Raw genomic sequence first — 144,179 nt, 5'->3', positions numbered from 1 at the left:
CCCTGCATCTGTGAGACAAGGTGACATCATTTACAATGTAGAAAGTTCTGGAAGAACTTGGATGAGTAGTTATGCAGCCACAAACTAGGTTTTTATGCAGAAAATCAAAGGTGGTGAGGGACGGCTTCATTCACTTCTCTCCTAGTAAGAGGACTGATAATACTAAGGCTGGCTACACACGTACAGATTATCTTCCCAACCAGCCAACTATTATATATACTGGCTATGTATGGGGACAAGTGACAAAGAACCCAAACGCTGGATAATGTAAAAAAATATAAAATAATGTTTTTTGAGACAAACTACTTAAATCAAGCTGATGTTACCAACTTCTCTGAACGCAACTTGGTATTCTGAGCAACTGGCCAATTGTACATCGCTCCTGTACATTCATAGGCGTGCGCAGCAGATTTTATTAGGGGGTGCACTGTCAAAGGGGTGTGTGCAGCTCCACCTATTGGGCATGACTAACATCGCCAATCAGGCGTGTCTTCTGTCAACTATTGGCACTCGCTACAATATAAAAAGTCTCTTAGCCACACCATAATTTTCTGCCTATTTCAATTTTAATCTAATTACTTTGTGTAACAGTACATGCAAATACAGTCATAAACATATATGGATGACATAGGTATGTAGTGATATGACAATGGTCTAGTACCATTAACAATGAAAATACACATAATGGATTGATGGGCGCTTCTTTAAATGGAATACAGTCCAAAAAATTAAAAGTCTTTGGTTAAAGGTAATGTTCATAAGGGTGGGCACAGCATTAGGGGGTGCCTGTGCACCCCTAACACTCAATGTGCGCACACCTATGTGTACATTATGAAATTTTCACTAAATTTTCAATAAAGCAGCCAAATAGCTGTTTGGTTGGAAAGATAATCAAGGTCTTGTCATTCTCTTTTTGGAATAGGACAATTGCACCTTACAGGCACTGTGCTCAGCGGTTGCTCGTTAACTGTCTGGCTGGGGAGTCTGCAGTATTTTACCCCTGCCCTCTTGGTGATTGATGGCTGAGGCTGCTAAACAACCTGGCTTCTATGGACTTCATCAGTGCAGCCCATAGAAGCCAGATAGGGCTGACTTTATATCCGGGGAGTGGTTTTCCATGGGAAGTGCTTTCTGCTATTACAGGTGGACTGGCAGTCCCAGGTGGAAAACACCTCACCCTGGCTGTCTGATTGTGATTAGCCCGGTTCACTGCCTATGGGAAGCCATATTTGCTTACCTTAAGTGTCTCCTCTCCGGAAGAAGTCTGGGGCGGAACTTGCCATCATAACGCTCACCCTCATTCCTGTAAATACCGTGATTCGTGGATCTTCCGGGAGGGGGTGGTTTTATGTAATTTTAGCCCCACCCACTTCCCAAAGAGCGAATGCTGGTATTTGACCGGGAGAGGGAGGGGGTGCGGCGACTGATGCGGGTGCCACGCTTCTGGGGGGCAGGAGGGGGACCTGATTTTTGGGACCCTCGCGGATATTCCAGGAGGGTAGGTAAGTATGTGCTAAGCAGTTCCTGCAGTAGATTTTATTGAGGGGGTCTTCAGTATTGCAACACTGCTCTTTATTACAATAGTCGTGCTTCCAGTAGTGAGGGGCCACAGGAAAAGTATGTTAAGCATAAAACAGCCTTTTTATGTTTCACATTCAGCTCTAGTTACTTTACCATTAACCAGGTTTCCTTGATTCTACATGGCAACTATCAGCAAAATATTTGACATAGTAAAGAGAAAAATAATAATCATAGCAATAATATAAATATTAAACAAAGTGTACGCAGGAATATAAACCATCATTTGCACAATTGCTATATACTGCACATATGAACTAACATTACGTTTCACCCATAACTGTTTGACCCCTAAGATTCCTTTTCTAAAAAATAACAATCCCTGGGTCATGAGTCCACAGACACAGAAATAATAGAGATCTCTTGATTTTGTAATTCAGACACTGAACATTCCAGGGGATTAATTTACCATATGACTTTCTGAGTAACCTGTACAATACAAACACGAAGGTTGATTTAATTACAGAGCCCCAAATGAATCATCTACTACCAAAAGCTGAGCCAGGATTATAATAGAAGACAATACACAGAGGACCTTATACTGGTCCATGCGCTCCCATGTGACTTCGCACGGGAGCGCAATGTTTTTGTTTTGCACATGTTCCCCAATGCTTGCACACAACAGTGCGGGCGTGGAGCGGCAGGCCGGGGGATTCGCATATAGTAACGTACAGTGTTTCATGGGCCTTCCCATGAAAACGCTGAGCATTCTCATGCAAATGTCCTGATGACGCAGGTGCTGGCGGAAGGCAGCAGACATAACCGTATGTCAGCTACCCGCCCTTTCCTCACACAGGACACATGCAAAGCTAAGACACCTGAGATTGATGTTATTGAGATGTGATGAGATGATGTGGGGTGTTGCCCATAGACTGCAAATAGATGTTTAAGCAAAACATCCATTTCCAGTCGTTCGGGTGAATTTGCCCTGTGATGTGGGCCGGGCAGCAATGGGAGGGCTAAAGAAGACACGCAGTGCTGCGAACTTCACAGCGCTGCGTGTGAACCAGAATATGGCCCAGTAATTGTAAGCGTTAATAAGGCAATATCACATTGTGTGTGTGGCCATTTTTATCTACAAACGTCAAGAAATACAGCAAGACCTAATTTTCCCTGTCTAATATTAGCAAGACTAACTAATGATAATATGTAACCATACGTGCAGCCTGCGCAGCGTTATTAGGTCATGGGTCATTCTGTGCAGGCTGCACTACTGTACTGCCGAAGCAGGTACAAAAATATAAATTGGGCTCACCCTCCTCCACCCCAACCCAAGTTCACAATATGCAACACTAAAGTGAGTAACAGGGAGAAGCAGAGGGTGATAGGGAGAGGCAGAGTGTGGCAGAGAAAAACCAGTGGGTGACAGGAAAAGAGTGACAGGGCAACAGTGGGCCCCGGTGCACTGCACCTACTGCACCAACGGTAGTTCTGCCTCTGCGTCTCGCAGCCTGCTTCCGGCTCCACTTAAGAAGCTCAGCTGTCCGGCGCAACACCCACCCACTACCTGCACCTGATCCACCCACTGCCTCCATCAGCCCCCCCCCCCTCCCCCCTCAATTAATCCTGTGAATTGAGCATTTTTCAATCCAGATTCCCGGGATTGAAAAAATGCCCCCGGGTTGGCATCCCTAGTTGGGAGTGTATTGTGAATTGGGGGCACAGCGGGTGTGTAATGTGAATTGGGGTACAGTGGAGTGTGTACTGTGAATGGGGAGTAGTATAGGGTTATAATGTGAATTGGGGCACAGTGTGATGTGTGATAAAAATTGTGGGGCCCAACTGTTATGCTATAATACACACAAATTCATCTTTTTTTTTTTACTTTAGCTCTTCCTTTATTGTAGCATAATAGGTGGGACTCTGTCTTATACCCCTTTCACAACGCACAAAAAACCCTGAGCTAGGGTTTGGCCCAGGTCTCTGTGTGGTGTGAAAGCACCATTTAAAAAAACAGGGTCCAGCAACCAGGCATTCCAACCCGGGGTTAAAAGAAGGGCTTTACCCGGGTCGGGGCCGTGTTGCTGGGTAGTCTGAACAGGATCCGGGTTGCTCAACTCTGGTTACTCATTCAGTGTTATGGAGGAGTCAGCCCCCGGATGACATCAGCAACCCGGTAATTAGCTGAGTCGCTGACAGCCGCATCTAGCACAAATGCTGAGTTGCCCCCAGGATGCACCCATGACCAAATCCAGAGTGCGACTCGGCATTTGTGATCAGAAAGGGGTAATATAGACATCCTAATGAGAAAAGAGCCTTGTTATTACAATGGAATTCTCTGATTATCTTACCAAAATGCCCCAGCTTCTATAAAGCAAACAATGGTAGTAATAATAATAATCATAATAATGAATTATTCATTTGTATAATTATACATTTGTATTACAACCTATATATTATCCCTATAATAAGTATACGGTATATGAACTGTCATATACTTCCAGACTCCCGCCCCCGAAAAAATAATAACCTGAAAACATGTACAATTGTTTATTAAGGATTCAGTAATGCTGCACATTAATATTCAGAAGGGTCTTATTCACAAGCTTCCAGTAATCTAAGGTCAGCCTGACAGCATAGGTAGAACTTCTCAACATCTGGCATAAAATAAACGTAAGAATAAGTGGCCTCACTGCTGGAGTTAGCATACTCCCCCTTCTAAGAAGGATTTTCTTAGGGAAACTGATAGTTCTGAGCTTTACCGGACTAGCCAGAAGGAGCAGACTAGATGACAAATAAAAGTTTAACAGCATTATTACATCTGTGCCTTTGATCCAAGGTAACAAGGGCAATATATAAAGCCAGGGGCCTTACTAGACATTTGTGGGCCCCATAGCAAAATCTTGAAAGGGCCCCCATCCCACCATAGTCAATACAATGCCCCTTAGGGATACAGAAGAAAAGAGAGAGGCGTGAGGAGAGGGTTGGTCAGAGAGAGAGGGCGGCTTCATGGAAAAAGAGGGATTTAGAGAAATAGAAGACCAAGAGAGAGAGAGGGTGTAATAGACGGAGGGGCGAAGACTGCGTCCTCTTCAGTCCAAGTAGCATCCCAGAACAGGTAAAATTAAAAACCGATGGAGTTTTTCGAAACTTGGCTCCTGATTGGCTGATTAGCAGCCAATTGCGCACTTCGGAGGCGAGGAGAGGAGAATATAAACATTACCGGCTACTCCCAGTCTGGCTTGGTATGTGTACTGGCATATTTTTATTTTACCTGTCCCAGGTTGCTACTTGGACTGAAGAGGATGTGATCTTTGCTGGAGGAGCTGGTGAGTATAATTTACTTCAACAGGTACCCCGTGGATATTCTACATGGTAAAGTGGACCGATCCTTAGGGTCACGGTAGGTGAGTATTGTATTTATGGGCTCCGTATTTTTATTTTTCAGGTTTGTGTGTCTGTTTATTGGGCTATTGGTTCTGCTGTGAAACTAAGAGTCCCAACAGGCCCATTAATGCCCCACATTCTGGGACTTGTGGTTCACCAAGTCCCAGCATGTGGGGATGGCTTGCTGGTACTCATAGTTCCTCAGCAGAACCAAATAGTTCTTGATTCTATTATTACAACAATGTAATCAGGACAGGGCCCACCATCCCTGGGACACCGTTGACAGCCCCGGGCATCAGCTCGGGCAAGGGGTATCCTGGAGGGGGTTCCCCACTTGCCAAGGGTCCCAGTCTGGGCTGTATAGTCAGGGGGTATAATTCTTTGGCCGGGGGAACTAATATAAATAGTTTCCCCTGGCTGTGGTATTACCCTGCTGGCTGTTTGGGCACGGTTCTGGTTCTCAAAATAAAGGGGACCCCTAGTCATTTTGTCCCACATATTTTGGGAACCAGGACCAGCCCTTGATTCTGGTGTTGGTTTTAGAAATTACAGAGATTCAATATTTAGTTTGAACCCTATATTTCTAAAACCAGGATCAGCTCTTTGAGCTCGTGGCTGGTTATAGCCCCATGTCTTTTTTCATTATTTATTGAATTATTCTTTTTTTTACACACTGATGGCAGCCATATATTATTTTCCCCAGCTATAGGGGGGTGCAGGTGGAACCGGCAGGCCTCTGTTTATTGCATTTACCCAGCTACCAAGAGGGATGGGTGTGCAGGTGGAACCGCTTGGCCTCCACTTATTGCATTGATTTTCCCCGGGTGAAGGGAGGGATGGGGTGCGGGCAGCTATAATGCTGCAGTGTCCTAGAGGCTGCAGTCTCCAGAAGGGAGGGGATGGCAATGGGGGTAGAGTACTGCAGTTCATATGGAGAGTGGCTGATAGACAGTTGCCTCCTCCTTAACCCATGCACGCTGCCGTTGCTTTGCTGTGGGAAGATGGCGGCTGAACCATTCCACCTCCAATTGGAAATGCAGTTACACCCCGTTACACCCCACTTATCCTTTGCTAAGTTGGGAGTTTAATTGAAGGTGGGATGTTGCCTACAGCAACCACTCAGAACTAATATTTTATTTATTTAGCACTTTCAAGAGATATAATCTGATTGGTTGCCCATAGCAACATCCCGTCTTCAATAGAACTCCCATCTTAGTAAATAAACCCCCGAGAGGCTGTCAGGCAGAAAAAGGGGCAGCGAGCAGGAGAGACAGAGTGCCAAGTAGGGAGAGATAGTGGAGGAATGGGAAGAGTGTGAAAAAGGGAGGAAACAGAAAGGGGAGACTGAGAAAGATAATGAGGAGAAATAGAGAGAATTGGGTTAAGATGGGAGATGAGGAAGAGGATTGAGAGAAAAAGAAGGGGGCAGGGGGTGAGAGAGAAAAAGTTGAGAGGAGGAGGATGGAAAATTAAATATAGGTGGGGAGAGAGCAAGAGAAAAAGAAAGGATGTCATGAAGAGAGAGGGTGTCAGGGATAGTGAGAGACAGTGCCAGAGAGCAAGACAGAGAAAGAAAGAAAGAAAGAAAGAAAGAAAGAAAGAAAGAAAGAAAGAAAGAGAACTGGGGCAGGGGAGAGAGTAAAAAAGAGAGGGTAGAGATGGATGGTAGAGGAGAGAGACGGGGAAAGAAATATATAGGGGGAGTGAGAGAAAAAGATGAGGGGGGTCTGAGAGAAGTGTGGGAGGGAAAGTGAGAGAAGTGGAGAGGAAATGAAGAGTGTCAGGGAGAGTGAAAGACAGTGCTAGAGAGTGAAAATGAGAGGAGAGAGAGGGTGGGGGAGAAGGAGATAAAAATAGAGATGAGAGAGGTGAGATAAAGGGGTAAGGGAAGAGAGAGAAATAGGAGAGGAGGGACATCAGAGAGAGCCACAGTTGGATTAAAAAAAGCACGGCTGCACCTGCCGGACCCACCAAATAAGGTAAGTCCCCGCTAGATTACCAGGAATTTTGTCAACATTCTAATCATGCCAACATTATTAATGTCAACATGGTCAATGTTGAAATGCCAAGCATGACATCATGTAGACATGATGAATGTTGTCAACAGATGAGGAGAAACTGAAAACCTTGAAGAAGGTTGGAACTTGCAGCAGTTGTTCACTAAAATGACTTCAGGAAAGTTTGGCTGCAGAGTTTAAAATATTTGTATTTTATTTCCTCAGATAAGAATAAAAGAATTCCATCATGGGGAATTTGTTTATATCTATGTGGTCTCAATCCGAACAGATAGCTTAACATTCCTGCATGGCAAAATAGTGCATCTCCAAGCTCTGTGCTTTTGCCTGGACTGGAGAATACTTGTATTTAACTATATCCTGACTTTTGGCTTGAATGACAGTAACAAGCCCTCAAATAACAATACTAAAATTATAATTCTATTGTACAGTGTACCATTTTTTCCTCAGGAGCAAATTCTCTCACAATCCAGCAGCAGTGTAGACAGTGTTTCCCTAGCACTCAAACTGGCAAACTGACACAGGGGAACCATCTTAAGCAATCATCTGGAGTGCAGTGTGTAGGTTGCTGCTGGTAGGGTGTGAAATCAGTGGAGGTACAGCATACTGGTATAACATATAGTGGGGGTGGAACTACACGGTAAAAGAAAACAGTAGAGGCTAGGCACACAGTTTGGGAACCACTGGAGTAGAGGATGGGTGTTATGTGGTTGCTGCATTTCGTACCATCTGCAAGAGATTCAATGATTTTGCTAGGAGTCCACGGTAGAGCGCATTGCAGTAGTCTAGGCATGATGATGCAAATGCATGTATGAATTTAAGCAGATCTTCTGAGATAATTAATCAGAATCACTTTATTGGCCATGTATACTCTCGTATACTAGGATTTTTTTGTGGATACAGTGCAGCTTCGAGCACGGTACAAGAGGGATAACAGGACATACATACATTGCATCAGTTGCGCATACAAAAGACAATTCACCTGTTAGGATTTGCAAGGTTAGATAGAGCAGTTGGGTGTTAGATTAGCAGTATGTTAGAGTACATTGTTCAATAACTAAATAGCCATCGGGAAGAAACTTTTTGTGGTTCTTGACGACTTCGCAGGAATGGACCTGAAGCGTCTACCTGATGGGAGAATATCAAACAAGTTATGGCCAGGTGGAGTTTGTCCGCCACGATCTTCCCTGCTCGCTTCTTGACCCTACTTAAGTATTGTTCCCTTACAGGGGGGAGGTCCGTCCCAATAATCTTCTCTGCTGTCCTCGGCTTTGTTTGTCAGATTCATTGGCCCCTCCTTACCAGATTGTAATAGAGGAGCATAGAACGAACTCCACAATAGCAGTGTAAAAGAGCTGCAGCAGCTCCTGCGGAATGTTGAATTTTTCATTTGCCTCAGGAAGAACAGCCGCTGTTGGGCCTTTTTTGACAATGGAAGTTATGTTGGGCTCCCATCTGAGGTTGCAAGAGATTTTTGTCCCAAGGAATTTGAAGGTCTCTACCCATGATACCACTCTGTTGGAAATTACCAGTGGGACCTTGACATTTGGTTTTCTCCTGAAGTCTACTATAATCTCGACAGTTTCGATGGGGTTTAGGTCCAATTAAGTGCTTGATTCTGGCTATGTTCCTCAGATAAATGAATGAGGATTTGATTATGTTCATTGTTCATTGTTTTGTAGTTCTGAACCTCCAAGTGTAAGGCCTGTTGGTTGGCTATGCTGCAGTCTTGTACTGTGAACTACTGTATGAGGGTTCAGTCGCAACCAACTGGCACTCACCCACTCCTGGAGATCAGCTAGTCAGCCATTTAGGGTTGTTGTGTTCTCAGTACCTGGAGCAAAGTATAGATGCAATATAGAGAACATCTTAGTGACTGGCATAATATACAGAGAGCATCTTATTGACTGGCATACAATACATAAAGCATCTTATTGACTGGCATACATTACAGAGTGCATCTTAATGATCAATATAAAATACAGAAAACTTCGCAGTGATCCGAATTTGGCCCCTGCTCCGATGGTCAGAGTTTGTGCATGCATATTTGCAGTGAGTTACGCACTCGCTGGGCCGTTCACAGTAAGGAGGGAGGGACGGGGGCAGACAGGGTCGGTGACAGCGCTGGACCATGGGAACGCCCATCTTTCTATGGGCGTCCCCATGAAAACGTTGGGCATTCCCCCCCCCCTCCCCCGTCACATGCATAACGGAGAAGCTGAAGCAGGATAGAGGAAGAGAGACCAGCAGACACTGCTGCTTCCCTTGGCTCTGACGCATCCCAGTCCGCCCCAGCATGCCCATCTGCCCGCCCATCCTGTACACAGTAGCCAATAGCTGGCTCTGTGTACAGTCAATTGAAGGAGGGATTTGTCAACTCTGCCATGGCCGCACCCGCGCTGCGGCTGACTCGCCTCCGGTGCTCAGCCAGTGGGCAGCCACAGGCAGAAGCATATCAGTGCGCGAGCGGGTGCAGGCGCCCACATAGACCCCGCTGTGGCTTGCTCCCCCAAGCGACAGCTGGGGCTGCCTTACAGTAGTTACGCCACTGGTGTTCAAGTGTCTCAGTTTGCAACCAGTTTTACAATGCACGTTTTTGTTGTGTGATTTCTTAGCTACTTAGATGGAAGCACAGTTAGAAAACATCATTTGTGTGACTATCAGCATTGTGTGACTCAGAATCAGGCCCTACATGATTCATAGGCACAATGAGACAGTGGGGCATCAAATAGCAATGCAGTGGGCACATTCTGATTGGCTGCCAGACTTCCTGTCATATGGATTGTTCACTGCAGGCGGCAGGAGGCTACGCTCTTAAGCCAGGTCTGGTCTGACTAATACGTTTGGAGAAAGAGAAATACTTTTAAATTTTGAAAAAATTCAAGTAAAAACAAATGCATCAGACGGGCCTATAAAGTAAATTCAGGTGAATATTATGGCCCATCAGTACTTTGGAAGAAGAAACGGTTCAAATTCATTGGGGTGGCAAATGTTTAGGCTCTGAGGGCTATATACTGCTTAAAATAATAATGGACATCAATCCAGATATTTTGTACTAATCTAAGTAAATACATGAAACAACATGTAAACCACAATACATATTTATATTTCCTGAGAAAAAATGCAGTCAAGGCTGCGGGTAGAGAAGGAGCAAACCAGAGTGCATGGTTTTTTTCACCCGAATGTCAACACAGTCAACATGGACACAGGTTAAAGTGTACTGCGTCCCCCTGGCATGGCTTGCTGCACTAGCCATGCTTCGGGCATGGTGCCTCGCTAAGCTCGGCGCACTATTTTATTCTCCCACCACGCTCTAGTGGATGGTAGGACATGAAATACTGCCTGTCAGCACGTCGGCTCAAAAAACAGTGAAAACCCCATGTCGACCTTTTGACTGGCCACTTAGCCCATGTCAACCTAATGGTGTCGACCCAATACTTGTCGACCTTCTTGCTGTAGACCTAATGACCGTATCCCAACACATGTACTGAAATGTTTTTTTTTTTGCACACAATCAGTAACAGAACTATCTGCAGGAATGGGTCAACAGTGTGTAGGCCATTTCAATATCACTCTCTTATACATGCTCAATTACCTCTGCTCCCATACCTGTAGATTCACCACTGAGTTTCATGACAAGGCAACATCCTCAGATAGGCTCCAGTCACACTTCCTCCGCCAAACTCCAAAATCAATCACTTGAGCAAACTGACTGAATGTTTTAGGTCTGAAAACTACATTGGTTGGTGCAAGCCTAAGGCAATGGGGCTCACATGGGCAGGGGAATTTTAAAATAGGCTCTGTAATTGATATCACTTTAATTACTGTCCAACTGGAAAGGCAGCTGAATAAAGTGAGGACAAAGAGGGAATGCTGTGCTGGAACACACTGACAGCAATAGAGAACTCCAAGCTATGGATACTGTCTGACTCTTCCCTGTGATGTTCGCACACATGGGTACTGTTGGCTAGTCTACATAATTAGTTATATTAACTTAAACCAATTAAACCCTAAATTACTAAATCCTACTCTTCCTTCTCTTAGGAAAATTACATTTTGCCACGCCTTCTCTAATTATTTCAAACACTACCAGTTTGTGTCCCTATCAAGATTCTCAACCAGCTCCATAAATGGTTTATTAAATTTGTCTGGAAGGGGAAAAATCCCAGAATTAGTTTTATGACTTTACGCAAGGAAACCTCCAGTGGTGGTCGAGGGTTTCCAGATATTAAATTATATTATTTAGCTACACATCTCAGTCAGGCGGTGGTCTGGTTTTCGTCTTCATCTGGACCAGGTTGGGTAGACCTTGAGGCTACTTCGAGTGGAATCGTGTCACTCCCTCTTGTATTAATGCTCCCCACAAAAAGTAGACCTTCCGAGGTGGCTAGCAACCCTGTAGTTAACTTCACCTGTTCAATGTGGAGTCAGGGGATTAGAAAATATAAGTTACTGTCTGATCCTTCTCCCCTTACTCCACTATGGAAAAACAAATCTTTGGTGCAGGGGTGGGCAACCACTTTAGCAGCAAAGTGGATTTCCAAAGGAATTATATTTGCCTCAGATCTCCCCCGGGGGGAATCTGTATGAGTCTAGGCGATTTACAGGAAAAATATTCATTCCCAGATTTGAATGCCTTCACATATTTACAAATAAAGCACTATATAGATACCCATCATTTTCCCTCCAGGATGCTAAAATCTCCATTGGAACGTTTATGTTTAGATGAACCATTCAGGAAAGGAATAATCTCGTCTTTATATAATTTACTATTACTTTCATCAGAACCCCCTGCACCAAATTTTTAACGTCAATGGGAGATTGATTTGGGAGATACACCGGATGAAGATTCTTGGCCTGTAATTCGTGAGCGATTATCTAAAAATTCAATCTCAACCATGATTAAGGAGAATGCATATAAAATGTATTATCGCTGGTACTTGGTACCAGCTAGACTAAATAGAATGTATAGTTCAGCTTCTCCCCTATGCTGGAGAGGTTGTGGTGAGTCGGGCACTTTTCTGCACATATGGTGGACTTGTCCTAAAATAGCGGCTTATTGGGAAGAAGTAGCAAATTTATTAAGTAAAGTATTACTAACTAAAGTTACTAGGGACCCATGGTCTTTGCTGTTGGGACATCCGATAACTTCTCTAGACCCTCTTTCAGAAAAATTAGCAAGCCACATACTAAGTGCGGCAAGATGCCTTGTTGCATCACACTGGAAGAATCAAAACCCTCCATCAGTTCAAACAGTGGCAAATAAGATTTGGTTTGTAGCTTCAATGGAGAAGATAACGGCTTTTCTACAGAACAACTCCATAAAATGTATTCAAATATGGAATCCATGGTATGTTTTTACACAATCTATATAGGGCAGGAAAAAATATGACCATCTTGAGAATTAAGTATTATAAATTTTAATTTTGACCTTTTGCATGGTAACTCATTTGAAAAAGCATCTCTGAAGAACTCTTACAAATTGAATATCCCCGGGCTATATTTTATTTAATTTTTTTTTTTTATATATATATATATATATATATACTCTGTCCTTCAACATTATTCATCTGAAATAACTTAAAACATTAATGTAAGAGTAGATATGGTAACAACACTTTCAAAAGGTATAGGAACAATTTTATAAGAAAAATTTATGTGTCAATTTGCAATTTTATGGTGTGTTCTTTGCAATAACATGGAAGACATTGTCCTGTTTTATTGGTTTTTTTTATTATTATTATTATTATTATTATTATTATTGTGTATTGAGCATTTATTGAGAATCTTATACATTGTTATTTGTATATCAAATCTGAATAAAAATATGTTAAACAGGAAAATTACATGATCAAAACCGTTACAAACAATCTGGACAGATAAAGCCTCTTGTACTGTACATCTCCTTGAATTAATGCATTTAAAATTAATCTCTTCCTTAGATTATTGTACTTATTTAAGACCCTCTCTAATTCTATATTGTGATCCCCTTTTACTGGGGATGGCTGTAAGCCCCACATTAGGAGGTCTATTCTAGCCAAGAGCACAGTCTTGGGCGGTTTGGATCTGCCCATTCCTACTATTCAGAATGTCAGCTAAATTCCTTCCTGGCATTATCCACCAGGGACGAAAAAATGGGTAGATATTGAGGACTCCTTACTTCAGGAAGGAACTATTGGCTCCTCGGTCTGGCTCCTCAGATCATGTAGACCAGCCTCAGCCTCCTCAGTTCTGACTGTTACCTTTACTTTCCTCATTTTTGTACCTTCGGGATGATCTTAACTTTCCCTCTGCCTGGCAATATCAATATCTTAAAAATGTTTCGTTTTCTCGGCTCTAAAATAAAATTTCCCTCGTTATGCTCACCTAGATGGCAGATAACAACCAGTTGGCCCATCTAGTCTGCCCCTATTTTATAATTTAGGTATAATCTCAACCCTTTTTGATCCTTAGTTCTTTGTAATACCCCTTTCACACTGTGCGTTGTGAAAGGGCTTTTTAAAAAATACCGGGTCAAGCAACCCGGCATTCTGACCAATGTTCCCTCTAATTTTATGAAGGCTGTGTGCGGCAAAAGATTTTGGCTGTGCAACTTTGGAAGGAAATTAAAATTTTTGTGCGTCACTTATATATACCTGGAAAATTACATACAGCATTTGTGTTAACTTTACTTCAAAATTATATTAAACATTCAAAACACAGCACACAATGTAGTTAATGGATTAAACACACATTAATTGAGTCCACAACTGCAAAAAGTGACCACTGCTGCTTTGTGCGCTCTGTTGTAATGTCTGTGCGCACGCTCGTCGAGTTGTGTGCGCGCGCACACGCGCACAGCTTAGAGGGAACACTGATTCTGACCCTGGTAAAAAGAAGGGTTCTACTCGGAATGCTGGGCAGTGTGAACGGGTAACCCAGGTTGAGTGACCCAGGTCCTGTTCACTACTATGGAGGAGGCAGCAGCGTTACTTTGATATTGCATCCTCCACCTCCCCCTCCTGATGTGTCACTGTTCTGCCCCGCCCCCAAATGACATCATTGGCCTGACAAAAAGCTGGGTCACTGACAACCGCATTCAGCGAAAATACCGGGTCGCTTCTGGGTTGGACCCGACATTTGCGATATGAAAGCGGTATAAGGAAGATCACACAGGTTCCTGCATTGCTGACTACATATGAGAATGGGCACTATTTAGAGACCTGGATAAATTGATAGAATCTACTAGAATTAGGGATGTTAGGGACACATCTGATAAAGCTCACCTGGACATGGTAGATGGCCCATATTTTTGGCCAAGTGTGTGTGCTAAATTCTTCACTTATACTCCATGTAAATTGTAAGAGATTATCAAAATTATTTTGTCTATCAGTTTTTCTTAGTGCTTAGAGTTTTCACCTGCATTTTAATTGCTTCTATGCAGCATACAGTATCACAAGTTTACAAAACAATGTGGTTGCTAAGTGACAGATTATATGGTTCCCTTGGTACCAAATGGCATCTGTCATAACTTTTTCCTCTTTCTTCTTTCATTCTTATTAACAACAAAATGGATGTAGACTGTCAATTATCTGTTTTAAAAAATTCATTTTAGTATGAATATGTTGTGCCTGTCACAACATTGTTTTTGTTTTCTGATCAGCTAGCACATTTTGCATATTCCTGATGTTTTTCACATAAGGTTGCAAACTGTACCACATGTTTCTGTTATATGTTTGAAGATCTACACCAATAAAATCCTTTGTTTTTAAAAAAGGAGAAAGATTATTAACCCTGCCACTTTTGATATCAGTAGGGACACTTCAGAGGATGATAGAGTTTGCCATACTTTGGCGCCACCTCCATCTTCTTCCAACTCAAGGTTGTGCAGAAGTACACCTCCAAAAAGAGACAAGTAGGTGATGTTTCTTCAAGAGATACTTGCTCCGGATAAAGCATCAGGCCACAGTCTGCAGCAGGCCACCATCTCTTGCCCATAGCATGGCACATATCCCCTGCCAATGGCCAGCATTATGCACAGCCACACTCTCATTCTGAGGGCTACAGTAGGGACCATTGGAGTTGGTACTATGCTGTGACATCTGTATGCTACAATGCTGTAACCAGCCTTGCCTATGCTGTTTACCTGGTATGCTGTTTACCTGTTAGTACAAAATAAAGAACAAGACGTCATCTTATCCAGTGTATGTGATTTCTTGTCACATAAGATAGACATCTAATAGTCCTTTCATACAATTCAGGTGTATGCAAATCACACAAGGTTTTTACAATTCCTCTGGAATGATATTCTTTACCAATGGATGCTCATGTTTTCAGTCTGTCCAATGCAATTTACACATTAACTGAATTTATGAAAGCTGTTGCACCACATCTCTGCCAGATGGATGGATGACCTACTCATAACCTTCAAATAATCAAACATTCTAATTGATGGTCGATTGTCATTTGTTCCCATCTGTCCAGTCACATTGGACAGATAATCCTAAATGGTGTACCTGGATTAAGCACTACTAATCAGAATACTTATAATAAACTCTGATATATAACATCATTTTAGGTGCTTAGCATAATTTTGGCCAAATATATGGGCCCACCCACTGCAACCAGGTGACCTCGTCTGGTGGATGCCTGGCAAACAGGGCCGCCAATAGGGGGGTGCTGTGGGTACAGCTGTCCCGGGCCCCGGCCTCGGGAAGGGCCTGGGCAGCTAATTTTGCCCACCGCAACCCCTCCGACTGCCTCCGCTGCGGTCAGTGTGCTGAACAAATCAGGTCCTGGAGCGCAGGCTTATTCAACCGAGGATGCCAGCGGTCAATTAAAATTCTTCACCGGCTTTTGAGCCAATCAGTGCTCGGGTACCGGCAGCCAATCAGAGCGGCAGCCGGTACGCAAGCTCTGATTGACTCACCAGCTGGTGCTGCATTTAATTGGCTGCCGTCAAGTTGAAGAAGCCTGCGCTCTGGAACCTCCGGGCTGCAGCTCAGTGGAAGAGGAGATGGGGGAGCAGGAGCCGGGTTACGGTAAGTCAAGTGAGGGGGGGGGGCAGACTGGTAATTAGTCCCAGACACCAACATTCCTGATGGCAGCGCTGCTGGCAAACAACCTGCACCACTGCCAGTCAGTTAGGCTACCATGGATTCTTCTAGAGCCAGGGTTATTACATTTTTCCTTGAAGTGCCATATTTAATAAAAATTACTTTGGACAGGGTGCCACACTTTTTTTTCCTCAGAGTTTGCATCCCAGCAAGTACAGTAGGCAATGGTTCATTTCAGAGTAAATCTTATTCTAAGAAGGACCAAAAGTGAAGAAAAAAGAATAGTCTTTACATAACTGTATTTCTAATGGTTGTAAATTGCAATTTTTACTTGTTGTGATGAGATACTGTAATAATTCTAACAATGAAGTAATGACTTTGGATCCATTATGCAGTGTATTGATTGATAAATGCAATTAGAATATACTGTATACTAGTTTATTATTTAAGATAACACTGAACAAAGGAAAAAGTGAAAAGCAGCAGAGAAAGATATGCTATTTCCTGTGGCGGGTGCTCGCTGGGGGAGATCACATATAGCAGGGAGGTGTACATAATCCTAATTGCTCCTTTGGGTGAATGCCTGTGTCGGTCTATCCCTGGGGATCAGCACCTTGTATAACAGCCGCTGCCCCTGGGACACAGCAGTAAGCATCTGCTCTTCCAGATATCTTCCTTTATTTCTGCAATGGTATTTTCAGTGTGATTAGTATTAGTGAAATCAAAGCAGCAACTTGGACATTTAAAGTCATCAGAGTCATTTGTATGAACCATAAATCTAAAAATGGATCAGCAATGTAAACAAACAAATGGGTAATGCTAAAAAAAGTGGTTGATATGTGCAATCACACTGGTTAATAAGTATATACATCCTACAGCTAAAGTAGAAGCCAGTATACTGTATATGCAACATCACTAACAGGGGCAGGTTGCAGTCCATGCTGTATGACCCTCCTGCTATATAGTTTAAACAGACTGTGCTGCAGAGTCTATTTCTACTTGTGATAATGACAGTACGGGGCCTAACATCATAATCGCAAGCCGCCTTTACACTGTGCGATTTTAGCTAACTTTCTTCACGATTTTGACTATATGTACTTAAAAAATATATAAGGCACGTGTAAGGGGTATCTCCTATATATTTGGCTACATCTGTCACTCAAAGTGGGTGTCTGTGTCTATAACGCTCTGTTCCTGGACTTTCCTCTTAATGTGTGATTGCCTTCATCTGTGCTGAACACCTTTCTGAGAAATTAATCTGTTTAAAACAGGTGATGGCAATCATACATTAAGGGGAAGTCTAGAAACAGAGCATTGTGTCCCTCCTGGAGAGGGTCATGTTGGGAGGTATGTGACAGAGAACCAGCCCAGTGAGCCCACAGACAGTGCCAGACACCCACTGCCTTCCCATGTTGCCCAGCACTGCTACTCCACAGCCACCAGGTGAGCGCCCCCCTCCCGCGATTTGCGGCAAACCCCCCCCCCCCCGCGCGCCCCCCCCCCTCCCGCGATTTGCGGCAAAAATACCCGCTCCCCCGCGACCCCCCCTACCGCGATTCGCAGCAAAAACACCCCCGCGACCCCCCCTCCCGCGATTCGCTGCAAAAAGAACCCCCCCACGACCCCTCCCGCAATTCGCGGCATAACCACCACCCCGCGACCCCCCCCCTCCCGCGAATCGCTGTAAACCCTCCCCCCTGACCCCCCCCCCCCCGATTCGCGGAAAAAACACCCCCCCCCCGCGACCTCCCTCCCGCGATTCGCGGCAAAAAGGACCCCCCCGCGACCCCCCCTTGCACGATTGGCGGCACCCCCCCTGCGACCCCCCTCCCGCGATTCGCGGCACCCCCCCCCCCTGCAATTCGCAGCAGCCCCAGGATTAAATGGCACATGCAAAACACTGACATGGCTATGGTCGACAATGAAAAAGGTTGACATGAGTTTTTGAAGATTTATTTTTAATTTTTTTAATTTTTTCATATTTATTTTCATGTGTCGACATGGACACCAATGAAGTGCCACACTTATGTCAACATTTACATGTGTTGACCTTTCTGTGTTGATTTTTTCTTGTGGCGATTCGCGTCACACCCCCCGCAACCCCCCCTCCCGCGATTCGCGGCACCCCCCGTGACCCCCCACCTCCCGCAATTCGCGGCAACCCCCCACCGGAACCCCTGTGAACCCCGCCCTCCCGCGATTCGCGGCACCCACCCCCGCGACCCCCCCTCCCGCAATTCGCGGCACCCCCCCCCCCCCCGTGATTCGCGGCAGCTCCAGAATTAAATTGCACATGGAAAACACTGACATGGCTATGGTCGACAATGAAAAAGGTTGACATGAGTTTTTGAAGTTTTTTGTCATTTTTTGAATATTTTCATATTCATTCTCATGTGTCGACATGGACACCAATGAAGTGCCACACTTATGTCAACATTTACATGTGTTGACCTTTCTGTGTTGATTTTTTTCTTGTGGCGATTCGCGTCACACCCCCCGCAACCCCCCCTCCGGCGATTCGCGGCACCCCGGCACCCCCCCCGCGACCCCCCCCCCTCCCGCAATTCGCGGCAACCCCCCACCGGAACCCCCATGAACCCCGCTCTCCCGCGATTCGCGGCACCCACCCCCCGCAACCCCCCCCCCTCCCGCAAATCGCGGCACCCCCCGCGATTCGCGGCAGCCCCAGGATTAAATGGCACATGCAAAACACTGGCACGGCTATGGTCGACAATGAAAAAGGTTGACATGAGTTTTTGAAGATTTATTTCATTTTTTGAATGTTTTCATATTCATTGTCATGTGTCGACATGGACACCAATGAAGTGGCACAGTTATGTCAACATTTACATGTGTTGACCTTTCTGTGTTGAGTTTTTCTTGTGGCGATTCGCGTCACACCCCCCGCAAACCCCCCTCCCGCGATTCGCGGCACCCCCCGTGACCCCCCACCTCCCGCAATTCGCGGCAACCCCCCACCGGAACCCCTGTGAACCCCGCCCTCCCGCGATTCGCGGCACCCAACCCCGCGACCCCCCCCTCCCGCAATTCGCGGCACCCCCCGTGATTCGCGGCAGCTCCAGAATTAAATTGCACATGGAAAACACTGACATGGCTATGGTCGACAATGAAAAAGGTTGACATGAGTTTTTGAAGGTTTTTTTTTCATTTTTTGAATGTTTTCATATTCATTCTCATGTGTCGACATGGACACCAATGAAGTGCCACACTTATGTCAATATTTACATGTGTTGACCTTTCTGTGTTGATTTTTTCTTGTGGCGATTCGCGTCACACCCCCCCGCAACCCCCACTCCCGCGATTCACGGCACACACACACACCCCCCCGCGATTCTCGGCACCCCACCCCGTGACCCCCCCTCCCGTGATTCACGGCACATCCCCCGCGACCCCCCCTACCATGATTCGCCGCAACCCCCGCCCCCGTAACCCCCCTCCCGCGATTTGCGGCAACCCACCCCGCGACCCCCCTCCCGCGATTCTCTGCAATCCCTCCCCTCCCGCGATTCGCAGCATCCACCCCCCCACAACCCCCCCCCCTCCTGCAATTCGCGGCACCCCCCGCGACCCCCCCTTCTGCAATTCGCGGCACCCTCCGCGACCCCCCCTCCCGCGATTCGCGGACACCTAAGTTGCAATACAGGGCATCTTTCATACAATTCTAACCATATTTCTCATATACAAACGTTCACAAATTAAAGGGGCGCAGCCCCTTACGACGGTGTGAAGAGCGCCCGTAGGGCGCGATGAATCACCTAGTTACTACATATTAGTACAAATTCACATTATACCACACACTGTACCAGGTAAAGCCCCGTAGACACAGAGCACCAGGATTACACATTGTAATGCCCATTAAACCTTGTCACATCCGGCAATGCCCATTCCAGATTATACCACACACAGTAATGCCTATTAAATATTATATACCACACAGTAATGCCTATTACATATTATACAACACACCATAATGCCTATTACATATACCACAAAGAGTAATACCTATTACATATTATGCCACATAACTGTCGCTTGCCTACATGCTCATTACCTGGAGCTGCATTCTTATTGCCAGGAGATACATGCTAGTTAGGGTGGGTGGGAAGAGGTTAATTGCTTGTTGCCAGGAGATTACATGCTCCTTGCCAAGGATTTCATGTTTGTTGCCACGGGAGATTGCATGCTTGATGCCAGGGGGATTTACATGCTCATTGCCAAGAGGAGTTACATACTCGCTGCCATAAGGGATTTACTTGCACGTTGCCCAGCATGAGTTACTTACACTGATGGACTCCCCCTCCTCCTTATGTGCAGCCTGTGCGCCCAGTCAGTTACTGGGCCGCAGGCTGCTGCTTTAGCCACTATTGGACAGCTGAGTCGTCGCTCTTCAAAAAGGTTCCCGTGGCCTCGGCTGTCAATCAGGGGTGCAGGGAGCGCAGCTGTAGATCTGATTGTAGTAGAGATTCAATCTGTGGCGAGTTATCCGATACGGCTCTGGTCGGGGGGGGGGGGGGGGCTGGATGCAGGGACTCCAATAATAGTGCTGCTATCTGCAATATAGTATGCTGATATGCGTGGGCAATTTATAACAGTCATTAGCACTGACTGTCCTGACATCTGCAGCTAGTGTTATTTACATCTGCAGGTGTCATGCCAATAAACCATATTCCTGGATGCAGTGTCTACCAGTACTGGGATGTACAGAAGATCTTGCATGAGTAGCGAGATGTCACACCGCCTGTGGGACAGACACATCAGCAATAGGCTTATGCTTTGTGGGGAAGTCTGGCAGCAATCGCCAGAGGGAGGGAAGTTTCACTCCCCCCATTTCAGCATCCTTAATATTAATATATGGGTAAGATATAACTACGACCATGTGCCTGTGTCAAATATGCACACAGTTGATGAACAGCTGGGATTTCCCACAGATTATTAGGTGAGAAACTATGTAAATTCTAGTATAAGCTTTCAATTTGTACTCTACAATGCAAGCTGTTGCTGCTTTTGGAGAAGAACCCTGTGTCATTTATCAAATATTATTCTCTGTAAAGCGCTGCGGAATATTTGTGCTCTATATCAGAAACTTAATAGATAAATATTTTTTTTGATGGGTATATGAATAAAATAGTTAACAGTATTTTCGGTACTAATGTAGCAACTCCATAATTACTCTGACGAGTGCCATTGAGGCCAGTATTTAATGTTTTAATTCACTATGTGCAGCGGATGCTGTGTGGGGGAGGAGGAGGGCTGGCGGGACACAGGCAGCAGAAGCTGCCACCCCGGGAGACAGGGCAGACGGGGAGGTGGAGGGAGCGCTGCGCTGGTCCCGCTTGTGCATATGTAATAAGCAGGACCCAGTGCAGTGAATATCAAAGGAGTGGCTCCCAGCGCCCCTGCTGACGTCATGTGATTTTTTTAAATTAAATATATATTTAAGCACATGAATCCAAATAGCATTCCCCTTCACATAATAAAATTACTTTTTTTTTCCCTATAAGTACACGAACCATTATCTACTTTACTCTTGTTATTTCTTCATACAACAAGATTGACACTTTCACCCACGCCTATACTTCATCTAGTGCCTGATCGCTTCATGGGAAACAAAGTTAATGAAGGCACGTCCCGGCCTAAGTCAGCAGACATTTATATAGAAATATGATTAGAAAACTAGAATAGGTATCCCACAGTAGAATTGGTGGCTTTTACTGGTCCTCAACTTTACACTGAGTTTTAGGAAACAGTAGATTTTCTGTTGCCATCTCTCGCACATGTTACAGAATGAAGGACACAGTAACAAGTATGCAGTTCCAGTCCATCAAATTTAAAGTATCTCACTTAAGGGTAATAATAAAACTTCTTGAGAAGTTTATGATTAACACACATTAGCATAATGAGTAATAAACTTGCAACCATGCCTTTGTTAAAGCAGCTGCAAAGCACAAAATAAGCAGCTATGATTTCAAAGTTATGTGTAACGTTATTTCCTGGCCTTGCACAATTAGTGCATGAGGTGTGACTCATTACACCCGAGCTATAGGGAACATTTCACAGCTATGCCACCACAGAATGTGATGATTCTATAAACACCTGCGTACAAATGAGCGGTAGATAGACCACCGCATTTGTGTCGTATGGGGTGAGACACCACCTGCAATTCATGCTGCACGGGACTATATATATATATATATATATATATATATATATATATATATTAGGGCGGAGTGAAAAAACTGAAATTGAGAAATTCAAAATCGGCTAGTGTGGAAAAGTTGTGACTTGACTTGAATAAGAAACGTGCAAAAGCGTTTTGATCTGAGTCAACATCTTCTGTTCTGGCAAGAGGCCTGAAGTTTCACTTTTTTGGTGAAAATGACGAAAACTATGAAGATGCTCCGATCTAGTTAAAATTATGTCAGGATGTCTTAGAGTGGTTCATTAATATACTTTAGCATAGTAAAAGAGAGTACGAGCTTGTCCTAGTGCAAAGTGAATGACTTTGGTGGGAGAAAAAATCCCTAATAATTGACCCATTTTCATGGTCACAATTGTGAATATTGTGTGTTTTCTCCTGAACGTGTTTATAATAGAAGAAGCACAAATACTCTAAATGGAATTTCGGTGATACTGTGTGAAATATAACACTGCATAATAGCCCTTAATCAGACCTGATCCCAGTACAAATTTGTTCTCAAAATGGGCAAAACAAATGCTGCATTGCAGGTGGGGCAGATGTAACGTGCTGAGAGAGTTAAATTTGGGTGGGGTGTGTTGAAACTGAAATCTAAATTACAGTGTAAAAATAATGCAGCCGGTATTTACCTTGCACAGAAACAAAATAACTCACACAAATCTAAAGGTGGCCATACATCTACAGATCGATTGTCAGATTGGGCCGGTTGGAACAAACAGCTGGTAATATCTGAATGACAGTTTTTCAGCATTTCAAAGCAAATGGTCAACTGTCATTTGCTCTCATCTTTTACCAGGATTTTGTTCCAACCAGACAGATCGGACAATAAATCTGTAGATGTATGGCCACCTTAAATCTCTCTGCACATCTGTTACATCTGCCCCACCTGCAGTCCAGCATTTTTTTGCCCATTTTGAGAACAAATTTGTACTGCAATCAGGTCTGATTAAGGGCCACTATGCAGTGTTATATTTCACACAGTGTCACTGAAATACATGAAATTGGATTTATTCTGCTCTCTTTGCAGTGCATATACAAAGATAGACAATCCTGTGTATATAAATAAGAAATAACTGTTGCAGTCTGTTATTGAAAAACAGTAACTGTTACAATAAGTTTTACAAGTAACAGTGTAAACTGTCTAATGTATCATTTAACATATCACTTCTGTTTATTGACAGAAAAACAGTGTTGCATCCCCTATACTGGGAACATGATTGGGCTGCATTACACCATATAATTATGCCAAAGATAAGCCAATATATTAACTGTTAAATACGTTGAAGTGTATTATGATGTAATAAATTGTAAGCTTGCAGCAGGGCCCTCTAACCCCCAAGTCTGTCTGTCATTACCCAGTTTGTTTTATCACTGTCTACTATTGTAAAGCGTAAAGGAATCTGCTGAGCTATATAAGAAACTGTAAATAAATAAATAAACAAATACATCTAATGTTTAGGGGAAAAAAAACAAGAACATTAATTAAAAAAATAACAGGTTAATCATTCTATGAGTGGTGTCCAGCAGTACATATATGCCAATCACTGTGTTCATTTCTAGGCAGCAGGGCCGTCTTAACAGCAGTGTAGGCACCTGGGCAAAGCAATGCACTGGGGCCCTTACCCATTCTCCCCTCCTAGGGGTGAGGGGTGGTATCAGCAGCAGCTTTGATGTCCCACGGGTGGCAGGGGGTGCTCTATCTTCCATTCAACATGTAGGACCTGGAGCAGTAACTTCTGCTAATTACTCCTTTACTGCACAGGTGGTGGGAGGGAGAACACTAAAGTGTGGAAGGGGGCACTGAGCTGTATGAAGGGTCCCTTGTAAATGACTTCCAGGGAGGTAGGGGGTGTTTTATACACAGGGGACGGTTGGATAATGGAGTGGGCTTAATATTCGTCATTTTCCGGTGGAAGGGCAGCTTGTTTGACTGCAGATATCGCCATTATCTGGAAATAGATTTCTTAGCCTAGTATAAAAACCTAGAGTTCCAACTTTCAGGAGGTGCTGGGAACTTGGGTATCAGAGATCAGGAGCCAGAGCAATCCATTGACAAAAATATAAAACTACACCAGACGTTTGGAGCTGGAGCAGGGACCGGCTGCTGGAAGGCTGATATCTCTGGTTCTGGGCATGGTAGAGACAAGCCGCTAGTGTCAGAGAGAACCTGAGAAATATGACTGGAAATTTTAATTAACAGGCCGGATGTGGACTGCTGCTTTGAAGTTGGATATCTGCAGTTCCCCAGGGCCGATTTTCAAAATTTTGGTATCTCTGGAAAAAGGGGATCCTCAGCTATCAAGATACAGCCCTTATATGCCGGGGGCCCCTGGGCAAGTGCCCATTAAGCCCATACAAAAAGACAGCCCTGCTAGGCAGGATTGATCAGCAATACTTATTACAGCATAATGCACTTTAATGTATTTAACTGTTAATATATTGGCTTATCTTTGGCATAATTATATGTTGTAATGCAGCTGCAGTTGGGGCAGATGTAACATGTGCAGAGGGAGTTAATGTGGCCATACATCTACAGATTTATTGTCCGATCTGTCTGTTTGGAACAAAATACTGGTAATGGATGAGAGCACTTTGCTTTGAAATGCTGGAAAACTGCCAAAAACTGTCATTCAGATATTACCAGGTATTTGTTCCAACCAGCCAGATCTGACAATCGATCTGTAGATGTGTGGCCACCTTTAGATTTGTGGAGTTATTTTGTTTCTGTGCAGGGTAAATACCTGCTGCAATTTAGATTTCAGTTTCAACACACCCCACCCAAATTTAACTCTCTCAGCACGTTACATCTGCCCCACCTGCAATGCAGCATTTGTTTTGCCCATTTTGAGAACAAATTTGTACTGCGATCAGGTCTGAATAAGGGCCATTATGCAGTGTTATATTTCACACAGTGTCAATGAAATTCCATTTAGAGTATTTGTGCTTCTTCTATTATAAACACGTTCAGGAGAAAACACAATATTCACAATTGTGACCATGAAAATGGGTCAATTATTAGGGATTTTTTCTCCCGCCAGTCAGTCACTTTGCACTAGGACAATCTCGTACTGTTTTTTACTATGCTAAAGTATATTAATGAACCACTCTAAGACATCCTGACATAATTACAACTAGATTGGAGCATCTTCATAGGTTTCGTCATTTTCACCTAAAAAGTGAAACTTCAGGCCTCTTGCCAGAACAGAAGATGTTGCCTCAGATCAAAATGCTTTTGCACGTTTCTTATTCAGGTCAAGTCACAACTTTCCCACACTAGCCGATTTTGAATTTCTCAATTTCAGTTTTTTCACTCCGCCCTAATATATATATATATATATATATATTTATCTACATATCCAGGGGAGGTAGGTGATAGTCACACTGGGATGGGATCTGGTGACTATATATTGTAGTGTATATTGCAGTGTCTATAGAAAATAGGGATGGAAGCCAGCAGTGGAACGCACTATGGAAAGCATGACGTTCCTGAAAGCATTTTGTCTCATCTAGCGTCCCCTTAATTTCCATGCACCCCTTATTGCTAGAATTCCAGCTAAAGTAGAAAGCCCTGCACATAGTTAAATGTGATTAGGATACTATTAATCTAGTCCATCCATCATTAAATTTATTCACACAGGAAGTGAGGTCACACCCTGCATAGGGTATAAAAACCATACCTCCCATCTTCATTTTATCCTTGCTCCCAGACAGGATATACAGGCTTACTCTAACTCTCTAGGTAAAGTTGCACTATGTTGGTATCCCATATATAGATAATAGATTGGTTTTTTTCTTTGCATATACTATCTGTACTTGTATATTTGTGATAATATTGAATTGCTAATTTTTTTAATGTATTACAATGTACAAATGTATTATGTTTAGAATGTACCTTTGGGTACAATTTACTTGGACAATGTGTTGGTACAAATTTTCAATATGTTTTTGTATTGTCATGATCCATGGAAGATACTATACATATTATCTCCCCCCACTCCCCTGCAAATTAATGTAAGGTGTCCGATGTGCCATTGAGACTGTAAGGCTTTTTTTTAATTATTATTATTATTATTGTCTGAGCATGAGCTATGAAACTCTTTGTTGTGTACTACTATGTCAGAAATTGAGTCTTTAGGGCCTTAATGAATTTTATAAGATGAACAGGTTCATTTGAACCACTAGTATATATGCTCTGAAGTTTATAAAGACACTGTACATTCATTTTCAGGAGCTATTCTTTCTATTGTGGTAACGTAGACCACACCCTACTATTAAGAACATTACCTGTTATTGCTGATTGCGAGAAAATATTGTCTCCTTCATTAAGACCCATATAGGTATGTACTGTAAATCATATTGTGATGGTATAAAGTCCCCCTCATCCACATTATTTGTATCACTTAAGTACATGCTCTTGAGTCAATAAAGACTTTGCATACTTATCCTTAGGGGCTAATCCTTCCACCTCTGTGGTTACATACAGGGGCGGATCCAGGATAAAATGACAGGGGGGGCACCATGATAAAAGAGGATTTAGGTGGGGGAGGGGCAGTGTACATGCTAAGAGAGCGTCAGAGAGAGGGTGGGAATGGGATTAAAAATAGGCCCTGGCATTTAAAGTACGCAGGCCCACCATGGCGACAAAAGTGATGGATGTAGTTGTGCACGCGCAGAAGGCGTGCTCCGGAAAAGGGGGTGTGGCCACTCAACAGGGGGCGTGTCCTTGAGTGTAGTGTACAACACCATATACAACTTCTACACATTATGCAAAAAAATACTAGACCCCATTAAACACATGATCACGAATGGAATGAGCCAAAATTCACATAATGCCACATGGATTGAGCCAAAATTCACATAATGCTACACGGATTGAGCCAGAATTCACATAATGCCACACGGATTGAGCCAGAAATCACATAATGACACACAGATTAAGCCAAAATTCACAATACACTTCATAAACAGCGACATTGTCCACCAAAGGCGCGCATTAAACATTTACACCATAATGTCCATTACACGTTAAGTTACACGCCATTATGTCCATTATGTATTATGCCAAACACCATAATGCCTATTAAAAATTATGCTACATAAGTGCTGCTTATCTACATGCTCATTGCCAAGGGTTCCATGCTCATTACCAGAGGTGCCATGCTCGTTGCCATGTGGGATTACATGCTCATTGCCTAGGGGGAATACATGCTTGCGGTAAATGGGGGACAGCTGCCGCCAGGCAGAAGTGATAGCCACTGACAGTGGCAGAGCCTGGCTGTATTCAGAGCACTGCAGGTCCCGGCTATTTGAAATAATACCCCTTTCACACCAGAAAATGCATTCCCAGGTTGGCCCCTTTTACACCAGCCTAGTCCCTGCATTTTCTGGTGTGAGGGGGAGAGAAAACCACCACTCCCCTCCCTTTAACCCGTTATCTGATTTAACCGGCTATATCTTCAGAACCAACTGACCCATTTACATGAGACAAGTATCATATTGAAGAACTTTTGATTGGGCTTTGAATGATTTTGGTCCTGTGAAATTGGAACGTTTGGTTCCAGAGTAATCTGCCCTCAAAGAACATGAACAGCTATGAAATTTAATAATAAAAAAAAAAATTGGTTTACATGCAATATCTCCGGAACCAATTGACCGATATGGACCAGCCTGGTATCATATTGAAGGCCCAGCGATTTGGAATTGAATGAAATCAACCTCAAGCTTCTGTGATGCCAGATGGGGAACTGGCATCCGTCGGAACCGGGTAGGGGTCAGAATTGACGGGTCCCATATTGTCCTATGGGGAAAAAACGTTACAGCTTTGCCAGGCGATATCTTCGGTTCCCGGGGGGCTAGAAACACGGGGCTGGGCTCGTTGGAAAGCCCTGGTCCTCAGCTACAAAATTAAATGACAGGGGGGGCACGTGCCCGGGTGCCCCCCCCCCTGAATCCGCCACTGGTTACATATACCACACCCAGCGTGATTGTGAGAAAATATTGTCTCCTTCATTATTATCCATATAGGTATGTAATTGACACTTTGATTAAATGAATTTTCACTGAAGCCTATATCTTACTCTATAATGATAAATATTTTTATCTTTTAATCCTCATCTCCCTCATTTATTTTCTCTACATTCTTCTTAGATGTAACCCTATTACATATTACGTTTTCATTTATATGCTATGAATTTTAAAACACTGTACTGTGTACGGTCTAGAATATTAAAGAAATGTATTGAATGTCGGCATTCTTGTTTCACCATTCAGATTCCTACTACCCCTGATTAAGTCCATGTTTGGACGAAACGTGTAGGGTTTCTCTCATGAAATGAAGTCATACAGGTGTTGGATCTAAATTCTGTGAAAAGTGAATATTTTAATCTTCTGTAAAATGGAATAAATCATTTTGTTTTTTTTGTGTTTACATTTTTATCTATTTTATTAATTCTAATGTGGTGAACATTGTATAGAGCGCACTTCTATATATTTTTGTTTTATTTATATATATATATATATGGATGGTGTAATGGTTAGCATTACTGCCTCACAGCACTGAGGACATGGGTTTGATTCCCACAATGGCTCTAACTGTGCCGAGTTTGTATATTCTCCTCGTACTTGTGTGGGTTTACTCCGGGTACTCCGGTTTCCTCCCACAATCCAAAAATATACTGGTAGGCTAATTGGCTCCCAACAGATTAACCCTAGAATGTCTGTGTGTGCATGTACATGTGGTAGGGATATAGATTGTAATCTCCAGTGGGGCAGGGACTGATGTGAATGTTCAAATATCCTCTGTAAAGCGCTGCGGGATATACCGTATATACTCGAGTATAAGTCGATCCGAATATAAGCCGAGGCACCTAATTTTACAACAAAAAACTGGGAAAACCTATTGACTCAAGTGGGACCTTCACTCGAGTATAAGCCGAGGGGGGCTTTTTCAGCATAAAAAATGGTCTAAAAAAGTAGGCTTATACTCGAGTATATATGGTATATGCGCTATATAAGAAACTTAATAAATAAAATAAATATATATACATATATACATATCTATCTAGGTGATAGTCACACTGGGAAGGGATCTGGTGACTATACAGTGTGTGTGGTGTATGTGTGTGTGTATATATATATATATATATATATATATATATATATATATATATATATATATATAGTAATTTGATGGATGCGGCACTCCACTGACAAAGTGAATGTAGACAAACCGGTGCCCGCCGACAGATGTATACAGAGATACTTGTAGATAGCGTGTGGTGCGCGGCGGCACTCGAATAAATGAAACAGACTGCAGGGATTATCCCAACGTTTCAAGACCTTTCGGTCCCTTTATCAAGGTGCAGAAGACAAAATAAACTGGTGACAAACATACCTTTATGCTGATCCAGGCCGTTCGCGCGCCTCCCCGACGTCCCGCATGGCGCTCGATGATGACGTCACACATGACGGAGCGACGCTGAGGCCGCGAAGGGCATCCAGATCTGCCCATACAACAAAACCTGAAACAGTGAAAAAAATACAAAAGGAGTCATTAGCCAAGGCATGACAATAGGAGTACATATAGCGTACAACACTGAAAAATTAAATATGTGAACAAAACGTAATGTGTATCATACAAGCTTAAAAACATTAAAAAGTGTGGGCATACATGGCTGCCTATGGTGACCGCTTACTGAAGCGATCTGACCTATTTGGTACTATGTGACCGTCAACTGCTTGCAGCGTCACATATTCCGTTATAATGTTTAAGTCGACACAACGCAAGTGGACACAACATGGGGTAAGTAATATACATTTTTTCAGAAATTGCCAGATAAACACAGCGTATACATAAACCCTCCAAGGACTGCAGAACTGATTCATAAAAAATATGACAGTCCTGCGTGCTCATTAAGGCCCTTGGGAGCCAATGTTTCTAACCGGTAGATCCACCTGCTTTCAGCCCGACACAACAAAAGATCCCTGTCTCCTCCTCTTTTTAATTTAGGTATCTGTTCTATAATTCTATACCTGAGGGATGCGAGGGGGTGTCTGGCCTGGGCAAAGTGGCGGGCGACCGGCTGGTCCCCAGTCCCAGATAGAAGCGCATGTTTAATGGCCGACCTGTGAGCCGCAGCTCTCTCCTTGAATGCCCGTGTGGTTTTGCCGACATAATGTCGACCACACGGACAGCCAATCAGGTAAACCACGAAGTTGGACGTACAGGTCACCCGCTGCCGAATTTTAAAGGGTTTGCCAGAGAACGGGTGACAGAACTGGTCTCCTGTCACCATGTAGCTGCACGTAGTGCAACCACAGCACTTGAAACAACCATTTCTGGGAGTACCTAAGAAGGATGATGCCGTGGGTACCACATCCACTACATCATTCCTCACCAGGTAATCCTTGAGGTTTTTACCTCGGGTGTATGCACACATCAACCTCTTGTTTTGAAGTGATTTGAGTGCCCCATCCGTGTTGATAATCGGCCAATGAGATTTGGCCATTCGATTGATGGCACTGCTTCTAGAATGGTAAGCATTAACCCATACAAACTTTTCTTCTTTGGCCTTCTCACTAGGAGTTAACGCCTGTTGTCTGGTGAGGGACATGACCCTCTCTTTTGAACTGAGCAGCTCTGCCAATGAATACCCCCGCTCCTGAAACTTTTGAATCATGGTGGTCAATGCAGGTTCCAGTTCACTGGGATCACTCACAATTCTGCGCACCCGCAGCATTTGCGAGAAGGGTAATCCTGCTTTAAGTGGGGGGGGGGGGTGATGGCTGTTAGACCGCAGCAGATTATTGCGGTCTGTTGGTTTACAGAATAGCCCAGTGGAGATGATGCCCTCACATAATTTAATGCTGACATCAAGAAAATTGATGTGGTCTTTGCTGATGTTATATACAAATTTGATGGGTGAGGAGGTGGCATTGTGCTGGTCAAATACTTGTTCTAACATAATCTGGGGACCTGACCACAAGATCAGCAGGTCATCAATGTACCTGGTGTACAGCACAAGATGCCTGCTGATCTCGGGAACGTCCACCAATAACTCATGTTCAACCCTGAACATGTAGCTGTTGGCGAGCGACGGGGCCACTGAGGACCCCATCGCACACCCGCAGCGCTGTAAGAAAAATTTGTTGTTAGACATGAAATAGTTTCTCTGTAACGTGAGCCCGAGAAGCTGTAAAAAGAGCTCAATGTCTGGCCCTTTATATAAAGGATTGTTGGTTATCAATGCACGGACCGCCGCGAGTCCCCCCTCGTGTGGAATACACGTATAGAGACTTGCGACGTCCACTGTGCACAACAAGCAATCTTTGGGCACCTGGCCTAGTGCCTCAAGTTTTAACAGCAGAGTATTGGTATCTTTAAGGTAAGTCATGCGATCTTGGACACACGGCTGAAGATAACTGTCCAACAGAATTGACACTGGCTGATACAATGACCCCCGGGCAGAGATTATGGGTCTGCCCGGGGGGTCCACCAAACTTTTGTGGACTTTCGGGATGGTATATAGTAGTGGGACAACCGGGTGCTGAGTGACCAAGGCATCCCTAATGCTGGGTTCTAACAAAGAGTCCCGCACTGCCTGGTTCAAGATGTCATCAAGTTCACGTTTGTAAGCCACCGAAGGGTCTTTAGACAAAGGTAAATATACATTTGTATCGGAGAGCTGTCGTGAAATTTCACGAAGATAGTCTGTGGTATTCTGTAACACTAACCCGCCCCCTTTATCCGCCGAGCGGATGGTAATGGAGGTGTCCGTGCTGAGTGACTTGAGGGCTTTCCATTCTGGAGCCGAGAAGTTGGACCCCGACTGTTCATCAAAGGCCATAATTTTGGCTGTATCCTGTTCGATCATGCGGCTGAAAGTCTTTATAGAAGGGCTGGACGACAATGGGTCAAATTTTGACTTTTTGCGGATGGCTGGAGGTATGATGCTCACAGGATTAGTGGTTTCCACTTTATCCTGGAAATATTCTTTGAGCTTAAGATGACGATTGATTTTAAACTGTTCAATCTTCACTTGAAAAGGGTCCACCTTATTGGTGGGTATAAAGTTAAGACCCTTAGACAACACCCGTTTCTCAGTGGGTGTCAGAATGCGGGATGATAAATTGAAGATTGAGTCATCTACTTTTTCTTTGATGACGCTCTGGGAGGCTTTTTGTAGCCTTTTGTTTTGCCCTCCACGCCTGGTGTAACTGCGCTGCCGCGAGCAATCTGATTTCTTGTGCGCACCCCGGCCGGGATGTGCCCCTGGGAGTTTTTTGACTCCTCAAATTCGCTGGCTGATGACCCTCTTTCTTGCGAAGAATCCGTTTCACGGATATTGTGCTGAGAGCGGCGAAACTGTCTCCTACGATAGGGACGTCCAGACACATCGCCCCCTGTGAGCCAGGGGTAGACCAGGTGTTTATCATAATCATTGTCGACACAATCTTTTTTATTCTTTTTGTAGGCCAATAAATCCTTTTTATATTTTTCAAGTTGTCCCGTCAACTTCTCACTCCAGTTTGTACTGACATCATTGGACATAGTAGGCAGATTAGTCGACTCAAAGTTGGCGATTTTAACTTTGATAGCAGCCAACTCTCTGGAAACTTCCTCAATGACCAAAAGCATGAGGTCGAATGAACATTTGTTCAAAATTGAAGTCCAGGTTTTACAGAATGGGATGTTGTACCGGCCCAGCGTGGGGACATTTTTGATCCGGTTAGAAACATTGGCTCCCAAGGGCCTTAATGAGCACGCAGGACTGTCATATTTTTTATGAATCAGTTCTGCAGTCCTTGGAGGGTTTATGTATACGCTGTGTTTATCTGGCAATTTCTGAAAAAAATGTATATTACTTACCCCATGTTGTGTCCACTTGCGTTGTGTCGACTTAAACATTATAACGGAATATGTGACGCTGCAAGCAGTTGACGGTCACATAGTACCAAATAGGTCAGATCGCTTCAGTAAGCGGTCACCATAGGCAGCCATGTATGCCCACACTTTTTAATGTTTTTAAGCTTGTATGATACACATTACGTTTTGTTCACATATTTAATTTTTCAGTGTTGTACGCTATATGTACTCCTATTGTCATGCCTTGGCTAATGACTCCTTTTGTATTTTTTTCACTGTTTCAGGTTTTGTTGTATGGGCAGATCTGGATGCCCTTCGCGGCCTCAGCGTCGCTCCGTCATGTGTGACGTCATCATCGAGCGCCATGCGGGACGTCGGGGAGGCGCGCGAACGGCCTGGATCAGCATAAAGGTATGTTTGTCACCAGTTTATTTTGTCTTCTGCACCTTGATAAAGGGACCGAAAGGTCTTGAAACGTTGGGATAATCCCTGCAGTCTGTTTCATTTATTCGAGTGCCGCCGCGCACCACACGCTATATATATATATATATATATATATATATATTATGTATCCAGGGGAGGTAGGTGATCATCACACTGTGAAGGGATCTGAACATATATACAGTACTCTGAAAAAGTTTAGGCAGGTGTGCAAAAATGCTGTAAGGAAAGGATGCTACAAAAAATAGAGGTGCTCATTGTTTCTTTTTTTATGAATTAACAAAATCCAAAGTGAAAGAACAGAGGAGAAATCTAAATCAAATCAATATTTGTACATCAATTCTTCCAGGTAAATTTTCACGGATGGTGTAATGGTTAGCATTACTGCCTCACAGTGCTGAGGTCATGGGTTCAATACCCACCATGGCCCTGTGCGGAGTTTGTATATTCTCCCCGTACTTGCGTGGGTTTACTTTGGTTTCCTCCTACAAACCAAAAATCTACTGGTAGGTCAATTGGCTTCCAAAAAAATGAACCCTACCTAGCATGTCTCTGTGTGCGTGTGCATGTGGTAGGGAATATAGCTTGTAAGCTCCACTGGGGCAGGGACTGATGTGAGTGTTCAAATATTCTCTCTGTAAAGCGCTGCGGAATATGTGTGCGCTATATAAGAAACTGTTAATATATAATAAAAAGTCAGGGATTTTGTAGGATTATAGTCAGGTGTATAGAACAGGTGATTATGATTATTTTCATATGTAGGCTGAACACAGTCATTTACTGAAGCAAGAAACAGATGTGTAGGAGGGTTAAAACTGGGTGAGGCATAGCCAAACTCTGCTAAAAAGGTGAGGTTGTGAGTTTCATACATCATGACTGAGCACAGCACATTACATACTGTAAGGTGGTTACACTACATCAGCAAATATTTCAAAGCAGACTGGTTTTTCAAGGTGTGATGTTCATGCTCTTTTGTAAAAGCACAAAGAAATGGGCAATGTTAAGGACCATAGATGTGGTGGTCGGCCAAGGATACTTACTGCATCAGAGGAAAGACATATCATGCTTGCTTCCTTTCAAAATTGGTATATACCCAGCAGTGCCATCAGCTCAGAACTGGCAGAAACCAGTGGCACCCAGGATTCACCAATCTACTGTTCAGAGACGTCTAGCCGCAAGCGGTATTCATGGAAGAATTGTGCCCCAAAGCCAAACCTGTGACATGGAAACAAGGCCAAGTAAGGCATCAGTGAGTATGTCTGGGATTATATGAAGAGACAGATCTGTAGTTAGCTCTCCCAAAATGTTTGGAACAACCTCTCTGCCAGGTTCCTTCAAAAACTGCATGCAAGTGTACCTAGAAGAATTGATGCTGTTGTGAAGGCACTGGGTGGTCCCACCAAATATTGATATGATTTGGAGTTTTCATTTGTTAATTCACTTTGCATTTTGTTGATGGAAAAAAACTATTAGCACTTATATTTTTTAAATCATTTTTACTTTGCTGCATTCTTCCAGACCTGCCTAAAATGTTGCACAGTACTGGTATGAGTAGGGCTGGATTGATGGCCTCATGGGTGTGGAGCTAAAAATCTTCAAGGGCCTATTATGAGAAGTGGAGTAGCATACACTATAAAGCCCAAATATCTCCCTAAATATATAAAAGAAATTACATAATTTTGAGTGAAATTGTTAATACTTATGAATTAAGGCCAACAAATGTGTCCAGCTGGTGATCATCATACTGCCATGATAATGATCCTATTTTTATGTGGAGACCTGGAACTGAAGCTCCATCCACCCCATTGGTAATCTGGCACTGGGTAGGAGTAGATGGTCACATCGGGAAGGCGCCTGATATATATACATGTATCCAGGACAGGTCGTCAGTAGAGGCAGGTTCCTGGCTGCTGTTAAGGTGGATGCGGCTGTCTGTCAGTCTCCTAAGTTCCGGCTGCTCATGCGGTAAGAACTGCTGTCAATAGATGGCAGAGGGGTCCCAGCTATTCACAAATACAAATTGTACAGAGCCTAGGCGTGCGTGTGGTGCTCACGCTATTACAAAAAGAACAGTACACCAAATAAAAAGTCCACCTTAAAAGTCACAAAGTGAAAATCTAGTTGTTGGATGGATTAGATATTCCTGTGTGTGGATGTGTATTCCAGAAGTACATGTAAGTGAAAGAATAAACAAATATGGCGTAGAATGTGTACATCACAAAAAAAAAGTCTATAATAAAAAGGCAACTCCTTGAAAAGAATTTTGTATTCTTTGCTAAATTTTCATACCATAATCACACCTGGGTGCAGAATGTCATGTTCATAAAGGTATCTTTCTTGTCAATAAGGTGTCCGTGATTTATATCATTCAGCTTTTGATCACCCACCACAAGTGAAAAGTATAGCATAAATGGGCGTACTCAATTTCCAGCTTCAGTTGTAGTAGTAATCACATCAAGGCTTCTTTGGATAATCCTGACCAAATCTCCATCCTGTTTGCTTGGTTCCTTATAGTGTTCCCATGAAATATTAGGAAGCAGAAAAACAAACGAATGTCTATGTCAGGAGTAGTAATAAAATGTAGGAATTTATTGTTAAAATATTCCACAATGACAGTGGACAATGACATGAACAATAAATATAGACAAGTGTGTGATTCTAAACCAGCAAAACCGTATGAATGGATGTTAAATGAGATACTCAGTCAGGTACAGGGTATATAAGATGCAGAATCAAGAGGTCTCTGTTGTGAATAATCCAGGTAACACACACATCCCGCTCTCTGCCAGTGCAGATAATTGGCATCAAAATAGAAGAAATGTGGCTAATAAGTTAAAATACTACATTGTTTGTACCTAATGATGGTTATTTATAGTATAATTTTAATAAATGTATCAATATTTCCGCTCCTTTGATATTTACTATACTTGTATTAATTAGGAGTGTTCCAGACTAATTGGAAGCTGCAAGAGACACCTTTTGCATGTAAATTGTGATGAGTTTTATATTCAAATGTATAGTTTTGTGATAGGTATATTGAAACAGATATTTGATAATATATACGTATCCAGAGCAGGTAAGGGATGGTGACACTGGGAAGGTGTTTGGAGAATAAAAATATATATGTAGTGCAGTTAGAGGTGTCACACTGTAAAAGTGGTGAATATATATATATATATATATATATATATATATATATATATATATATATATCTCCACAACATCCCTTCCATGTAGCATGGTCAAGAATAGAGACTAGCACAACACCAATTCAAATTAAAAAAAGATTCTTTAAATGCATAAGAATGAAAAAAATCACAAGCATGGTATCCATGTTAAACGGCGGGTTTAGATGTATACTCAACACTCTATGGTGCTATACTGGGAACCGCTCCCACAGCAGAAAATCCCAACAACGGCCCGACAGCTGTTTTTCGGTGTTCTCACACCTTCATCAAGGCATAACAAATAAACATATGTATCATGCTATCATATACTCCGGTACAGGTTGGTGGGGACCAAACAGTCCCTGTGTTTAGTGTGTACATGTGATAAGTGCTAGGGCGTGTAATGAAACGTTTGTAAAGATATGTCTATGTTAGTGCACATTCCTTTACACTCCATAAACCAACATCAAAATAAATGCACCACACAGAGATTGGATCATCTGTACAGTTTATTAGTTATTACTTTTGTCAGGTTTTAAAATAAAATAGCTGAGAGGTCACATGCATTATCATTTTGCACCTGCTAAAAAGAGAAAATCAAACTAGGAGGAATGTGAGCTGCATAATATAAACAAGGTCAGTGCTTGCCAGATTTAACCCCTCTCCTGCAAAGACTTTCTGACATGAACACCAATACAGTAGGTAGAGTGCAACCTGTCTGAGACAAATGAAGGATGGGTCGAATTAGAAAAGGATCTTCTTAATTGACTTTAGGTGCATGTAGGGAGGACTAGAGACCCAATCACTGTAACATTAGTGTATCGGTATCACACCTGCAGCAATTGTTATCCCAGTTGGTTTACACTAACTTCTTATTGAAATATTAAATTACTTCCAGTTTATGACTTCATGTCTAAAGGTGTCAAATGTAGAGCAAGAGCCAGTGTTCATTACTTGCAGTCCTTCATGTGCTCAGATATTCGATGTAGCTACAGCACAGCAAAGAAGTGTTGGAGAATCTGACTGAACGTGGCAAGTCTGATCCTTATCTTACATTTACAGAATTGGGTTTCTAACATTGCATGAGATAGGTATGCCCAGATATTTCTCACAGCAGTGCAGATTTTACTGCTAGCATTGTTTTAGTGCCTGCAGCAAGAAGCTTCCTGTGCACAGATAATCCTCAGTGATTACAGTAACTACCGATGGACAAAAGGAAACAAAAAATCACAAACAAAAAGCTGCAAAACCATCATTATTTAATAGCGTTAAACTGAAACAGTCCGATATAATAAAGGCACTATTGGTTTAACAGCAATAACTTGTTAATGGCATGCATCCTTATTTGGGGGGGGGGGTTACAATCAGATGACTTGGTTGTGCATCAGAAGGCACTGAGGAAGAGGGTAGGTACCATTGATGTTTGAACCTTTGATTCTATGGGCAGTATTCAATGAAAAAGTTCTCCGTGCATGGAGAGCGTTTTATTTCGCTCTCCATGCACTCTCCGTGTTCCGGAGGGCTCTCTGCCACTCCTGCTCCCTCTATTCAATGTGGCTGATGCTCTTCGCCACTCGCGGAGAGTCTTAACCCCTGCAGGGAGCAGGGAGCCGGAAGCAGCCAGAGAGATTAAAGTCTCCCTGGCTGCTCCAGAGGACTGTGGAGGGGAGGGGGGCTCTCCAGGACCCAGGCTGCACCCCCCTATAGCCAGCGGGGGACCCAGTATTCACTGCACCCGTTTGTGCATAGTTACGTTCGGGTGCAGTGAATATATGAATATCTAATGAGCGGCTCGAGCGCTCCGGCCCCCTGCTGGCTGCACTGTGTAAAAAAAAAAAAAAAAAAAATTATTAAAAAAAATATATATTTTTTTAAATTAAATATATATTCATGTGCTATATATAAGCACATGAATAAAAATAACATGCCCCTTCACAGAAAAAAAAAAACTGATTTTTTTGACACCAAAATTTCTTAAAAAAACCTTTTAGTTTAAAAGTTCACATTCCAGCTCTCCATCAAAAGATGGAGAATTGCTACACGGAGAGACACGGAGAAAGTCACTTAGAAAGACGGAGAACATTTCACATTGAATAGGGTTGCTCGCTTTTGGAGAGCAAAATGCTCCGTCCAAGGCGAACAAAGCACAAGTTCTCCACAAAACACGGAGAACTTTTCTCATTGAATACTGCCCTATATGCCAGAAATCACTGATTTCAGTATCGTACCTTATACACAGGATTGCTAGTATGTTGTTGCCTAAAAAAGATTTTTGTTTTGACCCTCACTGACAATTCCGAAGTCATGTGTCTCATTAAAAAAATGTAAGATTCAGTTATAAGAAAAAAGTGCAAGTACTTGACATTTACAGACCTAGTGATAATGACATAGACAGAGCAGTGCAAATACACACAGCTGACTCCAAGATTCGCAACTCTCTGTTTCTAACAGTTAGAATTAAAATCTCCCGAAACAAGCACAGGCCTATGTGCACTTGTACTAATTTGTTATATGTTGGACATTCACATCAAATATATTACGAATATAAAAACACTTAAACAAGTTACATGGTTACAAAGTAGTAATGATCAAGAACATGGCTGACACAAAGCAATGTTTGGGACTGCTACAGAGCACGTGGAGCCCAAATTTCAATTTTCCATGTGGCAGGAGGGTTGACCAGGCTCCAGAAACCTGTTCATTACAGGAAAAAGAAAAGAGACAGATTAGTAAGTATAAACAGGTAAAAGACGTGCCCCAGACTTCATATTCTAAATACCACTTGAAAAGTGAAACAAAGAACTACATTCATGTTCTCCAAGGAAAATGTTTTTGAAATTCTAAGCAACTTGTTTGTATAGTTACTGCTTTACCTGCTGAAAACCCAAGTAAATGCCAGGGAAAGGCGGTGGAACCTAGGTCTCCGCTCTATATGAAAGGGATCGACCTAGGTTATTGCCAAGTCGACTGCAGTGTGAAATGAAGACCACGGTCATGCCTAAAAGGCTGCGGATTGGCTGGCTCAGGAGTGCTGTGTGTAAGTATAGCTAAAGCCTCCACTCCTATCAGTGTTCGGTATCCCAGACTGAGCCTTCAGTGTGAAAGGGGTATTATTTTGAACACTTCGTGATAAACTTTCTATGCAGTGTTTTTTAAAGCCATGACACCGTCAGCCATCTTAGCCTGTGAATTTAAAAGAGCAATAATATTAAATACTAAAGATTTCTGGTTTTGTATTTAATATAATCACTCCTTTTAATTTAGAATCCAAACCCCCAAAGATGCAGTGGCTTAGCACCATAGAAAATGTACCTCTCATTAATAGGTAAGAACAGGAGATTTAGGGGGTATGTATTCAATGTCAGGTGCTATTTCCGACAGGGGAAATAGCGCTCATCGCCTATTCAATGCTGCCATTTCTGACAGCAGTGAAGGTGGACGTTGACAAAACAGGTCCATCTTTAAAACAAGTCAGATTTGTTTTGCCGTAAACAGCCATGGATTGTCAATTTCACCACCGTTTCTCGACAATCCCCGGACATTTTTGCCGACATGCTCCCTTTTCAACACTTGGCAGGCGGAAGATTGAATTCCGCCTGTTGAGAAACTGTCGAGCTGGGAGAAAATGTCCCAGAATTCCAACTCTCGGGATGTTCCAACAGTCGGAATCCCAGATCAAATACCGCCCTTAAGTGTAAATATCAGCCAACAAGTTTGAAAAAACTTTTCTATGATATGGAAATTCCCATCCTCTTCCTTCCATTGCTATCTATGTTTAGATTTGCGATCCTTAGTACTGAGATTCCTGACTCATCTTTAACAGCTGTGTGCTCTTATGAGGCCAACGTACCTTATGAAGCGTACAAAGCTGCCTGGAGGGCATTTCAGGGTTAAAATGTCCAGCCATGGTAAAAGGGCAGACAAACACATTTGTTGTGTCTATTTTCAACTGAAGTGTCGTATCACTAACCACTTACTCTTAGAAAGCTCCAAAACGTACAGCTGGGTCCACTGTCAGGACTGCGGTTTTATGTCTGAGTGTATGCATACAGTACTACTAGTCACTACAACAAGGCTCCTGGAATGTGCATACCTCAGATACTCTGTTTAATCCCCATAGGGGTTTGTAGCCAAATGAGAAGCCTATGAACCATGCCTCCATATTAGTTAAGTCAATATTTAGGTTACAATTGAAACATAAATCAAAACGCACAGAAACAAGGAATACAAATACCAGCATTACATAGTGTGTATCATTTCTAGAGGACCTGTCTTTCTATTTGGCCATCTGAGAATATTTGCTGAGCTATGAACATTTTAAAAAAAGTGATGCAAATAAAAAAAATTTCGGAATAACTCCACAACAGTTCCGCAGCCCCATCATGAGATAGAAGTACAGACCAATGTCCACTGGCTATAAGGTTACATAGTACAGATACATACTATGTAGCCGTACATCTATCCTCACTACGCAATGCAGCACAAGATGCCTGGTGTGAGTGAGCCACCAGGTCTTACACAACTGTAAAGTCAGCCATCTTTCTCTTCCAAAAATACATCTTAATTGCAACGCAATGTGACTAGTATGCAGGAGAAGATCTGCTGATTGATTTGATATATGGCACTTGTTTACTGTGTTTGAGCAAATTCTCTCTCTAATGGACAAAACCATATGCACTGCAGGTGGGGCAGATGTAGCATGTGCAGAGAAAGTTACATTTGGGTGGGGTGAGTAGTTCAAACTGATATCTATATTGCAGTGTAAAAATACAGCAGCCAGTATTTATTCTGCACAGAAACAAAATAACACCCAAATCTTACTATCTCCGCACATGTTACATCTGCCCCACCTGCAGTGCACATGGTTTAGTCCATTAGAGAGAGAGTTTACCTTTGCAACCGAACCAGAATCAGGTCCTGTATACGGAGCAGAACAGAACTTGTATGGGAAAAAAGCTGCAGATGCAGAATTGTAGCACTTCATATACAGCTGCACACAGATATACATACATCATATCAAATTAATCAGCACGTCTTCTTGGCATTCTAGTCACATTGCTTTGAGACTTGGATGCATTTTTGGCCAAAAGAAGTCTCATTGACTGCAGCAAAGATGTATGAGGACATATCGGTACTTATGTAGTATCTGGGCGCCCGATTTTGTGATTGTATACCAAAATCACATCGAATCGCATCGAAATTGCAAGCGAGATCGCATGCGATTCGATGCAATTTTTCATAGGATTCAATGTTAACAAGGTCCTGTTCATTTCCCCACTATCCAAGTGGGCATAGAGTTGATTTTATATAGTGTGGCGAGCGCAGCGAGCCACCGAGCCCGAAGCGTGGCGAGCCCCGCGAGGGGACACAGAAAACATTTAAAGTAATCCACGGTGGCTCGCCACGCTATATAAAATCAACTCTATGCCCACTTGGATAGTGGGGAAATGAACAGGACCTTGTTAACATTGAATCCTATGAAAAATCGCATCGGATTGCATGCGATCTCGCATGCAGTTTTGATGCGATTTTCCGACCCGATCTTAAAATCGGGCGCCCAGATACTACATAAGTACCGACATATCTGTACATAATGAAAGTAAGCACTTAGCATAATTAGGTAGACACAGTGGAGAGAACCATGCTTACAGGCCATTATATATTACCAGTTACGAGCGTAACAAAATTACAGAACATTATTACAGTAATGTCAGCACCCGCGGTTGTTCTCTACTGCTCAGGTACCATCTAGTAGCCGATCACGTTGAAAAAACCTGAATTCCCCCCACAGAGGTGAGCAGCAGCATTATCCTTTATTATACAAGATTATGCAGGAGTTTGCTCACTTATTGCCTGGAGCTCATGGTTTTGCATATTTAAAAATATTGATATAAAACCCTGAAATGGGAAACCGTGTGTTCTTTATATAACATCTACAAAGCTCATCTTCAGTAATGAATGTACCATTCTTATAGAGGGTTCAAGTATTTTGTGAAGCCATTTCTAAAGAATACAATTCTGCATTGCCAACTGTTCTTGAAAATAAAATTATTAATTTAAGGAAAAGTTTTGTAAATATTTCCTCATCTCACCTTCTAGAAACCATATTCAGTTTGTATTTAGAACACAACCTTTATAGTTGATTCCCCCCTCCCTCCTATATTCGTCACTAGCTCCCATAACAGTAATGTCAGTGCCAGCAGCTGTGCATGCCCAAACAAAGCAATACTTGAATTGCCTTGTTGGACACCATCTAGTGGTTGCCAGTGTTCAAAACTTCAATTTCCCCAAAGAGGTGAGGAGCAGTGCTAGACTTTTATTTTATAGGATAATACTGCTACCTTTAAAGTTAATGTCCGTTTATTAGTTTTGCAGTATTTTAATACTATTTTGTAATGCCACACCCATATTATCCACAGGTTGGTGGTTACTACTTGCTCTTCTTGATCCAACATAGATCATCTATTTTATGTTAAAAAAAGAAAAAAGTGAACCAACACATCATTCTCAGTCTATTAGCGGGAGGGCTTGCCAAATCTTAGCGTATTTGTGCTGTGAAGCTCCAGAGGGCTTGGTCATTGGCTCAGTATACTGTAGGTGTTACCCATTACACTACGGAAAATACAGGGCTGTATTAAATATTAAAATGTAGCTTTTTTTTATTAAACAGTTAGGGGACACAGATGACTGTAATAAGTTCTTTCATTTTTATACTGTAGGTGTGACTATTTGCATTTCTACCGTACTACAGTATAATGAACACACGTTTATTTGAACATATAAAAGGATGCAAATGTATTTTTTGCAGGGGTACCAGGAAGGGTGCATTGCTGGGTACCAGACACTGAGCAGTGTAAAGCTGGCCATACATCAGAACGATTTCAGGTCCGTACCCATAATTTTGGCGGGTTGTGTGATGCATTGTGTGTTTTAAATGCACATCGTGAGGTGTTTCGGTACAATGCGCGAGCCCGTGTGTCGCGAGGTCGATCCTTAGATCTTATGTGCTGCATGTCAGATCTGAAGATGCTGCTAATGAGCAGTATGCTGGGAGCTGCAGATTTTACGATAGATTATGTGAAATTATACACATAATAGTGTTCATTCTAGCACCCGCTATCTTTGAAAACCCATGCAGTTCCTGTTCCCTGCCTGGGGTGTCACTGTCTGCTGCAGTGCTTCTAGCACAGTGTGGTCTGTACATCAGCAATGATAAGCAAACCAGACCTGTACTAGAAACACCACAGCAGACAGCGACACCCCAGGCAGGGAACAGGAACTGCATGGGTTTTCAAATATAGCGGGTGCTAGAATGAACACTACATAAGATCTATTGTGTGTCCTGGAAATCGTGCTGATTATGTGTGGGACTTCCCTTTTGGTCGCTTTCTCCAAGCAAGGTAGCTGAAATGTATTTATTTTATTATTTATTAACAGTTATTTATATGGCGCACACATATTCCGCAGCGCTTTACAGAGAGAATATTTGAATATTCACATCAGTCCCTGCCCCAGTGGAGCTTACAATCTATATTCCCTACCACATGCACACATACTCATTAATTCTAGGGTTAATTTTGTTGGGAGCCAATTAACCTACCAGTATGTTTTTGGATTGTGGGAGGAAACCGGAGTACCCGGAGGAAACCCACGCAAACACGGAGAGAATATACAAACTCTGCACAGTCAGGGCCATGGTGGGGATCAAACCCATGACCACAGTGCGTTTAGGCGGCAACGTAACCATTCACCTATATTGTCTGTATTTCTGACAGTTTTTTTCTTTAAGTTAAAAGGATATATATATATATATCTATATCTATATAGATATATATATATATATATATATATATATATATATACACACATAGCGCTTGGCTTTAAAAAGTATACATTTATTAATTACACAGATATAATGACATAATTATGAGAATTCTCATGACCATCAAACAAAGTAAAATATTAAAAACAAGGTTCTTGTGTATTATAGCGGCGCCCATCGCATCGCATACCAAAAGGCATGCGATGGGATATCGCGCGATGTTGTACAATGTCATACAATTTTAAAATTGTATGACATTGTATATGGCATACAATGCCATACAATGCGATGCGATTAAAAATTGTATAAGCACCCTAATGGGTGCTTATAATGTTAAATGCACCCCCACGCCACCCCCCACTATAAACGTGAACCCGAAGCGTGGCGAGCGGCGGCGGTATGCGTCCTACGACCTTTTCATACCCCCACTAGTGAGCGAGGAGGAGGTATTCATTTTGGAAGAGTTCCTGACCCAAGTTGGTGACCGATTTATCACCCACAAACCAACGAATATTCAACAGCCTGTAAAAAGTGGGATACACCCACAGTACTATATTGATCTAAACTGGCGACCGATTAATCGCCCGCCAATTGGGAACATCCTAAATAGATCCACCACAATTTTATTGGAATACCCAACTCTTTATAAAAGGTTGGCTATATCTTCAATACCATATTGATACATTTAAACCCATTTCAATCGGCAATATCTACTGTATGGATTGTTATCTATATAATCATACATCGGTTGTACCCCTGATGAAGTCGTAAAGACGAAACGCGTCGGGTTGCTTTTCGAAATAAAAAGTTTTTTTCAAAAAAAGAAAAATCGCATGATTACTGCAAACAAATCCAATATTGGACACACAGAAAATACCTTCAGAAAGGACTTCTGAATACTGAAACTGGGTGGTACATGTTATTCACGTGACCATAGAGACAATTAGGTTGCGCACTCCAATCACCCTTTTTTCCATATATATATATATATATATATATATATATATATATATATATATATATATATATATATATATAGAGAGAGAGAGAGAGAGAGAGAGAGAGAGAGAGAGAGAGAATTTTTGAAAGGAGGGCACTCACTAATTCGCAGATAAAATTTCTTATTTATTCAATTCATTAAAATATTGAACCTCAAACAGTCGTCAACGTTTCGGTCCGCATTTCAGACCTTCTTCAAGACTGACAGTATAGCAGCAAGAGATCATACTCCAACAGAGACCGAAACGTTGACGACTGTTTGAGGTTCAATATTTTAATGAATTGAATAAATAAGAAATTTTATCTGCGAATTGGTGAGTGCCCTCCTTTCAAAAATTCTATATTGTGGACTTGTGCCTTGAAGTGAGCACTACCGGGATGAACTATTGAATTGTGTGCGGATTGCTACGTGTGTATATATATATATATATATATATATATATATATATATATATATATATATATAAATCCTTTTTACTTTGTTTACATATTTGGGAGATTTACACACTCCCTTATACAGCAGCTTTGGCCATACTAGTGGTTCACTTTTTCTTCTTACCTTTCTCTTTAAGTTAGCCTGTAATTTATGTAAAGGTATTTTCAGTGGTTCTGTACTAAAAGATGAGGCGACTGTAAAATTGGCCAAATCATGGAAGTAGACACAGCAGAACCTACCCAGAACTGCAGCTTATGTTGTTTGTGCTGCCAGTGGATGGCCCATGGAAAGTCTTACCTAATGCAGGTGTTTTGACCAAGTGTTGTCTGTTCCATAAAAGCAACTTGTAGGTTAAAGTTAAATGGGCTTTCAGCATTAAGAACACAACCCACATCTGCTAATCCAGCAATTGTGTTTGAGGCTGACGAAGTGCATCTACAGACAGCTGTCCTTTTCCTGTACTTAGAGGACATAGAAGTGTTTATACTCAGCTGCAGGAAGAGATTTCTTCACTGCGGAAAAAAAAAACCTGGGGAAAACTGAAAGCTATTGGAGGACAATCAGGGACTTGTGAGTCCATTTATCTGAGCCAAGGTTCTACTTTAAAATAAAGCCTATTTATAACTTCCCTTTCATTAGCTAAATATAAGCCACAGGAACTGCCAAGTGACGGTGAGCAGGCAGGGTTTATACAAAATTACAGGATTTTCGATGCAGACAAGGAAGATTTAGAAATACCAGGGAATGGAAGAAAATATGGATTTTATGCTTTTAACAAGGGCTCGTTGACACCATTATTGTTCATTCAGACATTTCAAAATAAACAACATAACTACTATTTCTACTGCACAGAACACTGCAAAAACATAATGTTCTATTGTTTAGGTTTCCGGAATCGTTTTTACAATTCATACAATTGAGGAGTCCTGCATGTTGCAGGAACAGAAAGGACCACAGTGAATGCAGACACGTCAGAAGTAACATTCCGTGGCTTTTCTGCAGGCAAGTATCACAGCACCAGTGACATAACTGCAATATGTGGAAAAATGATATAAAAACACCTGCAACAATTTTGGGCCTACTTGATCAATTATAGTTTAAAATAATTATATTTTAAACAAAAACACATGAAGAACCTTAAAAATCCACACAGACTGGGCTCTGGTTTGAATCAATCCACAGCCGACCCTTTACTCTAGTGCTGTGAGGTAGCAATGCTAACCACTGTGTAACTCATAGCATTGCCATGCACTCCCCTGCTATATTTCTTACTACTCCTTCTGCGGGAAGGTTGTAACAAATACATAAAATGATCTCGTGCAGTTGTGCCTAGAGCAATAGAACACATAGGTGTAATATGTACTTTGTAGCTTGTCCACATGTCAACCAGATTAGCACTAAAAAGGCTGCTTTCCATCTCCATTAGTGCACGGTTGCTTTTGATCTGCATATAGGCATCTTGCTGTGTCTCTTAAATACTTGCACCAGGGAAAAGCATTTTACGAAAAATCATTCCCACTATTAACCCTTTGAGGGCCAACATTGGCTCTGTATAAGAATAAATGACATACAAGATAATACAATTATAAAAAACGGGAATACTGCATACTAAGGAAGTCTTGTTAGACGAAACATGTCGGGCAGCTTTTAATCCTGTCTCCTTACTCAGCTAAGCGATTTTATATACTATATTCACTGTATGCAGTATTCCCGTTTTTTATAATTGTATTATCTTGTATGTAATTTATTCTTATACAGAGCCAAACTATTTTTGTGTCTTTACAGCATTTAATCATATTTTTTATTGCTGTACATACATAGATTTTTAGTACCGTATAATTCTTGAGACACCATCCCATTCTCTCTTTCTGTTACTATATACTGTGTTAGCCTTCCTTTTAAAAATAAATTTCTGATATATTTTTTGCAACAATTCTCCTGGATTGGTCCAATATTGTTAAATAACACAGATCGCCGAGCTCCATAACTATAGCTTCCATACATATATATATATATATATATATATATATATATATATATATATATATATATATATATATATATATATATATATATATATATATATATATATATATATATATATATATATATATATATAGAAGGAAGAAAGGACTGGCACTCCTGGGATTTGTGATTTCACAAATCCCAGGAGTGCCAGTCCTTTCTTCCTTCTATCGTCCATTTATTTGAACGGGCACCCGGGTAGCTGAACAGGAGGGGTGAGTGCCGGGCCGCAACCCAGATATATATATATATATATATATATATATATACATACACACACACACACACAAATACATATACATATGTAGTGTCACATAATTAAAGCTTGTGAATCTGTACACAGGATATTATATTGCCTACAGCTGGCTACTAACGGTATATACTAGTGGTCCTCACAGCCTTCCTTCCACAGCCTTTCTATATTATCTTTTCATAGCCATGCATCCAGCTTCTGAGATGTGGTTATGGAATAAAGGGTCGACAGTCATTAGGTCGAAACCAAAAAGAACGACACGCACAAGGTCAACAGACAAAAGGTTAACACAAGCAAAAGCTTGATATGGAAAAGGTCTACATGAGTCTCTTACTTTTTCTGTTGTCAATGTCAGCACCTAAGCACGTGGACTCCCAACTAGTGTACCGCTTCGCTAGCCATGTTTGGGGCCAGGTGCGTCACTCTGCTGCGCTGAGCACACTTCCCAATCAGAGTCCACGTGGATGGTAAAATAGGAAAAAGTTCCACCCCTCAAAAAAAAACAAAAAAAACGTACAGCATGTGGACCATTGGAGAAAGGCATTGCTTAGGCTCAGACACGCTAACTAGGTCTACAAGCATTAGGTCGACATGCATGAAGGTAATCATGACTGTAAGGTCTACATGGGTTAGGTCGACAGTCAAAAGGTTGACATTGGATTTTTCTTTTTTTTTGTGCAGACATGCAGTATTTCATGCCCTACCACCTACTAGGGCATGGTGGGAGAATAAAATAGTGTGCCGAGCGCAGCGAGGCACCATGCCCGAAGCACGGCGAGAGCAAATGGTTCTACATTTGTGTCCATGTCGACGTTCGAGACAAAAAAAAGTGAAAAACCCCATGTCAACCTTCCCAATGTTGAACTAATGCATGTCGACATTCACTCATGTGTCTGACTAATGTCAAACTAATACTTGTCGACCTAGTTGCTGTCTGTCCAATGATCCATACCCCTGATAGAAATGCCTTTACAGTCGTCTGTTCCACTGTGCCAGAAAACCGCAACATATTTCCTTCATGTAACTGGGTACAGTGAATCACACAGGATGGAAATCTACAGTTTTCCTTTCCGGGTCCAGATTAGCATGGCACAGCGGTCTGCATGCAGAGCAGTAGTTGTGCAGTGGACTGTGGACCTGCTAATTACTGGAATGTTGCAGCTGATGGACAAGTACTTATATACCTAGGAAAGGATTCAGTATTAAATCCCGGCGTTCAAAATCCCGACGCCGGAATCCCGACAAGGGGGGGGGGGGACGACACGTGGATCGCCCCCCCCCCCCCACCTTGCGGGCTTGCTGCGCTCGCCACGCAGCGGGCCCGGTGCCTCGCTACGCTCGGCACACTCATTTATTCTCCCTCCGGGGGTGTCGTGGATACCCACGGAGGGAGAAAGTGTCGGGATTTCGGCAGTCGGGATTTCGGCAGTCGGGATTCCGGCGTCGGGATTTTGAACGCCGGGATCCTGACCGCCGGGATTTACACTGCATCCCCTAGGAAAGCACAGACACCAAACAATGACTCTTGCTGGACGGTACTAGTATCACGGGGTAATTACTTGCATCTCCAGACGCATAGTAATGATCTACTCATAGCCATCAGTCCCTCTTTCATATTTCAATGAACTTATTTAAACTGCTTTTCTAGCATTTATTGTGAAATGTATACAATGGCTGCACATTTCTAGATTGGCTTTTACAGACAATTTATTTTGTATAGCACTGTTGTTGCAGAGTTAATGGATTTATAGTGTAGGTAGCCTTACCTAGTTACGTGATTAATAAAGATAAAAATTAAAACAAAATCGTCCGGAACATGCAACGATTTTAAAGGAATGAAAGACAAAGAATATTAACGTTATGAAATTTAATGGTCATTGTTGTAACATTAAGACAAGAGACCACAGGAAACAGGAACCGACAGAGGTGAAACAGATATGGATGAGTCTGACATTGATATGTACTTGACTGTACAGTGAAAGTGTAGCAAGGAATAAGTTACAGTGGTCATTACGGGGATATGATGAAATAAGGGATTATTTTGTAAATTCCTGAGAAATATCTTCTATCAGGGTTGCCCAGATAAAAGTAACATGACTTGGAGATTAGTACAACGTGAGTACAAAAAAGAGGGCATATAGAGATGATGCCAACATTAGTTTGGGCACTGGAAGTTATTGTGGCACTGTTAAACAGAATTAAGGGTTTGAAAGTAGGGTGTGATAAACAGTGAAAAGTTGAAGATCAAGAAGAATGAGTAGGGAAAAAATGTCCCATAAATTTAGGAAAAATGGTCACTGGCAACTGCTGAAAATGTGGAATGCATTGGTTGTAAGCCAGGTTGTCAGGGTGCCAGAAGAGAACTGGTCTATTGTATGCCAAACATCAAAGCAAATTTGGAGCCAGAAGTGAAACATAAATGGTCTGATTCAGAGGTGGACGCTGTGTCTGGTACCAGATTTGCGCTGTGATAATATGTAAATGCTAGTTTCAGCCTAACTCTGGTGTACAAGCATGCACCTGAATGTGTAAGCACAGAGACGCCCACTTTCAGCACCTCTGCACGCTGCAACACCGCCAGTGATTTCTGACACCCAACCATTGGTGCACAATTGTGTGCATAATCAACACTTGCACCCTGCCCTATGGCAGGTGCAGTTTCTCCAATTAGTATATCCAGGGCTTAACGTGGTCATGCAGAGGTGGGGGGAAAGCATTTCTCTATGCCACCTAATTACCCAAACTCCCATACCCCTATTAGGCAGAGACAGGGCCAGTGGTAGGGTTTTTGGCATCCACCTGCAAACTAGAATGCTTTTCTGTGAGAATTACTGTGCAGGGCCAATGTGGAGGTGTAAATGTTCCACCTCACCATTAGAGGTGGTGGAATGGAGTTCAACCCCGTCCCCCCTCATCAGCTGTGCATCTGGGAATGCAGTCACTTTCACATACACATCCGTGACGCTCCCATTAACATGCCCATGAGACTGCCTTTTTTTCTTTTCACTTCATGCCACCTACCAGTCACTACCTAGGAAAGACAATCACTTTGCTGCTCCATTTCTGACACTGCCCCTGTCCATATCACAAAAGCACCTTTGTGCATATACACTGTGTAACTCATGTACTGTAGTGATTTTCTACACTTTTCACACATGCACAGTTGCGCAACTATATGTACATTGGCATTGTGCGCGCCTCTGAATCAGGCCTAAAGGGTGAAGTAAAGTGGGAGTTGGAGAAGGTAATGGTAGCACAGGGTGTAGAGAAGACCTTGTGCAGAGATAACTTTCCACTCTGTAAGCTGGAGAGGTGACGCACTGTTAGACAGCAAAATCTGGTAAGATTTCTGACACCTGCAAAATGTGTAAATCATTGAAGACATTTATTTCACCAATGTACAGAAGTGTAAAGGCCTGCTCTCTTGATGCTACTGAAGTCATTTGGGGGAGCAGCTGTCTGCCATGTGTGCTAGAACCAGATGATATAAACCTTAGAAATCACCAGCTCGGGGAGGGGGGGGGGGGGGCTGTGTACACATGCTGGCCTACTCACTGACTGGGGCTTTCCTCTATCGCAGTTTATTGGCTGTAATTCTGGGATTGAAGCAGAATTCATAAGAACAGTTTGGAGCTTTAGAGGAGGCTAAAAATACCTTTTGTGTTAGGTAATATGGCTGGTATCCAATTAGCAGAAGTAAACTACAGCAGCTAATAACTGCATCAGGGGCTATTCTATTAGCCCCAATGCCAACGCTTATTGAGGGTTTGATTTGACTGTCTAAGAAAGACAAAGACGAATCCGTGAAAAGCCGGCAGTGTTTCAGCGATTGCAGACACAAAAATCTAAGGAAATGTATAAGAGCTTCACGGTGATGCCACAAATGTCTGCTTCTATCCACCAAAACAGCCAGTCAGCCGTTGTTTTCAGAAAAAAAGAGGTTTCTCCTCCAAAAGTCACAAATAAGAATCAAATATTTTATTGCTTAAAAGTTTAGAAGATATGGGCCTTATGGCAGCTACGTTGACGACTATACATTTATTAGAATTATATTGTGTTAAGGTTTGTTGCCTTAACATTGTGTTTGGCATTTTGCATGACATTAGTTTTTGTTCACCACATGATAATTGGCTAGATTACATTCAACGACTGTTACATTTTTACTCTGTGCTGGTAATTTCCCAGTGAATAGATATATACAGTATCACCAAGATGAAAATTTAAAAACAAGCGATTATTTTTTGAAGCATACAACTCCTTGAAAGTATCTAATTTTTTATTTTTATTTGTAAGGATCATTGTCATGTATAGATTGTAATCTTGTTACTACTCAGTTTGCGTTATCACTGTTTCAAATTGTAAAGTGCAACAGAATATGCTGCACTATATAAGAAACTGTAAATAAATAAATAAATGTATGTTTTGCAAAAAAAAACATTTGGGGATAATATTTTTGGCGAATATCATCTTTTGACCCTTTGCGCATTGTTAAATAATGTCAATTGTTTACATTTTTCAAATCTGTATGCTTTGAAAATAAATATATATAAAGTTTAGAAGGTGGAATCTGGATGAAAGAAAAAGTTTTAAATAAGAATTCTCAGAAACGAGCAAGCAACCGGCAAAGGTTATCTGCTACCATACCGGAACTTGAATATCTCACTGCATGCTGATCTATCCATGTGTAGAATAACACTGAAAAACTGCACAATAAGTCATCTGGCAGTGTGCAAACTTGAGAGAGCAAGGAAGCGGTAAGCGTGGCCGATATTACATAATAGCTAGCGGGTGCCGGATGACCTCCCGACAGTATATCGACAGTATATCGACAGTCAGCATCCCGACTTACAGGGGCTAGTCTCCCTTTCGGGGGTTCACGATCACATAGAGGGAGAATAGAACCAGCCAGGTGGCCAGCATTCGGGATTCCGATGGTATACTGACCGTCGGAATCCAAACTCTCGAGTCGCTACACCACACCCATAGCCAGCAATACATGACAGTCATCCATAAGCCCTGTACACATGCATCGATTTTTCCCGATTTTCGATTCAATTTTGCTTATAGAAGCAAAATCGAATCCTAAATGAAATCGAATGGTTTTTGTATCACTTTCGATCTACATTCGATTCGATGCGAGCTCCCGTTTTCACAAAAACGAACAGAAAAATCTACTGTGCTGCCAAGGAAATATCGAATTAGATCTAGTAAAGTGTACAATTCACCATGAATGTATATCTAATGCAAAAGTACAGATCTAATGCCAAATCGAATGGAAAGATCTAATGCCAGATCAAGGGTCGGCGCCACCACTAGGCAGGTCTAGGCATTTGCCTAGGGCGCCGGCCACTGGAGGGCGGTACTGAGCCGCCGAGGAGGAGAGGTACCATAGAGGTACCCATACCATAGAGAAACCAGGATGCGCCGCGGGGACTGGGAGCAGGTGAGAAAGGAAGCGTAGCTTCCCTCCCCCTCCCTGGACACGGTGCAGTGTCGCCCGCACCCCCACCCTGTGGTGCAGTATCGTCCGCACTTACCGCCCGCTGAAATTTCCCATGCAGCGGGGACTGGGAGCAGGTGAGAAAGGAAGCGTAGCTTCCCTCACCACCCTTCCCCCTGGACACGGGGGTTGCGGGCACACGCCGCAGTGTCGCCCACACCCCCACCCTGTGGTACAGTATCGTTTGCTGCCCGCTGAAATCTCCCCAGCAGCGGGCGGCGAGTGGGCGGGCGGGGGATTTGCCTGGGGCCGGGGAAGAGGCTTGCACCGGCCCTGGCCAGATCTAATAGAAAGTCGAATCTAACATTGAATCAAAAGCAAATCGAAGCGTGTGTACGGGGCTATAGAATGACCAGGAGGAAACTCCAGTGACAAACATCTACATCCTAAAGCATAAGAACATACTGCATAAAGAAAGTGTCATGTAACTGAAGTAGGGTTACCTGTATCTTTTTAACCCTATTATTGTGGCAAAAAGGTCTGAGAAATGCAGTTTTATATGCAAATTGAGCTGTGTTTTAAGAATTCATTTTTAAGCAATGTGATATTTGAAGGAAGAAGCTCCTTACTGTATTTCTGAAAACAAAACATTTTCTTTGGGTGACTGGCTGCATTAGGGTATAGAATCAGACATTGGATCACCCTATTGGATCACCTAATAAAAGACAATTTTTCGTATTAAAAACATGCAAGTTTTCTGCTGATTTGGTTTCACTTGCCTCAGGCAGGCAAAATAAAAACCTTAATAGGCAGCGGCTCATGCCGATAATAGAATATCAACCTATAGGCCCCCCATCATTAACGCAAAGTATCGGTGGGTGGATTGCATATGATACATCGTATGCAGACCTTTTGCATACAATGTATCCTATACGATCACATTCATGGCTGCAGGATCCGATATATCCTTGTGCCAGCCACTGAGATCTGCGAATGCGATGAGAGGCGCATAGGGGCCTTGGGTCTACAATCACAAAAACAACAATGGTCAAAAAGACAAACTAACAACACAAAAAGATAAATATAAACAAATGTATAAAGGTGCCCACACACTGTACTCTGTGCATTTTGAAACACATGGGATATACTACAACAGTGTGCACTTTGAACTAGATGCGATGTGATCTAGTTCAAAAAGTATGTGTTGCCTACACTTTTTGTACTTTGCAAATGTGATGTACATGGGAGCGCGCATCACGTCGCTAGCCCAAAACGCACTGTGTGTGGGCACCTTAACACTGATCTGTACAAGTCAGTGAGCTCAAGTACTGATAAGTATTAGTGTAAAATCTCTTGCGCATTCCCTACCCCTATAACATACAAGGCTGAGTAGGTCAAATAATAAAAAAAAACATTAAAATATGGAGCCATAGATCTGCAACAGAGCTGTCTCTACTCACTACAGCACTAACCCTACATGTTCCAGGCCACTTTCCTGTGGTGGATAATGCTACAGACTAATATGTTGCCAGATAAAACAAAACACTATTGTTAATGTAGCACTATACATACATATATTACAAAAAATTGGAATTAAAATAAATAATAATAGTCCCAATGAATCAAACAAAGTACTAGACAGAAGACTACTAAAGGAACAGGGGACAGACTCTGTGGCGTTCTTATACAAAATCTAGATGCCCTTATCTAAAGTTTGCGCCAGTTGATTGGCCTGTAATTACAGGGGGTGCAGAGAGATGTGTTCTATGAAGTTACTGAGCAGAAATGGGGAGGAGGGGAGCTATTTATGTCATGGAATGTGGGCTGCAGAGATGAGGTCACCGAGTAGAATATGAGAAGATTTACTCTCACTACCAGCCAGGTTTACTAAGACTGGGCTGCTCACATCTGCACACTGTATGCTGCAAATACTCTCCTGCTAGCTCTGCATTATTCTTCCTAGTGGTGAAAAACAGCCTGACATCCTAATCAGATAATGAGGTCTGCAGTGGAAGGAGAGCCTGAAGATGTGTCAGGTTAAGTGAGACAACCAGAGAAACTGCGACTCTCAATGCTATTTTCCAGGACAACAATCCACTTATAGCTCAGTTGTCCTGTCTATTCACTATACATCTGGACAAGAACATCAGCTGTGTCTTACCTTAGAAGGAGCTCACTCTTCTCCAGAGGGCTTCATCCTCATCTGAGCCTGCATTTGTACAATCATCTCTTGCATTCTCCGCAGCTAGAGAAGAGCCAGAAAATAGGGAATCAGATCAGTGAGGCAAACAGAAGGGTGTATGGTGCACACGCCAGGAGTGGCAGTGATTATATTAATTGGCACCTTTATAACCATGCATGTAAAAAGGGTATAGTTTGTAGGAAAATTAGAAAAATCAATAAAGTAATCAAAAAAGGAGATTATTTATTTACAGTTCCTTATATAGCGCAGCAGATTCCATTGTGCTTTACAATTAGAAACAGTGAAAAAACCACCTGGGTAGTAACAAACCGACAAAGAGGTAGGAGGGCCCTGCTCGCGAGCTTACAATCTATTAGTGGATTATCCTGGTGACCACAGTTAATGTAAATGCTGCACTTCTATTTGTATATTTTATATAGTAGAAACCATGTGGCCAATTCAGACTCGTTCGTTAGGGTCCAAATTTGTCCCCGTCCCCGATGTTCGGGGTTTGCGTATGTGCAAATATGCACAAACCCTGGAGTGAACGGGTTTGGTGAGTTTCACACTCGCCGGCCTGTTCTCTTGAGGTGGGAAGGGGGAACTCCCAGCGTGTTATGGGCATCCCCATAATAACGCTTGGTGCTCCCCTGCAGATAGAGGTGTGGCGATACCTGCCTGGGGATGGGCGGCTGGTATCACATGACATCAGCACCCAACCCGAATTCGGAGTACAGTGGGGGCTATAAAAGTCAGTCCAGACAGAGTTTTCTTAAGGTCTATACACACTGGGTGACTATGCCCAGCATGTATGGACAGCAATGACCACTGTCATCGATGAGGGAAAGCCGCTCAGTATGTACACACTGAGTGGCTTTCCCCTTGCCCGGCGCGGTCAGCAGGGGGGCAGATGGCTTTGCATAGCGCTGTGCTATGCCAAGCCGAAAGCCTGGTAATACCAGCAGATGAGCGGCTTTCCCGGCGATGATGCAGGAGCGCGCATCACCACTCACCACCAGGCCTTACACACTGGGCGGCTTTGAGTTGAAAGCTGATCAAACTTGCTGTTTTATGTGCCATTAGCGAAGACAGGAGAAATCATTAGATGGCGACCACTGAATTATTCCTCCTCCTTGCGGCCACATGCAAGCAGATGTGTTAGCGTACACATCCCTCACATGTTAGAGAGGGGATTTGCTTGGTGGGGGCCTAGCGAACAGGTCTGAATCAGCCCCCTCCCCCCCAAAAGGACTGTCCTGCTCTGTCCTTTAGACCACCTCCTGATAGGGAATGTTTGGTCAGGAGGATGTGATACGACAGTAACCTTCACACCAGTGTTTTTCAATGAAAGCAAATGCATAGTAAAACCTGTGCAGTGTGCACAGGTTTTTATTTATTGAAAATGATTTTCGAAAATGTAATTTTAAAAAGTACATTTTTTTTTCCAAATACTTATTTTTGTGAAGTCTGGCTGCTACTTTCCCTTGTCCTAGTTAATAAGTCAATTTCCATAAGCTGGGTACAGACAGGAAATGTGCCCACGTCTCCCCCCGCTGGTGTTCTGCTTGTAGTGGACAGAGGCCAACTAAACTGGGATTTGTGTTTTGCGTTTTCAAAGTTCTAGAGAAAGGGGTGTAGTCCGAAATGTACTTGCTTTATATGCGTATAGCAAACATAAGACATTAAATATACCTACACATTTTTTTTTTCAAATTATCTTTCTAACAAGTCAGCTGAGATTGGAAAAATGACCAATTATTAACACATTCTGCACATGAAACCATCCGCAACACAAATGCTAGCCCTGCTTCTCTTCCAATGTTAAGGGACGAAGCTCTTTCCAGAAGCAAAGTAAGTCAATATGAGAGAGAATTCCTGCAATAAAGTAAGATAGACCTTTTTGTAAGAAGACTGCTTCAAAGGAAAACTATTTACAAAACTCACCATTAAATGCACCTTAAATATACTCTTAATGATACAGTAGTAATAATAATAAAAAAAAAAATTGTAAAAAGGTTTCTATAGCATGTGTACTATAATTTCAGCAGAAACCTTTAATGATTGCTTAGAGCAGGGATATTTTTCCAGGGGGAACACTCCAGAAAAGTATTCCTGATTGCCTTATGAAAAATGACATCATTAGGTACAGCGTTACATAACCTGTTTCAGGTCAGGCAGATGCGAGCACCGCCAGCCATGGCTGGCTGCCGTTTTATCCGCTACTCACCTGGTGGGCAGCAGCCTTTAAGCTCTATTTTATGGCCGCTGCATCCCCCAGGACTTCCATGGCATCTTCTATTCTCTTCACCTGGTGGGCTGTGACCTTTAAGCTCCTTTGCATGGCCGCTTCCCATCCAGGACTTCCACAGTGTCTTGTATGTTTAGAAGCTATTGATCGCTCTTCCTCCATTGTCGGATTGCCTCCGCAGGCTGGCGCTGCCTAATATTAACAGATGTGGGGCAGGGCAATGACGTGGCAAGCAAAAGCAATGGATCTTGGAGTCAAACGTACTGACCAGTGTCAGACCATGGCTCTAACTGTGCAGAGTTTGTATATTTTTTGGAGTCAAACGTACTGACCAGGTCATGATTCCTCCTACACGATAATGACCCAAAACAGACATCTATAACCAACCAATAATGGATCAGAACAAGACTGTTCTGAGTGTGCCCTGACCTGAATCTCATTGAACATCTATGGAAAGAACTGAAGGTGCCCATACACGCACCGATTTTGCCATGCATTTTGTGCTAAATAGCATCGCATGCGATGCAATGCAATCAAAAGACAGTACATACTTTGGTACTCTTTACCTAGAAGGGCGCCCATCGCATGTACATCGCATGCCATTATAATGGCATGCGATGCGACCGATGCGATGCCTGCGATTTTACATAGAATTTCATGTTAAAATGTAAATCGCGTCGGTTGCATCGCATGCGACCGACGCGATTTCACATAGGGAACAATGTTAAATGTCCCAATTGACCCGATTTTACATAGGGAACAGTGTTAAATGGCCCACAGAGGCCAAATAGCCACCCTGAAGTGTGAAATGGCCCCCCCCAATTGTTAACGCCACCCTGGCGGTACGCGTCCTACGACCTTTTCATACCCCCACTATCCACGTCGGCGTGGAGTTGAAAATAGAAAGTGTGGCGAGCGCAGCGAGCCACCGAGCCCGAAGCGTGGCGAGCTAGCGAGCCCCGCGAGGGGACGCGGATACCTTCACAGGTATCTGCGTCCCCTCACGGGCTTCACAGGTGTCCGCGTGCGCTCGCCACGCTTCGGGCTAGCCACACTTTCTATTCTCAACTCCACGCCGATGTGGATAGTGGGGGTATGAAAAGGTCGTAGGACGCGTACCGCCGCCCCTCGCCACGCTTCGGGTTGACGTTGATCGTGGGGTGGCGTTAACAATTGGGGGGGCCATTTCACACTTCAGGGTGGCTATTTGGCCTCTGTGGGCCATTTAACATTGTTTTCTATGTAAAATCGGGTCAATTGGGACATTTAACATTGTTCCCTATGTGAAATCGTGGTAATCGCGTCGGTCGCATCGCATGCAATTTTTTGGCCGCATGCGATGCGACCGACGTGATTTTTTACCTTGTGATGCCCAAGATCAAAATCGTGGGCGCCGTTCTAGGTAAAGAGTACCCATACTTTTTGTACTGTGCGATGAGATGCCGCGGGAGTGCGCATCTCATAGCACACATCGCACCGGGAAAATCGGTGCGTGTATGGGCACCTTGAAACATGCTCTCTGGAGAAAGCACCAACCAAACCTGAGATAGCTGAATAAGTTTGCTCTTGATCTAGTGAGCCAAACTACAACAGGTGCAAAAGTCCCATTGAGAGCTATACAAATTGCAGTATTACAGGGATTGTCTCTTAAGATTGTGCAAAAAATTGGATTTAATATTTTGTTGAATCAAAAATCTAATGCAAAGTATACAAACGATTGGATATGGAAAAAGCAATGCTTTCATGGAAGAATGCCAACAAATGTGTCCATGTTTGAATATCATAAAGTCTCCAGACCTTACTTTCTGGGCCACAGTGGTTTTTCACAGCATTATCATCATCTGAGTAACCTTATCGACAAAACCTTTAGCCTCTAGGATAACTAGCTCAATAGCCACCCCGGTAAAGCCTTGTGAAATAACAGGCCCTGACTAAGGAGGTCTGGAGTAAGTAGGAGACATCATAGAGGAGCCACCCTTGTGCTGGTCTGTGTATTATGATGACCAATCTGGAGATGACAGAATGGCGCAAACTCCTTAATTTTTAGCTTCTTTAGAATTGCTATTGGTGGGAATATATAGTGAGAAAAAACAGGGAACACTGGATGGATGTCCTGGTGACTCAAGTAATCAATTTCTCAGTCATCTACACCTAGTATATAAACAGCAGAGAATCAGAATCATCTTTATTGGCCAGGTATACTTGCGTATGCTTGGAATTTTTTGTGGTAACAGTGCAGCATCAATCAGGGAACACAAAAGGGGTGGGAAGAGAGGCATAAACATACATCACATACATTTCACATATATCTAGAACAGTTAGTATTTAGTACGTTCAATACTGTTTAGTTGGTGGACAGCTATTGGGAAGAAGCCTTTGTAGTTATTGTCGTCTTTGCTGGGATGGACCTAAAACGTCTGCCTGACGGAAGGGGTTCAAACAGGTTGTGGCCAGGGTGTAGCTAGTCCGCCAAGAGCTTTCCTGCACGCTTATTGACCCTGGCTAGGTATAGTTCTTGGACAGGGGGGAGCTCCGTCCCAATGATCTTTTCTGCCATCCTCACCACTCTTTGCAACCTTCGTCTGTCATTCTCGTTTGCTCCTCCGAACCATAGTACAGACTCTACTATGGCAGTGTAGAAGATGAGCAGCAGCTTCTGCGGGATGTTGAATTTCTTGAGTTGCCTCAGGAAGAACAACCGCTGCTGAGCCTTCTTGACAGTTTTTATGATGTTGGGACCCCATTTGAGGTTGCAGGAAATCTTTGTTCCTAGGAATTTGAAGGAGTCGACCCTCGACACTACTCTGTCAGATATTATGAGTGGGTGCATGGCATTTGGTTTCCTTCTGAAGTCCACCACCATCTCCACCGTTTTAAGGGGGGTTGAGGTCAAGGTTGTTTCAGCTACACCATTTAGTTAGCCGATCCACCTCCCGTCTGTATGCCGACTCGTTTCCATCCATAATTAGGCCGATAACCGTTGTGTCGTCTGCAAATTTTAAAATTTTTACTGACTGCTCTGCTGAGGTGTAGTCGTTTGTGTAGAGGGAGAAGAGCAGGGGGGAGAGGACACATCCTTGAGGGGCACCGGTGCTAATTGTGCATGTGTTTGACATGAATGCGCCTGCTTTCACCGCCTGTTTCCTTTCAGTCAGGAAGTCAGTGATCCAAGAGCATGTAGGTTCTGGGACTCCTAGTGAACTGAGTTTTGGCTCCAGGATGTGAGGGATGATAGTGTTGAATGCCGAGCTGAAATAAACAAATAGTATCCTTGCATAGGTGCCTGGACTGTCCAGGTGCTGCAGAATGTGGTGCAGCCCTAGGTTGACTGCATCCTCGACACTTCTGTTTGCTCGGTAGGCAAACTGCAGGGGGTCGAGGTGAGCATTTGTAACAACTCTCAGGTGGTTCAACACCATACGTTCAAGCACTTTCATGACCACCAATGTTAGTGCAATCGGCCTGTAGTCATTGAGGTCTTTCGCAGTTGAGCTCTTGGGAACCGGGACGATAATTGAGCCTTTGAAGCAGGTGGGGACCTTGCACATTTCTAGTGAAGTGTTGAAAATCCTGGTAAAGATAGGGGCGAGCTGTGTTGCACAGTTCTTGAGGGCAGATGGAGACACTCCGTCTGGGCCTCCAGCTTTCCTAGGGTTGACCCTCTTGATCATTCCTTCTACCTCTGTTTGGTCAACCTGGAGAGTTTGGGGGTGGCAGTTTTGGAAGGAGGGTGGGCAAGTCGTTTTGCCCCGGTCAGGGGTAGGACTGATGCAGGTAGCTTCCTTCTCGAACCTGCAGTAGAAATCGTTCAGCTCGTTCACTAGTTTCTGGTGCATGGTGGAGGAGTTTCGAGAGATCTTGTAGTTGGTTATAGCTTGCATGCCTCTCCAAGCTGACGCGGGGTCGTTGGTTGACAGGTTGTTCGCCAGCTTGTCTGAGAATCTTTTTTTTTGCCAGCTTGATTTCCCGTGTTAGGGAGTTCCTGGCCTGTTTGTACAGGACAATATCACCACTGCGATAGGCTTCTTCCTTTGCCCGACGGAGCTTCCTGAGTTGACCGCTGAACCATGGCTTGTTGTTGTTGAAGGTGTGTGCTGTTTTGATTGGCACGCACAGGTCCTGGCAGAAGCTGATGTAAGCTGTCACTGTGTCGGTCAGATCGTCTAGGTTTGTAGCGGAGGATTCAAAGACTCCCCAGTCTGTGCATTCGAGACAGGCCTGAAGCTTCATTTTTGCCTCGTTTGTCCAGCTTTTGACTGATCTGACCACTGGTTTAGCTGACCTTAGCTTCTGGGTGTAAGTTGGTAAAAGGTGGACTATGCAATGGTCAGAGAGGCCCAGAGCTGCCCGGGGGATAGCCCGGTAAGTAGACTTGATAGTGGTGTAGCAGTGGTCTAAGGTACGTCCTTCCCTGGTGTGGCATCTGACTTGCTGTCTGTACTTCGGTAGCTCTTGGGACAGGTTGGCACTGTTGAAGTCGCCCATCACTATAAGCAGTGCTTCCGAATGTTTGAGTTCTGTGTCTGTTATCCTGGTGGCCAGTTGGAGTTGGGCTTCTTTTGCATTTCCTTGGGGAGGTATATACACCCCCCACCAGGACTATTGAGGCAAATTCCCGGGGGGAGTAGAATGGGTTGCATTTAATGATGAGTGTCTCCAGTTGAGGGCTGCTTGATTTACTCAGAGTTTTTACGTCGGTGCACCACCCTTCATTTATGAAGAAGCAGATACCTCCTCCCTTGGTTTTTCCAGTGAGCTCCTTGTCGCGGTCAGCCCTGAGGAAACTGTAGCCCGGCAGCATCACCGAGGAGTCGGCAATGAGTTCATCTAGCCATGTCTCAGTAAAGCATAGGATAGATGAGCCAGCAGTGCCTGATCTTGCATCATTTATGAGCAGGGACAGCTCATCCATCTTGTTTACAAGGGATCGGGTGTTCGAGAGTAGGATAGCTGGGAGTGCAGGTCTGTGACCTCTGCATCTCCACTTAACTAGGGCCCCAGCAGGGCGGCCCCTCTTGCGAGTCCTGAGCCTCACATATCTTCCTGTCAGCCTAGCTGTTAGGTGGGGTCACCTCCAGGCCACTTGGCGGTGGTAGGGGCATGTCTGTTCCTACTGGAGGGAGCCAGCGGCCTGGCTGGGATTGCCCTCATTGTTGTCGGGGGCTCAGTTCTGGCTATCTTCTCAGGTGGGCACTGAGTCACACCACTTCCTTTTTGGGCCCCCATAAGTAAGCCCTGGGGGTTTACTTTTCTGCTACCTCTGTGAATGGTTCTCCATGGTCGCCGGTCCACTCTCCAGCAACTGCCATTCAACTTTGCTGCATCCTTTCTGCACAGGGCAGCGTGGACTTTGAGGGCTGCCGATCTGCCCACGTCCCGCTCCGTCAGGCTCATACGGGTGGTCTGCTCCAGGGGTGAGCTCCATTTCAGAAGGGCTTCTCTGCTGTGCTTGGTTACCACACTTGGCAGGGTCATCACACTCGAGGGGGTGATGAACGAGGACAAGGACATGGGGAGACAAGGGGAGACATGTAGTTTGGTTGAGCTGCACAGCTCCGAGGCAGCCTTCTGCAGCGCCATATTTGTGGTATCCAGTATGATGAAAACACTTTTACTCAGGTCTGTGAGTGCTCCAGGTTATTGCTGAGAGAGCAGGTCTTCATAATTCTTACCCTTCTACACATAGCATGGACATGATAACTTATACAAGCACCGCTTATTTTTACCGGATGGCCCTGCAGAAGATCCTGGGCTTGTTAGAGCTAGTAACTCAGGTCAAAGCTCTTGGATATTTATGGGAAGCTTTACATTCCTGGCTTTCTAAAGGTCCTGAAAAAGTTCACGAACCCCCTCACTCTCCAACTAGCACCTGTAGCAAGAAGTGTCCAATTACAAAAACTGAGATTTATGGGAAGTAACTACTAATAAATGGGAATATCACATTTCATGTGGACATATGACCTCCTGAACAAAACTAGGTAAACTATCGTATCGTAGGCAGACACCATTTTGGCCGGGAGTTTCACACAACAATGAATTTATACCAATTTACAATGGATCTGCTCAGTCCCTGCAGTGAGGGGAACTTTTCTTCAAAGAAAAAACATCCCTAACATCTTGAATCAAACTGTACTCCCAAATACACTATCTGCAGTGAAAGAATGAAACTGGACTTCTGATAATTCAGAATACAGTCGTGTGGTTTAATAATCTGCGCCATAAGGTGAAGATATGATTTCAAAAGGCACAACTCTTATCCCTTTGGTTCTGGAGAATGTATCCATGACTGACATTACTTTTATAAAGACTTTTGGCAGGAAGAGAGACCAAAGAGCGAACTTCCCAAATTGCAATGTGAAGGTGAGCACATCTGATGTCTATTAAAGATTCCTTTATCCATTGAATATTTAATGGCTCTTATGTACTCCATTTTGAACCTCCAACTCAAAGATGTAAATCAAGGTATTTCAGATATTAAATAGGAAAGAAAGAGCTGGTTTGTTTTCATACTACAAAGTGGTTTGAATAAAAACCCAAACCTTGCCACTCTGATGTAAAGGAACCGGAATTATTACTCTTGAAGCCAAGACAGAGAAATGGATTCCTTAGCACCATTGCCTTCGCTTTGTTAAAAGAAAGGCCTGTAATAAAGATACACTATGAGGTATAGAATGTAACCCTGTGCCATGCTGCATCTCACCCACACATATAGGGGTGGGCAGTGCCTATTGCTCACCATTATTGCCCACCCTCAGTATTCCTGCATCCAGCGTTTCCACCTTGCTATTTCTAAAAAGCGAGGTGGAAATGGCGAGTGCGGGCATCAAAACAGCGAGGCTCGCGGCTATATGCTGCTTGCTCGCTGCGTTAGCCGAGAACCCCGCCGTTGGGGTGAATCCTCACCTTCCTCTGATGGCGAGGATTCCCCGAACATAGAATAGTTGATTGAATACACCCCATAAAGTTGTTGACTATCACCTGTCACTAGACTGTAGCCTTATTTACTAAGTTTCTCTTATAGTACACACACATATTCCGCAACACTGTACAAAGTATATTTGAACATTCACATTAGTCCCTGCCCCAGTGGAGCTTACAATCTATGGGCCTTATTCTGGTCCATTCGCACGGACCAGAATATTCGCAGTGGCTCCGATAGTGGGCGTATGCGCAGGGTAATTTCTGTGCATGTGCATACACCTGGTGCCTTCGGCCAAAACAGGGTGCGGGCAGGGGCGGGGGGCCGGGACATTTGCATATGGGAACACCCAGTGTTTTATGGGCAATCTCATGCAAATGCCTTGATGATGGCGGTGCGGGGGGCGGCCAGCTGACATCACCGGATGTCAGCTGCCCGCCCACTTCCTCCCGAGCGTCCACGAATATGCAAGTGACTTCAGAGTCACTTCTATATGCGTGCACCTTCGCCATCATTCGATGGTCGCTGACTATCGAATGATGTGAGTGGATCCCACTAGGCTGCAAATGGATGTTACTGTGTAACATCCATTCGCAGGCCCTGCGAGGTAATCACCCTTGCAAATGGGTGGCGGCCAGGACACCATTCGCAAGGCAGGGTTTGGTGGACTCGCAAGGCTGCGAATTTGCAGTCTTGCGAATCAACCAGAATAACCCCCTATATTCCCTACCACACACACACACAGACAGACAGACAGACATTCTATGGTTAGTTTTTGTTGGGAGCCAATTAATCTACCTGGATATTTTTGGATTGTGGGAGGAAACCGGAGTACCTGGAGAAAACCCACACAAGTACGGGGAGAATATACAAACTCCACAAAGTTAGGTGCTGTGAGGCAGTAATACTAAATATTGATAAATACTGTGGTGGGAAGTAATTTACCTGAAGAGCAATATTCCTACACACACAAAACTGGGTACACTTTTTATTAAATGTTGTAGAACAATATCATGTGGGCAACGGAAAGTGGTTAAAACACATGTTGTGCACTGAGGCCAAAGGAAAAATTGCACATTCTAGTCTAACTCCCAAAAAATCTTTTTATCTTTTACCATTGACAAACAGTAATAGTGATGATTTTGTAACCATCCAATATTTGTATTTGTTGTGCACTCTAAGCTTACAAGCCTGCATTGAACAGTACATTTGTTTTATGTAACAATTTAGGGTAAAAATGGTTCTTTACACATGGGGTAGATGTATAAAGCAGTGGGAAGGGAGGAGAAGGGAGCCAGAGGAGAAGTGGCCCACGGCAACCAATCCGCACAGAAGTAACATCTATTATTTGCATAATAGTTATAACAGAGCAGCTGATTGGTTGCCATGGGCCATTTCTCTTCTGGCTCACTTCTCCTCCCTTATCACTGTTTCATACATCTACCCCCAAGTTTGCTGAAAGCACTGCTAGAATTTATAGCACTTTTAGGTCTTCTTTTCCAGCGATTAGCTTTATTACGTATTCTATATTAGAATGGTCACCCTTATGCTTCTATGAGGTATGTTATTGAATTATCAGAAGCAGCTGTTCTATTTATAGGTTGTCTATTAAATGGAATTTGTTGAACAGAATGAGAATCTAGACAGACAGTGAAGCTACCGACAGTAATACTAACCACTGGTGTCTATCCCAGCAAGACATAGCAGAGTATTTACCCGGACAAAAGGGAAAGGCGGGAAGGGACAGATTTGGGAAATAAGGAGTAAAAGCTTGACAGGATGTTCCCACGATGTTTGCTGCTGAGCTGGTTTAAAAATACATTAGGCATGGACAATGACATGGGGAGAAGGATGGGGCAAATCCCCTGGCCAAAAACAACATGCAGGGATTCCAGGCTGAGAGTGTCTAATATGAACCAGGGAAAAGACTGCAAAGAATATTAGTGAAATCAGACATTGCTATTGTATAGTCACATAAGCAACTAGTGGTGCATTAGTTGCATGTACATCCTAGCTACTGACACAGTCCGCCATAATGTATAACGGAAATATTACCTAGGGATGACCACAAAGAAAGTGAGGATCCTGTTAATACATAAAGTCCCTTATTCTGGTTCACTCACAAAGGCAAATTCCTTCTCAAATGGACAAAACCATGTGCACTGCAGGGAGACAGATGTAACATGAGCAGAGAGATTTAGATTTGGGTGAGTTATTTTGTTTCTGTGCAGGGCAAAAATACTGGCTGCTTTATTTTTACACTGCAATACAGATCTCACTTTGAAGTAAAACCCCACCCAAATCGAATTCTCTCCGAACATGTTGCATCTGCCCCACCTGCAGTGCACATGGTTTTGTCCATTTGATAAGGAATTTGCCTCTGCAAGTGAACCAGAATAAGGGCCATAGGGTACACGTGCTATATTTTAAAGGGGTTAATATACCAACACGTTGGAAAACATTATCAGTACGGCTATTTGTTCCAAATACTAAATATTAACAGACGCCCTGAAATATGTCCTATAGAGTAATTAAATGCAGCTGAAACGAGCAGTCTAAGCAGCAGAGCACAGTGGTCAGACTTCATAGTGACATGTCACATTGGCCTCCCTCCCAGACAAAACTCTGCTCTCCATACTTCAGAGTAGATTTGGTTATGAACAATAGTCCATATATTTCCTTGTCTGATGCTGCTGTATAATCTGGTAAAAGAAAAAAGTCAAAAGTATGTCAAGAAAGAAGCTAGTATAGCCCAACTGGGAATGGGAAGTCGCAAAAGGAGGAGACTAGCATTGCAAATCAGCCCAGTGTCCAATGCGATCAGCACAGGTGTGCAGTTCACTGCGTTTTGGTCATATTTCTGCAAAACACTCATCTGAACATACACAGTGCTGCCTGCATAGTTCCATTATCAAGAGGGTTTGGAATTACTTTATACCCCTTTCAGACATACCAAAAAATCCCAGGTTTTTGCACATGAACGCACATCAACCTGGGATTTTTAAAAACCCGGGACTGAACAGAGTCTAAAATCCCGGGTAGTATGTCTATAGGTATTAATGAGACCAACCGAGAAAATAAGTTGAGGCAGCAATTTGCAAAACACTGATAAGTATCCCCAAACCTCATATTAAACAGCAGGTGCAGGTAAGTCAGTATGGCTGCTTCTCAGTATTGTGGAGGGTAAACAGAGGATACTTTTAAATGTAGCATGTCTGTATATATTGTATATAGCTGTATATATTTATTGACAGTGGAACACTATAGAACTGCCAGAGAAGGGTCTGACCTGTGAAGGAAATGTAATCAAAGGAAGAGCACACCACCATCTTATATTGCCACAGTCTGTCCATGACTACGTTTTATGATGTTATAAACCTATCTATAACAGAGCATAACAAGAGAAGAGGTGATTGGATGAACTGCTCACATGCATGTTTAACCCTTTTATGGTACAGGTTAATAAAAATAAACAAACACTACATTATAAGCATATACTAGGATGCTCAAGCACAGGACATAGTTCACAAGTCTATGTACCGGAAACACAAATACACTTGGATTATGAACACAGAGATCGGTCAGACATTCTGAAAACGTGTTATACTCCTGTACATTTGGGTAGGTGCACAATAAGGTTTATGGAAACTATGTGGAATGTGGGAATCAGGCTTCATATACCCTGCAGTGTGGTTTGCATCATGACAATATTTCTTAACTAGGTGGAAGATGGTTCCTGTCATATTCCCCATTTTCCAGAGAGGAATCACAGCTACCTCTAGTGGGAATTTAGTGTCACAACAATACTTAAGCCAGTAACATAGAAAAGGGGATCACAATACAAATCACAAGAGTAGAAAAATGTGTGCACCCCCACCTAATGTCTTGGAAGCAGCTACACAATCCAGCACTTACTAGCGACATCTGCTCCAATATGCTTGCACTGTTCCTTCATTTATACCCCTTTTACACCAAAAATCCTGGATCCGACCTGGCATTTGGAAGAAGGATCCAAGCCAGGTCGGATCCGGGATTTACTCCATTTACACTGCGGTGCCCACCCGCCGTGTAGACGGAAGCAGCGCTTGGAGATGACATCATCTCCAAGCACTGGGACCGCGGTGATCCCCGCCAGATACACCGATCCCCATGCTGGGGGCAGCCCAGCACCAAGGTAAGCTGCTGGGCTACCCCCAGCCCCCATACACCCCCCCCCCCCCCCAGCCGTCGTCTGGAAGGTGAATGGATGCCGCAAACAGGCAACCATTCACCTCCTCCGCTGCTTTCTGCAGAGTATAGCAGACAGCAGCGCAGGCTGTGTGTGCCCCCCCCCCCCCCGTCCAACCTGCGGACGCTGCGGTCCGCAGGTTGTACGTCCCCATTGCTGTAAATGGGAGCCGGGTCATCCCTTCTCTACCCAGGTCCTAGCCGTGTAAAGGGACATGGCGTGACGCATTTACACTACCTCTGACCCGGGTCTGACCCGCCGAAGACCTGGGGTTTTGAGGCGATGTAAAAGGGGTATTAGCAAAAAATCTGCTGTAGATCATCTTCTTAATTCTAACATTGTGGAAATATTGCTGACGCTTGGCTTCAACAAATTCTAGTACTTGTGTTTGTAATACTGAAAACTGCTGTTGATGCAGCACACCCTATGGGCTCTACTTACACTGATCTTTCACCAACACTGATGCTACACACTTCCAATGACAAAAACAAATCTCAGAACTGTTTTTGTTCTTAACAGCCTTTGGTAAATTACTGCTTTTTGCTATCTATGTATGATGTACTGCTGCCGATGAGAGCACACCCATCATGGTATGTGTCAGGACAGAGGTTGACCAGCAGTTCAATTGTATTATATTTAGACTTTTTTATATTTTGTGTATTATTAAGGATTGAGCATAGTTACAATACATTTTTCAGTTGCAGTTAGACATTACATTTTATATGTGGTATACAGTTTTTTCTCGCTCACAAAAGAATGAGTACAGATGTCTGTGAAAAACAGAGGATATATGAACAATGAGAAGTTGCGAGTTGCAGCCGGGAAGAGGCGAGATGCAGCCAGCAGCTCTTCACTTCCCGGCCGTTCTCAGCAGAACGAGCCCAATTATTTGTGAAGTCGGGCTTGTTCTGCCGTGCTCCCCTGTTCAATGCTGTCGGGGAAGACAGCATTGAATAGGGCCCGGCGGCCATCTCCCCCTCAGGAGAGGGTCGCCGGTGATTGAATACCCCCCTAAGTCTATATAGGTCGTGTATGTGTTTTTGGATGTAGACCCTAAGATGTTTTATTGCACTCGAGGCCCATCGTATGAATTTCTTAATTTTTTTTAAAGATAAAAATATTTTATTTTATAAATATACATAAACAATGGTATAAACAAAAGGTAAGCACGGTACCTGTATAGCAATATGGTATAAGTAGAAAAACTAGAACTAGGACGGGACCACTCCCTTTGGAGTTCTGCTTTGGCTCTGCCCATGAAAGTATCTTCTCATAGATCATTGATGTGTTCGGTAAACGTAGGGCGAGAAGTAATGCCACCCGAGTTCAGCGGCAGTAATGTGGGCCAAACTTGGACTTTTTTTTAAGGGGCAATTATTATTTATGGCAAAACAAAAATGATTAAATTAAGTAAATTTTGCTTGTATGCCATCCTTAGGTTCATGTGTTATGTGGTGGTGGAAAGTGTTGCAATTCTGCTTGTTAATATTATAAACTATAATTTGTGGTTTTATAGCACTATCTCCAAGTGGGCTCGGGGTGCATTACAGACATTAACCCCTTCATGACAGAGCCAGTTTGTGCCTTCATGACAGAGCCCTTTTTTTCAAATCTGACATGTCTCACTTAAGTGGGGATAACTTTTTTTTGCTTTTACTTATCCCAGTGATTTTGAGATTGTTTTCTCGTGACACATTGTACTTCAAGTTAGTGGTAAATTTTCGTCGATACAGTCTGTGTTTTTTTGTGAAAAATACCAAAATATCGTGAAAAAATGGAAAATTTAGCAATTTGCAAAATGTTAAATTTTCTGCTTGTGAGACAAATAATCATACCACTCAAAATAGTTAATAACTAACATAGACCATATGTCTACTTTATGTTTCCATCATTATTTCAACTTCCTTTTAATTTTTTTGGACACTAGGAGGCTTACAATATGAATAGCAAATTCTCAAATTTTCATGAAAATTTCAAACACTGATTTTTTTAGGGACCAGTTCAGTTCTGATGTGACTTTGAGGGACTTGTATGTGAGACACCCCCATAAATGATGCCATTTCAAAAACTGCACCCCTCACAGTATTCAAAACAGCATTTTGGAAGTTTGTTAACCCTTTAGGTGTTTCACAGGAATTAAAACAAAGTGTAGGTGAAATTTCAAAATTTCTTTTTTTTTGCAGAGTTTCAATTTTAATACATTTTTCTAACGAATACAGTAGATTTTACTAGAGAAATGTGACTAAAAATTGATTCCCCCAATTCTTTTGTTTTCAAAAATATCCTATATGTGGCCCTAGTGTGCACGTTGACCAAACCACAGGCTTCATAATAGAAGGAGCACCTACTTGATTTTAGAGCCTCCTTTTTATGAGATTTTTTTTTAGGCACCATGTAGGTTTCTAGGCACCATAAGTGCTAAAAGTTAGGAACCTCCCCCACAAGTCACCCCATTTTGCAATCTACACCCCTCAGGGAATTCATCTAGGGGTATAGTGTACATTTCAAACCCCCAGGGGTTTCACCAATTTTGGTACAACTGGGATGTGAAAATGGAAAATTACATTTTTTTACACAAACATGCAGTTCTGGCTCAAAATTTTTCATTTTCACAAGGAATGAAGGAGACAAAGCACCCCAAAATCTGTGCCCCAATTTCTCCCGAGTACGGCAATGCCTCACATGTGACCAAAAAATACCAGTTGGGTGCATGGCAGGACTTAGAAGGGAAGGAGTGATTTTTGGATTTTGCAGCTCAGATTCTGGTGAAATTTTGGTGGGTGCTATGTCGCATTAGCAAGACCCCCCAAGCACCAAGACAGTGGAACCCCCCCACAAGTGACCCCATTTTGCAAACTACACCCCTCAGGGAATTCATCTAGGGGTATAGTGTACATTTCAAACCCCCAGGGGTTTCACCAATTTTGGTATAACTGGGATGTGAAAATGGAAAATTACATTTTTTTACACAAAAATGTACTTCTGGCTCAAAATTTTTCATTTTCACAAGGAATGAAGGAGACAAAGCACCCCAAAATCTGTGCCCCAATTTCTCCCGAGTACGGCAATGCCTCACATGTGACCAAAAAATACCAGTTGGGTGCATGGCAGGACTCAGAAGGGAAGGAGTGATTTTTGGATTTTGCAGCAAAGATTTTGGTGGAATGAATGGTGGGTGCTATGTTGCATTAGCAAGACTCCCAAAGCACCAATACAGTGGAACCCCCCCACAAGTCACCCCATTTTGCAAAGTACACCCCTCAGGGAATTCATCTAGGGGTATAGTGTACATTTCAAACCCCCAGGGGTTTCACCAATTTTGGTACAACTGGGATGTGAAAATGGAAAATTACATTTTTTTACACAAACATGCAGTTCTGGCTCAAAATTTTTCATTTTCACAAGGAATGAAGGAGACAAAGCACCCAAAATCTGTGCCCCAATTTCTCCCGAGTACGGCAATGCCTCACATGTGACCAAAAAATACCAGTTGGGTGCATGGCAGGACTCAGAAGGGAAGGAGTGATTTTTGGATTTTGCAGCAAAGATTTTGGTGGAATGAATGGTGGGTGCTATGTTGCATTAGCAAGACTCCCAAAGCACCAATACAGTGGAACCCCCCCACAAGTCACCCCATTTTGCAAAGTACACCCCTCAGGGAATTCATCTAGGGGTATAGTGTACATTTCAAACCCCCAGGGGTTTCACCAATTTTGGTACAACTGGGATGTGAAAATGGAAAATTACATTTTTTTACACAAACATGCAGTTCTGGCTCAAAATTTTTCATTTTCACAAGGAATGAAGGAGACAAAGCACCCCAAAATCTGTGCCCCAATTTCTCCCGAGTACGGCAATGCCTCACATGTGACCCAAAAATACCAGTTGGGTGCATGGCAGGACTCAGAAGGGAAGGAGTGATTTTTGGATTTTGCAGCAAAGATTTTGGTGGAATGAATGGTGGGTGCTATGTTGCATTAGCAAGACTCCCAAAGCACCAATACAGTGGAACCCCCCCACAAGTCACCCCATTTTGCAAAGTACACCCCTCAGGGAATTCATCTAGGGGTATAGTGTACATTTCAAACCACCAGGGGTTTCACCAATTTTGGTACAACTGGGATGTGAAAATGGAAAATTACATTTTTTTACACAAACATGCAGTTCTGGCTCAAAATTTTTCATTTTCACAAGGAATGAAGGAGACAAAGCACCCCAAAATCTGTGCCCCAATTTCTCCCGAGTACGGCAATGCCTCACATGTGACCAAAAAATACCAGTTGGGTGCATGGCAGGACTCAGAAGGGAAGGAGTGATTTTTGGATTTTGCAGCAAAGATTTTGGTGGAATGAATGGTGGGTGCTATGTTGCATTAGCAAGACTCCCAAAGCACCAATACAGTGGAACCCCCCCACAAGTCACCCCATTTTGCAAAGTACACCCCTCAGGGAATTCATCTAGGGGTATAGTGTACATTTCAAACCCCCAGGGGTTTCACCAATTTTGGTACAACTGGGATGTGAAAATGGAAAATTACATTTTTTTACACAAACATGCAGTTCTGGCTCAAAATTTTTCATTTTCACAAGGAATGAAGGAGACAAAGCACCCCAAAATCTGTGCCCCAATTTCTCCCGAGTACGGCAATGCCTCACATGTGACCAAAAAATACCAGTTGGGTGCATGGCAGGACTTAGAAGGGAAGGAGTGATTTTTGGATTTTGCAGCAAAGATTTTGGTGGAATGAATGGTGGGTGCTATGTTGCATTAGCAAGACTCCCAAAGCACCAATACAGTGGAACCCCCCCACAAGTCACCCCATTTTGCAAAGTACACCCCTCAGGGAATTCATCTAGGGGTATAGTGTACATTTCAAACCCCCAGGGGTTTCACCAATTTTGGTACAACTGGGATGTGAAAATGGAAAATTACATTTTTTTACACAAACATGCAGTTCTGGCTCAAAATTTTTCATTTTCACAAGGAATGAAGGAGACAAAGCACCCCAAAATCTGTGCCCCAATTTCTCCCGAGTACGGCAATGCCTCACATGTGACCAAAAAATACCAGTTGGGTGCATGGCAGGACTCAGAAGGGAAGGAGTGATTTTTGGATTTTGCAGCAAAGATTTTGGTGGAATGAATGGTGGGTGCTATGTTGCATTAGCAAGACTCCCAAAGCACCAATACAGTGGAACCCCCCCACAAGTCACCCCATTTTGCAAAGTACACCCCTCAGGGAATTCATCTAGGGGTATAGTGTACATTTCAAACCCCCAGGGGTTTCACCAATTTTGGTACAACTGGGATGTGAAAATGGAAAATTACATTTTTTTACACAAACATGCAGTTCTGGCTCAAAATTTTTCATTTTCACAAGGAATGAAGGAGACAAAGCACCCCAAAATCTGTGCCCCAATTTCTCCCGAGTACGGCAATGCCTCACGTGTGACCAAAAAATACCAGTTGGGTGCATGGCAGGACTCAGAAGGGAAGGAGTGATTTTTGGATTTTGCAGCACAGATTTTGGTGGAATGAATGGTGGGTGCTATGTTGCATTACCAATACAGTGGAACCCCCCCACAAGTGACCCCATTTTGCAAACTACACCCCTCAGGGAATTCATCTAGGGGTATAGTGTACATTTCAAACCCCCAGGGGTTTCATCAATTTTGGTACAACTGGGCAGTGAAAATGAAAAAAATACATTTTTTTACACAAAAATGTACTTCTGGCTCAAAATTTTTCATTTTCACAAGGAATGAAGGAGACAAAGCACCCCAAAATCTGTGCCCCCATTTCTCCAGAGTACGGCAATGCCTCACATGTGACCAAAAAATACCAGTTGGGTGCATGGCAGGACTCAGAAGGGAAGGAGTGATTTTTGGATTTTGCAGCACAGATTTTGGTGGAATGAATGGTGGGTGCTATGTTGCATTACCAATACAGTGGAACCCCCCCACAAGTGACCCCATTTTGCAAACTACACCCCTCAGGGAATTCATCTAGGGGTATAGTGTACATTTCAAACCCCCAGGGGTTTCATCAATTTTGGTACAACTGGGCAGTGAAAATGAAAAAAATACATTTTTTTACACAAAAATGTACTTCTGGCTCAAAATTTGTCATTTTCACAAGGAATGAAGGAGACAAAGCACCCCAAAATCTGTGCCCCCATTTCTCCAGAGTACGGCAATGCCTCACATGTGACCAAAAAATACCAGTTGGGTGCATGGCAGGACTCAGAAGGGAAGGAGTGATTTTTGGATTTTGCAGCACAGATTTTGGTGGAATGAATGGTGGGTGCTATGTTGCATTACCAATACAGTGGAACCCCCCCACAAGTGACCCCATTTTGCAAACTACACCCCTCAGGGAATTCATCTAGGGGTATAGTGTACATTTCAAACCCCCAGGGGTTTCATCAATTTTGGTACAACTGGGCAGTGAAAATGAAAAAAAATACATTTTTTTACACAAAAATGTACTTCTGGCTCAAAATTTTTCATTTTCACAAGGAATGAAGGAGACAAAGCACCCCAAAATCTGTGCCCCCATTTCTCCAGAGTACGGCAATGCCTCACATGTGACCAAAAAATACCAGTTGGGTGCATGGCAGGACTCAGAAGGGAAGGAGTGATTTTTGGTTTTTGCAGCTCAGATTCTGGTGGAATGAATGGTGGGTGCTATGTGGCATTAGCAAGACCCCCGAAGCACGGTGAAATGATGAACCTAATAATCCATAGATGTGTGGTATATTTTGAAACACTCCTTTATACATAGGCCGGGTTTGTCGGGGCAAGTTTCACAGTGGAAAATAGTTTCCTTTCTTATTCCCTTTTTATAGCAAACTTTGCACCTTTTTTGTGTCCTGCCCTTTCTTGCAGTGGAGGGGATTTCGTTGGGAAAATGCTGCCCTGGTACAATACGGGGGCCAGTACTAGAAGTACTGGGGCCCTCTGCCTGCTGATTCCCAAATGTTAGGCTCTTTATGACTTCCTCTTGAAAGTGCATAAATGTCCCCCTCTGGCCAGTAGAACGGAATAGCACGTAAGCGTTATACAGTGCCATCTGGATGATATACACGGCCAGCTTCTTGTACCAGATATTTGTTTTCCGCAGGGCACTGTACGGCTTCAGTACCTGATCTGAAAGATCCACTCCGCCCATGTACTTATTGTAATCTAGGATACAATTTGGTTTTGAGGTGTGGGTACTGGTACCTCGTACAGGGATGGAGGTGGTACTGTCTCCATGAATTGTTGTCAGTATAAGGACATCCCTCTTGTCCTTATATTTGACCAACAACAAATTTTCGGTGCATATTCCCCTGCTTTCACCCCTTCTCATTACTTGGGCAATGTGCGTTTTGGGGAGGCCTCTTTGGTTCTTGCGCACAGTACCGCAAGCTGCTGTACCTCTTGAACCAAGGGCCTTAAACAGGGGGATGCTGGTGTAAAAGTTATCCACATAGAGGTGATAACCCTTATCCAGGAAGGGGTGCATTAAATCCCAGACAATTTTTCCACTAACACCTACGAGGGAGGGGGGGCATTCTGGTGGTTCAATTCTTGAATCCTTCCCTTCATATACCCTAAACTTGTGGGTGTACCCTGTGGTGCTTTCACACAGCTTATACATTTTTATGCCATACCTTGCCCTCTTACTGGGAAGGTACTGGCGGAATTTAACCCTTCCTTTAAAATGTATAAGGGACTCGTCGATACTAATACATTTATCAGGGATGTATAGCTCTGCAAATTTGGCACTGAAATGATCAATGACCGGCCTGACTTTGAATAGCCTGTCAAAGGTGGGATCATCTCTGGGTGGGCACTGTGCATTATCGGTGTAATGTATAAATTTATGGATTGCCTCAAAACGAGCCCGGGGCATGGCCATACGGTGAAATGGGGTGCTGTACAGAACATCTGTACTCCAATATTGCCTAATTTGTGGCTTTTTTACTATGCCCATATGTAACACCAGACCCCAAAACGTCATCATCTCTACTGCATCTACAGGGGTCCACCTAGCAAATGATGACGTGGGGTTTTGAGCAATAAACTGCTGGGCATATAAATTAGTTTGGTCCACCATTAAATTTATAAAATCATCAGAGAAAAATAATTTAAAAATGTCAATTTCTCTGAGACCTGTTGAATCAAATTGGATTCCTGGGATGGCCAAAAACTCAGGAACCTGGGGCTCAAAATTGTCTGGTGGTGGGGTCCATACGAGATCAATTATTGGGGGGGGGGTCTCAGCTGCTCTACGGGGGCGTCTTTGAGGGGGTCCCTCATCATCAGAGGAGGAAGAGGAGCTTAAGACAAATCCTTCAAATTCCCCGCTTGCCTCACTGGCTGTGTCAGAGTCAGAGGCAAGCATGGCATATGCCTCCTCCACCGAATACATTCTCCTGGATGACTGGGACGACATTTGGGATGACATTTGGGATGCCATTTATATTTTTGTGTTACTGGTAGTGAAATGTTTCAACACGTGTATAGTGTAGGGGGGGGTACAAACTTTATTTCAACCCGGGGGGTATGTAGTGTGTAGTGTGTATGTATGTAGTGCAGAAAAAAAAAAATACAAAAATAAAAAAATTGAAGGGTTCAAAAAAAAAAAAAATGGAAGGGGTTAAAAAAAAAAATGGAAGGGGTTAAAAAAAAAAAATGGAAGGGGTTAAAAAAAAAAATGGAAGGGGTTAAAAAAAAAAAAGGTCCTGCGCCAAAAATTGAGCACAGATGTTGGTCAGTAACGTCCGTCACTGAACAGCGCTCAAAGGCAACAGGAATTTGATCCAAAAAAAAAAAAAAATAGATCAACCCTGTGCCGAAAAAGCTGATCAGTGATGTACGTCACTGATCAGCGCACAGTGGCCACAGGACACACACAAAATCACAGTGTGTGTAAAAAAAAAAATGTAAAAAAGACCCCACAGCACTCACAAAAAATAAAAAAAGGTGATCAGTGATGCGACACTGATTACCAGTGAGGGGCAGCAGGTGCACAACCTTTGGTGGTACTGAAAGGTATATATAAAAAAAAAAACCTCTGCACCCCTAAAAAGTTGCTGATCACCTCAGATATAGTGATCAGCACAAAAGGCGGGGGCAGCAGACACAAAATTTAGCACTCTCTATCACTCTCTGTCACTATCTCTCTCTATCTCTCTATCTCTCACTATCTATCACTCTATGACACTGCAGCAGCAGCACTGACAGGTATATCTATATATAAAAAAAACCCTGCGCCCCCAAAAAGTTGCTGATCAGTTAATTTATACTGATCAGCACAAAAGGGGGGGCAGCAGTCAGTTATATAAAAAATATATAGCACAATCTGTCACTATCTCTCTATCTCTCTCTCTCTATCTCTCTCTATCTCTCTCTATCTATCTATCTATAGCTCTATCACACTGCAGCAGCACAAAATATAGCACTAGGCCTCTCTATCTCTCTCTATCTCTCTCTATCTCTTTCAGTTATATAAAAAATATATAGCACAATCTGTCACTATCTCTCTCTCTCTATCTCTCTCTATCTCTCTCTATCTCTCTATCTATAGCTCTATCACACTGCAGCAGCACAAAATATAGCACTAGGCCTCTCTATCTCTCTCTATCTCTCTCTCTCTAACTCTCTATCTAATAAATCGCAGCAGCACAAGATGTCACAGGATGTCACAAGATGTCACAAGCATAAGCAATATCAATGATCAGGTAAGTATTTTGGATGGGTTCTGGTCAGTATAGGCGGCAGCTGGGCACGGTGACCGCACTGCACGCTATTCCAGACCGGAATGGCGTCTGCAGTGCAGTAGCCGTTAGTTTAAACCCCCCTCCATGGCTGTGATTGGTCCGTCGGTCCGACGAACCAATCACGGCCTTTGGGGGCGGGAGGGGTGAGGTGGGGTGACACCAGTGTCACCCTTATACCCCGCGGTGATTGGTGCTGTACTTTACAGCACCAATCACCTCCGATCCCGTGTCACCGGCGAACGTTATTCGCCGGTGACACAGAAAACGCTGTGAATGGCTGTTCACAATGAACAGCCAATCACAGCGATCGCCGACGGGGGGGGCGGCATCGCCGCCCCCCCTGGGCATGCACGGACATGTCTGCTGTCAGGGACAGCAGACATCGTCCCTCTGTCACTGCGTCTCTAGACGCAGTGACAGTTTTAAGCCATGACGTATATATACGTCAACGGTCGGGAAGTACTTCCCGGCCATGACGTATATATACGTCAAATGTCGTGAAGGGGTTAAAAACATGGAGGACATGGAGTAACTATTTTTGTGCTGAGCTCTCTGTCCCCACTATCCCTGCCCTAATATCCTGAGGTTCCCCACGGCAACTTTTACTATCCCTCCCTGCGGCTGGCTCTACCTGGCACCTGCTGGCACAGTCTGTGTCTGTCTCCCTGGATACCGAAGCGGGTAATGCGGTGTCCTGTGGGAGCTGCCGCCAGTCTGAACACGGCTGTCCATACCCAGGGCCACGCCAGAGACCCTAATTTATCTGCTTGCAGAGAGGGTCCTCTGCGCTCCTATTGTGTGGCTTCGGCTGCTGGTGGAGGCTGTGGACGCTGAGTGAAGCCTCCATTACACATGCGACCGTCCGCTCTCCCACCCACGTGGTGCCGCTGTGATCCAGGCTGCCATCGATCCACGGGGTGTCTGTCACTGCTCCCATCCTGATATCTGCTAGTGAGTCTGGGGGAGTCAGGGGTCGCTCTGTACCACAAAATCAGGTACAGTGGTATATGTGAAGTGCTCCCACTGCATGGACACCATTGTTCATATGAACTAAATAGCTGGGCAGCTCTACCATTTCTGCCCTTGAGAGAACGACTTACTGATCAATCTTTGACTGTGCCTAATATTGCTGGGCTAGATGCAGAGGGGAATATAGCCTCCTCCATACCCTGTGTGTGTTTGCAGAGCACTGGCTCCTTACAGCCTCCTCCTGCTATTTGAGACTGCGCCCAGTTTATCTTGCCTGTGACTTGTTAGGGACTACTGGCTTCTTAATACATACACCCAATATGCTTCCTATTATTTACAATTTGTTTACCCGGATACGTCTTGTGTTACAATTATATCAGCTTCATTGATGGGGAATGTACAAGGGTAGTTGTGCTACACAGTAAATTCAAGGTTGTGCAATTAATCAAAGATATTTTATTAATTACTTAATAACTCTTAAAAGATAGGCTGTATAGCCTCAAAGAAAAACCATATAAAAGCATGTGAATTGCTTTATATTAACAAGAATGGCTGCAAATGATTGTGCACATTAAAATGTTTTTGAATCACTTCTCCTCCTCCTGTTGTGTCCCTTTCCTTTTGGGCCCAAAAAGATGCAATTCGTCTGAATATTAGATATAGAGCAGTATTACTTCAGCTACTTCCTACACTCAAGTTTAGGGAAAAAGCTGCAGGAGCAGCGAAACGCGTTGGTCATTGGTACACCAGGATTGCTGCCACAACTTGCTACTCCTTGCTTGTGTCTCCAAGTACTTCTCCAATCTGCAGTTGTAGTCAAATTTATAATTCTAGTCCTGCACCATAGAACCAACTGGATCCAACTCAGGCCCCATTACTACCTGTGGATGTATGCCACCTCCCTAATTTGCCTGCTCAGGACCAGATCTACTCCCTACTTCAGATATTCCACCTATGTGAACAAAAATATTATTGTGGAGGAATGCCCCCCCCCCCCCCCCCCCTAAACTTGAGTGGAGGAAGTAGCTGAAGGAATACAGCTGAGGGCGGTGGTATGTAATATTCGGCCCAAAGAGAAAGGGACACAACAGGAGGAGAAGTGATTCAAAGACCTTTTAATGTGAACAATTATTTGCAGCTATTCTTGTCTATTTTATGCAATTCACATGCTTTTATATGTTTTTTCGGTACTTGTTTCCTAGCACGGCCACACCGATTTACACCGGGGTGGTCGTGTCGGAAAAATCGCGTCGATCGCATCGCATGCGATTTGGTCACATGCGATGCGTTCGACGCGACCGACCCGATTTTTTGATTGAATGAAATGTAAATCGGGTCCCTGGGACCCGATTTTACATTGGATTCAATGTAAAATATTCCCTACACCCCCAAATTTAACGACGTAAACCCCACCCCACGATAGACGCCAACCCGAAGCGTGGCGAGCGCAGCGAGCCCGCGAGGGGCGGCGGTGCGCGTCCTCCGACCTTTTCATTCCCCTACTACTACTACTACGTCGGCGTGGAGTTGAGAAGCGTGGCGAGCGCAGCGTGCCCCGCGAGGGGACGCGTATACCTGTGAAGTTATACGCGTGCGCTCGCCACGCTTCGGGCTCGGTGGCTCGCTGCGCTCGCCACACTATTCTATTCTCAACTCCACGCCGACGTGGATAGTAGGGGAATGAAAAGGTCGGAGGACGCGCACCGCCGCCCCTCGCGGGCTCGCTCGCCACGCTTCGGGTTGGCGTCTATCGTGGGGTGACGACGGGGACATCTATAATGTGAAATGGGTCATATTGGCCCATTTCACATTTTTCACATTTTCTCACGATTTCAATGTTAAAAAATATTTTAACATTGAAGCCTATGGCAAAATCGGGGGCATCGCGTCGGGACCAATGTTAATGGTCCCGACCGACGCGATGCCCCCGATATTGTACCTTTGCCGACACGATCCTCACGATTTCAATGTTAAAAAATATTTTAACATTGAAGCCTATGGAAAAATCGGGGGCATCGCGTCGGTCGCGTCGGGACCAATGTTAATGGTCCCGACCGACGCGATGCCCCCGATATTGTACCTTTGCCGGCAAAATGGACCTGATTTTAAAGGAAACTTTTAACTTAAAGGTACACGATCCACAAGATTGTGGCCGTGCTAGGAAACAAGTACCGTTTTTTCTTTGAGGCTATACAGCATAGCTTTTAAGAGTTATTAGGTAATTAATAAAACATTTTGAATTAATTGCACAACCTTGAATTTACAATGTAGCGCAACTACCCTTGTACATATAACTGTACAGGAGCCCTTTCCAGATATCTTGGTATCTATTTTTTCTGACTTTCATTGATGGGGAAATCATAACAGGCCTCAGCGGTGGCCCGCTTGTAGAAATACTCTTGGACACCCAATCCTAAACATATCTCAGCTGAGCAAGATCCCACTCCCCAACATCCCTCTTCCCCAGAACGCCCTTCTGTAACAGGTTCTCCAGATACTATGTTACAGGAAGTGTTGGAGGCAGTAATGCGAGTGAGAATAGACTCACGGGTCAAATTGGGAAGGCGCAGTCTGACCTGTCCATTATCCATCATGATATCCAAAAGGCGAGGGAAAGGGTTGGGGAGAGAGAAATCCTTACCACTACTCTGGAGGATCACCTCTCCTCTTTATCTGTTAAAGTATCTACAATGGATGCTACCCTTACTGCCATCCAGGAAAAATTGTGGATATGGAGGGCCACTTGAGGCTTAACAATGTCCGGTTCATCGGGTTGCTGGAATGGGAGGAGGGTTCAGATCCTGAAAAAATGGCTTTTGGATTGGATTCCTTTTCACCGTTATTTGCAGTAGAAAGAGCACATCGAATTCCATTCAGACCTCTGCCCCCTGGGGCACCTCCCAGTAACTTTATCACTAAGATTCTCAATTATCATGACAGGGATGCTATTTTGAGACTGGGGCATACTAAGGGCCCCTTGATGATTAATAGCTGAGAGGGGATGAGTAGAGAAAGGGGTGAGGTGAACGGGGCCAACCTCACCTTACATTTTTTGGTGAGCGTATAGTTTTTGTCACCCCTAGATGGAATAAACTTTGTAAAGGGACAGCATGGTACGCCCCTTGGTTGCGCCACAAAAAAGGGGTCTGGTCTCACAAGGAAGGGGGTATGGCCACACAGTACCCCAAGGATATAGTGGCGAGATGGAGATAGTGAATGGGAAGGCAGAGGTGACAAGGAGTTCTGCGTTTTTTGGATGCAGCTAATTTATAGGAGTGTAGGAAAGTTAGGATAGCAATATTCCTGTGATGCAAAACTTAAGTCCAATTATCTCTATACAGACATATGTATGTAGCATCACCATGGCTAAATCCCTGTCCCATGTAGTGCTGATCTGGGTGGGGAAACACCTGTGGCCCACACCGTTCTCCAGCTTTATCACTGCAGTCTGGGCCCGCACAGCTCCCCCATGCTGTTGCATTGCTGGAGCCACTTCTGGCTGGATGTGGCTCTCTGCAATCCCCATCAGTCACAGATATTACTGCCAGATACTGTGCTCTCCTCTGCACCTACAAGTCCCTGTAGTCCAAAACAAATTCATTGCCAGGCTGCCATCTGTCACTGCTAGCAACCCACTGCCCGGTCCTCTTCTGCATCATAGCTTGTTCCCTCAGCTCCCTGTTATGGCCCTGCACAGGGTCCCAGCTGCAGCTCCCCAGCCACCAGGCTCTGCATGCGCGCAGCCCTGCACGCTACCTGGCCATGCAGTAGAGGAGCGCGTCCCCATGGACCCACTAATTTTGAAAAACGTAGTTCCCCGCCCCCTATTCAAGGTAAAATACATGCTATAGGGCGTATTTGCGATCACTGCGTACTAACCCAAAAGGTGGAGTAATGAATCGTGCTTGATCTATCACAGACCCCTCTCAGTTGCAGCATGATTGACATGGGTGCTGCTTCCTTGTGGCTGTGTAGCTGTGACAAGCACGCAATACTCTATTACGGTACACAGTAAAGGGGCTAAACAGTTTCCAGAAGCAATACAGTATTTTACATGCTGCAAAAGACATTCACATCAACCCCCCAAAACACAACTTGTAGCAGACGTACCCATCTAACAGCAGCACCCATCTCAGGCTTACTAAAATGTAGGTTAATAATAACCTACCATAAAATAACCTATATTCCCCATCAACATATTACAAATACTTATCAGCAGTTTATAGGTTAAAAAAGCAACCAATCAACTCATTGTGGTTACACACAATACCATGGACTTGACTTGGAGAAAATCATTTCTTACTTGTGTCCAGGACAGGTAAATTTACATATCTGACAAAGCTTTATCTCTCTGTGAAGTAGCAAGGCTATGTTGCTGTGCTCCTGCTAGCATTTGGTTGGTGCCTGTCATAATTTCAGTCCCATCCAGAATTGACCACACCCACATAAATGCCATGCCCTTTCGCAACATTATTCATGTTCCATCTACACAACCCAAGCTATTTCATGTTAAAAGTCTTTCATGCACTTCCATTCATAGGCGCCGAAACTGCGGGTGCTCCGGGGCCCGAGCACCCACGGAAAGTGTGGAGCACCCACGGCACGGGCCACGGCAGCGGGCTCCCAGCAGCGGATATGCTGTCATCAGCGGGGGTCCCTGCGGCGGATGGGAACTAGTAGCGGTATTAATAACGCTGCTAGTTCCCATCTTCCGCAGGGACCCCCGCTGATGACAGCATATCCGCTGCTGGGAGCCCGCTGGATCTAGGATCCCCAACGGGTGAGTCCACCGGGGGGAAGCGGGGGGTTGGGGTGGTAGTGTGGGGGGTTTGTTCTCTGTGGGGAGGCGCCCCTGCTTCCATTACACAGTGGGGAAGAGAGAATTAAGTTCTAGGACACACGGGGAAGAGAAAAAAATAATAATGGCACCACTACTGAAAGGCGATCAAATTTCCTAGCATTGACATAAAATCTAAGTTCCATAACAAGAGTACAGTTTTTTTTTTTTTTTTTAATCATTTGATATTTAGGCAAAGAGAAAATAAAGTGCACAAAAACAGTTTGTACAAACTGTGGGACTACATTTTCACACTGTAGATGGTATACAGTTAGCCACAGTAATTACCATGGCTAATGGATTCACCACGGTAGCCACATGGAAAATATACAAACTCCGCACAGTTAGGGTCATGGTGGGAATTGAAGCCATGATCTCGTAATTAGCCACGATAGCAAAAATGTATAGGGTAATATGTTTCACGTGCATTAGGCCCGTAAAGCATAATCCCAGATAATTAGCCCCAGAGATGCGATAACACATGGGTCTGGATACTTTGAGATGGGCTGTAAATTAGCATTGGATAACCATTGGAGATAAATGATCACAGCGAATAGGATACCCCCTGGGGTGTTACACATAAAACAAATTCAAATCTATAGCTATTTTAAAGCAATGCGACTGTTGTATAGGTACAATTGGGCAATTTTGATCAGTGTGTCCATGGGATGACATTACTCAGGAATGCCAAAGACATTTACTCTCGGTTTTGAACAGAAGTTATGCAGAAGAGACATCATTGCCTCACACATATGAGAATAATAACGTAACAATGATCTCTCACCTCAGCCTCTTTCTGCTGCAGTATCATGTCCTTGTCCAACACCTCCTCTTCCACTGGCCTACAGCAAGTAACAGATGATTATTCACCTCAACAACTTGTAGCTATATTAGCAATAAACTTGAAACATCAAAGTATAACGCTATATATACACTATATATACACTTACTTGCCAGTACGTTTTAATCTCTCAGAGCGGAAGTTTTCATAGTGCAGATCCTGAGTGACCTCTTGTAGGTCCTGCATGTGTGTCCTGTGGAGACAGAAACATCACAACTTTCACATCATGATGGATTAGCAGCAAAACAGAAAGAAGCTATGTGACTAACAAGCATGGACACACTCATTTTAATAGAAGAAAGACTTCCCGCTGAGGGGTGACCATTAGACTTCAAGGCTGAGATGTCGGATATTTTAGAATTTCTTTGTTAAAAAAGAAACTTGTTAAAAGATAAACATAAAAAAAAAAAAAAACAGCTCAAAGGATGAATGGAGAACTACATGGAGATTTGTAGGAAATACGTGACGAAATTAGTTTACCGTGAGGACTGTACATTCCAGGTATCCACATACAGATTATCATTCATACAAGCACACACTGTGTAATGGTGTAATTCCCACCATGACCCTAACCGCGGAGTTTGTATATTTTCCCCGTTGGTTGGTTTCCTCCGGGTACTCCGGTTTTCTCCCACAATCCAAAAATATACTGGTAGGTTTATTGGCATCTAACAAATTAACCCTAGAATGTCTGTGTGTGCCTGTACATGTAGTAGTGAATATAGACATAAGCTCTACTGGGGCAGGGACTGTTCAAATATTTTCAGTAAAGGGGAATGTGTGTGCACTATATAAATAACCAGTAATAATAATAATAATAATAATAATAATACTATAGCTATGTGTGTTTTTCCTTCTGTTTAAAATTCAGGCAATGTAAATAATGCTACAAGCAATCTGGATCTTAAGGGGCATACACGCGTAGAGATGTGTCCTAAGCAATTTTGCTAAGCTATTTAGGGTAGGCGATTTTCTGGTGTCCAGATCTCCCATGGAGAGCTCAAACACATGCAGAGATTTGTGCTAAGCGATTTTGCTAAGCAATTTTGCTTAAGCGAAAAAAGGCAGGGTAGTGGTTCAGAGTGAGAGATTGTGATCAGTATCTCTCATTCTGTACACACAGACAGATTTGCAGTCAATTGCTAAGCAACTTGACTAGATTTTGACTGCATGCACTGACTAGTCAAAATCTCCTAGAAGGTTAGCCAAAATCTCGCTATTTTTCTTGTGTAGCATAGATTGACTGTGCAGGCAAGGCCATTTTGACTAGATCATATAGACTATCATTACTTAAGGTCCATACACACTGGACGACTTTGAGCTGAAAGTCACTCAAAACAGCAGGTTTGAGCATCTTTTAGCTCAAAGCTGCCCAGTGTGTCTGCCCCGCCCAGTGTGTCTGCGCGCTCCCGCATCATCGCCAAGAAAGCTGTTCAACTGCTGGTAATACCAGCAGATGAGCGAATTTGAGGACGATTTTGCATAGCTCTGCACTATGCAAAGCTGTCCCTCTCCCCGCCGTCGGTGCCGGGCAGGGGGAAAGTGGCTCAGTGTGTATGCACTGAGCGGCTTTCCACCCCCAGCAATGAACGCAATCATCGCTGTCCATACACGCTGGGCATAGTCACCCAGTGTGTATGGACCTTTAGACAAAAACGCTTAGTCAAAATCTCTCGTGCATCTAGTTAAAATTGCTTAGTCAAAATTGTCCATCCGCCAATATCTCACTGTGTGTACAGCCCTTTAGTTAGCAGGAGATAATTAATCTCGTGGGCATACACATGGAGAGATCTGTGCTTACTTTCTAAGCAATCTAGTCCGATTGCTTATAAAATAGCACAAAATAGCTCTGTGTGTATGCCCCTTGTTTCGAGAACACACAAAATTATTATATAAACATTTATAGATATAATTACTGTATGTAAGGCCTGTGCCATCTCAAATATGCATTTACAGGCTCCCCACTGCTATGGAAATGGAATAGACATATAGCTGCATATGAGGAGGACCTGGTCACCAGGAATGGGGTAAGAATGGGAGAGGCAGGGGGTAGTGGTGTTTAGCAGCAAATAGAGCAGGGGGGTGGAGCAGCAGATAGAAGGGGTTAGGCCAAACAGAGGGAACGACAGATCCCTCTTCTAATAGAAGTATATATATATATATATATATAAAATGCAGTGTTTTATTGCGGTGCCCCACGCTGCCCACTCAAAAAGTGAAAAACAATTTCTTAAAACAATAAAGATTAAGGCTGCTGACCGCAGCCTGTCAGCCTGTTATAGAGGTGCATGATTCCTGTCTGCACCCAATGAAGACTGGCCTGGCTGGGGTATAGGGGTGAAGAAGCCTGGGCTGCTGGGAACTCAAAGTTTTAACTGTTTTTACACAGTCCTTCTGAACAGTTTATACCCCAGTGGAATCCTAGTGCCTCATATAAAGAAATATGGATTTTTTGCTTGTGTAAAAAAAATGTAAAGATTCTTTATAAAAACATATACCTCCTGAAAGGAATAAAAAAAACAACTAGAGGAAAAGCACCTACATACACACACGTAAGACAAGAAAATAATTAACAAAAAAAAGTGCTTTGGGAACCTCAAACAAACTACTTTTTTTTTAGAGTGAAATAAAATGTATATTACGAACCAAAAATAAGTTTCTCTTTTGGAAAAAATTGTATCTATATGTTTTATAACAATGATTACATTTCATAAGAAGGTAAAAGAGTGCCATACGGAATAGTACCTAACAAAAGCCTGCAGGGGTCACTGTAGCTGAAGCATTTTATCAAATGATTAAAAACCATCCTTATGACTTTTAACAAAAACAAAGACTGCAGAACTGAGCATGTTGTACCTTCATGTCTCTTTACAGTTATGTTCCTTATGAAATTTCATAAGGAATGGAAAAGAAGAGACCTCAGATAGACAAAAGTTATCATGGAAGTGTGAATTAAAATTAAGTTGGTTACAGCTGCTTTTCAACTAACCATATGTTCTCAGTTCAGTGAGCATTATCATTTCTCTTTGGACACATTACTAGGCTTGGATAATCATGTAACATCCATTCGCATGCCCTGTGTGCAAATTTGCCTTTCAAATGGGTGGCAGCCAACCACCATTTGCAAGGCAGGGTTTGGGGGACTCGCGATTTGCAGCCTTGCGAATCAACCAGAATACCTTGCATAGTGTTGCTTTATTATTGTTTTTACATCTTCTACCTACCTGGAATACCAAGAGGACCTGACTGAGACTCTGTACATATTCCCGTCTCCAGGAAAAAATATTAGCGCTTATTGACTATCTGATCATATGTCTTCTTTTTTGTACGTTGTGTTTATGAAGTTTGATGGAAACTTCTCATGTCCAGATAGACTGTTAGCTGCTCATTAGCGCCTGTTTTGGTTCTGCTTTTTTTTCTCCTTACATTTTGCTGTTCAGGGCTTTCTGGGACTACTACAAATGACCATATCAGCCACAGGCGGCAGATGATGTCCCCTTTAAATTATGCTGAATGCCAGAGCTGACAGGGCTCATGTGTAAAGGGGCTGACACATGAAAAATCTAGGCCTGCAGTGTAGTGTGAAAGGGGCTCGATGAGCTGGGAAGCCAGGTCACCAATCTTGAAGAACCCAGGTTTTTCAAGTAGGGTAGAAATGGTTACTTTTTAAAGCCTCTGCTTCATTTGGCAGTTTCAGATGCTGAATTTAAAGGGACAATCATGCCTTTGAAAGATCATAAATATTAGAGTATGTTTTGGGTATATGAGGTAACAATAAGAGCCAAAGAAAACCTGTTTGCTTACATACTGAGCAGATCATTATTATGGGCAGTATTCAATGAGAATTTTGACGATGTGCAGCGAATCCTGTTTAGGATTCGCTGCACATTCGCCACTGCCCGCCGCGTTCCGGAGCCTCGCCGGCTCCAGTATTCAACGAGTCGGGCTCACTGCCCCTGACCGGCGAATTTTAACTCCTGCGGTGATGCCGCAGGGAGCCTGAGGACGGCGGCGGGCAGGGAGATGGAAGTCCCAGAACGTTTGTGAGGGGGAGGTGGGCTCCCCGGGAGCCAGGCAGCACAGGCTGCCCCCCGGGATACCAACAGGGGACCGGGTATTCACTACACCCGATCGTGCATATGTAATGATTGGGTGCAGTGAATATATGAATATCTAATGAGCGGCTCGGCTTCCGGCCCCCTGCTGGCTGCTGTGTAAAAATATATATATATATTTTTTTTTTAATTAAATATATATTCATGTGCTTACAGCACATGAATAAAAATAGCATGCCCCTCCTCAGAATAAAATTCCTGATTTTTTGACACCAAATTTAAAAAACAAAACACTTTATTTTAAAAGTTCACATTCCACTTCACCATAAAAAGATAGCGATTGCTACTCGGTGAATCATGGCGATAAAAACCTTGAAATGTATTCGCCATCTGGTCATTGAATAGGGTGAGTCACCGTTTTAGTCAAAAAAATCGCTGTACAGAACGAAAATAGCACAAAATCGCCATAAAACATGGCGAATCAGCCTCATTGAATACTGCCCTATGCCTCAGTTACTACTACTTAGACAACATTTTAACTTCAACAGGGTCAATGTTCTGCTTCGCATCAAACTTGGGCCAGAGTGCCGTGTGATACTGGTGTACATTCATAGGTACAGCACATACATACCGTTCTCTAGATGTTTCCAGACAAAACTGAGAAATGAATTGCAATTTTGGTTCTTTCATAGCAGTTCTTAAAGCAAATATATATAATGGACAGTGAATATTCCCAGTAACAGAACTTCGCTTTGTCTCAATTACCTTTCCATCAATTAAGAAATAAGCACAACCTGTTCCTTGCTATAAGGACCTTGTCTGCAAACACTTACACCAGCATTGTACGAAGCTTCAAGAAATCATTGTGTTCTGGGTTCTCCACTTCCACAACACCCCACGGGTACAAACGTCCACGAATTTTCTTTCCTTTTACCTCAATGAGCTGATTTGATCCAATGACAGCGAAAGGGATGCTGGCCTAAAGGAAAAAGATAAAATACTAGAATAGCAGATACCACACACTGTCCTATTATGTACACAGGCACAGGGGAAGCAGTCTGCAGTTGCTAAATGTTTTCTACCAGAACAATCATTGCACATTTACTGGCAATTTCCATTTTCCAAGTTTTGATGGTGGCCATAGTGACTGATCTCCAGCTGATGTTCAACAATAAAATAAATTAGCAGCTATCAGGAACAGCCAAGCGAGACCATAGGTCACAAACATATCACAATGTAGAACAATTAAAACCTTAAAAATCCTAATACCATACTTCTTCAATTAAGGGTATCACTTTCACCTTCTCCAAAAAGGACTGGCACATTCTCCGGTACTTGTGGAGTATCACGGCTCCCACGATGGGCATCGTATGCCAAAAAATCGCATCGCATACGATTTTGCACTGAAAAGCATCCAAATGCATTGGAATTAGTTCTAAACATGTTCAATGGCCCCCAACTGGCATTTTTGAGGCTGTACCACCCCCACTATCAACGCGAACCCGAAGCGTGGCGAGCGCAGCGAGCCCGCGAGGGGCGGCGGTATGCGTCCTATGACCTTTTCATACCCCCACTATCCACGTTGGCGTGGAGTTGAGAATAGAAAGTGTGGCGAGCGCATCGAGCCACCGAGCCCGAAGCGTGGCGAGCGCAGCGAGCCCCGCGAGGGGACACGGATACCTTCACAGGTATCCGCGTCCCCTCACGGGCTTCACAGGGGTCCGCGTCCGCTCGCCACGCTTCGGGCTCGCCACACTTTCTATTCTCAACTCCACGCCGACGTGGATAGTGGGAGTATGAAAAGGTCGTAGGACGCGTACCGCTGCGCTCGCCACGCTTCGGGTTTGCGTTGATAGTGGGGGTGGTACAGCCTCAAAAATGCCAGTTGGGGGCCATTGAACATGTTTAATACTAATTCCAATGCATTTGGATGCTTTTCAGTGCAAAATCATATGCGATCGCATACGATCAAATCGCATGCAACCCGATGCGATTGCATACGATTTTGTAAAAAAACGGCCAAAATCGGTAAAAATCATATCGCATCGCATGCCATCGCATGCGATGGCATGCGATGGGAGCCGTGATACTCCACAAGTACCCATTCTCCCAATTGAACCAATTACAATTATTACACAAAGAGCCTCCTGTGCTTTTCTCAGGATAAATAGATATAGATATTATTCATTTGGACAATTTTCACCCCTTTTATCACCACAGTCGGAAGAAAAGTGACCATATTGACATGAAATTGCCCTAGTGTATGGGAGTTAACCAGAAGTTTTCCATGGCAACCAAGCAGCTTCAAAGTAGCATTTAGGAAGTACACTGTATAAAATGATAAGTAGAAGATAATTGGTTGTTATAGACAGTACTGGTCCGCAGCTTGATACATCAACCCTTAATGAGAAAAGCTATACATAACACTAGGCAGCAGGATGGGAAATGCTCAAACACCTCTATGCATTGTCTACAGAATGGCACAAGTGATGTAAAAGGGAAAGGGACATGGTGGACATGATGATGTTAGCACAGTGCTGACATCCAGAATAAGTTTTAAATGACAATCTGCTCCTGCGTCTGTGCGGAGAGATTTATTCTGGATTAAAGTGGGATGTACAGCTTTGCCTTAACAGCATCAAATGTTACACACCATCAGGGAAAGCAGATGCCGCCTCTTCCTCCCCAACACCCCTGAGTATTGATCCTGCTAAGTAAAGCTTTACAACAGGAGTCCACCATGTGACAAACTGACTGGTCACCTTCAGTACACGCGTCTGCTCCTTAAACTCCTCATCTTCATCTGAGTCAGCATCTGGCAGCTGGTAGATCCGTATTCCATGTTCGGCAATCTCATCCAGGACCTGTGATAATAGAGAAAGATATTATACAGAAAACAAACAGTGCGAGAGAATATTGTTCTAGATGAAGACAACAGTCATTCCCTACAGACAAGCAATCACTACAAGTCCTTAGTCTGACCAGCTCTTTCCTGTCCCTGGAAGACATATGCCACTACTGGCATCAGATCTTTGAAAGTTCTCACATGACGGAGGTTTTACTTTGGGAACAGTAGCCCTGCCAGGCTCTCAGCATGCAAAGGGAAATTCTGCCACTACTGTGCTCATGAGATTTGGGAAGATAATGAAACAGACTGTAAACCAGCATTTAGGTTTCAGATTTTGTTAAAACATCAAAAGAACTTGGGCGTAAAATTTTCCAAGTCGTAACAGTGTGTCTCCTGAGATGATCTCTTTTCCTTACTAGGAAGCCTTGCCAGAGTTTCTGAGTGAACTTGGTGTATGACTGAAATATATATTTAACAAATGGGGCTTACACACAAGGCGACACTGATGAGCGATCTGAGCAATGTAGTTTGATCTGCACAGCGATGTCTGCTGATTTAGGCCACGCACATGATCTGTCAAAAACTCTGCTCCATTAAAGAGCAGAAATACAGTACCCAATTGTACAAATCACACATGTATACACTGCAGGTCAAAGTTTTAGAACACCCAAATGTTTCCAGTTCCTACTGAAATGTATGCAATGCACAGAACAAATAAAGAATTGAAAGTGAAAAAAAAACATCACAGAATAATTTCTTAAAGGAATAAAGAGTTCATATTTTGATTCATTGGTCCATAAGACCATGATTCAGTCTTCAGTAGTCAACTGCTGTAGCTTCGTCCCAGACAATCTACTTGTTCATTGCTGCAGAACAGTTTTGATTTCTTTACCCATTGCTTGTTTCCTGGATAAAAAAAACTGTTTTTTCAGTTTCAGTTTTTGCAACCACAAATGTTTAGTTGACTCCTTCCGATTGTACAATTTCAGGTTATTCACTGAATTTAGGATTCTTAAATGTCATTGAAGAGCAGAAAATGGGAGTGTTCATACAATCCTGATTGGTATTTACAGAAACATTTACTTGTTTAAGTTAAAGTTTTCATATTGCTTCTACTGAAATTCACAAGTGACCAACATGCATCAATGTTATCCCTATAGATTGTAAGTTTGCGAGCAGGGCCCTCCTGCCTCTATGTCAGTTTATTACCCAGTTTGTTTTATCACGGTTTCCAATTGTAAAGTGGAACGGAATATGCTGTAAATAAACATTCTTACTTGGATATAAACTGCAGACCAATCACAAACAGAATCCTGCTTATTGCAGTGCCAAATGCCTACATAGTGCCACAGTCCAGCCTAGATTCCTGCAGCAGCCCTGATCATCATGCTGTGTACTTCTGGCATTCTTAGCATGATCACAGTATGACCCTGAGGCCAGGGCTGAGGGCCTGTTAGATGTCCTGCTGGCCTACACACTGTATTGTTTATCTCCTGCTGGTCAGAACACATTATCTGAAGTTACACACATATTGATGTATGTGCTGTTATGTAAAAAAACACAGCTCACTGCTGGCATGGTTATGAGTGTAAAGAGATCAGCAAAGGTCACTGATTACAGAAGTTCGAAAAAAGCTCTGTGGAATAAGAGTCTCGTATAATAAAGGCCTGAAGTTTAAAATGCAATTTCAATTTTGTCCTTTATTGATCTACTGGGCACAGTAACATTCAATTACTATACTACAGTACTTGTACTTGACAGAATGCTATTTGGACCATTGCTGAATATTGATTTACTTCTGTTCAGCTTATCAAAAGAACTGGGTTGCAATACTGAAATAAACACTGTGCAGGTAAAATGTTACTGATGGGAGAAAGGCACGGCACAGAACGACCTCACGGAGCACATTTTGTCCCCAGAACCAGAGCATACTCACACATAAGGATGTGAAACAAAATGCTTACGTAGCTGAAGGAGGACTGGTGTGATAACAAGTGTAACACTTCAAAGTTTTGCAGCATGTAACAAAGTCATCTACGTTGTAAAATACGCAAGCTGACTGTTTTCTAATTGCAGAATGATGATAGACAGTCTGTGTTCTAAGCTCCCCCACTAGTTGCAAGAATGCCACAGCACAGACGGGACTAGGAATAGCCTAACTCCATTACTATCAGAGCGGCTTGCAACTTTCTGGCAGCAAATGGGCAGACACAGGGATGTCTGTGAGTAAATCAGCAATGTTGGATTGTAATGTTGAGATTAACAGTTTAAATCAGCTCAGAGACACCGCATAAATACCCTATATTTAACTGCTTGGCTCCCAGCTTCCAGTGCAATAGGATTAAAGTGCAAAGTAGTTTTCTTAACCCCTAATTCACAACCGAACTAGAACATAAATGATGCACTGTAATGCACACTACAACCTCAAAAAAGAGAAAAACTGTGTTTCCCTCTTAAAAGAACCAATATCAAGAGCATATTGGACAATAAGAGATGAGACAATATTTCCAAATGAATAAAAAAATCAAGGTTTAAAAACCCCAGACACACACATGTACATTAATTAAAAGATATGATTAAAAGTGGTTTTAGAATTCCACAACAAATATCAAATTGATATCATGGACCATTTGTAGAATGCGCTGAGAATTTGTATGTATGATCTCTGCCATTGGCGTATATCCTTTTTATGAATTAGTTATTCTTCCCATGGCAGAAAAAGTAAGTTACTGTGATGTACAGAGTGTATGAAGTTTATTAGCCGTCACAAATACCCCCAGCCTGTTGAAACGAGTCTGTGTTGACGCAGTGTTACCCGTTTTAATTATTTGTATGAACCAAGGTTCTAAATGTGAACCTGTGCCTGGTTGGTCTTGACATTTCTGGAAGGGGCGACAACCCTGAGAGAGGGAGTTTGTACAACAGATAGATTGTCCCACAAATATCTGCAAGCAAGCATTTAATTTGTAGTGCATGGTACCCAATCTACAAAGTGTATATCCTGTATACTCATCCACTTCCTCCTAGTGAAAATATTTCTATCTGTACAAAAGGCAATACACTAGGATAATTTTTTGTCCCAAAAAGAACAATTGCATGTCTCTGGACATTTGCCTTTGACTTGTAGTCAAGAGGTTTTATTATTTTACCATTTGGTTGTTTAACTAAATAACCTCTTGGGCTGCATGTTCAGCAGTGGTTTTTAAGTCCTACCCCATGTCATGTGTTATAGGGTTCATTAGGCTTAACCAGCTTCTACTACCACATATGTAATTCTCAATTTGGCTTACTAGACCACATGCAAAAGCTAAGCATTGTTTTTTTTTTTAATCTACGTCAACTACTTTGCTTTAAAAAAATAAAATATATGTTATTATAATGTAAAACCAGTTCCAACTTGCTGAATTCCCAAGGAGCAGGGAAAAAGAATTGCCTTTGTTTTGTGCACGGAGTGCATCTGCCAAGCACAAATCACATGCAGCCCAACGTCTGGCAAACACAATATTCTGCTTTATGGTTTCCTTTCAGATCTGAGAAGAAAAAGTTTTGGGAAGCGGTGTTTAAGTGTGTTCATGAGATACCAAAATACTCAGGTAGCGATTTGCATCATGAATTTGTTTTCAGGAAGAATTTGAAAAAAGCGCCCACTTTCCACAAACTTTAAATTCTCTATTATACCTGTAAAAGTAGATCTCAACAAAACTACTACATTTAGGCAAAGCTGTGGTATTACGCTATTCATTAAAATGAATATAAAGTTTAAACTAACGGCCCCCATACACCTGAAAGATACTGCACCCATACAAATCGGGAGGGATTGTATGCACATCATGTGTACACAATCGTGCAATGTGCGGTCCCGTTGGTTGGAGGATTGGTCCTCTGATCATTTGGGATTTGGAGCCGATTGCATGTGCTTTTAAGCACGTGTAATATGTCATTTGACGTGTCAGACAGCAAGGAGGAAGTGCTCTGCTGTCTTCGTCACGTGACCGGCATGGAAGCAGGAAGGGGAGGAGTTCACCACTGCTGCTGTCGGGTGCTGTGCCGGACGTTCCAGGATGACGGAGAATACTGGAGGTATGTAAATGTGTCTGCTTCAGGACATCAGCAGCCCTCCACGTTCACCCTGCTCTCTTTTACAAATCACATGGAATGGGAACCGGGGCTGCTCTGCCCGTGCTCCGTCTCTGCTGTACATTGCCAGGGAGGGGGGTGGATGAGGGACTGGTGAGGTTCATAAACCCCCTAGTTGGTCAGCCCCCTATTTAAATGAAGCTTCAATCAATACAATCATGCAGCAGATGGATTGTATGACGGATTGTGAGTACATTGTGTGTCTAAAAGCCACCAAGGACTGCCGGGAAGTTGAAGGTAAAGTTGGACGCAATCATGATTGGAAGCAGGTCTTTTTGATGTATGGCCACTTAGGCTTTGTAATAAGCTTGCACACACAGTCTGGTACTCACTCTCCTCTTGAGCCTCTCTCTTTCCTTCAGGGTCAAGGTGTCTGCTTTAGCAATGACAGGCACTATGTTCACCTTTCCATGAAGTGCTTTCATGAACTCTACGTCCAAGGGTTTTAATCTAAGAAGAAAAAAAACAAAAAAAATTAGAAACTTTAAAATAAAGGACATTTTTACAAAACTGACATAAGGTATATCACTTCGGTATCAAAATCACAGAAATGTCACCTACCCTGGAAGCCATTGAGACATTTGGAAAAAAAATATATACTTTATTGACAAAGGCATTAAATCTGCTCAAGTCTTGGTCATATATACTCCCAGGTGGTGCGAGACCTATGGGTAGGGGTAAGCTCCTATGTGCAATGCTCACTCTGGAACTGGGCTCAGTGACAACTACTGGTCACAGTGTTCCTGTTGCTAGGACATGGTGTTGATGCTGCTAGAACTATTGTTTCACTTTAGCAATTAAATCATTGCTGTTTCCCAGCAAGAGGCAGAGTTCTTGTTAGTATGCATTCCCAACACCTGTATTCATGCTGCATATGATTTTTGAGCACGATCATTTGTTCTTTCTACATATTAAAAATTTATACAGTGTTAATGTTGTGACAGAGTTATGTGTCAGTCAGGATGACTTTTCACTGTACAATTAAGTTTGCATGTCAGTATTAACAATAGACGATTACATTTTGTCAGCTCAAGGAGATCATGACTGAAATTAGCAAATCAAAATATTACAGTCTGGTTGGCCAATTTGGTTTTCAACTGTACCGGTCAAACAGAATGCGCACCTGTAACTAAAGTGGGGCATTTTCAAAATCCATACAGATCGTTTATGGGACAGAAATATCCAAGTGTTTGGTTGAAGTCAATATTGGCACATCTTATTTCTCATTTAGGTGACTGCAATGCCCAAATGTTTTTCTATGAGTGGTCCAATTTCTAAACCACCTAGACCGACAGGTTTGTGCAAAATAAGCAAAGATTTGGTAAGTTAGCATGACATGCTAATCAAGGCATGGTAGTTGGGGTTTTCAACCAACCAAAGTCAGCAGATGGTTACAAATTTAAAGTAATATCTGTTGGAGTAGAAAATAAAAAAACTCTAATGGCAGTTTATGGCCATGTATTTTTTTACAATGCAACACGACAGAACTAATAAAGGCCATTGGTACTGAATGAAGCATGGAAAGAGACAAATATTTTCCCTTAATATAGATACTGAACTTCTAAATCAAATAAAATTTCTCAAATACCCCTTTCACATCGCACCTAATTACCGGGTACAAACCAGCATTTTGCCGGTTCGACTCAGTAATTAGTGCAATGTAAAAGGGGATACAGCTAACCGGAAGCTACACCGGGTAAAAAGGCAGAGTTCTTACCGGTTCGTTGCTGTGTCATGTGAATGGGTTAAATGGGTCAAGTGACCCGTTTCCCGTTCATACTATGGAGGAGGCAGCGCTTGGAGCAGCACCAGCTCTAAGCGCTGCCTCCTCCCTTGTCACCGATGACGCGTCAACGCTCCCCCACATGATGTCAGCTGGCAATTATGCTTCAGAATGCATAGGTTGCTAGAGTTCCCATAATACTAAATATCTCTTATTATTACAAATCCCTCACGACTGTTACAGTAGCACATTTACCTCCAAAACATTTAAGTGCGCCTTGAAGTGTGTAATATCTCCTAATATAGAATCATCTCTCAATTCTTAGAGCAGACCATCTAATTCTGAAATATGAGTTTTTTTTAATGGATGAAGGTGTTAAGACCTAGGGATGATAGCAACAAAGTTATTTTACATGTTGGTAGTCTAGTTAGAAATATGTTGTGGATATATCTAGTTACAGATATGTAACAAAATTCCATCATCGGGATGTAGTCAGGATCTCGACAGTCAGTATACCAACAGTGATACCTCAACGGTAAGTACTGGTGTTAGGGCCAGGAATATGGTAATATACTAAAATAATTCATTAGGATGTGAATGCCGGGATTTATAACCAACCTTTTTCATCTACTTGTCTCTTCAATTGTTACATTAAATCACACTTGTCAGGCTTCTTACCCTGTATATTGATACAGGTTATTTTACCTACTAATTCTCACACTCAACTTTTTATTTCTTGTGCTATAGCGTTTGGCACCAATGTAATCCTGAAAATCAAATAAATGAAGCATGGTGGATGTCCTCATATCATAAACAGTTCAGATAGGTAAGAGTTAGGCTGGGCCTGGTGAGTGCTCAGTACCTTACCCGTGTCCAAATGGGGAAATAAAATAGAAGCAGCAGTGCACACGGTTATCAATGATGTGCCGCCTGTTCAGACCACTCTCGTCATGAAGGTAGCGCTCAAATTGGTTATCTATGTAGTGAATTATGGTTTTAAAACTGAGGAAAGAAAAAACAGATCAGTTTTAAAGTTATACTATAACGTAAATAGCCTCTAGCAATGAGATCATCGACTGCTTCTACATTTAAAATGTTATACTGAACAGGTACATTAAATCTTTAACACCACATTCAAAAAAGTAATTAACATTTCAAGTCTCTCTTGTGCCAATCTCGGTGCTGGTAAAGTGAAGTAACATATCCATTATATGCAATGAAAAGTTCAAAGCAATATCAGGCAAGGAGAAACAGCTGTGTTAACAGATGCTCATCCTCCTCCCGCAACAATATCACAAACATTAAATCCCAGGAAATGAGACAGCTCAAAATTACCAGGTCTTCCTGAAGGCAACCCACACGTTGTATTGTATACATGGGGCCCAGTCAAATAAAGCCAAAGGAATATCACAAAGTGATCCTGAGGAACAAACTGGTAGACATTTATATAGTTGCTGCTTTGTAAAACAATAGAGTAATTAGGATATAGGGCAGTATTCAGGGTCCGTCGTTAGGACGTCCAGTTCTGCCTGTTCTAGCTTTTACATCAGCTAGACAGGCGGATTGGATTTCCCCTTTTCACCAATTACTGTATTCAGTGTGAATACAGGGCGGAACGCCTCCTGGCGTTAAAACACCTAGGAGGCGAAAGGGGGCATGTCCAATTCGCCTGTAGTCCAGTAACTCCCCTGCTTCTATCCACTGCAGGGAAGTTAGCTGGACACCCCCGCACTCACTTCATACTGGCTGGCCAGCCCGGCGCCTGTGTACCCCGTCCTTCCCTCTCTCCTAGCAAGGCTGTCCCCTGTGTGCCTCTAGCTCCCACTCGCTTCCTGCACCATCCGCCCGCTGCCCGGCCGTCGGGGGATTGTTACAGCCAGCCTTGAAGGAGTCTCCTGGGAGCCGTGCTGCCCTGGAATGTCACTGCGCTGTCCCCATGCCTGCCAGCCCCCCTCGCCCTGCATACCTGCGTGTACTGCCGGTCCCCGCTCCAGAGCTGCCGGGATAGCTGTCCTGCCAGCCGCCCGCTCTCCGCCAGCCCCCCGCCCTGCATACCTGCGTGTGCTCGCCGGTCCCCGCTCCAGAGCTGCCAGGATAGCGGCACTGACAGCTGCATAAGTAATGAGCGCCCATTGTGCGCACACTGACAGCCCGCTGCCCGGCCGCCAGAGGATTGTTACAGCCAGCTTTGAAGGAGTCCACCGGGGCTGTCAGTGTGCGCACAATCAGCGCTCATTACTTATGCAGCTGTCAGTGCCGCTATCCTGGCAGCGCTGGAGCGGGGACTGGCAAGCACACAGGGTGGGGGGCTGGCGGAGAGCGGGCGGCTGGCAGGACAGCACTGTGACATTCCAGCGCCGGAGGATTGTTACAGCCAGCTTTGAAGGAGTCCACCGGGGCTGTCAGTGTGCGCACAATCAGCGCTCATTACTTATGCAGCTGTCAGTGCCGCTATCCTGGCAGCTCTGGAGCGGGGACCGGCAAGCACACGACGCAGGTATGCAGGGGGATGGCTGGCGGAGAGCGGGCAGCTGGCAGGACAGCGCTGTGATATTCCAGGGCAGTACGCAGGGGGACGGCTACCAGTGGACTCCTTCAAAGCTGGCTGTGACAATCCTCCGGCGGCCGGGCAGCGGGCTGTCAGTGTGCGCACAATGAGCGCTCATTACTTATGCAGCTGTCAGTGCTGCTATCCCTGTGCTCACCTGCACCCCCTGCTAGCCACCCACACCCCCTGCTGCCACCTGTGCCCCCTGCTGACCACCTTCTGCACTCCTGCCCCCTCCTTCACCCCCACCTGCTGTCTTGCTGCACCCCCCTGCAACCCCCCCTGCTGCCCACCTGCACCCTCTGCTGCCACCTGCAGCCACATGTGCCCACCTGCGCCCCCTGCTACCCACCTACACCCCCTGCTGCCTCCTGTGCTTACCTGCACTCCCTGATGCCCACCTTCTGCCCTCCTGCACCCTCCTTCAATCCCCATGCTGCCTTGCTGCACTAACCCCTGCTGGCCACCTGCACCCACATTTGGTCGACATTGGGGAAGGTCGACATTGGGGAAGGTCGACATCGGGGAAGGTTGACGACAAGGGGATCGCCGACATGACTGAAGGTCGAGAGGGTTATTAGGTCGGCATGTCCAATTCGCCTGTAGTCCAGTAACTCCCCTGCTTCTATCCACTGCAGGGAAGTTAGCTGGACACCCCCGCACTCACTTCATACTGGCGTTGCCAGCCCTGCGCCTGTGTACCCCGTCCTTCCCTCTCTCCTAGCAAGGCTGTCCCCTGTGTGCCTCTAGCTCCCACTCGCTTCCTGCACCATCCGCCCGCTGCCCGGCCGTCTAGGGATTGTTACAGCCAGCCTTGAAGGAGTCTCCTGGGAGCCGTGCTGCCCTGGAATGTCACTGCGCTGTCCCCATGCCTGCCAGCCCCCCTCGCCCTGCATACCTGCGTGTACTGCCGGTCCCCGCTCCAGAGCTGCCGGGATAGCTGTCCTGCCAGCCGCCCGCTCTCCGCCAGCCCCCCGCCCTGCATACCTGCGTGTGCTCGTCGGTCCCCGCTCCAGAGCTGCCAGGATAGCGGCACTGACAGCTGCATAAGTAATGAGCGCCCATTGTGCGCACACTGACAGCCCGCTGCCCGGCCGCCAGAGGATTGTTACAGCCAGCTTTGAAGGAGTCCACCGGGGCTGTCAGTGTGCGCACAATCAGCGCTCATTACTTATGCAGCTGTCAGTGCCGCTATCCTGGCAGCGCTGGAGCGGGGACCGGCAAGCACACTGGGTGGGGGGCTGGCGGAGAGCAGGCGGCTGGCAGGACAGCACTGTGACATTCCAGCGCCGGAGGATTGTTACAGCCAGCTTTGAAGGAGTCCACCGGGGCTGTCAGTGTGCGCACAATCAGCGCTCATTACTTATGCAGCTGTCAGTGCCGCTATCCTGGAAGCTCTGGAGCGGGGACCGGCAAGCACACGACGCAGGTATGCAGGGGGACGGCTGGCGGAGAGCGGGCAGCTGGCAGGACAGCGCTGTGATATTCCAGGGCAGTACGCAGGGGGACGGCTACCAGTGGACTCCTTCAAAGCTGGCTGTGACAATCCTCCGGCGGCCGGGCAGCGGGCTGTCAGTGTGCGCACAATGAGCGCTCATTACTTATGCAGCTGTCAGTGCCGCTATCCCTGTGCTCACCTGCACCCCCTGCTAGCCACCTACACCCCCTGCTGCCACCTGTGCCCACCTGCACCCCCTGCTGACCACCTTCTGCACTCCTGCCCCCTCCTTCACCCCCACCTGCTGTCTTGCTGCACCCCCCTGCTGCCCACCTGCACCCTCTGCTGCCACCTGCAGCCACATGTGCCCACCTGCGCCCCCTGCTACCCACCTACACCCCCTGCTGCCTCCTGTGCTTACCTGCACCCCCTGATGCCCACCTTCTGCCCTCCTGCACCCTCCTTCAATCCCCATGCTGCCTTGCTGCACTAACCCCTGCTGGCCACCTGCACCCACATTTGGTCGACATTGGGGAAGGTCGACATTGGGGAAGGTCGACATCGGGGAAGGTCGACATCGGGGAAGGTTGACGACATGACTGAAGGTCGAGAGGGTTATTAGGTCGACATGGGGATGGTCAATGTGGTCATTAGGTCGACATGTTCATTAGGTCGACATAGGGAAGGCCAACTGGGTTATTAGATTGACATGGTCATTAGGTCGACATGGGGAAGGTCGACATGGCTGAAGGTCCACAGGGTTATTAGGTCGACAAGGGGAAGGTCGACAGTCTCAAAATGGGAGTTAGGGATAACAGAACCATGGGTAAAAACTGTATCATATTGGTACAACACTGCATGCTGGGAAAGACTGCATGCTGGGAAAGACAATGCAACATGGGTAGAGTAAAAAATAATAATGATAAAAATCAAAATATATTCATATGGGCAATAATAAATATACAAAATATATTTAAAAACCAAATGAAAATAAATTACATCGATTCATGTCAAAAACGACATAAATAAAATAATATTTAAGGTTTTGCACAGCGGTCCCGACAGAAGAAATTGTCTAGTTCACTTTGTCTAAAGCCTGCCTGAAAACTGTAGAATCCATTTAGACAATCACACACTGAATAGGCTACATCAGATTAACATGACAGAGTTTAGACAAAGTGAAAAAAAAAGTCTAAATTACTCATTTAGACAGGCGAGGCAAACGAAAAGAGTTGACAGGTGAAATGCTTTAGGCTGTCTAGAAAAAATGATAGTGAATACTACAATTCATCTAGACTTTTTTTCCAGGCGTAAAATATGCTGTTTTAGACAGAATGGACCTAACGACCAACAGTGAATACACCCCATAGTGTGCATAGACCACAGGTGCAGCATGAAAAAAAACTGTGCAACTAGAATGACAATCCAATAGCATTCAACAAACAATATTAATAACATATAATGCGCAACTTTTTCCAAGCGCTCCTGAGAGGACCACGTCACTTGGAAAAAGCTAGGCATTGTAGGTTTTCAATATAGTTGCTGCTTTATCAAAACTCAGGTTGGGGAAAGTGAAGCAAAACCATCTAGGTTTCACTGTAAGAAAAATATGTACAAAATTATAAATAAGACAGTATTTACAACTATGGCAGTATTTAATGCTTAACATGGGTACCAGGTCATGTGACACGGGAGGAGATCATCCCCTCCCGGCGCTAATTCACGTGACCCGGAGGTACGCCGGCTCACGTAACCAGGAAATAAAAAGAACATAGATAGATCAGTATCAATAGAAATGACTCTCACGAGCCCGGCCACGTGATCTAACCTAAGAGCATCTCTATCCGGTCACGTGACACAGAAGTCCGTTCACGTGACCAGTGATTATTCAAGCCTCATCTTCGTTTTACTACTTTCATTGTGAATACATCACAATGGGGGTTATTCTAGTTCATTCTTTCTGACAAAATCCTTCTTAGATGGACAAAACCATGTGCACTGCGGGTGGGGCAGATGTAACTTGTGCAGAGAGAATTAGATTTGGGTGGGGTTTTTCTTCAAAGTGAGATCTATATTGCAGTGTAAAATAAAGCAGTCAGTATTTTCCCTGCACAGAAACAAAATAACTCACCCAAATCTAATTCTATCTGCACATGTTACATCTGCCCCCCCCTGCAGTGCACATGGTTTTGTCCATCTAAGAAGGATTTTGTCAGAAAGAATGAACTAGAATAAACCCCAATGAGAGAAACCAAGCCTCGGTTTAAGCCCAGTCACATGATAAATCCTTACCAATAAAATATAGTCATGAAATGACTATCAAAAATACTGAGTTTGTTTTATTATTTTCCTTTATTGATTAAAGAATTTTATATCTGTTTATAAGTTTATATATATGATTATATTTCTGCCTCCTCCTCATCAAAATATACAACTGTTTTAAAGTTTTTTATACGATTGGATTGACTAATGATTTGCAGGTGTAACTAATTCACAGCATACAGGGCCGGATTAACAATGGGGCTGATGGAGCTACAGCTCCAGGCCCATTCTCCAAATAGGCCCATTCTGTAGCTGAGGGCCAGAGCTTTCCAACGAGCCCAGCCCCGTGTTGGTAGCCCCCCGGGAACCCGAGATACCGACAGGCAAACCTGGAACGTTTTCCCCATAGGATAACATGGGACCCGCTAATTCCGACCTCCACCCGGTTCCAACGGCTGCCAGTTCCCCCTCCGGCATCACAGAAGCTCGAGGTTGATCTCAGTCGAACCCAAATCGCTGGGCCTTCAATCTGATACCTGGTCCATATGGGTTTATTGGTTCTAGAGATATTGCGGGTAAACCAATTTTTTTTCATTTCTGAAATGTAATTTCATGGCTGTTCATGTTGTTTGACAGATTTCTCTGGAACCAAATGGCCCAGTTTCACGGGACCAAAATCATTTGAAGCCTACATGTAAATCGGTCAGTTGGTTCTGAAGATGTAGCTGGTTGTTTAAAGGGGGACGGGGGTTGTTTTCTCTCCCCCTCACACAAAAAAATGCAGGGACTAGGCTGGTGTAAAACGGTCCAGTCCGGGAATGTCCCTGCATGATCTTGGGGCCATATTCCTGGGTAAATCCCTGCATTTTCTGGTGTGAAAGGGGTATTATTACAAATAGCCGGGACATGCAGTGCTCTGAATACAGCCAGGCAGCCCCCTGCTCTCTGCCCAGCTGTCAATGGCTGTCATTTCTGCCCGGCGGCGGCTATCCCCCAGTTACCGCAAGCATGTATTCCCCCTTGGCAATGAACATGTAATCCCACATGGCAATGAGCATGGAACCCCTGGCAATAAGCATGGAACCCCTGGCAATGAACATGTTAGTAAGCAACACTTAAGTAGCATCATTTTTCATAGGCATTATGGTGTTTGGCATAATACATAATGGAGAATATGGTGTTTGGCTTAACATGTAATGGGCATTATGGTGTAAATTTTTAATGCGCGCCTTCAGCGCGCAATGGCCCTATTTATGAAGCATATTGTGCATTATTGCTCCATCTGTTTGGTATAATAATGTGTATTTTGCCTTAATCTGTGTGGCATAACGTGAATTTTGACTCAATCTGTGTGCCATAGTGTGAATTTTGGCTCATCCCATGTGGCACAATGTGTAAGAGGCAAGTACAGTATAAGGGGGTTACTATTGTGTTGCATGATTTGTATAAGTGGTATATGGTGTGGTAAATTTAGGTAAGTAAGTAAGTAAGTAAAATTTATATAGCGCACTTTCTCCAGCAGGACTCAAGGCGCTTACAGACATTAAAAAAAAAAAAAAAAACAATGCACATAATACAGAGGATGTTGGAGGTACAGTTAACAGACATGTCACAGACAAAAGCCCCTGAGCACACAGTAAGCATAATGCAGGAGTGGTGCAGCATTTTGGATAATAACTTCCATGGGTTGTGTACTCCACCCTGACAAGGTACCAAGTGCGGCAGCCATTTTAGGCGCTCTGCGTAGGATTACCCAGGGTGAAATAGATTACCCCTAAAAGAAACTACCCAAAATGGATGATTTCAATGTATACTCAGGTCCATGTATTTTTCATCCCATTCACAAGTGCACCAGATGAGGCAGCCATGGAGGGCGCACTACGAAGGTTACACTGTAAGGGGCGAGCCATACAAGGACCCAATGCATACATTGGAAAGCAAATACTTCTGTAGTAGTATGATAAACCCTGCACAGAAACATCCACGTGATCCACATCCTGTCCGCGGAGATACCATCTGAGGCAACCAGCTTGGTGCACTGCATAGGTCAGCGCTGGCAGGGTGTGCAATCCGTGGAGGTACACAAAACAGGAAAAAGCACATGGTGGGGTTGATGTGTGCTGCAGGAGAGGAGGGGGGGGGGGGGGAGAGAAAAGACATGAACACACATTTGCAGGGGATTGTCACCTTTACAAGGGATTGATGGGTGAAGTGTTGGTACATAGGCTGGCCCTGCTGCTTCCCCTCACAGCTCCATGCTCACCATGAGGGGTAGGGCTGGGGGTAGTCCAGGTGTTCTCAGCCGTAGGGGTGGTGGGCCTGGTCCACTCATGGCAAAGGTGAGTTGAGGCCACATGATATTCCTGAGTTTTTGGGGTATAATGCAGTCCTTAAGCAGTAATGATGGTTTGTTCTTTGCCTTCTGGTTTCCTTCGGGTTAACGCGGGTATAACGCTGCTATTAATTTTAAGATGACCCTTTATAACTAGACCCTTCAGATACTAGACCCCTAACGTCCTAAAGGACTGACGTCCCAAACTATACTCAATATATAAGCCTAAAACAAACATATGTCCATCCTGAATTAGCTGCCCCTCCCAATACACCTCCCCCACCAGCAAAAGGTGCTAATCAGACCAAACCAATGTAAGAGCAGTAGCACTATCCCAATATTTCTAAGTTCTTCACATAGCACAGATAAAACCACAATAGCAGCTTTTACAGATTTAAAGCGATGTTCTGCAGTAGAAATCTGAAATAGGTTTACCCCGTTTAAATCAGTGCAAACAGCTGCGATGTTCTGCAGTAGAAATCTGAAATAGGTTTACCCCGTTTAAATCAGTGCAAACAGCTGCGATGTTCTGCAGTAGAAATCTGAAATAGGTTTACCCCGTTTAAATCAGTGCAAACAGCTGCGATGTTCTGCAGTAGAAATCTGAAATAGGTTTACCCCGTTTAAATCAGTGCAAACAGCTGCGATGTTCTGCAGTAGAAATCTGAAATAGGTTTACCCCGTTTAAATCAGTGCAAACAGCTGCGATGTTCTGCAGTAGAAATCTGAAATAGGTTTACCTGTTGATGGAATATAGAGAGGAGTCAATTCACAATCGATATCCAAGGAAGTTATAAATAATATAACGCGGGTATAACGCTGCTATTAATTTTAAGATGACCCTTTATAACTAGACCCTTCAGATATAAAAGGTGCTGAAATGTTGTCTACCAAGTTTCGGCTTTCAGCATTTTTTTTATGACTGGAGTGCTGCCTCGCCCTGCAAGTATCTTAGAACATCGGTATCCTGCATGTGCACCTTTGGAGGGCACCCGCCAATATATCTCCCTGCATTTTTCTTATGCCAGCCCCCTGCTTTTTCCAGGCATATATAATTAGTTGAAAGTATTTACACAAATACAGACACACCCATGAGCAGACCACCGAAACAGAACACTGGTCACGCCCCCCACATTATTAGGTGCTGGCCGCAACCCCTATTATTGTGCATAATAGGCCATTGATAATTTTCAGCTCCAGGCCCATTTAGACCTTAATCTGGCTCTGACAGCATACCTAGAGGTATAAATATCAGGCCAAAGGCCAGTCTTTCCCATTTTTACCTTTGATAAAGCTCACAGAGCGAAACGCATTAGTTGGACTACAAGTTCCAGCAGCACTCTGACCTCCCTATACTCTGCCCGAACCAACCTGGACGGACCGAAAATTCTTTACATCTACCATTAGTGGCACACTCCACGCCTTTCTTTGGATTTACAAAGGGACTTTTTGGACTCCAAGTCATACCTACCTCAAGGAAAATTTCCACTTGGCCAAAGATCCCCAACTTTGAAATAATCCAACAGGTGGATGGTAAATATACCCACCTTGGTAATACACAGCAGGTCCATATATATCCAGGTATCATAGGAACGGACAGTGAGGACAGATCTAGCCACCATCTTTTTTATAATTGTGATGTTGTATTGTATTTTACATATTATTTCTTACTATTTTAAGTGATTTTTTTAATATGAATTACCTCTAACGATTATGGTATAATAAATCATCATTATATATATCTTACCTATGGCAATAATTTGTGAAGTCTATCCAACGATACATAGTTAAATAAATTTTTAGCGCTGCTTATTTTTCATACACTTTTTTTCTGTTTAAATAATATCAAAGCCTAATATCTTTGTATTGTTAGGGGTAACTTTACTATGATGGGTGTTCTATTGCAGATGGGATGTTGCTCATAGCAGCCAATCACATTCTACTTATTTATTTAGCACAATTTAAACGATAATAGATAGAATCTAATTGGCTGCTATGGGCAACATCCCATCTTCAATTGAACTCCCTTTCTAAACCAAAAGAAAAACATCTTTCTACACTACCTGAAGATGATTCAGCAGATTTTTTTTCTTTTTAAAGATGTCACGTTGGTGTCTGTAGTCACAACATAAAAAACCAGAGTGGTTGAAAAAATAAAAATATAAAAAAACATTTGATTTAAACCAGCCAACCCTTCATGTATGTTACACACTGAACAATAAATGGTGTCAACCTGAAAGGATTGGAGAGATTATTGGTCAGTTCATGCTTAATTCATGTTCACCCTTTTGGTTGGAACTCACAGAAGGTCTGACATCTGCCTGTGATGCAAAGCCTTGTAAGAACCTCATAAGAACACTTTTACTGCACTTCCTATAGAGATCCACTAATCATTACACGTAGCCTAATCTCTGTACTCCCTGGCAATCTTGATAGAACAATACCTACAGAAAATGTCTATTTATGCTGAGCTGAGTAATGGTACACTGTAACATACTACAGGCAGATATCAAACCATCCAACAGTTCATAACCTTTGACAATACAATAAATGCCAGTTGATTCTTCTGGGTCAGTGCACACAGTCACCCTGCCGGCCTGCAGCTCTGCCACTTCCTCTTATTGAGATGGCTTTTAAAGTATGAAGGAAGTTAAAAAATAAACTGGAAAGCCCTTGGTTTACTGAGCTGTATATGTCAGTGAATAATACAGTTGGTTAATTTTATGACAACCAAAAATAACTAACCTAAATGGACTGATGATTGAGAAAGAGCTTTATCTTCCGGACAGAAAAGCTTGATGGGATTTAACAAGAGTTCTGTAGTTTTCTGAGTTTTCTTGACTACTCTTCTGATTTCAGCTTTTTGAAGTAATTGTGGTTTCCTGGGGCATTTAGCAGTATAACAGGATATGCCCTCAGTAAGCAGGTGCTTCCCATACCATGACACAATAGCTCAGAACATTAGCAAACCATGAAAACATGTAGCAGGAAGTGAAATCACTCTTCTTCCTCCTGTTATTCCATTTTATCCTTAACTATTTTTTTTTTCTTATGTAAAAGTATTTGTATGAAATAATTTTAACTGTCACAAGAAATCATAATATTTATTTTGGAAAAGTAAAGACATTGTGTACACACACACACACACACTCTGTACAGTCATTCCACTATAGCCAATCGCACAGAGGATAAACTGGGGGAGCTCACAAATGGCAGCCATACTAGATCCGGTTTCTGCCTATGCAATTTCCGCAGCATAAGGAATATGGCAGCGCGGAGGTGATGGCTTGATGAGAGGCAGGTGCTCCCCTAATGAAAGGGGTTTTAAAAAGGGAAGAGGGGGTTTAGCCAGCCATGAATGACCCAATGCAATCTTAAAAAAATGCATTAAGCATAACTCACTTCTTGTCTTCTCCCATTGGACAGCCTTCTGAATACAAGTGGACATGCTGTTTGGCAGGAACCAGTACTAATGCCCTGCCATTATCCCTTTTTACTAACTATGAGGAAGGCAGAATGATGACCTACCTATGTGTTGCTGTATGTCTTGTGGCAGTTGATGCATGCTTTTTTAAAAGTATTTAAAAAGTGCATTGTGTGATTAAAATCTTCAGTTTACTTAAGGTTCTGCACTAGTATTGTTTTCTGTTCTGGTGTCCAACAGATTCCTAATTTGTGGGAGAAGAAATATGTTTTCATGGGACATAATAAGATTACTTCTACTGCATCTGAGCTGTTCTAATACTTTGTGAGCAAACCATTCAGTAGTGCTTATACTCACCGGAACTTTCCAGCGCTTTGGATACTCAGTTTGGGCGATTATCTTTCTTACACTATTGAGACTCTAAGGGGTTTATTTATTAAGATTGGAGTTCTATTGAAGATGGGATGTTGCTATAGGCAACCAATAAGAATCAAGTTCTTATTTATTTAGCACCTTCTACAAGACAGTAGATAGAATTTATATTATTCACTCACTAGGTGGTGTTAGAGTGCACTTGTTTTAAAGGGAGAGCGCTGTATTTTTGAATGTTGTGCCTTTTTATCTAATTGTCTTTTTTTGGATGACAACCTGTGGAGGTTACATATAACCAGGCCTGTAAAACATAACCAGGCATGTGCACAAGCACAAGGGGTAGCACATACAGATGTCTCCTTATACATCTAGCTTCAATGCAACAGTGTCTTCTTCACACAGCATCTGTTTAAGGGGAATATTCAATGTAGGGTCAGGACTGTCGGGCTGGCCCTTCAGCCGTGACCCTGTCTCGTTCTCAGCCGGCTTGACAGGGATATTATAGGCGGGATTCAATGTCCTGCCTGCCGAGTGCCACGAGAAGTGACCGGAAATCGGCGAGCTGCGGCCGGGAGCTCGTCAATTCTCGGCCGATCTCAGCAGAACGTTCCCGACTACTTGTGAAGTCGGGCACGTACTGCCGAGATCCCTGTTCTGTCGGGGAAGACAGCATGGAATAGGGCCTCACCACCATTTCCCATATCAGGAATGGTGGCGGGAGATTGAATATCCTCCTAAGAGTGAATCTATATACAAGCAACAACCGCCCATGTTGTCAAAAAAGACGCATCATCGTAGTGCTTCATATACAGATTCACACCCAGCCGCACACAAGTGTTCAGTATCAAATTAATCAGTGCAATCTCGTGAAGCAGTTTGCATTAGAACAAAGTGGCATATTTTCGTGAGGCCAATACTTGGCGCAAGCTGAGTCGCATGGGAACTGCTGCACCGAGAAAGTTTGTTTGGCGCTACTGCAGCCAAAGTGTATGATGGCATATCTATCTACACATAAATGGAGGGCATGCTTTAGGAATCCCTATCCGATAATCAGGAGATGTTAGTGAGTAAATGATGAGAGTAAAATTGCAGGAGTGAACAAATCACATGAATATATATTGAATATATATATATTATTATTTTTTAAGTGAAATTATTTTATTTATGCCGGTTTTCCTAATACACTGTAACCTACCCCCCCCCCCCCCCCCCCCCCCCAAAAAAAAAACTTCACATTTAACCCTTTACATGCCAACAGAAAGAGAGGTTTGCAAAAATATCCACTAAAAATGCCAACATCTGTGAAAGATGCGCAAAAGATCAGCTAAAAACATTTGATATATAAATTCAGAAAAATGTGTAAAGATTATAATTTCCTATTTCAGGTAATTACGGTCATTATGATGAATAAAAAGGTTTGCTTGGCAATTTTCACACCATTTTTTTTTACAAATTCACTTGGCACTCACAGGGTTAATATACTCCAAAAAAATGTAATTGGCCTCAAAGAGCTCTTTTTTAAAAGAAAAAAAAAACTGCATAATTGTAACACAAAAGTAAAACAGTTACAAGAGCAAGAAAAGAGACAGCTCAATGAAAACACAGGGAACTGAAAATAAGTAATGTTTGTGATAATTCATGAAAGCTCTCACATCAGGACCGCAGGGTGATCAAGATTCCCTCTGCACAATACACATTAGGGAAGTTAGTTTTACAATCCCACGCCAGTAAATCAGATTACAGTTGATGGAATTCAGTTTTGTTTAAAAGCAACAAGTGTTCCAGAACAAACTCAGTGATAAGAGATCCACGCCGTGGCTCCAGATTCAATATTAGAGTCGATGCATGTGACCTGTACATGGTCACAAAGATCCAAGCAGGGGCAGCCAGAAACATTTCAATGGAATAAACAAGTTGAATTAGCACACAATCAACAGGAAAAGCGGCTTGAAACACAATAATCTGGCCGGGAGCTCCTGCAGGGGCACGACGGCAACGGAAGGAAAGGGGGACCTTTACACATCGCTCTGTACCTACCCACTGTAAGCCACATGTATCACAATTTAACCTTTATTCTGCCAGAGCCACAAAGTGCTTCATGCAACTTCTACAGGGGCATAAAAAGGAAGAGGCTAATACAGGCAAAATCCCAAATATTCTTCCAATTCACAGGGTTCACTGACCTTACATATATTGTACTGATCCTTCTCAAACTATATTTCAAAATTAATATTTATGACATATAAAATGGAAATGGTAAAAAAAAAAAACAGGTGTTAAATGTGTCCTAGTAGGGTACATGAATATAAAAGAGTGCACCATGTGGCATAAACAGAGATGCTAAGAAATATCATCATCTGTATATATGTCTAGGGTCTGTTTGTGTATTTTCAAAGTACTGCCATCTGTTGGTAGCGAGTGAAACTACATCTCTTTCTCTCTCACACAAGAGGCAATCAGAAGGTAGCAAACTAGCATTAGCTTCGAGCAGGCTTATTAGTATAATACATGATCATATGTTTATTCCACATTGCTCTTTCATTTTACACTGTGATCTTGGAGTATTTACAGAAGAAGAATTTAAAGTCACTGGATATACCGGGAAAGCCAGAAAATAACACTGTACATGGTCACAAAGCAATGGAAGCATACTTGGTGATCAAATAATGGGAGCATAGTAAATTAAGCACTTCTATGGCAACATATTACAATCATACACACACACACACACACACACACACACACACCTACCAGTCCTGGCTGTTTATTGCATCACCATAACCTGGAGTGTCCACTACAGTCAAGCGAAGCTTCACACCACGTTCCTCAATCTCCACAGTGGAGGCTTCAATCTGAACCGTTCGTTCAATTTTTTCTATAGGATAAATGATAAAAGAGTGTAAGCTTCATTATGGTAACTATAACTATTCTGATGGGATTATGCCATTAGGGTAGGGGTCAGGGAACCTTTTTTTACCTTTTACCCCAAAATATATTTAGATACACGGATGTTACCGCCTTGATTAGAAAGGAAGGAAATCATTTAATTATAATACACACTGTACCCCCCACAAACTGATGATATATCCTGCTAGTACGGTACACAGGCTGGCAGCAATTGATGATGATGGTGATGATTACCATGTATGGCTGTGTGGTACAAAATATGTACCAACCACAACCGTACATGGTAATTATCTTCCTCAATGGCTGCCATTGATAATGTGACGTAAAGGCAACTATAAGTGTCAGTATTTCAAGATGATATAGTGATAGTCTGTGCAAATGTTTTTCCCTAGACTAGAGATGGGTATACCTTGACAGGAGCCTATAACCAGGCAAAGAAACTCAGCACCGCAGCAGCAGTACAGACTGAGCGCTGCCCATTTGGTGCAGCAACTAGTCGACGCTACTGAAGAAGCGGTCGGACTTGGAGGCGGGGCCCGGGACATCACACAGGGAAACATGTTATACACAAGGGCTGACGCACTGCACTGTGTCAGGTCCTAGAACACAGTACCTTAACACACACAGCCAGGCATGCATATATAATCTATATATTTAGATTTGATATGTATGCTCTATATATAGATTCTGTTTGCAATGAAATTAAATTCCTGGGGGTAATGGATGGTCGTGCTGCCGAGACACAGCCGGGCATGCATCTAGATTCATATGCATGCCCGGCTGTGTTTTCGGCAGCGCAGCCGTCCATTACCCCCCAAAATTTCATTTTTACTCGGGTAATTTAGCCCTGTTCCCCAGACCACTACATTAAGGACCAATTCAATTTTTTGGGGTCTATATTTCATGTCTACATGGGAAAGTATAAATGCCCAAACAATTGTTAGGATTCAATTATGTTTGATCATGCATGCATATCGCCCATGCCACAGATAGGGTTTGAACCTTCCAAAGTCCTGCTTTGGGCTTCCAAACCCCCCCCCCCCCCCCATTTAAATGCTGTAAGTGCCAACTTAGTGCACGTTTTTTCTTGTATCACAGGAGGCTGCAAGAGAAAATGCCAACCCCATGGCTACTGGACATCTAAACAAAGCAACGATTGAATTGCTTTGTTTTGCACCTCCTAGTAGTAGCCATGGACTAAAACAATTGAATCGGCTCTCAAAAGCCAATAGATGCTATTGACAATGGTTATATGCAAATCTGTATAAAACCAAAAGATTCTCATGGATGCTCCAGTATAAGATGGTTATATATGATTGTTTTAAGGACATGTTTGGGATCACTACTGGCATAGAATGATTGGTACCAGGGTTGCTCTCACGCTAGCATTGATGCAGACACATCAGAGGTACCGGTGTCTGTAGACACCATGAAACAGACCTGCTACTGACAGGACCCACATTTTTAGGACACCTCCCGGCAATTTAAAACCATACAGGGTAATGCACATTACAGAGTGGATAGGGATAGGAAAGGCAATACACCACAGCCTTTTGTATACTATGGAGTGGATAGGAAAGGAAATGCACTGCAGCCTGTTTTACACTATGTTTTGTTCCATCCAATTGGAAAGAGCGACAGAATATGCCGCGCTATATAAAAAAAAACTGTAAATAAATAGTAAATCATAATACAGTGAATTCAAACAAAAGGACATGATGCAAGCAACCACAGAAAGCAGGAAAATAAATGATAAATATTTAGAGTTTAAAGGAAATAACAGATCATACCCTTAGTTGTGCTATGTAAGCTTTGTCATCTTACACCTCAGACATTATTTGCTTGTTCATTTCAAGCCTGTGTTATTTGCAGATTGTGATTTGGGGATTAACCTTCTACTTTTTATATATATATATATATATATATATATATATATATATATATATATATATATATAAAAAATAATTATTATCTATGTTATAATATAAATGTAATTTCATATAATGTTATTCTGTAATGTAAAAACTGTCAGATTCATGGAGACAGGCTGTGCTCTATGTGACATGGCACAATATCCTGCTGCCAGTAGCCATCTGCTGATGGGTAGACTGTGGGTATAAAATGAAATACTTGGTCAACATTAACAAAGAGGCCGTGGCATGTAAACAATGCTCATTCAGTATTTCCTAAGTGTGCCAAGAAAACATTCTCAACACCATTACATCACCCCCAGCCATGGATATATGCTGTTAATGCCCAATTATGAACCCTTCATTCACAGATTTGCAGCAGAAATTGAGATTCATCAAAACAGTCAACATGTTCCCAGTATTCAGCATTACAGCTTTGGAGACTCTGTTCCACTGTGGCCTCAGTTTCCAGTTATTGTACTTCTGCTGCTGTAGCCCTCTACATCAAGGTGTGCTCTACTGTATACCACTGTTATAAGGCATGGCTATTTAGTTCAAGCTGACAATAGGCCAAAGAAACTCTGACCATGTTCGTTAAGAACACATTTTTGCAGAAAGAACTGGCAATCTCAGAATTTTTTGTACACAATTCTCTGTAAACGGTAAAAAGTATGCAGTGTGTAAAAACTCAAAACGTATCAGCCATTGCTGAGATGATCAAACCACCATGTCCCAAGGGGTGTACACAAGGGGTGATTCCTCTAAGTGATTTTTACTACAGCATAAAAATTGCTTAGAAGGTTTCCTGGAATCACCCCGCATATACACAGTGGGCAATAGCGGTGTACGGCCCGCCTACAATGCGAGCAATTATATTTTAACTAGACCTGCAGGGTCTATTCGACTGTACACACGGGCTGCTGCTGGGGGGATGGCTGCCGGCTAATCTCCAGCAGTGACAGGGCGTACACCCCTTTACACTAACAATTTTTTTAAGGTCAGTCACTTAGTGGTTTGAACAACACCTGAACCCCCTGATCATGGCTGCATGCTTTTAAGTATTGGAGTTTCTTCACATGATTGGTTGGTTGATTAATTTAACTAAGCATTTGTACATAATAGAGTGGGCACTAATATTTAATTCAAGTTCTGTTCTAGAAGCAAAGTTGTATTATGCATTTTATGTTCAATTGCATGTTACTATAATTGACAAATGTAAAAGAACATTTTATCTGCACCCTTCATACATGCACAGTCCCTTTTCACATTTAGTTACCCTTTTGCTATTAAAACTGTCTGAATTCTGACTTTATCAGAAAATTCTTGGTGTCCAATAAATGGTTGATGAGCTCATTCACACATAATAAAAACATGGAAAGCATTTTAACATGATTCCAAACAAAATTCCCCTTTTCTCTCTGTACAGTTAGAACTTTGCAGATTTGTTTACACTGCTGAGATAACTATTACCAGCGTGCACTCTTTATATCAGTGCATGATAATAATAGACAATAGTGTCAAGCCAACAAGTGCTCTTAATGATGCACAACTATGAATTATGTAAGGGAAAGAAAGGCGCACAAATATTCAGGAGATAATCCGTTCACAGTGACTACCTGCAGCTCCCGGTATGTACCGCTCAGGGTAGAGGTCAGTGAGGAACAAACTGTTAATCAAAGTAGATTTTCCCAATCCAGACTCTCCTGCAAGCAAAGAAGAAAATAAAGATAGATAATGTATGTCATTTATTCTAAAACATATTTACACTTGATAAACTGTGCCTGCATAAATAAAAGGCATATAGAGGCACTTGTATGCATCAATGAATCCTCTTATGTATTGTTGCTTTGGTATGTGGGAAATTTGCATATATGTACACCAAGCCCACAAAATGCCTAGCTGGTTTTGGACAGACCAGAGGCCCCATTCACTATAAGGCTAAAAGTCATACTGTACAACTAAAACAGCTACACTATCTATAAATAAATGAGGGCTGCGGACATTAGTGGATACTGGGGGGCAGTGCCAATGGGTTTAAAAGGATAACATTTATATCTAGAAGCCTGGTGTATCAGGGAATGAGAATACAAAAGCAAACAATTTAAATAAATCTACAGCAAATTGTGAGCAACATAGATAAAAGTAGTACTTGTGAAGGGTGGTGGGGTGTTTGCCCGGTAACTTACCGACTACCATGAGAGTGAATTCAAAACCTTTCTTGACAGACTTCCTGTGCACCTGGTTGGGTAGGTTGGCAAATCCCACATATCCGGCAGAGTCAGAAAACTAGGAGGAATGGAAGTAGAGTTCTGTAAAACTGCACCCATAAACTTGTGTAACAGACAAGTGTAACAAAAGTATGACAATTGCTGGAGGACATGCATGCATAGGAGACCATATGGTCTGCCAGTCCCTCCATTGGTTACCTGTATCTTACCGTATTCAATATAAAACACTTTTACTAGCATATATAGCTATTAACCATACTGCACCAGCATATATCTCTCTACTTATCACAAAATATCTCCCATCTCGACCACTCCGCTCTGCACAAGAATTGTGTCTCTCTTCTGCACGGATCACTAGCTCCCATTCACTATTACAGGACTTTCAGCGGGCTGCTCCCATCTTATGGAATGCCCTTCCCCCCGCAATAAGACTCTCCACTAGCCTCCAAACTTTCAAGCATTCCCTGAAAACTCACCTCTTCAGGCAAGTCTATTATATTTAAGTTCTACACGCATAACCCTCTGAGGCACTTATGTATTATATAGCTTCCCTTCTGGACTTGTAACTTGGTGGGGCTGCTATGCTATTACTGGTGCCTGTCCTTGTGTTTCCCTTCTATATCCCTATAGATTGTAAGCTTACAGCAGGGCCCTCCTACCTCCAAATCGGTCTGTTGTTACCCGGTTTGTTTTATCGCTGTCTACAATTGTAAAGTGCAACGGAATCTGCTGCGCTATATAAGAGACTGTAAATAAATAAATAAATAAATAAAGTTCTCTGGAAGCCAAAGTATTTATAATACTGGCATAAAACTGACAAGTATTATTAAAATAGCACCTACCTTGACCTTCTCTCCAGTTTGTGACATAGTGTATCACTTGGAAGCCTTAAATCTAAAAAACACATATCAATACAGAGTCAGTATAGGCTGAGAATAATGTAGAAGCAGAATATGTGGAAAAATGTAAAAAGGCAGGTCAGTTAATATAAAGGATGTCAAAAAGCCTTCTAATAAATGTGAACGACATGCATATTGGGGACACAGTCAGTTGGTAGTGAAGAACTATCACAAAGACACCGGATGGGCAGACTAGATGGGCCAAATGGTTCTAATCTGCCGTCAAATTCTATGTTTCTAACTCACAGCAAAGGAGAAAGTAACTGGTCTCAGAAGAACCTGCTAAAGGACACTTTCCTGAGTGAGGGCACGCAAGCAATGCACCAGGTCTACATTCTCACGCAAGACTGTGCAGAGACATGGTTCACAATCACAGGGATGCAAATGTTTGCTGCAAATTGGGAAGACTGACACCAGTTAGAAGTGATACGTAATTCACCGACCTTAACAATAATTAGTGTATGTAATCTTTATGTGGAACAATACGGTCAGAAAGTGTTCCCTGTTCCGTACTGAAATTTGTAAGAAAACAAAAGGTATTTATTGCTGCATGTGTCCGACTTGGCTTTAAAAATAATCACGCTAAATGTGAAAAAAAAAATGTGTGAATAAATCGCAAATGGCGACCAGCTAACAACTAGCAGTTATGGATGCAGAAGTCATAACCACAGCTAAATGTAATATCACAAACAGGAATTCAGCATAAAAAATAGAATATGTAACAAAAACAAAAGTTCAGCCTGATTTAACTTTCTGCTATCATCCAGTTCATGGCATCACAGTGTTCAGTTTGACCCCATGCCCTGACTTGGATTACATGATGGGCCCTGCTTATCCCTGGCTACTCTAGACTACTTATCTACTTCACTGTGTAAAATCACTGGCTGCACTGGACTTCAACTTGCAGAGACTTCTGACATCACTTACTACTCTACAAGCTTTCAGGAGACTCTTTATTGGGGTTCATCTACAGCAAAATTATAATAAAATATAACTGCAATCTTCTTTCGAGAAAGTAAAGGAATATTGTCTTATATTTCAAAGCCTATATGATATATGTATTTGCTATTCTCCAGAAGACAAAGCAATAAACACCATATGGAAGTAATGTAAAAAAAAAAAAACAACAACAAGATGGATAACTCGGACTGGGTGACCTTCTAATGAGCTTCAGGGCCTGGCTTAGTTCCATAAGGAAATCAGAAATGTGAACATATAAAAAGCAAGTTCAGCAGCAGTTTAGAATAATAATACTGTGATCCTGTGGGGTTCTGCAAACACTATCAGGTCAGGAGCATGTTGAGATGAATGGTAAGCCAATGTACTGAACAAATAGATAATTTATTATGAAAATACATATCACATATGTAATGTAGATCCAATTTTGATGCGTTAAGGTGTACTGAGCAAAGGGTACGGTCCTATGTAAACCTTACAATAGTGCAAGGGATGAATATGTGAGTATCGGTCTATGAAGTGCCTGGCACAGCAGATCCAGTGTTTACATAAAGGGCATTTTCATCTGCTGAAGGACATTACATACCGACTGTACTGTACATACAATAAAAGGCGGTCATATTTTGTATACATTACTATACTCTATTGAATTCACTTATACTATTGCTTAAACTAGACAATATTACTTTAATAATTAAAAGAATGTAGTACCTAAAAATAGGTCATCAAATTTTTTCTGAAGAAGCCTTATACTGCCACATAGTTATGATGTAGAAGGTTAAAGGTCTGGTACGGGACACTTCGGGGTAGATGTATGCAGCAGTGATAAGGGAGAAGTGATAAAGTGCCTGGTACTTTATCACCGTCCAATCAGCTCCTGACTGTTAAGTTACAGGCTGGGGTTAAAAAGGGACTGTTAGGAGCTGATTGGCCGGTGATAAAGTACCACTTCTCCTCCCTTATCAGTGTTTCATAAATCTACCCCTTACTTTCAGAATAAACAAAATAACTTGTATATGGATTGGGGAATGTTGTAAGTGTACAGAATAATTGTACAGGCACATTCAGTGCATGCACCCAGATAGCTTAGTAGCTCTGCAATCCCAGCTCAGCAGGAATCCCAGACTGCGGAATATCATTTCCTGTCATATATCAGAGTAAAGAAAAGAAATGAGGCCTTCTGGGTAAGAGAAGCCGTCTAATTATGGGACTTAAGGAAAAATTAATAAAAATAAGTTACGCTGGAGCTCAGCAAGGATAACAGTTCTCTACGTGAGGCAATTTCAATCTTATAGGCTCCCTGCTCAGACAGAACTATAAGACCGCACAGGAATGTGCACAGCAAGCAGATACAAAGCTTTACACACAGCACTATCCAACTAAATGCGGGTCAAGAATCACATATTGTGACTGCTCAGGATCTAGTAGGAACACCGCTGCATTTTCCTACAGCTTTTCATGCATAATGAACATATGAAAAAGGAATGGAAAACTAATGAAATTAAAATGGAATTTCCGCAACAAAAAAAAAAAACAACATTCCACCCACAGCAATAATGTCAATTTGTGAGATCATGTGATTGTTTTAGCAAACATGGGGTTCGACTCAACTTAACGCAAGCTGATTATTGTTGGGAAGCCTCTTCCGGTCCTATTCAATTCAGCGCGCGGGTACGCAGGACAGAAGGATTTCTGCATCCAGCCCTCCTAGTGTTAGAGCAGAAATCCAACAAAAATAGGTTTGCGGCGCTGTGTTCTGCCCTAGCACAGCACAAACAGCATCATGGCAGGGCACTCAGAAAATGCGGGTTCTCCAACTAAACTCCCACCCTGTCTAAGTAGCGAGTACAGATAGAACAGTGTGCTGAAATCAATAGCTCTGGGATCTGCTTTATGGCGCTAACTCACGGCAAATTTAATCAAGCTGTTCAGTACTATATATGGATTAGCCCTGTATAGTAGGCATCTGCTGATGGGGAATTGCATTCCTGAATAGCAGACATTGTGCAAATCTGGAAATTCCCTACCAGATAGGCCAGGCTCACTGGTATGCCTTTTACAGAGCCCAAATATAAAGCCAAGCTTTCATTCCACGGTATTCAAGTGATGGAGAGATGCATGCATGGTATAATGGAGCCTGTTTCTGCATGCAAAAGGAAATCATTTTACAGAAGGCAAGCGACATTGAAGTCTTTAGTCTAGGAGTAAAGGTGAAATGAATAGATATGTTGGCATTTACACAATAGTCATTTTCATCTGGACCTGTGATTTTGATATATAAAATATTTCCTGGGCCAGTTTGCAAAATAGGAAAGTAGGCCCCAACGTAATTATTCACTAAGCAGACCAGTAATCATGGTGACAAGCCTATAGACCAGGGGTGGGGAAGCTTTTTTGTGCCAAGGGCCGTTTGTATGGGGAAAAAACCCTCCGGGGGCCATATGTAAAAATTTCTCATACAAATTGTCCTGCTTTAGCCGTCCCACGCTCCGGTGGCTGCCACTGAATAGGACTGACAGTCTACGGCTGCTGTTGATTAAGAGGAATCTTGTGAGAACTACGGACCAATCGCGAGAATTCCCCTGTACTTGACTCCCGGCAAAGCCGCTAGGCGGTTGGGAGGGCCACTCAGACCGGCTACGGGGGGCCTGAAGTTCCCCACCCCTGCTGTAGTACACTGGCACCTAGGAATGCAGTTTACTATAATTTTCATCAGGTAAGTTTAACGCAATTGTGTTTTAGCGCACTTTTTGTACATCTAGATTTAAAAAATGTTGTATGTGCTTTGGCAACAACCGCTTTCCATCTGGACTGCATATGGTATGCCTGCATAAAATACAAATACATGCGCAAATGGAAATCAGTAAAAAAGTAATGTGTGGGTGTCACAAAGCACTGAAAAGCTTAAAACACTTTCAGCTTAGAAATTCCACACAAGCATCATAAAGTAAGTCATGAAGAACTGCTGAGGGCAAAGCTTTAATGGAACTGATCAGATATGGAAAGCAGCACTGATTTATTGACGGTAAAAGGATCAATAAAAAGTAGATTCCAAAGGATTGCAAAGTATGCAAAAATGATATGCAACAAAGAAGTAAGCATGCAATATAATACCTCAATTAGCCAGAAACATCTTTCAACAAAGAGCGGTGGACTGATGAAACAAAAAAAAATATTGGCTTTTGTCACAAAGGGTGTATTTATAGAAGTTATAAAACAATAAAGGTGGAAAGGAGGAAGCCCTGACAAAGCAAGATGAAGGAATCATTGATCAATGATGGGGCAAACCTCAACATCTCCTAATAACCAATATTACTGAAGTGAGGAATCATCCCAAGTACAAAAGTCCAGTCAGTATGGCTGAAGACGTGTTGCTCAATGTGAGGCAGAAGATGCGGTCACATCAGAGTGAACAATAGTGGGCATTACAGAGATAACCACCACATGGAAATCAGCAACAAGTGCCAACCGGAAAAGGCAACGATATCAGATGGAAGGAGTCTGTACATTGCTAGTCCCGCAAGTGAGAGGAGAGAGAGCAAACAAAACATCTTCATAAATATCTACAAAAGACAAAGTAGATTAGAAGTTACTGTAATACTTGAGTTATTTGACATTACATAAAAAAGTGGGAAAATCTAATTTATAAAAATGTTTTGCACAGAAAAAGAAATCTACAGTAGATGTGATATTTCCAGTGTTATTTAAGAAGATATAGCAGGAGGGTATAAGGTAGTTAGGTCGTCAGCATTAAGGTCGACATGCATTGGGTCAACCATTGAAGGTCAACATGAGCCAAGGTCGTCCCATGGGAAGGTCAACAAGGGGTAGGTTGACAGCGAGCGCAGTGAGGGGAGGCGGCACACTTTTTTAGTGTCCATGTTGACATTCGGTATAAAAAAAGTGAAACCTCCGCCCCATGACCAGCTTTTGACTGTCAACCTAATGCTTGTGTGGATCTATTGACATGTCGACATATGCCTTTTCAGGTGTCTACCTTGGCTCATGCCGACACTATGACCCATACCCACCAGGAGAGTTAGTGTTAATAAAAAACAGTAGAAAATGTACACTATTTAATGTCAAACTCTTTTTTACAGGGTGTTTTCCCACTTGTATGTTCATACAAAGAATACAATGAGGTATGAGGCAGGCTCTCTTGGGAGCCCATGCTCGGACATACGTTGTCCAATACACACTGTACTTGCGTACCACCTGTATGAGTCACTCTCCGCATCAGAGACAGTATCAGCTGCAAATGACCTCATTTTTACGTACTGTACCAACCACGCAAGCCACAACTACACACATGCAGGAAAGCACGAGGACAGAAGAAAAAAATTAAAAGGGATAAGGATCATTTCCTGCAGTTGTTCCAGGAAACAAGAAGTAAACTTTCTCATTAATGTCCGAGTGTGACTTTCCTGGTCTCTGTGGCCGTTAAAACATGGAACATTTAAAGAGTTAAAAGCTAGAGTTAGTAGGGTACTGCTACAAGAGAAAATGTATCACTGCTGTTATTCCATTTTGCATGTTAATTGTAAAGTATCAAACGTGTGCTCAAATTCAGATATGTATAGGAAGCGCCATGTTTGCTAATGTGAGAATCGCAAAAATAGCTTCTCACAAAAACAACATGATTGTTGTGAGAACTGCTAAGACAGTATGTTATTTTCTGTAATTAGGCTGTACTGGCCGGCTGCAGAATGCCAAGGCAATGTAAAGTATACTCGACTATCAGGAGAATGGCTCTATCCTAGACAAGGAATACAAAATATCCCCATCTCGCTGCTGTCAGACAACTATTGATAGTTACAATTGCTTAAAAGGGATAATTCAATTAGACATGGAACTTATGGTGGGGCTTTAGATGCCAGGCAATGGGCAGTATTCAATGAGGCTGATTCGCCATGTTCTACGGCGCATATGTGCTATTTTCGTGCTGTAAGGTGAATCTTTTTACTGGAAAAGTTATTCACCCTATTCAACGTGCAATATTTGCCGACGGCGAACAGTGAATGACGGACAATTCGCCGTCTGATAGTCACCGCAATTCGCTGTGGTTTTTCAATGTGATTCGCCATGAGTGTATTCATTGATCAGATGGCGAATTGCTTTCAAAGAGATTTTCGCTGTGTGTCACCGTGTAGCAATCGCCATCTTTTTATGGTGAACTGGAATGTGAACTTATAAAATAAAGTTTTTCTTTTTTTAAATTTGGTGTAAAAAAAAAATCAGGAATTTTATTATGTGAAGGGGCATGCTATTTTTATTCATGTGCTTAAAGCACATGAATATATATTTAATTTAAATATATATATATATATATATATATATATTTTACACATAAAAGCGAGCCCCTGCGGCATTGAATACGGTGACAGGGAGGGCTGGCAGCGAATGCTCCAGCCCTCTTGAACACAGCGACTGTGCAGCGAATCCTAAACAGGATTCGCTGCACATGCCAAGTATTCTCATTGAATACTGCCATAAGTGTCAGGAACAATTCAATGATTCTCTCATAAGCCATATCTGCGAGGTTAAGTACCTAGAGTTTCAGTACACAATTACTGCCCATGGTAACACAGCAACTAGTACCGGCAGCACTAGCTAATGCAAATTTCTGCTTGCACCTTAGGATAGAGAGAGCTAAAGGCCCCCATACATTAGTCCGACTTGTCCTAAGGACAAGTCGGACCTGATTTCCCCCTGCAGCTCCCCGGGAGGGGGACACACGATTAGGCACTGATGTGCCAAGTTTTGCAAATGATACATCGCATGCGATGTATCATTTGCAACTCCCGGGGAGCTACAAGGTGGAGGGAGCAGGGGGGCAAGGGACATCCAGGTGGCGGGTGGAGGATGCTGCGAGGTAACTGGGGGGCGCTGCTAGTAGCCCAGAGGCAGCGGACGCTGCGGGGGACACAGGCGGCAGTAACGTAGAGGCAGGCAGGGGAAGCCGGGAGCTGTCAGCGCTGGAGAAAAAAAAAGCCCATACAATGAATGGGCGGCCTGTGATTGGCTGAGCGCTCTCTCAGCCAATTGATGACTGGCTGAGAGAGCGCTCAGCCAATGACAGTCTGCCCATTCATTGTATGGGCTTTTTTTTTTCTCCAGCGCTGACAGCTCCCGGCTCCCCCTGCCTGCCTCTACGTTACTGCCGCCTGTGTCCCCCGCAGCGTCCGCTGCCTCTGCGCTACTAGAAGCGCCCCCCCCCCCCCGCTCCCTCCACCGGACAGCATTGACAGCTCCCTGCTCCGGATCCCCCTGCCCATCTCCCTCGCCAGCATCCGCCGCCTGTGTCCCCTGCCCGGCTGCACATAAGATTTAGCAAATCTTATGTGCAGCCGGTCCGACCTCCCGACTCTGACCCGATGCGCACGGGACCGCGCATTGGGTCGGACCGGGTGTCTATACCTGCGATTTGGCCCGATTTCACTGGCCGATCCATCTGAATCGGGTGAAATCGTGACTAAATCGCATAGTGTATGGGGGCCTTTAGATGTGCATTAAGTGCACCCTCATGGCTAGTCACAAGCGTCATGTAGACCTTAGTCAGTGAGCTAAATTGTCTCAATTTAAAAAAAAAAAAAAACCCTTCATAATGACAATGATATATGTACTCTGACTGGATAGGACCATGCAGATAGCTTTCAGAGATTTGTAAATGTGTGCAACTAAAGCTTCTGCATTTTGTTTGAGAAAGCATGCAGATTAAATTAGTTAATTTTACTTGTTGACAGTAAAGCGCTATGGGACTGTGTGTATTCCTTTGTAGGGGTGTGATATAGTGTGTCGACATGTACAAAGTTGACACTGGAAACTTTTAACACTGAAACAGTCGACATGAGTTTTTCATTTTTTCATGTCATTGTCGGCACATAAGCAGGTGGACCCCATCCCTGGCATGAGTAGTGTACCGCATCCCTGGCAGCTTCGGGCAAGGTGCCTTACTCCATTACCACCACGCTCAGCAAACTTTACCATTGCCAATCAGAGACCGTGTGAACAAGTCCAAAAATTAAAAAAAAAATCATGACATCCTTTTCCTGTGTTGACCATTGCTGTGTCAGCCTTTTGACCATATGTTGTTGGCCTAGAGCAGTGGTATCCAACCCTAGCCCTCGAGAGCTACCAACAGTTCACATTTTCCAGACAACCTAGCTGCTGCACAGCTGCACTCATTAATCACTGACACATTTTAAAAGATACACAGATGGAGCTAATTAGCTCACTTGTGATTCTGTGAGGAGACCAGCAAAACATGCACTGTTGGTAGCTCTCGAGGACTAGGGTTGGCTACCCCAGGCCTAGAGATTGTCTGTCAGCCATTCGGACACCCCTTTTCTTTTTGGCGACTGATTATAATTTGATTTAGTGATTTAAATCTTGCTTATAATGGACCAATACCAATTATAACGTACTAGTCTTAAAGCACAATTCTTGTACCCAACCACAGCAGTGCAGAAGCTGCGGCAACAGCCAGAGCAGGTGTCCAACTATCCACCTACCCTACCCAACCATAGCATGGCAGGAGCTGCAGCAGCAGGTACAGCAAGTATCCAACTATCCACCTTCTCTTCCCAACCACACAGCAGGGCAGGAGCTGCTGCAGCAGGTACAGAAGATCCCGAAAACCCTCAATGAATAAGCAAACAATCAAGAGAAAAAATAACGGACTGGGGATAGATCTCACATGGATTTCACAACGATATAAACAGTGTTCGATTCACAGACTACTCTGCCGATGAGTCGCTTATTCATTTCAGTTTGTCAATAGTTTTGTAAAGTGAAAATGTTTTTCATTTAATGGACCCATATAGGCCTTAAAGGGTCCACTTAAGGGAGTCTGTTTATTGGGTACTTATGTAGTATCTGGGCTGCCGATTTTTTGATTGTATGCCTTAAGTTAAGGCATACAATCAGATGCGATGCGATGCGATATCGCATCGCATCGCATACGATGCGATGCCCCGATTTTTCCATAGGATTCAATGTTAAAATGGACTGAGTCCATTTTAACATGGAATTCAATGGGAAAAAGGGGTCCTTTTCATACCCCTACTATCCAAGTGGGCATGGAGTTGGATATAAACCTGTGGCGAGCGTAGCGAGCCACCGAGCCCGAAGCGTGGCGAGCGAAGCGAGCCCCGCGAGGGGACGGTATTCTGTGTCCCCTCGCGGGGCTCGCTACGCTCGCCACGCTTCGGGCTCGGTGGCTCGCTACGCTCGCCACAGGTTTATATCCAACTCCATGCCCACTTGGATAGTAGGGGTATGAAAAGGACCCCTTTTTCCCATTGAATTCCATGTTAAAATGGACTCAGTCCATTTTAACATTGAATCCTATGGAAAAATCGGGTCCATCGCATCGCATCGCATCGCATGCGATTTGGTCGGGTGCGATGCGATGCGATGGACCCGATTTCAAAATCGGCAGCCCAGTTACTACATAAGTACCGTTTATTGTGTTGAATTCAGAAAGTCATTAGCTTTCCAACGACATATCACAATGCATGAAAACAACAGAAATAGCATGGAGCCTTATGACAGCACCCTTAAGGGCTCGTCCGATTAAACCATTTTCGAACTTAGATCGTCCCTTAAGATGATAAGTTAGTGTGCAAAGATTGAAGATGATCAGTACTGTTAAAGCATTATCATGGGACATCCACACACAAACATTGTTCAAATATACTTATCTAGATTCTAACTACATTAAAATCCATTGACCGTTTGTTTCTGTGACTCCTTAGTCCAAAAAACTATATAACCAAATCTAATACCACATCATAAACTTCATTTAAGCCTCTGTTGTTATTTGTTTGGAGAATATACCGTGTGTAAATGTCATAGATGAAAATGATCAAAAAGAGATGAAAGAATATTCCATCTGTAAATAAACATGAAATATTATTAAAAAAATTGGACACATATTGTTCCTTTGAGAAGTAAAATAAATGTTCTAGATGAAGGACCCCTTCCAAAAGAAAATATACAAGGGAAGCGCTACTCAGCTGGTACCCAACGCTCCACCCTATCATAACAAAGAAGCAAAGTGAATAGAAACTGCTGCCAAAGATACAAGTAAGGGGCAGCCTAATTATCTCATATGCACAGGCCATTTAACCCACTGAATACTAGCACCAAGCATAGCTAAACAAAAATAAAACCATCCACCAAGACGTAATGCATAACAGTTATAATTTATCAATGAATCTTTACACCACTTATACCCGTAAGGAGTAGTTAAACCGCAAATTGATAAATGACAAAAAGCCTATGCAACAAGTAAGATGAAAAATAACCTAGAGGTCATTTTATGGAGATTTTATTTAGCCACAGAAACTAAATCAGAGTTTCCCAAAACATTTGGGGAAAGAACATACAAGCCATAGACACCCCAGTCATATTATTTGGCACCCACAAACAATAGAAACACAGAAGCAGGATTCCAGGGTTCTCTGGGCAGCCCCGACACATGAACCTCAGGGAGGATCAATTCAATTGTTGCTCTATACGGGCGCAAATAACGCAGGTGCCAATTATATTTACTCACTCCCGTCTGAGCATGTGAGCAGAAAGGTGTGAAAAGTTGGGCTTCTTGCACATTTTCCCTGCCACACCCAATAGCACCAATTACAGACCACCTCCAAGGTGAAAGGCGATATGGCATGACAGGGCATGCAAAAACTATTACATTTCCTCCAAAATGATGAATAACAGTGAATATTTTTCACCCCCATAAAAACCTACAATACTACCCCCTCACTCATTGGCCTGACATCATCTTTAGCATCAGGATAGAGAAGCAAAGCTAATTTCCATAACATAACGATGTAAAAATAATATGATAAACCTACCCTATATGCAAATCAACTTATCATCATCTTTTCATAAGGTGACATTAACTTCTTGGGGGGATATGCCTGGAAATTTTCTGGGCTCAGCTGCGCTGCCGCAGCGGGCTGTCCCGGAAAATTTCCGGGCATATCCCTAATATAGAATAGGTGCGCGCCAGTGGTGTCCAAGTGTGCACCACTGGCGCAGCACCTCTAGAGGGGATTTGTTAACTGTGTAAAGGTGGCCATACATCAGAAAGACCGGTTTTACAATCATGATTGTGTCCAATTTCCCTTCAACTCCCTGACAGTCCTTGTTGGTTTTTGGACACACAATGTACTCACAATCTTTAATTCAATCGGTCATACAATCCATCTGCTGCATGATTGTATGATTGAAGCTTCATTTAACTAGGGGGCTGGCCTACTAGGATCAAAAGGATAGGAGTACCAAAAATCTAGTTTTTGTATTTATTTATTTTAATATACAGGTTGCCAGCAACTACCAATCTGCTCACCTCTACTGTGTTATGCCATTATTAAATAGCCCGAATGCAGCAATCCTCTGAAAACTGTTTTGTAGTGACAGAATTGTGCAAAAGGACATCCGTCGCTCTCTTCAGCCGCCCACCCGTCTGCCACTTGGAAACTTCTGCGGCTCCCAGCATCTTCACTGCCACGGGCCACCCGGAAACTGCACCTCTCTTCTCTGCTAGTCAGGGAGGGAGTGTCACATGCACTCTTAAAAGCACATGCAATATGCTCCCAATCCCAACTGATCTGACGTGTAGTACGTCAGATCAGAGGACCAATCCTCCAATCTCCTGGGGACGGCATTGCATGATTGTGTGCATACAATCCATTTTACAATCCATTGAGATTGTATGATTGGGTGCAATGTCTTTCTGATGTATGGCCACTTTAACAAATGATAGTGTGTAATTCAATATAATACGTAAAAAAAAAAAAAAATCACTGCTGGAACGTCGGATATTACCACTTTTGTAACCAAAAAAAAAGGTACTGGTTTAGTTTTACAGCGGCCGACATATAGGATGCGATATATCGACCGATCCGATGCGATTTTTTATCTGTTCATAACCCCACTATCCACTACACATGGAGTTGATTTTATATAGTGTGGCGAGGGGACGCGGATTACTGCGCTCGCCAAACTATATAAAATCAACTCCATGCGTAGTGGATAGTGGGGTTATGAACAGGTAAAAAAATTGCATCGGATCACATCATATCGCCCGATATCGCATCCGATATATCACCCGCCGTGAAACTAAACAAGTACCAAAAAACCATACAATAGATGATCAAAACTTGAGGAAAAAAGTTCTGAAAGCTCTATAATCAGAAGGCACTAACTATCTCCTCCCCTTCCCCAGATCAACTCCTCATAAACTGACTTTCTGGGGAAGAGTTGATCATCTAATAGCTATCGGCATAATCTAGGGGGGTTGGGTATTTACTATGGTCGGGGTGCCCAAACCTCTTTGAATCACAACGCCCTAGAGCAGTGGTTACCAACCGAGGGTACTCTGCAGACCAGTTGGGGGTAATTGAAAATAATATTGGTAATGGCGGAAGAAGATGAAGTCTCCCATTACCATGAAGATAAACCACGTTGTGTCACTTCTGCAGCATAATCAGCTTCTTCTCATGCTTTTGCCCAACCAGCAATCCACTGGGCACTACCTGCACTGCCCTCAGACATCAGCGATCATCTGCCCCACGCTAACATGGGCGGAGGCTGCATTAATCCTACAGGCATTAGTGGGAATCCTGCAGAAAGTACACAGCCAGCGGCCAGACACAGAGGGATACGACTCCTGGCCGCACACTACTCCGCTGCCACTCCTTTATATAAGGACACACATACCACTTACTTCCACTCCACTCGTAAGTACTGTGGATGTTTAAAATTGAGAGGAGGGGGTACTTATAAACTTTTTTTTTTAAAAACCTTATCAAGGGTACAGGAGAGACAACATGTTGGGAACCACTGAGTATACCAATTTTTTTCATGGAACCCCTTTTACTGTGCTTATACAACATTCTCCGGGACAGTTGTAGTGAGGGACAGGATTTCCCCGTTTGACCACATATTCTATTATTGATAACCACAAACACTGGTTTTGTCTATTACCTTGACCATAAATAATTTGAATTAGTGCTGGACCACCAACTCAGGGCACCCCTGCAAGTGTCCCGAGGCACCCTAGAGTGCCACGTTTTACAGTTTGGGAACCACTGTACTCTGCAAGTGTCCCAAGGCATCCCAGGGTGCCACGGCTCAGAGTTTGGGAACTAGGGACTAAAATGTTTCTGAACTTAGGGAGTATGAGGCATTACAAGAAATGCAGAATTACTGTTCCAGTTAGTATGGAAACTATCTCAGATCATGAAAAATGTATGCATTATTATTATTATACTTCTAAAGCGCCAACATGGTTTGTATTTTGTACAGTAAGGAGATAAAATAAATGCAGCTTGCAAAACAGATTTGCAATACAGACCATTGAGTGTAAGAACATGAATTAACACTCAGGAATTCCAATGAATTGTTCCTGTTTTTTTTTTTTTTTAAGGCGCTAACATTGTTTCAGTCCCTTTCTATTCATTCAACTGCTCTCACCATTCCTGCTGCCTTTAACATTTTACAAGTATTTGTCTAATGTCAGAGGGACCCTCCTCACACAGTGACAATTCCTGGGAACAGATTTTACATTCCTCCATAAACTAACCATAGACAAGGGGTAAATTTACAACCTTTGTAGAAAGTGGTGGAACATTTCACAAATATACACAGGAACTCAGTTTACTATGCAAACTATATTTACTAGCGTAAGAAGAAGCACCTTTATTTAATGCATAATCTGGATATACAGCTATAAACACAACTAACATACATCGACAGGGAAATGGGATGTTTGAGGCATTTCTACAATTTAGAGTTTCTTCTTTAATCAGAGCACAGTAGGAAATAGATTGTTGACACTCCTGTAGAGCTGCTGAAGAAATGCTGAGATTCCTGATAAACACAGACCAGCAAGATCTCAAATAACATTTCCTACATCATTATTTAGGAAAATACAGTAGAATGAATAAAATAACACTGGAAACAATGTATCATCTGCTGATCTAAACCATAAATATGTTAACTTCCCTGGACCTGTAGTAAATGTGTGTTACAAGGCATTTAGCACAAAATCTTTCTCCAAAGAAAACTGGAATTTTGAAGACGGACTAGTGATGGTGTAATGGTTCATTAAACCACAATGGTCCATACACACTGGGTGATTTTGCCCAGCATGTATGATGACCGATGATGGGTAAAATCGATGGGCTGAAAGACGCTCAGTGCAAACAAACTGAGTGTTTTTCCTCCGATTTTCCCAGTAGTGGATATCTTTCCAGCGGATGAGTGGCCAGGCCAGAGATGATGCGGAAGCGCGCATCAGCACTCACCAATGCCCCATACACACTGGGCGGGTTTCGCCCAGTGTGTAAGGGCCTTGAGGGGGCAGCACTAATTAATTGGCCCCTTATGGAGCAATTCAATTGTTGCTCCATTCGAGTGAGTGTGTCACTGTTGACTCTTCTGCATGCAGTCCCAATATATACCATTGGTTCAAAAGATAATGCAAATAAGAACCATCTGTGTGCAATACCTCTTGGGGTACAATTCAATTCAGCAGGAGTTTGGTAAGCTCCAGAGGTGAGTGTCCAGCCCTATTTAATTGCCTGCATCAAACCCTGAACTTGAGTAGAGACGCAGTTTCCCACAATAAAGCCCATTGTTTAATTGCATTAAACTGCATTGTTCAACTAAACTGCCAGGTGTAATGCTGCTAACACAACTGTTTATTCCTCAGCAATAACCATCTTTGTAATACTAGCATTTATTCTAGCACCCTGCAGCTTTCAAAACCTGTGCAGTTCCTTTTCCCTGTCTGGGGTGTTGGTCTCTGCCATGGTGCTTCTAGCAAATGTCTGCTCTACATATCCATGCCGGAATACAGACCACACTGTTCTAGAAACACCACAGCATAGCGCGACACCCCAAGCAGGGAAGAGGAACTGCATGGGAGCTGCTAGAATGAACACTTAATATTACACTGCATACTCAGTTTGTCAGAGAACTTGTTTGTTATAATTTTTTTATTTTAATGAGTGGAGTTTAATTCAGATCAGTGGCTTTGGATACTAATAACACTTTGGAGCAAAAAGATGGAAGCTATTTCCAGTGCAGTACAACGTGATTTATATGGCACCAACACAATCTGCAGTGTTGTACAGTGTGATTTAATTTAAGCACACAAGTTCCAGCCCCCATTGGAACCTGCATTACAAAGTTAACAAACTCCTAACATTAACCTCAGCACTGGAAGGCAGTAAGGAGACCTATTTTGAATACCAACCAAGCCATGACAATTCACTCTGCTTTGGCATGGTTATATTCTACATTTTTGTTTTAAACATAAACAAGTTTACCAATATTAGCCTCAGGTCTCTACATCTGCTGAAGGCATAAATAGTGATAATAGTAATCCTATATAGAGGTATATAGATATCAAATCACACACAGAGTATTACAGAAAATCTCTATGAGCAATTGTATACTACGTACCCTCCTGCAAAGCACAGCACTGTACAAATTGTTAAATATATTTCACCAGATAAAGTATCCTCCAGTGTTTTGCAAAATTGTAACTAATTTAGAAATGACTGTATTACTTAGCACAGTATGGGCTGAGCGCTCCCTACTCCTATTGAATGATTGCACAGTATGGGCACAAGCCCTCCTAAAGTTTAGGCTAAAGAAGAGCACTGTGCCCTGCCCTCTGCGATAAGAAACGGGAACTAGTGGCTTCACCTGAGTAAGAGGCACTTGAAGCTACCGCCTGTCCGTCTCGACAGAATGTATCACGTCGCCGCTCCTCTCCGGAATCCGGTCCCCTCCCAACAGCGGTCCTCCAAGCTCCCACACTGCACTGCGGTTCTGCCCGACTCGATGGTGAGCTATTGGAGAGATGGGCGATACAGTGTGCTAGAACGTCTCCCAGCAGCAGCGCAGCCGCCTGCCGGGTCTACTGCTCTGCTCTGTGACTGTGAGAGTGAGTGAGTGAGTGAGTGAGTGAGTGAGTGAGTGAGTGAGTGAGTGCAGAGAAAGCACTGTGTGTTTGTGGCGATCCACAGCCTGTGTTGGATCTCTGCTGTAGTGTATCCTTTCCACCCCATCCTACTTTGTTAAAGCCCTGAAAAAGCTTCTCTGAGAACCGAAATGTTGCCACTTAATTTTGGCAGCACACACCACTAACGTATTCAGACATTTAAATGGCAGTTCTGTTGAAGATTGGATGTTGCTATAGGCAAGCAATCAAATTCTATGGGGTTTAATGGAAATTGTTTCCTAGCAGGGCGCCCACTAAGCTACTTGCTTAGTGGGCTATTCTGCGTAGTGAAATCGCATCGCACATCGCATGGCTTTTTGTGACTTGCGATGTGTGCGATGCGATCTCAGTAGTTAATTTATTCACTGCACCCTGAGTGAAATCGCATCGCAGATGAGATGAGATCAGATGAGATCTCAGTAGTTCATATGGTAAAACACCTAAAACAGCACCACTCTCCGCGTCACTCTGAAGTGTGGCAAGCACAGCGGAACGCATCCTCCGACTTTTTTATACCCCCACTATCCACGTTGGCGTGGAGTTGATTTTAAATAGTGAGGTGAGCGTACGCGGATCACTTTACATGTATTCCGCGGGGCTCGCTGCGCTCGCCACACTATATAAAATCAACTCCACGCCGACGTGGATAGTCGGGGTATGAAAAGGTCGGAGGATGCGTTCCGCCGCCCCTGCCTGGGCTCACCACAATTTCGGGGTGGCGTGGAGAGTGGTGCTGTTTTAGGTGTTTTGCCATATGAACTACTGAGATCTCACGCCACAAAAAAGGGCCATGCGATGCTATTTCACTCAGGGTGCAGTGAATAAATTAACTACAGAGCGTACGTAGGAAATCTGGGCGCCATGCTAGGAAACAAGTACCGGTTTAATTACCAGGATGGGAGTTCAACTGAAGATGGGATGTTGATATAGGCAACCAATTAGATTCTATCTATTATCTTCTGGAAGGTGTTAAATAAGAATTTAAGGTACTTGTGTAATTTCTGGGCGCCCGATTTTGTCATTGTATTGCATCGCATAACATTGCATGCAATATAGTGGCATACAATTCATGCAATGCGATTTTTCATTGTAAAGACCAGATTTTTAATTGTATAGTCACCCATGGGTGATTTCATACCCCCACTATCCAACTACGCATGGAGTGTGGTGAGCGCAGCGAGGGGACGCAGAATACATGTAAAGTAATCCACGGCCCCTCGCGGGGCTCGCCACGCATCGGGCTCGGAGACTCACTGCGCTCACCACACTATATAAAATCAACTCCATGCGTAGTTGGATACTGGTGGTATAAAATCACCCATGGCTGTCTATACAATTAAAAATTGGGTCTTTACAATGAACAATTGCATCAAATTGCATCGCATTGCATGCCTTAAGTAGTGGCATGCAATGAAAAAATCGGGCGCCCAGATAATACACAAGTACCGAATTTAATTGTGATTGGTTGCCCATAGCAACATCCCATCTTAAATATCTCACATCCATACTTGCCTACCTGACCCTCTCCATGCGGGAGAAAATGCTCTGTTCCTGGACTTCCCTGGTAATGTATGATTGCCATCACCTGTGATGAAACACCTTTACCTAGCTCCCCACAGGTGATGGCAATCATACATTACCAGGGAAGTCCAGGAGCAGAGCATCTTCTCCCGCATGGAGAGGGTCAGGTAGGCAAGTATGCTCACATCGTGTAATGGTTAGCATTGCTAATTCACAGCGCTGAGGTCATGGGTTCAATTCCCACCATGGCCCTAACTGTGCAGAGTTTGTATATTCTCCCTGTACTTGCGTGGATTTCCTCCCGGTACTCTGGTTTCCTCCCACAATCCAAAAATATACTGGTAGGTCATTTGGAAATCAAAAAAAAAATGAACCCTAGAATGTCTGTGTGTTAACATGTGGTAGGGAATATAGACTGTAAGCTCCACTGGGGCAGGGACTGATGTGTATGTTCAACTATACTCTGTAAAGCGCTGCGGAATATGTATGCGCTATATAAGAAACTATTAATAAATAATAAATCTAGCTCTAACTCTAAAAAAGGAGTGGCCAGCCAATCAGACGCAATGAGACAAAAAATATGTTATGGAAAGACAAAGAGCTGACACCGTGCAGAAAATGTGCGTGGCCTATCTCCCACAAGTACACACCCCTAGTGTTCATTCTAGCACCCGCCATCTTTGAATACCCATGCAGTTCCTGTCTGGGGTGTCGCTGTCTGCTGTGGTGCTTCCAACACAGTGTGGTCTGTATATCAGCTAAAAACACCACAACAGACAGCGACACCCCAGGCAGGGAAGAGGAACTGCATGGGTTTTCAAATATGGCGGGTGCTAGAATGAACACTACACCCCATTTGTAAATGGGTTGTGGCCTAGCAGGATTTTTAGAGGAGGGTTTCCAAATGTAATCCAAAATCTCCCACTCTGCAGGACATTGGAGTCTGGGGGAGCAGTAACATCCCCCAAAATTGGTCGTTTTATACACTGGATACTGTATGGAATACAGTATTGATATTTAACATTACAGATGGTCTATACTAGTATAGAATATTTTAAACATTTAAATAATATAAGTGGTCTGGAAATAAAATAATAAATAAATACACAAACATAATAGAAACAGTACTGCACTTTCTAAGCTCACAATCTCCCACTTCATGGTAAGGCTCCTGTCTCTTCCTGCTGGTAACTACTCTCTGGTCCATTGCGGTGTTTGAGAGCTCAGATCCACACATACAGTAAATGTGGTTGAAAAAGCTGGTAGACGTGCAACAGCTCTGCTCTGCCCCTTACACTGCATGATATAGTGGCAGCTCGGGCTGAGGAGGTGAGCGGGGACGAGCAGCTCGGGCTGGGGTGCAGGCGGCTGTCTGCCCTGACTCACCGGTTCCGGAGCAGCAGCGGAGTGCGGGCAGCGGGAGCATGACGTGGATGTCCCGCTGCCTCCTCGCCCTCTGTGGGGGTGGGAGAGACGGCGCTGGGCACAGGCAGCAGTAGCGCAGCAACAGTGTGAAAAGCGGTAAAGCCCCCCCCCCTTCTAATGCTCGTAGAGACAGTCTGACACAGGCAGCAGCAGCGCAGGGTGTGCTGATGATGAGAGGGACGGAGAGCAGCCAGTGGTGCAGCTGATGGAGAGCGGGCAGGGGGGCGCATGGTGAGGTGATGCCCCCAATGAACTCACCATACGCCCCCCTGCCCGCTCTCCATCAGCTGGACCGCTGCAGTCCCTATCAACATCAGCACACCCTGCGCTGCTGCTGCATCGGAATGTCTCTACGAGCATTGGAGGGGGGGGGGGCTTTACCGCTTTTCACACTGTTGCTTTCACACCGCAAACCTGCTTTAGACCAGGTATTTACATGCAGTGTGAAAGGGGTTAAACTTGTTCTGACCCGTTTCAAAAAACGTTTTAAATACCTGGTCTGAGCATGTTTTGCGGTGTGAAAGCAGCATAATGCTGCTTTCCCACTGCAGACCAGTTTAAAGTACTTGTAATCTTAAATGGTATTTAAAACGGTATTAGCATTCCCACTGCAGCAGATTACCGTTTTAAATACCATTTAAGTACCATTCCCATTGCAGTGAACCGTGTAAAATGTAGAGTGCCTAACCCCCCCCCCCCCCCCCCCAGTGTAAAGAGTGCCAAGAGCAGCGGGGGTCCATGCAGGGTCCATGAGGGGTACAGGCAGTCCCAGTGCCTGATGAGAACTAGTAGTTCTCACTTTGCGCATATGTAATGAGTGCACATGCATACTAATGAGCCGCTAATTACATATGTGCATATGTAATGAGCAGCTCTTTATTATGCACGTGCACTCATTACACATGCACAAAGTGAGAACTACTAGGTCTCATCAGGCACCGGGACTGCCTGGAGGCTAAATAACGTTTAAGAGGCATTCCCACTGCCTCTTAAACGTTATTTTAACGTGTAGGACTCTGCTTTAAAAACGGGTTGAAATACCATTTAACTTTAAACGGTATTTCAACTCTGGCACTATCCCACTGCAGCCTTAAAACAGTAAATTGCACTGAAAATCAGCAATTTACCGTTTTTTAGCTGCAGTGGGAAAGGGGCATAAGTGCACTTCGTTTGTAGCTGTACACATGCAAACCCACATCACAATGCTGCAAACAGAAAAAGTCTTACAAAAAAGAGGCGTGCATATGCCTGCAATCAGGGGCGGATCCAGGATAAAATGACAGGGGGGGCACCATGATAAAAGATGGTTTGGGTGGGGGAGAGGCGTGTTAGTGGTGCCAGTGTACATGCTAAGAGAGTGGCAGAGAGAGGGTGGGAATGGGATTAAAAATAGGCCCTGGCATTTAAAGTATGCAGGCCCAACATGGCGACAAAAGTAAAGGATGTAGTTGTGTGCACGCCGAAGGCGCGCTCTGGAATAGGGGGTGTGGACACTCAACAGGGGGCGTGTCCTTGAGTGTAGTGTACCACACCATATACAACTTCTACACATTATGCAACAAAATACTAGACCCCAATATACTTGCCCCTTACACATGATGCCAAATGGAATGAGACAAAATTCACATAATGCCACATGGATTGAGACAAAATTCAAATAATGCCACATGGATTGTGTCAAAATTCACATAATGCCACACGGATTGAGACAAAATTCACATAATAACACACGGATTGAGCCAAAAATCACATAATGCCAAATGGATTGAGCCAAAATTCACATAATGCCACATGGATTGTGTCAAACTTCACATAATGCAACATGGATTGTGTCAAAATTCACATAATGCCACATGGATTGAGCCAAAATTCACATAATGCCACATGGATTGATCCAGAATTCATAAAATGCCATAGCGATTGAGCCAAAATTCACATAATGCCACACGGATTGAGCCAAAATTCACATAATGCCACACGGATTGAGCCAAAATTCACATAATGCCACACGGATTGAGCCAAAATTCACATAATGCCACACGGATTGAGCCAAAATTCACATAATGTCACATGGATTGAGCCACAATTCACATAATGCCACACGGATTGAGCCAAAATTCACATAATGCCACACGGATTGAGCCAAAATTCACAGCCATACGGATTGAGCCAAAATTCACATAATGCCACGCGGATTGAGCCAAAATTCACATAATGCAACGCGGATTGAGCCAAAATTCACAATACACTTCATAAACAGGGACATTGTGTGCCAAAGGCGCGCATTAAACATTTACACCATAATGTCCACTACATGTTAAGTTACACGCCATTATGTCCATTATGTATTATGCCAAACACCATAATGCCTATTAAAAATGATGCTACATAAGTAATGCTTATCTACACGCTCATTGCCAAGGGTTCCATGCTCATTGCCAGAGGTTCCATGCTCGTTGCCATGTCGGATTACATGTTCATTGCCAAGGGGGAATACATACTCGCGGTAAATGGGGGACAGCCGCCGCCAGGCAGAAGTGATAGCCACTGACAGTGGCAGAGCCTGGCTGTATTCAGGCCCCGGCTATTTGAAATAATACCCCTTTTAAACCAGAAAATGCATTCCCAGGTTGGCCCCTTTTACACCAGCCTAGTCCCTGCATTTTCTGGTGTGAGGAGGAGAGAAACCCACCCCTCCCCCCCTTTATGAAGGTCAGCCCTATATAGTATTGGTGCATAGGTATATTCTTGGTGTCTATACACACACGCGATCTAATTGCACCAATCCTAGCTACCAGCCCTAATATATTTGTCCATAAATAAATCGCAAATAGAGGCAATATTAGTGCATGGGTATTTTTTGCATAGAAAAATAAAAAATTAAAAATATTCCTACAGGAATATTTTGCATAATATAAATACACGGCCAAATTGTTTTATTAAATTTTCGTGCAGCAAAGATTGACTTATTATACATCTGTAATTAACTTTTTTACATTATAGATTTTTAAGCACATAAAATAAATTAACCACAAAAAAATGGTAAAAAAATGATATAAAATAATTTAAAAAATAAAAATAGATTTTTCACTTGGCATAAAAAACGAAATAAAAATTTTTTTTCGAGCAGCTTAGCAATTGTAGATTGGGGATTAAGAGTGCACCCCACCCGAGTTTCTTTTTTCTTTTTTGTTTATGACAGCCGCCGCCAGGCAGAAGTGATAGCCACTGACAGTGGCAGAGCCTGGCTGTATTCAGGTCCCGGCTATTTGAAATAATACCCCTTTCAAACCAGAAAATGCATTCCCAGGTTGGCCCCTTTTACACCAGCCTAGTCCCTGCATTTTCTGGTGTGAGGAGGAGAGAAACCCACCCCTCCCCCCCTTTAACCAGTTATCTAATTTAACCGGTTATATTTACGGAACCAACTGACCCATTTACATGAGACAAGTATCATATTGAAGAACTTTTGAGTGGGCTTTGAATGATTTTGGTCCAGTGAAACTGGAGCATTTGGTTCTAGAGTAATCTGCCCTCAAAGAACATGAACAGCCATGAAATGACATTTCCAAAATAAAAAAATAGGTTTATCCGCAATATCTCATGAACCGATTGACCGATAATGACCATCCTGGTATCATATTGAAGGCCCAGCGATTTGGAATTGAATGAGATCAACCACAGGGGAGGAACTGACAGTCGTCGGAATCGGGTTGGGGTCAGAATTAACGGGTCAAATATTATCCTATGGGGAAAAACGTTACAGCTTTGCCAGGCGATATCTCCGGTTCCCAGGGGGCTAGAGACACGGGGCTGGGCTCGTTGGAAAGCCCTTATCCTCAGCTACAATGACAGGGTGCCCCCCCTTAATCCGCCAATGCCTGCAATGCACAGCTACAGAACATGGTGTAGCGGGCAGCAGCCACGACATAGTGGACACGTATACATTCACAAGGGTGCACAGTACACACTAATCGCAGGCCTGCACACTACTCGCATGGCAGAAAAGTTGTTTCTTATATTACTTACAAAACACAATGGTGGCATTAACCAATTAAGTGATCGAACACTTCCAAAATTAAATTGTTAGCCTAATTGATCATTTTAATTAAAGCACCAAGCACAATTTGTTTTTGATGTTTTATTAGCCATAGACTTCATTTGTTTAATATAATACACAAGAAACAATTTACTCTGTACTAAGCATTCCACATAATATATATATATATATATATATATATATATATATATAGTACACACCAAAAGTCTTCATCTTAGTACCCATATTTGTGATCCTTGTCACAATTGGTAGAGAATGCGAGCAGCGACACCGTACCGGTGTTTAAACTGCCAGGTTTGTTTTCCTTTCTCTCTGGTTATGCAGTGCAAGTGGCAGCCTTAAACATCACATTGGCCCTTATTCTGGTTGGTGCGGTCAGAGCCGCACACGGGGCTCCGACCGCACAAACCAAGGGCCGCCCACCGGACGGATCGCCACGGCCGTCCATACACGGACGGCTGGCGATCCGCACAAAAATGGTGGAGGCTACGCCTCCACCATGGTGGGAGCTGCCCCCTGCCTTCGATGGTCGACGACCATCGAAGGCAGGCCCGCACGCCGCGGCAGCTCCCGCAAGCTCAGACCACACGGACAATCGTCCGTGTGGGAGCTTGTAAGGGGGCTGAAAGCTGACATCCGGCGACGTCAGCTTTCCGCCCCCATGTCATGGTAATGAGGGCGTCATGCCCTCATTACCATGCATACGCCCCGCGTTTTCATGGGAACGCCCATGAAACGCGGGGCGTACACATAGGGAAATGAGGGGCTGAAGCCCCTCACGCCCCTATACGCCCCCTTTGCGGCGGACGAAATCCGTCTGCGGCGAAGGGGGCTGCACATGCGCAGAATGACCTCTGCGCATGTGCAGACAAAAAACATCGGCGGTACGGCCGCACGCGGGCCGTACCGCACGATTCTGAATAAGGGCCATTATAGGCAGACTATTTGCTGTTTGTTAAATATCCAGCAAAAGCAGGCGGGTGTCGGCTAAGTTTGTTTGATAAGCCTGGCACATTATAATAAGCCGCCTAAGTTTGCCCTTGAAGGGGATGAAAATTTGCTGATCTGGCAGCTGGGCAGCAGAATATGGCTGAAAGACAGCAAGCTCAGATTCAGATATTGGTCTGAGAGGCTGGCTACCTGTTTAACAGAGGAGGTACAGCGAGCGTATGTGTATATGACTGTGGCTGAGACACGCTCCTATCCTAGCCAGAAAAAGTCTATACTGGACAGGATTTGAGTGACGGGGCCCGGAAAAGCCCAGGAATTCCATGATTGGTGGCTGGAGGGCTCTGAGCCTCCCAGGATTCAGCTGGCCAAACGAGCCCGGCTGTCAAAGACCTGGTTGCAGCCGGATAAAAACTCTGCAGTGAGGATTGTGAAGACAGTCGTGCTGGACCAGGATATGCGGGTGTTAGACCGCTCGGTGTAGCAGTGGGCAATTCAGGATGACCCCCACACATTTGAGGATTTGGTAGTGGTGATTGAGTGGCACCTGACCCTGCGAAAGCTGACTAAAGCCAGGTAATGATACTGTATGTGTCAATACCTACGCCCAGAACTCAGGTCCCAGTGGTTAAACCAAAGGCTCTGCCTCCCTTTTTGTGCTTTGAGTGCGGCATGCCTGGTCATATGCGATGGGAATGCCCGATACAGGGAGAGCCGATGGATTACAATTCGGGAAAAATGGCTTGGCCGTTGGTCAGTATGGCAGCTACATGGGTATCCCAAGCAAAGCCCTCATTGTTCTGAGTGCTAATACAGGTGGAAAGCTGGGAGATCTGGGCCCTGGTGGATACCAGCAGTGAGCTTATTTTTACTGCCAATGGGATTCCTCCAGGAGCTGACAAGGTCCTGTCAGGGTGTTGTGCATCCATGGCGATGTGGAGAAGTGCCCGTGTTTCTACTTACCCCTGACCTTTCAAGGTCGGTCATTAAAGGTGGTAGCAGCGGTGACCTCCAGACCACCTTATCTGCTGATCTTGGGCCATGACTTTCCATTAATGCAGGAGCAGGTTACCTGGCATGATACCAACAAACCGTCAGCCACTGATGCACTGTACAAGGGAAAAGGGTAGATCAGCTCTTAGTTCCTCGAAAACTGGAGGGATTGGTATTAGAAGCTGCACATACACATATGTGGGTTGGCCATCTGAGGGAGGAGAAAATTCTCCAACTCATCCAGTTAAGGATATTTTGGCCTGACATCTATACTTCAGTTAAGAGGTACTGTATTATCAGGAATGCCCAATATGCCAGAGAACAGCTCCTGGTCAGAGTTTAGGGCTCTGATACCCCCTCTCTGTCATTTCCGTGCCTTTTGAGCAGATTGGTATGGATCTGATAGAGCCAGTGGAAAATTTTGCTTGAGGGCGCCAATACATATTGATGGTAGTTGATATGCAGCCAGTTACCCGGAGGCTATACCCCTGCGCAATATGAAATCTGGCACCCCATTGCCAGAGAGCTACTACCCATGTATACCCGCTTAGGAATA

The 144,179-nt window shown here is 43.3% G+C and overlaps 1 protein-coding gene across 1 annotated transcript; it reads right to left on the bottom strand.

The window, feature by feature from the left end:
- Positions 1–37,135: 37,135 nt before the first annotated feature.
- LOC146009203 (septin-2A) lies at positions 37,136–134,579 on the bottom strand. Its single transcript, XM_083149335.1, has 13 exons — positions 134,379–134,579; positions 118,635–118,686; positions 117,751–117,850; positions 117,181–117,267; positions 113,499–113,622; positions 99,239–99,373; positions 96,981–97,098; positions 92,426–92,527; positions 90,497–90,642; positions 85,718–85,801; positions 85,552–85,609; positions 55,781–55,864; positions 37,136–39,338 (listed from the first exon to the last, which is right to left on the bottom strand). The coding sequence occupies exons 2-12, from the start codon at positions 118,659–118,661 to the stop codon at positions 55,793–55,795; spliced, it is 1,053 nt and encodes a 350-aa protein (XP_083005461.1). The 5' UTR covers positions 118,662–118,686; positions 134,379–134,579; the 3' UTR covers positions 37,136–39,338; positions 55,781–55,792.
- Between the last annotated feature and the right edge of the window lie 9,600 nt (positions 134,580–144,179).

The sequence above is a fragment of the Crinia signifera genome, chromosome 1 (genome assembly GCF_055691185.1).
Source record: "Crinia signifera chromosome 1, ASM5569118v1, whole genome shotgun sequence".
In the NCBI taxonomy this organism is placed as follows: Eukaryota; Metazoa; Chordata; class Amphibia; order Anura; family Myobatrachidae; genus Crinia; species Crinia signifera.
This window is presented reverse-complemented; position numbering and strand designations above follow the sequence as displayed.

Bases quoted from the DNA above. Each gene is read 5' to 3' on its own strand.
- LOC146009203 (XM_083149335.1), bottom strand. From the start codon at position 118,661: ATGTCACAAACTGGAGAGAAGGTCAAG. The intron at 99,374-113,498 runs GTAGGTGTGTGT...TTCTTTCCTCAG, and splicing joins GCAATAAACAGCCAGGACTG to TTTTAAAACCATAATTCACT. The intron at 85,802-90,496 runs GTAAGTGTTTGC...CTGTCTCCACAG, and splicing joins AAGCTTCGTACAATGCTGGT to GACACACATGCAGGACCTAC.